At 41.2% G+C, this 144,179-nt stretch overlaps 1 protein-coding gene across 3 annotated transcripts; it reads right to left on the minus strand.

Moving 5' to 3' along the window:
* Positions 1–16,571: 16,571 nt before the first annotated feature.
* On the minus strand, positions 16,572–107,199 carry tnfaip8l3 (tumor necrosis factor, alpha-induced protein 8-like 3). Of its 3 annotated transcripts, XM_059952789.1 has the most exons (3): positions 81,949–82,171; positions 55,779–55,991; positions 16,572–18,444 (listed from the first exon to the last, which is right to left on the minus strand). In XM_059952789.1, the coding sequence occupies exon 3, from the start codon at positions 18,377–18,379 to the stop codon at positions 17,879–17,881; it is 501 nt and encodes a 166-aa protein (XP_059808772.1). In that variant the 5' UTR covers positions 18,380–18,444; positions 55,779–55,991; positions 81,949–82,171; the 3' UTR covers positions 16,572–17,878. The 3 variants fall into 3 exon arrangements, with proteins under 3 accessions (XP_059808772.1, XP_059808773.1, XP_059808771.1); XM_059952790.1 differs by lacking the exons at positions 55,779–55,991; positions 81,949–82,171 and adding an exon at positions 107,132–107,199; XM_059952788.1 differs by lacking the exon at positions 55,779–55,991.
* Between the last annotated feature and the right edge of the window lie 36,980 nt (positions 107,200–144,179).

The raw sequence follows: 144,179 nt of genomic DNA on the forward strand, positions 1-144,179 counted from the left end.
ATTACATTGTGTGAAGAAATAGCCTATTGTCTAAAATTACCATTAGCTAAAGACCTTTAATTAGGGCCCAAGTCAGGACCTTCAAGTCCTTCAGCTAAAGGCTAGTACAGGCAAAGAAAGAGTTTATTGTTTATATTTATCTGATCATTGGAGATTTTGGTGGCTGAAAGTTGATGCCATTTTTAACAGTATATAATTAGATCAACCCTCGAGGTAATAATTATGTGAAGAGGTTTGAGACAGTTAATATAAAATTCTACCTGAATTCAAGATGTATTGTCTTGAAATAACTATTGTTGCAAATGTGACAATTAAGAGGGATCTAGGTGCTTAAGTGTATGAACCACAAAAAGTTAGCTGGTAGGTCCAACTAGGAGTTAAAGGCAAATGACTATTGTTCCAAAGTGGTTGGAGTTTAAGCATAGGGAGGCCATACCTGGAATATGGCATTCTGCTCTGGTTGGCTTTATAAAAGGATATGGAAGAATGGAGGCAGTACAAAGGAGATTCATTAAGCTAATTTCTGGGGTGAGAGAATTACCCTATCAAGAAAAGCTAGACAATTTGTGTTTGTATTCCTTGGAGTTTAGAAGAATGAGGGATGATCTTATTTTAAGCATAAAAATGATCTTAAGGGAATTCGATAGGGTAGATGTTAACATGCCTTCACTAGTGGGAGAATCTGAACAAGGGTCCGGTTGTCTAAAGCTGGGGTCTGTGAAAGGTTCTCCAAGGTTAATGGATCAATGGAATTCTTTGCCCCTGAGACTGGAGGCCATATCCATATATTTAATGTGGGGATAAAATAGTTGAAAGATTGAGGAATAAGGAGAGTCGAGGCCAGCACAGATTTGCCATGGTAGTGCAGGTTTGAGGGGCTGAGTGGCCTACAGCTCCTTCTGTGTTTCTGTATATATATTTATTTAGAACAATGTACTTCAAACCTTTTGTTGCTGCATTTTGGTGTTTGCAACAAGTGAAAGCAGGTTCAATAATTGCAATCATGATTTATTTGCATGGCACTGCAGTTTAAACTATTTGGATACAATAAAAATAGAGTAAGGATAAAAGTAGAACTGAATCCTCATGTGTTGGTCATTTTAAAGGGAAGATATAAATGCACTGGAGCAGCTGCGGAGGAGATTCACAAGGATCTTGCCTGGGATGGAGCGTTTATGAAGAGAGACTGGTTGCACTGGATTTGCTTTCCATAGAACAGGGGAACCTAAGGAGAACCTCAATGAAATAACACAAAATTATGAGCAGCAAAGACAGAGTAGATGGTAGGAATTTTTTTTCTCCCTAGCAATTGTAACTGGAACTAAAGGATGAACATCTGCAGCAAGAGGTAGGAGAATTAGAGGGAATCTGAGGAACTTCTTCACCTTGAGAACAGATGGAATCTCGAACATGCTACCTGAGTGGTTGGTGGAGGTAAGTATTTGTACGGTAATCTATCTAGGCAAGTACTTGAATTGCCAAAGCAAGGGATGCCCACAGACCAAGTTCCATTTAATGGGATTAATATTGACATGTATTTGATAGGCAGCACAGATGTGGGTGCTCTTTGTGAAAGGTAGATGCTAAATGTACAGGAAGGTGCAAGTATTGTTATCAGTAATTTTCAGAATCTGCTAAATGGATGTATGCTACTGTATCTCATATTTAGTTTTCTCATGTGGGAACATGGAAGTGCACAGACTAATGAACCAGCTGCCATCAAGACCAGCGAGGGAGAGATGAATTGTCCAACCAGTTGTGCTGCCAATTTATTTTGCAAAGTGCCCTTGTTTCTGTGTTTGAATTCAAGAGGAAAGGAAATCTAAACATCTCAATCATGAACACTAAGGATATGCATGCGTTCCTTTGTCTCTGCTGAGAAATTAAAAAATTTCTCAGTTTCCCAATGAAGCATCCCCTTTAATTCCATTCTCTCTTTATCCCCCTGTATCCCTGCAACTTGCTCTTTCCTCACTCAGGCCTGTCACAACCCTTTGATTCTTTTTGCCGTTAACCTAAATGGAGGTAACTTACCATAACCAATTAACCTACCAGTGAACCGTTGAGATGTGGGAAGAAATCAGAGCAGTCAGCAGGAACCTCTATGGCCACCGTAAGAATGTGCTGTCTCTCTATAGATACTATGATCAGAATGAAATCTGGATTTATGCAGCTAAAATGGTAGATTAAATTACGTTCTTAAAATCATTAGGAGCACATTTAAAATAGTGAAGCAGAAGTATTAAATCAGTTGTACTTAACATCACTTTTTGAAAAAAGTGCTGGTTGTGCTATACTGAAGTAATCATCCAATCAAATGTAAAAACAGTACCCAAGTGTTCCATACCATGTGTTAAGGTTTTGGAGGATTGTAAATCCCTTGAATTTTGAACAGTATCTTATGGGTTAGAAAACATCATGTGAGCCTCCAAACAGGATCATAACCATGTCAGGGTTTGAAGGCTTGCATACCTGAAGGGCCAAGAGAGCTTTTTGGTTGGTGTCAGGGCTTTATGATTTGTCACTTGTTAAGGTCACCCATGACAAACAGGTCGAAGGGTAGAGGCCAGACTAAGAGGGGTCCATTGGTCCTCTAGGTTCAGGGGCTCAGCTCAAGGCTAACAACCTTCGACTGATCAAAAATATTGTTACGGAAACAACAATGAAGAACCATTCTATGAATATGGCCAAGGACAAACAAATGGAGCATCTTCATTGCTACCCTGAATACCAGCAGCATAATGAGCAGTAATGAAAAGGTCATGTGAAGATCCCACAGCTTTGATGGAACATGCACATGACTAATTTTTTGCCCTCTTCTGATGAACAAGTCAACGTATTTTGGTCTGAAATTCTGACGTGAGTCTTTGGTGTCAGTTTCTGTCTCCTTTGTTCAAAGCAATGGGAAATGTGTTAAAATTGATTCTTGATACTCTCCTAACAATAGCACAAATCTCTGCTGTGTAAAAGTACACACTCCGCCTAAAAGAGATTTAAAATTAACCCTGTATTTTCCGAACTTCTCAAAATAAATAATTTCTTCTAGCTCTTCTGCCATTATTCTTTATAATTTAAGCCAGTATGGAATAGATTAGAGGACTTCTTATCTTTAAGCTTAATTGGACTGGTACTATAAATTACTAGTTGAATTCTTATTTTTTTCAGCTTGCGTGCCTGGATCCTGATGCTCTCTTCCTCCTATGCAAGTAGTTGTAATCAAATACAGTGTTTGCTTTTCTGAAAAATCCTGTTTTTTTTATTATTATGTTGCCACTAATTTATAGGCGTACCAGTTGATGGGTGAATTGGTCATAGTAAGTTGTCCAGTGATTAGACTAGGGTTAAATTGGAGGTTGCTGGGCTGCACAGCTCGAAGGGCCTATTCTGCACTGTATCTCAATAAATAATTCTATTTCTGCAGTGGTTTTCTTTTCATCTATAATGCTATTTTAAGTTCCCATTTATCTATCATAAAGGTATTTTTCATTCTGGTTACTCCATATCTGGGATTAGTTCAGAAGCAAGCTTATTGAAGAAATAAATAATTGAGTGTTAAAGCACATGACTGTGACAAGTATTGACATGTCTTGCACCAGGAAAATGTGTTTCAAAAATAGACACCTACAGCAATAAACCTATAGGCTATAATTAATCTGGGGCTATGCTGTGACTCTTCATTAAAAAGGTTCCCTATGAATAAAAATAATTCTAAGCAAACTAGAGGATTATTTCCTGGCTTTGAAGTTGCAGTCACTAATTTCTTTGAAGTTAAATGCTGCTAAGCCAATAGGACCTTTCAAGTGTTGTGACCCTTGCTGATATTGAAGCAGAAATTAATTTGTCTATTTTTAATTAATACTTTTAAGGCCATGTTTATGCCACCTTGAAGTCATTAATTTTTTTTTAAATGAAGCACCAAAGCCAGAATGATAGGGAGAAATAAACCTTGCATAGACTTCCTTGTGCCAGGTGAAATTCAGATAAATTATTGAGATTTATTTTTTAGTTGTAACATAGTCATTCACCTTGGTATTGGTTTATTATTGTCACGTGTACCAAGATACAGTGAAAAGCTTGTCTTCCATACTGTTCATACACAGTTCATTGAACTAGAGTAAGGTCAAGTAACAATGATACAGAATAAAGTGTAAAAGCTACTGAAAAGGTGCACTGCAAGTAAACGATAAAGTTCAAGGTCATAACCGGGTAACAGGGTTGCAAATGACTTAGTAGTTTTATGAGTTTTGGGCTGAATGATGAGGCTCATGTTAAAGCTGCAATCTTCATTCATGGCGCAAAGGTAGTTCCTGTGAGAGAGGTTTGTGGGTAGTTTGTGAGGTGGCACTTTCTTCCCATGATTTATGCAGGACTTCTGTGTATTTCCAATGCATGGACTTGAGATCCTGCCATTTCAAACCTTTTCAAACATCTGAATAGACATGTGGCGGGACTTACTAGGACTGTGTGAGGATGTTGCACATATTTTCAAAAAGACTTTGAGCAAATGCTTGAATCTTTTCCTCCTTGTGCCTGGTAATCTCCTTCATGGAAGCGTGGCAGTATTTGTGAGTCGGTTAAGTGTGTGAAGGACATGGCCTGCTCAACATAGCTGGCTAAGTGGCATTTGTCCAAGATTAGGATCCTGACATTGGTTCACTTTCCCTGTGGTGAACTACATATACCTGTCTGGACACGCCCCCCTGCTGACCGTGTCTCCTCCCACTGACCCCGATATAAAGGTGATTGAGGCCTGAGTCCTGCCCTCAGTCTCCAGGATGTTGTATGGTGGTCAACTACTGCTTGCTCTTTCTTCCAGTCAATAAAAGCCGATATCTTGCCTTCATGTCTCAGAGAGAGTTATTGATGGTGCATCATTCCCTTCAAGTGAATTTGGAAGAAGTTGCAGAGTCAGCATTGATGGCATCTTTCCAGTGTCTTGAGTTGCCTGCTGTAGGTAGTCAAAGCGTCAGAAGTATGTGAAAGGGTAAGGTTCACTGCTGCCTGGTAGACCACAGGTTCTTTTGCCAATTCTGAATTCCTGATTTTCAAGCATGATCAACAGCAAACAGTGTTGGTGCACTGTAGACAATAGTAATTGTCAGTTGTGTTTACCTTCACACTGAGGTGGCTCCCCAGGTTCGTAAAGTATCCACATTATCCAAAGTCTTACTGAGATTCTTAAATTGTTGAAGTGCAGTGTTATACATTGGGAGCTTTTTGGTAGAGGACCTTTGTCGTGTAGATGTTGAGTGTAACGTCCTTCCTCTCAAGCTTCAGCAAGTGTAGGTGTTGTCTGCATGAAGCTCATATGATCTTGATTCTGGAGGGCAGTTCTGTAGGGTGAACAGTTTCCTATTACTTCTACAGATCAAGACAAATGATGAGAAGGTCCAGAATATTGAGCTGATTCACTGCAAATGTAAAGTGTTTCTGGATAGAAAACATAACCATTCCTCAAGGGAAATGAAGCACTTCCACAAACATCTGAAGGCAGAGGTCCTACAGAAAATTGACAGCTTAAGAGAGATGATGGAAACATCATTTGCTGACAGTGGTGACAACTGAGGTCTTTGGTGCTGCCAAGGCTGAACAGATAATGTCCCATTTCATTACCCATTGAGAATGGTGGTGGACTTACCAAAGACAGAGGGGCAGTCAATATCCTCTTCAAAGACCAGCTCAACAGGACTTGGTTCTTGATGCAGGCTTTCTTAATTCCATTCTGTAGCCTGCTTGGTCCATTCTCGTTGCTGTTCCTGACTGACGAGAGGTTCAAGACCAATTAGCTTTGTAACCATTTGTGTGTATTTAATATATCGGTAATATTTGAGAAATCTTGAATATATATTTGATTAAGCAATCCTTGTTCATTTAAATAATTCATTACAGATTACATGTAAAATGCATGAACTGCATGCATCATCACACTACCATATGATATGTGTGTGCCTCACTTAAAGTAAACACGAAGTTAGATTACATTTTGGACTTCTGTGTCTTCCTTTCAATTAGATTAATTAGATTAGAAGTTACAGAACATAATAATGGCAACTAGGTATTTTCAAAATGAACCTGAGATGGCTACCAACCTGTTGAAACACAGCGAGGTGTTGGAACTAAAAAAAAATGCAGCCCAGCATCTGAAGGAATGGTTTAGCTTTAAAAAAATGCAGTGCAGCACATGTTCTTCAGAAGGGAAGACACGATCAAGTTTTGTCAGAAAACAATAGAATTTATGGGTTCATAAAGAGTGAGAACCAAGTTATAATAATCATAAAAAAGAGCAGAAATGGCTGGCTACATTGGAAAGACTGGTATGGTTGATTCCACAAGAGATAACTGGCTCATGTATGCTGAGCTAATTGAACAGTATTTTGAAGCAAATTAAATATCCAATGAGAAACAAATACTAATTTTGCTGAGTAAATTGGGCTTAAAGGCATATAGTTTGCTTCAAAGTATGACTGCTCCAACCAAGCCAACAGATATGTTCAAAGTTCAAAGTAATTTTATTATCAAAGTACATAAATGTTACCAAATGTTACCTGGGATTCATTTTCCTGCAGACATACTCAGCAAATCTATAGAATAGTATTTATAACAGGATCAATGGAAGATCAACTAGAGTACAGAAGACTACAGCCTGTGCAAATGCAAATATATAAATAAATTGCAATAAATAACAAGAATATGAGATAACACGATAAGTTCTTAAAGTAAGATTATTGGTTGTGGGCACATCTCAATAGATGGGCAAGTGAGTTTACTGATCCCCTTTTGTTCAAGAGCCTGGGGGTTGTGGGGTAGTAATTGTCCTTGAATCTGGTGTTGTAAGTCCAGAGGCTCTTGTACTGTCTACCTAATGGCAACAACAAGAAAAGAGCATAGCCTGGGTGGTGGGGAATCTTTGATGGATACTGCTTTCGTATGACAGTGTTGCATGTAGATGTGATCAATGGTTGGAAAGCCCTTACCCGTGGTATACTGAGCTGAACCTACTACCTTTTGTAGGATTTTCAGTTCAAAGGCATTGGTGTTTTCACATCAGGCTGGGATGCAGCCAATCAATCTACTCTCCACTACACACTTATAGATTTGCTAAAATTTTCGATGTCTTGCTGAATCTTCGCAGACTGCTAAGGAAGTAGAGGTGCTGTTGTGCTTTCTTTGTAATTGCACTTATGTGCTGGGTCCAGGACAGATCCTCTGAAATAGTAATACCCAGAAATTTGAAGTTTCTAACCCTCACTACCTCTGATGAGGACAGGCTTATAAACCCTTGATTTCCTTTGCCTGAAGTCTGTAATCTGTTTCTTGGTCTTGCTGACTTTGAGTGAGGCGGTTGTTGTTACGACTCTGCTCAGACAAATATTCAATCTCCCTCACAAGAGAAAAATCCACAGCTGCTGGAAGTCCAAGGTAACACACACAAAACGCTGGAGGAACTCGGCTGGCCAGGCAGCATCTATGGAAAAGAGTACAGTTGACGTTTCGGGCTGAGATCCTTTGGCAGGACAAAGGTGGTGAGTCATCAACACCTTTGATTCGGTCTACAACAGTGGCATTATCAGCCGAGTTAAATATGGTATTGGAGCTGTGCTTACCCAGGCAGTCATAGATGTAGAGTGAGTAGAGAAAGTTGCTAAGCACACAGCCCTGTGGTGCAGCAGTGCTGATGAAGATCGTGAAGGAGATGCTGTTGCCAATCTGAACTGACTGGGGTCTACAAGTGAGGAAATCCGCATCCGCTTGCACAAGGAGGTATTGAGGCCAAGGTCTTGAAGCTTATTGATTAGTTTTGAGGGGATGATGGTATTGAATGTCAAGTTGTAGTCGATTAAGAGCATCCATATGTGTTAGAGCACATTCTGGAGTGAGGGTATATGGCAAATATTAATTTCAACAGCAACCAATCTTCAGATTTAAGTGTGGATTGTAGATTGAATTTACAATGCAGCTCTGAACAATAATATTGAATTGAATTGACATTATTACTTACATCCTTCAAATACATCAGGAGTAAAACTCTTTACATCTCCATTCAAATGTGCAATGTGCAATTATAGTAATTTATAATAAATATTACGTACAACAGGATAGTCTGCATGGGGCTGCAGATTGGGGTTGATTGCAAACCAGGAAACACCCATTCACTTGACGTCTGCATATACATGGATGCAGCTAGAGGGAAACAATGCTGATTAACATTAATTTGGGTGTCTGGAGTGTCAGTATGAAGAATGAGGTGTACGAAAATTATATGTAACTTAAAGGAAGCACTGTAGATGCATTGCAACTATAGAATTGTCCTGCTGTTAACTTTTGATCTTTAGCATATAAAAATATCATGTAATATTGGGTCTGGCTGGCCTCTTTTTCCAAGAGTGACCTGAATGCTGAATGAAGACTTCTGTATCCACTTGCAACAGGGGTGTCTCTCCAGTGACTTGGCTCACAGTCACAACAGATGTAGCAACTTCACTGTCCAGATGTTCCAGTATTAAGTGAAGAGCCAGTGAGATGCCATCTGCTGTGGACCTGTTGCTGTTTCAGAGAGGGCATTAATTTGCAAGCTGTTGATGAACTATCTGATAATGAGAGTGACGCAGGACTGAGTACCCTTGAGATTCTTAATGTGAAAATTAACAATAGGCAAGCAACATGGCTTACAGCGGAAGCGAACGGCAAATAAATTACAATGGAGTTGGACACTGTTTCAGTCATTCCTCAAAGATACTGAACTAAAGCCTGCAGGTATCCAAGTAAGAACTTGCATTGGAGAAAAAATAACTCCAATAGCATGATACTTGTGACAGTGAAATACAACAACCAACAAGCCACGTTGAGCTTGTATGTAGTAAAAACAAGAGGAGGACCAGCATTGTGGGGGCACGATTGGCTGAGACAACTACAACTTGATTGGATATCTGTCCTCCATTTGCATTCCGCACCCCCTGCAATAAAGACAACTGAAAGCGAATTATGAAAGGTACTGGATGATGCTATGACTGTCTCCATGCGGTACACCATGAACCATTGCTCAGCAGAGGGCTAACAGGCGTTGGTGCTAACCTTTGTACTTCTGGTTGGAGAACATATTGGACCAAGGAAGGGCCTTGCTGCTCAGAGGAATCATGAAAGTGATGAAGGTCTGACTCCAACAGTTTTTGTAGGCAACATATCTGATATGTTCCGATGTGTTAATCAGGCAGTTACTTGTGAAATGTGGCTTGGTTTTAAGCTGGAAGAAAGTTCAAGGAGCTTGAGGAAAGTTGCTGGTGTTTGGCTTTTTTTGATTATAAAGAATCAGAATCTGCTCTGTGTGCTTTAAGGTTATTGTATGAACTTCAAGTCAGATACAAAAAGCTGCTTTTAAAAATAGATGCAAAGACCAAAGCCCAGCTGGATGAATGGAAGGCCAAAAAGAAAGGGGTCAATGGAGATATGAAGTAGAAGATTTGTCAGATGATGTTGTGGATGAGGAAACCAAGAGGAGAGAGCAGATCGTAAAGGGAACAATAGAAGGATTAATAAGAGAACACTTCAGTGAGCTAAATGCATTTTCTCAAGATCAAGGTGCACAAACTAGAATAAGAAAAAGGAAGGAGATGAAAGGTGGCTGGAGTTGTCAGAATTGCTTCTTGCAGTCTCAGAATCAACTCCTACAGCCATCATGGGAAAGATCCAGAATCTGAGATTGTTTCACAGCTACGAGTCTCACTTGCGACGCAGAGTGACTCTCCTCTCCCCCCCCCCACCCCCACCAGTCAGGAAAGACGTTATTCCACAGAAACCCTCTACAGCGATTAAATGGGACAATTTAAAATTTACTATGCTGTGGATATCTATATAGTAGTTGTATTATATAATATACTGTGTAAATAGTTGAGATGACTTCTATTAAGTTGGAGTTTATAGCTAAGCAGGGAGGAGTGTTGTGTATTTAATATTTCAGTAATATTTGAGTGGTTCCAAGATTGTCAAGCCGAGGAGTGGTGGTGGGGACAAGTTCCCACTACCTAAAAGTGCTCCTCATGGCATGCGCCTCAAATAGACTCTGACAACCACACGGCCTTCTCGTGTGGCTTAGCCTGTAAGCCGGTGGAACTGTTTCTACTGACTGGAGAAGGGGTGAAGGCGGGTCCTGGTGCCTTAAAACCAGTGATTCGGGTAGATGGAGCTTGTCAGCCTGGGAAGGCAGTCCATCTGAGAGGGAAGACTCTGATTTCAAACCTCAGCTGCCTTGCGGCCATACCCACTCATGGGAAAGGCTTCAGGAATAATCCCTGAGGACAAATCCAGAGCTGGAGTCCCTAAGGCAGTCCGATGTTGCTTTCAAACTCGTTCTGGCAACTCCTGTGACGACACTGATACCAAATTGTATCGGCCCTTGCCCTTCCCTTGGACAACATCGGTGGCATGGAGAGGGGAGACTCGCTGCATGGGCAACTGCCAGTCTTCTGTACAACCTTGCCCAGGCCTGCACCTTGGAGAGGACACTCCAGTGTCGCCTCACCACAAACACAGACTGAAGCAAGACTTCCCAGGCGTAGATCAATGGTCTCTCGAGACTAACAGATGCCACACAATATTTGAGTAATCTTGCATTTATATTGTTTGATTAAACATTCTTGTTCATTTAAATAAATAATTATGAGTTGTATGTAAGAATGCAAGAATTGCATGCGTCATCATGTAATACGTGTGTGCCTCGCTCAAAGTAAACACAAAGTCAGACTCACATTTCAGAATTCTGTTTTGTAACTTCGGACACATAAATTACAAAACATAGCACCATCTAACTGAGCATTTGCAGTCTCTGTGACAAGATAAATGATTAAAATCTTCTTTACACTTAATTACGTAGGTCCATGCTTTATTTAAGTTCAGAGGGAAGTGACAGTACATGTCTGGTATTTCATACAGACTGCTAAGTGCTAGAACCAGATGTACTAAAATATGATTAAGTATATTGAAGAGTCAGCTGCAGAATGTTCCGCCCAATATATGTGCACATTATATCAAATCAATGCAGTTTAGAACAGCAACCAAGGCAATTGAACCTCATCTAACGGGGAAACACAACTAAATCAAGTACAGAAAGTATTAACATTCTCCTAGGAGTTTGATAAATCTCAGAAGATTTCTGAAAGATCTAGTGGTCACAAAAGGCAACCAACTTTAACATTTGAATTAGCTGCCATTGTAATTAAAATGTATTTCCTGAAGCTATTGAGTCACAGTGAAGAACTGTGTAAGTTTAAGGAAATCATTTCACACCCTCGTAACATTCTAAGGAGTACTGGGTTAAAGAGTTATTCTGAAGCGTGGTCTGTGTTTTGTGATCAGATGAATTGGGTACAGTGAGATTCCATGAGCAAGTGTCAAATGACCAGTCCCTGCTTGTCTGTATTGCTTATTAAAGCACAACTATTGGAAAGGATACTAGGAAAGACTCCCTTTAATATAGCACAATTGAATTATCCTTCTGATCAACTGGATGGATTATCATTTTTATGTCTCATTTGCAAGGCAAACTATACACTGCATGAACATCAAATAACTGAAAATCTGCAGATGCTGGAAATCCAAACAACACAAAATGCTGGAGGAACTCAGCAGGCTAGGCAGCATCTATGGAAAAAGAGTACAGTCGACGTTTCGGGCCAAAACCCTTCAGCAGAACTGGACAAAAAAGATGACTAGAACTGAAAGGTGGGGGGAGGGGAGGGAGAAACACAAGGTGATAGGTGAAATCGGGAGTATTTTACTCCTAATCTCTCTTTCTCCAGTCCTGCTGAAGGGTCTCGGCCTGAAAGATCGACAGTACCCTCTCTGGTTCACCTATCACCTTGTGTTTCTCTCTCTCCTCCCCTCACCTTTCAACTCTACTCCTTATCTTTTACAGTGCCGCTGAAGGATTTCGGCCCAAAATGTCGACTGTGCTTTTTTTTCATAGTTGCCTGGCCTGCTGAGTTCCTCCAGTATCTTGTGTGTGTTGACTGCAGGAACATCAATCAGCTGTTCAGGCCTTCTCTGCCATTCGATTCAGTTGTGGCTGAGCTGTACATACACACAATGGTCACTTTATGTACCCCATCCACTCCAAGGTTCAAGATGTGTTCAGAGATGCTGTTCTGACACCACTGTTGTAACGTACGTTTATCTGAGTTACTGTCAGCTTGAACCAATCTGGCTATTTTCCTCTGATCTCTCTTGTTAACAAGGTGTTTTTCACCCACAGAACTGCAACTCACTGGATGTTTTTCTTTGTTTCTCTCTCCATTCCCTGTAAACTCTAGAGAGACCGTTGTGTGTGAAAATACCAGATCAGCAGTTACTGAGATACCCGTCTGGCACCAACAACCATTCCACGGTCAAAGTCACTTAGATCACCTTTCTTCCCCCATTTGGATGTTTGATCTGAAAAACAACTGAATCTCTTTGAGCACGTCTGCGTGGTTTTACACATGGAGTTGCTGCCACGTGATTGGCTGATTAGTTATTTGCATTAACAAGCAAGTGTACAGGTGTACCTAATAAAGTGGCCACTGAGTGTAGTTCTGCAATGCATTGTACACCTCAGTGCTCACACCAATTTCTAACTTAATTTTCAACGGAATAGTATCTGGACATTTTAAGGTAGAAAGTTCAAATTTTCACAGCCAGTTCTGTTGCAATAACTAGTTCTTTGTTTCACTCCTAAATCCTTTTATTCTATATTCCTCCATCAGAGGAAATAACTTCCCCACACACCTGATTTAATCCTTTAATCTTTTAAAACAACTCAATTAGATGAGCTCTCTGGCTGTAACCTCACTTTTATGTCTTGGTATTTTTAATTTCTCTACTGAGATAGGACATAAATTACTTATTAAAGTTCCACTGCTTTCTGTCCAGGGCCCTTCTCCAAGCATTCTGTGCCTAGCTCCTTGAGAGTTAACAACTGTATTGCGAATTTAGAAGATTAAATGGGACATTATTGAATGGGTATAAAAATGACGTCCTCTGCCTGTCTGGTAATCTTTTCCTACAGACAGATCTTGGAAAGGCGTCCCCCATCTTGGGAGTCTAGCGCCAAAGGGGTAGCTGACTCCTGAGAATCTCTCCAATTCAGATAGGGATGATAGGATACAGATACAGATAGAATTCAGATAGGGAACAGGTGGGGAGAACATTGTTGGTGTTTGGTCATAGTGTCGCTCCATCATGGTGAGCAGTAGCCTCTGAGTGATCTTGGTCTTTTCCTGCCAATTAATTTTGCATCCTTGTATAGAAATGACTGATATATAAGATAGAACATACTTTACGCTTTATACTGTGGACAGGAATTCACACTGGGGTGCAACACTACCGTGCCTTTGGTTCCACCTGTGTGCAGTTCATGTGTTCTTCCTGTGACAACGTGTTTTCTTCCCACATTCCAAAGATGTGCTGGTGTGTGGGTCAGCTATTGTAAATTGTCCCTTGTGTAGATCTCAAAGCAGGAGAAAATCTGCAGATGCTAGAAATCCAAGGCAGATTGCACAAAATGCCGGAAGGACTCAGCAGGCCGGGCAGCATCTATAGAAAAGAGTAAACAGTCGCCGTTTTGGGCCGAGACCCTTAACCAGGGCTCAGCTCTTTACTTCAATCCCCCTCTCCCGGTCTCACCTATCACCTGCCACCTTGTACTTCTTCCTCCCCTCCCGCCACCTCCTTACTCTGACCTCACTTTCTTTCCAGTCCTGATGACGGGTCTTGGGCCTAGATGCCGCCTGCTTACTCTTTCCCACAGAGGCTGCCTAGCTTGCTGAGTTCCTCCAGCATTTTGTGTGTCTTCCCTTCTGTAGATGATTAACAAGAGGATCAATAAGGAATCTGACGGGTGAGCGATACAGGATGGGTCCCCAACCTGGGGTCCATGGATCCCTTGCCCAATGGTATTGGTCCATGGCATAAAAAAAGATTGGGATCCCCTGGGTTACAGGGAAATAAGGTGGGTGCCGGGGGTTAGTGTGAATGCTCAGAGCTGGCATAGACTCAATGGGCTGAATGGTATCCTTCACATCAAAAGGGAATTAAGCATTATTTTTGAATGGAAGGATACCACTTTATCAAAGCTTCATTTTTTTTTGTAGCTGGCACTAATTTAATTTAGGCATTGAATGGCTGAATTTAAATGTTGCAATGGTTAAGTGATTAAGGGTTCAGACTCCCCGTCATCTGCAGTGCTTTCTGCTAGTAAAGAACACAAATCTGGGAATTTCCAAGCTGAACCTCCACTCGAATACAACTTGATTTTCAGCTGGAACGAGCCAGGGATGTAACTTTAAGCATTGAATGGTGGTATTGCTAGGAATTTTAAATGCCTGTGAATTCATGGGGCATTTATTATTACGACCATTGCATGAATCTTGGTTAGTTTGTTGTGTTTGTAGTTCATTCCAGTTATCACTGTTCATATTCTTCATCTTCCATGCAGTCTATAGAGTATAATTTGAGACTGAGATCACTTAATCATGATTACTTGTGTGGGCTGTGTGCCATGGCCTTAGGAATGGTTCCTGTCAAATTTATGTGTATAATACATGTGTTTATGCAAACTGAAATTTATCCACAAAGTAGGAACAGTTGCAAACTTCCTACTCCCACTTCTTTTTGAGTGAATAGTTGGGTCTGGGTCAAAGCCTGGTTTTCTGATGGGCTTCGATCATTTCTAATGTGTTACAATCCATTCTGTGCACAAGTCCGCACCTTTAGATTTAGCACTGGGGACACCAGCACGGCAGCCAAAATATATAGACTGAGTTGTAAAAAAGGCACACAGTGTATACTGCCAAGGTGTCTGAGGTTGGATTTGTTCAGCACTGTTGCATGTTTGCTGATTGCTAGATTCCATCACTGGTTTGGAATTGAAAGGTGTGTTACCTAACTCCAATCTCTCCTAACTTTGAATCAAACAAATTTAAAGCGTTAATGGCAAAATACTGCAATCTGTTTGCCTCATGCAAAAAAAGGTGTGGCCTTGACAGATGGATCTGTCAGTGATAAACTGGTATTGCCTATAAATTGTTGAATTACTGCTATATTGTGTGTCACTATTGTGCAATTAGCTAGTCCATTAGAATGAAACTAGAATACCCGCAAAGATTTAATTTATGGATTTACAGCTGAGTTAATTCTGGGCTCCAGATTGAAGAATTATATGAATACAACAATTAGTTGTATAACAATGCAAATTCTACTTTATTTTGAAAAGAATACACTGGGATTTCCTCTGGTTAGGTGGGGTGCAACTGTTATAATATTTATTAGGATGCCTATTAAAGATTTCGCTGCAATGTAATGATTTTTTATCACATGTCGCTAACAAATAGTTGAGGGACGTGAATCGTACGAAATTTATTTTCCTGCTACAGTCACTGAATAGCAGCATCAAGCTTTATAACACTTTGAATGCAGAGCAGAGCTTCCTCTGCCAAGCTATGAATCAGCAACCTCTATTACATCAATGTAACATTTCTTCCATTTTCCAGACCAGCAGTCCTAGGGTCTGAGTGATGATTGTCGATCAGCGCTGTTCTGTGCTGTGGTTTGTACCGGGGCAGAAACTGCAATGAGAATGCTTACATTCATTTCACATAGAACTCTTGCAGTCAACAGACAAAGGAGACTTTCATTACATCAGCCCGCAGTAGATTTGAACTTGGAACCAAATGGCAAAAAGCCAGTGATTAAAACACTGCGCCACCTTGTTTCCTGTCTGCAATTTCTTTTTGATTTCCTTGATTTCATGATTAGATTCACTTGCCGGTTACAAAATTCTGTGAGAGGTTAAGGGTGAATAAAACACTGAAAATATTTCACACAACAGAAGTTTAAACAGTGAAAAGATGTGCCTGCTTTTAACAGGACTATTGTCCACTGTTTCATTAGAAACAAAGATATTAACAGCTCTTGTACAAATGCAGTTGACATACAAGACCCTAGTCATGTCTTCACGGTAAGGTGATAATTTGTGAGCGAAAATTTTACATCAGCATTTAATGTAAGTCACCAGCTCTGTGTTTTATGGATTTGCACTTGGTAAGTAGAATATGCCTCTGATTGATCTTAAGGTCCTTATTTCTGTTATAATCTTGCTGATCATTCCTTATTCAGGCTTGCAACAGATTTGGCAATTATTACCATCCCGAGGTTTTCTTTTAGCTGCAAATACTGACACTGTCAGTTACATCAGCCCTGTATTTATGGGCCATAAACTGCATTCACTGTCCAATCTGATTACAAGCGACCACTGACCAACGTCTCAATGGATTACCGGTTTTAAAGCAAGTCTTCAAAAATTGTATAAATTCAAGATTCGCTCATAAATGTGGCTAAACCCGATGAACCAGAAGATGACCTGTGACGAAAACCGACTTCCTAAACCTGCCGCTTGACTGCTCGTCTTTTGCAGTATTTGTTTCAGCAGGGCTTTCGTTACCTAGGAAACCAGCGCATTGGCTATGTGTAAAAACAGTTAAAGAACAGTGCAATCAAAAGGCTGCAAATAAAAGAGTAAATCTGTGAAGCAAGATGGTCTTTTCAGGTTTGATTACCACTTCCATTACTTGCGGAAAAGAAAGATCACAATCTAGATTCTATTACACTGCAGGAATAATGATTTCATGGGACAGGCCCTTGAATTCTGTCTTCATTGAATCTTTTATTGCTTTGCACGATTTGTTTTTTTACTCTCTGCACATTGGGTGTTTGTTGGTCTTTTTTTATACGGGTTCTTCTGGATTTCTTTGCAAAGAGACTAATCTCAAGGTTGTAAAACGTAGACATACTTTGATAATAAGTGTACTTTGAACTTTGAATCTAGTAACCCCTGGTATCTTGAGGGATTCTACCAAAAAGAGGGATGCAGAAAGGAGAGAAATGATGTCTGGTGACGTTCTCACAATAAGTTGTTTTAGGTGATAGTGCAGGTTGGTTATTTCCTTCCTGGCACTGCGTTGCTATTCTGAGATATATTTGTATTCTACTCAAAGCTTTCTCCCATTTTAACAGAATCACGCTTCAACATCTACAGTACCTGTGCACATAAGAACTTGCCTTGTATGTCATCCTTGGAGCTGAAGATCAAACACAAAGCTCCACCTTACAAATTATTTACTGAGGCTCACAATTCTGAAAGCAGAATCTGGACCCATGTATCGTGTCTCTGAGATTCTGGGATTCTGGCTTTTTTAACCGTGTTAGTGGAAAACCAGGACTTTTAGAAAGACCAAAACATGTGTATTTCTTGATCTCTGACTGTAAGATAGGTGAATTTAATTTTTTTTTTAAGTACAACATCTTAACAGCAGCACTATCTAAAATAGGTTTTAAAAGGCAACAAGTAAAGGAAACCGAAAATGGAGAATAGATAGAAAAATAGGGACAAAGTGGATGGCACTTGGAGGGCTAGCACAGGCACAATGTCCCGTACTGTAAAACATCTAAATTCTCTTAAAGCAGCTAATGATACCTATTGGCCTAAATTATTCTTGGGTCTTCAGAATTCTATAGGTGATTTGAGAATCCATGATACATTTTCCAACTTTAAACTGGGTTACTAGGCTGGAATATACCATAGATTGGAGCAGCAGAATTGAAAGCATCTCACTATGTGCAAGTGGAAAAGCATTTAACAAAAGCTCGTTAACACATGTTGGCACAGCAGATAATTCACTCTTTCTTCAAAACAACATATTTAATCACAAACTGGTTTGTTTTTAAATGCAAACATCTAGAATATAACACTCAGGCAAGAGGATTTGCTGTGGCACCCAGATACAAACAACAGAAGTGGTCCATTTAAATGATGAACAAGTCAAATGCTTTCCAATTTTGGGGGTTGCAGAGTTCAGATGATTCCTTCATCGAGCAGCTTGTTGACGCCGTGACAGATTTTCTGCAGCGACTCTTTGTATACGCCATTGGGATTGTACAATTCAGAGAGAAATTCCACATCTGCAAAGAGTCTGAACACGTGATCGATGCGGCTGTGGGATTTGGGGGTGAGGTGGCGCTCAATCAGTTCGTGCAGTAAGTCCTTGCATTCATTCAGCAGCTCCGCCAGGATGCTTCTGTCAAACGTGAACTCAACCTCATAAAAGCTCACCGCCGTCATGGCAGCCTGGTTTAGCTTCTTCTTGAATTTATCCACAATCTCCACTTCGTCCTTGTTAAACTGATTGTTCCTGTAGAGGATCCCGATTTTCAAGGCAATCTTGATCAAGTCCTTCAAGACTTTGTGGGCTTCCTTCTTGTCGTTTGTGTACTCTCTGGTTACCTTGTACAGCTCGTCCAAGATGTCGCTGCTTGTGTCGTCAATGAGCATATTGGCCACCACCTTGGTGGCCATTTTGGTGAGGATTTTCTTCTGAGCTTGTAAGGCCAAGCTTTTGGAATTAAAGGTTTCAGTTCCTGCTGTGAAAATAAAGGATAAACAGAATGTTGATCACAAAGGATTTTCATAAGGCAGTTCATGCAAGTCCCCAGCACAATAGTAGGCTATCATACACCTGGCCCCATTGCACTCATCCTGTCTCAGCTTATTTTACTTTATTAGCAAATCATTTTACTTTCTCTTTTGCATACTCATGTGGATTCCCCTTATTAAGATAGTTATCTCAATAATACTGTGGTAACAGACTATATCTAAATGGATTTGGTTGCATCTGAATGTTGAAAAGTAGAGAGTTTAAGAACCAGAGTGTAGAGCTGATGACAGAGGTCTGGATCAGGGGTTCCCAACCAGGGGTCCACAGACCCCTTGCTTAATAGTATTGGTCCATGGTATTAAAAAGGTTGTGAACCAGTGGTCTAGTTGGACACACCACCACAGTATTGAGGCTTTGTCTTCTAGATAACTCATTAACTGAGGGACCATTAGCTTGCAAGTGACTGCAGTGGTCCATATAAATATTATTTTGAACAGCAGCAAAGATGTATCCTTAGTAACTGATATAATATTACTAAGTTGGGTAATCTAGTTGCTTATGGGAATTGCACTGTCTCCCAATTTCCTATGATACAATTTCAAAGCTATTGCAAAGCACTTTGGGGTGGTCTTAAAAAGATAAGAGAAGTTCCTGTATAAAGTTGTGTTCTTTCTATTAAATATATTAGACTGATGAGCCATTTAGATAGCTGTGGATCAAGAGGTTCTTATCAGGTTCAAATTGAAAAGAGGATTGTTCTGCACAACAACACTTCATCATCATTTCAGGCATTCTCCCACAGCCTCAAGCGTGTCTTGAATTGTCCCTCTCTATTTCCATTACCCAATGTGGAGATCTAGGCACTTTCATAATGTCAGTCCAAAACTTGTCAGTTTAAACCTATGACTCCACACTCACTTCCAACCGTAAAGCCCACTGTAACTTTAAATAGCATTTATAGTTGTTCTTTTCATTTATTGTAGAAGACCCACAATGAATCTCACAGTGCTAATGACTGATCTTTAATCACTGTTTCTAACCACGATGGAAGCCTGAAATAGAACAAGTAATGGCCAGAAATAGCACAATAATTTAGTCAACATTTGTAAGCAGCTATAGCAACTCCCAGCTGCTGTGGGTTCAAGTCCACGCCAGGGACCGAAGCGTAACAAACAGCACTCACGAGGATGTAGCACTGTTTAGGGGAAGATGCCATTGCCTGTTATTGGGGCATGCAAAAGTTCCCATAGCATTTCACAGAAGGGCAAACAAATTATTTCATTAGGATCTGTATTTCAAGACATAGAAAAATTATTGATATTTAGCAAAACAGATTTAGTATAAAATAGTGGTTCATTCCCATTCTAGTCTGTGAATAGAAAGGGAAGGGGGAGCATCTGATGATTAATTTTCTGCCTGGTACTGTGCCATATTAGTCAAATGGTGAAGGACTTCATTGCAGTTTCAGCTTTAGCAATTTAATGTGCTGGGAGCCTCTGGTTTGCAAATGAATCAATGCAATAGCGTGGATTTATATCCTCCTTTTTTCAGGAATTTGCACTTGGTGAAGCATTCCTGGCCTATGAACAAATGCTATTGCCCTCCCGAGAATGTAAGTGTTCCAAAAAAAAATGGTAGCAGTGCGATCATTCCAGTCGAGTAGGATATTCTTCCAAAAGGCTGTCTGTTGGGTCTTCAGATGGCCATGGAGACTGATGTGGGATCCTCAAAAATGGAGAATGCCTGTGTGTGATTTTGTTTCACGCGGGAAGGCTGATGCACAGGCGGTGCTTGATAGATCAGGGTCAGGGTCCATTGGCATAGAATACAGGGCAACTGGGGTCCTTCACTGCTGCGGCCTTCCTCTGTCTTCACTGACATTGAGATGAGTCATCATCTTCCACCAGGTCCATCACTGAAATCTTGGTTGGGTCGCCCTTTGCCTGGAACCTCCCCTTGCCCTTAGTGACCCTACCAGGAACTAAGTGCCTGATGGCTAAACTCTAGGTGACATCACTCGTGGGATCTCAGGAGCTCACGAGACCACGTCAAGATGACAATCTTCAGAGAAGACTTCCATCTATTACCTTCCAGTTTCTGGTGCTATTTCCACTCATCCCTCCCTTGTTGGCCTATCACCCCTGTTCATCTGGATTGAGATCCACGTACCACTTGCTAGATCTTAATGCACGCTTTCCATCCACCTTTTTATATTGTCTGTGTCCTCTCTATCTTTCAGTCTAGATGAAGGATGTTAACCCAACTCATCAACTGTCTATCTCCATGTACAGACTCTGCCTGATCTGCTGAGTTCCTCCAGCATTTTGTGTGTCAATCTTGTGCTCCAGCTACTTGCTTATCTTCTCAGGTTATTGCCACATTGATGTTCATAGACAGCACGGGGCTTTGGATTGTCTCGAGACACAAGTCTGTCTCTGTTTAAATCTACTTTAGAAGTGTGATTGCCCTATGTAATACCTCCTGTGTGATATGCAGAAGTGTTGTCAAAATACTTTGACTCTCCCAAGGGTGCAGGTACATAAGTTGTTAGTGTTTGGTTATAGTGTCGCTCCGTCATGGTGAGGAGCAGCCTCTATGTGGCCCTGGTCTTTTCCCTACCAATTAATTACCATTCTTGCAGCTTTCTTTCTTATGACGTATCATGGTAAATTGTATGATGTGGTATACTTGGATTTCCAGGAAAACCCATGACTGTTCCTCAAAAGGAGTTAAATAATTTCAAGATAAGGGGAATTCAGAGTAAATTGTAGAAGAGGATATTAAACTGGCAGTAATACTAGCAGTTTTTAAAATTTGATCGTTCATAGGCAAAGTTGATACTTCCTGTCCATCTCCAACTCCAACCTACCAAATGTGTGTTGACGTTCATTTTCAGGTCAGATGGAGTTAGGATGGTAGATTTCCTTCCATCCATTAATGAGCATTCTTTTTTCAACAATCCAAGTGATTTCATAACTATCTTAACTATTTGCCTAATTCTAGCTGTATTTAATTATCCACTTGTCAAGATAGAATTTGAACTCTGGCCTTCTGAACAATGTCCCAGACCTCTGGCTACTCGTCCAGTTTGCTTGAGTGATAGGGAACTCCAGAATTTCCCGTGTTAAGTAATGATGAACTAACTTCGAAAGCTGCTTCATCGAAACAGTCCATTTATAACTTGTCACCAGTCATTCTAATTTTCTTTTCTTTTTTCTTTCTAAATCTTTTTATTATTAGTAGTAATATGGACAGAATACAAATGATATATTAATAAAGAAATTACAAACATACAAATTCCATTACAGATGAGAAAAGACATAAACAATAGTCACAGTATAAATGAGTTTACCAAGACATAAACCATACAGTATATGTATGAACATGGTAAGTCTAAATATTTCATAATATATGATATAAAAAAAACAGAAAAAAGAAAAAAAATACAATGCAAAATTAGCTAATCTACTAATCTAAAAACTAATAACTAATAAAGAAGAAAAAAGAAGCAAAAAAAAGAAAAAAAAAGAAACATTGGAAAAAGAAAGAAAAAAAAAAGGGGCTGTTTATAATATCTCACAAGAATAAATATTCATCAATGCCATCACTTCCGGTCCTCTCAACATACATAAGTTAAAAGCTGGGAAATCATAATTTTCATACTTGTTTACTTCTTGCTTTTGGATACTCCTTTGCTTAGTGCCAATGAGACATGGGATGGGTGAGCTGAGGGACAGGACGATGGATTATAAAGTCCAGACAAGGAAAGCCACATCACTTACCACCATACAGACATTGGCTCTATGTTATAAAGAAAGCTTTTGGCACGTTGGCCTTCTTAAATCAAAGTACTGAGTACAGGAGATGGGATGTTATGTTGATGTTATTTGAGACATTTGTGAGGCCTTATTGGAGTATTGTGTGTAGTTTTGGTCACCTACCGACAGGAACAATCTAAGTTAGGTTGAAAGAGAACAGAGAAGCTTTACAAGGATGTTACTGAGCCTGGAAGACCTGAGTTATAAGGAAAGATTAAATAGGTTAGGACTATATTCCTTGGAATATAGAAGATTGAGAGTTGATTTGATAGAGGTAAACAGAATTATGAGGGTTTAGACAGGGTAGATGCAAGCAGGCTTTTTCCACCGAGGTTGGGTGGGATTACAACTAGAGGTCATGGGTTAAGTGTGAAAGGTGAAAAGTTTAAGGGGAACTTGAGTGGTAACTTCTTCACTCAGAGTAACGTGAGATGTGGAACAATCTATCAGTACAAATGATTTCAATGTTTAAGAGAAATTTGGGTCGGTACATAAATGGTTGGGGTACGGAGGGCTATGGTCCTGGTGCAGGTCGATGTGAGTAGACAGTTTAAGTGGTTCGGTGCAGACTAGATGGGCCAAAGGGCCTGTTGCTGTGCTGTCCTTCTCTATGACTCTATGCCAGCTCCCAGCAGACTACTTCCATCAGTTCCACTCTCCCTCTTTTAATTTCTCTGTGGTTCTGAGATCTCTACAGTCACGTGCCCTTCAATTCCCTCCTGATTCCTTTCTCTCATCTGCACCAAGGGATAATTTACAGCAGCCCCAGTCAAGATGCCAGTATACCTTTGGCTTGTGTCTGGAAATCAGTGCATCTGGCAGAAACCGCACAGGGAGAACACAAAAATCCAATGCAAACAGCTTCAAACCCTAAATTTTAGAACAAACTCTGCCATCCCATGGCCAGACGTGTCAGCTCCCTGTAGAAATGAGGCCTCGGTTGAATATCAATTGTGTGGATTCACATACCAGCCACAGTAATCAACTCATCCCGTGTCCGCCTGCACATTAAACTTCTCAGGGATAATGAGAGTTACAGCTCAGGAGTTTGGAGGGCTTCACTGACTGTCCCCAGCTCTCCCCAGTGCAAAGTCAACACATATTAAGATGTTTAATAGTATGCTGTGCATCATGCCAGGGACGTACAAGGTCACCTGTCACCCTGATCACTGCTGCAGGTTTTCACACATAAGTCAACAAAGGTTGCAAAAGAAAAAGCCATACTTAAAAGTGACGTTAAATCACTTTGAAAAAGGTCAGTTTGGACAGAGCGAGGAAGGAGGAGTGACTTAGGGTGGCGTGGTAGCTTAGTGGTTAACGCAAGGCCAGCAGTCCGCGTTCAACTCCACCACGATCTGTAAGGACTTTCTCCTCGTGACTGTGTGGCTTTCATCCTCCCGGATTCCAAAGACATACAGGTTACTAGGGTTAATTGGTCACATGGATGTAATTGGGCGGTACAGGCCTGCTAGGCCGAGTGGGTTTATTGCTAAATACAAATAAATAAACAAATTATGTTAGTCTCGGATTAGAAAGCACCCTCTTCCTTAATAGACTCCCTTTAAGTGCTTTTTCTCACCCAATGCTCCCATATGTAACAATTCCTCAGTGCTTTGCTGAGAATCTATGCAGAAGCTCACAACTTTACTTGCTGGTCAGGTGTAATGTGTCTCAAGGAGCTCCTTAGCAACACTGCGACACTTACTGTAAGGTTCCTTGGCTGATTCCACATCATGCTCAACATCATGTTACCAGTCTTGTGGAATAACTGCACATTGCTCTATGTTGTTCCATACACAATGCATATAAATTTCCTAAACAATCCACAGCAGCTAATTCAAATGTGGGCTCTGGATAGTTCAACAAAATGAGAATAACCATTGTCTAGATTCACATTCTATCAAAGCTGAGTAAATCCCTAATCTTCCTATTTTTGTCATATTTTCTTATAACATGGGAGAAGGCCTTTCAGCCCATAGTTCTCAGAGAAATCCAGTTTCCTCACTTCTTTGCCACCTTAAACAAAGTCATACACAGCTGTTCTTCCATTAACAAATCCACCCTAACATCCCAGATTAAGTACTGTGGCGGTCAGAAAATGGTGAAGGGGACAGGGTTGTAAGTTCTGGGAGCCCCTTAAAATATGAGGATTGCAGATCGGCCTGCACAGCTACCGGAGCGCCCACCAATAGCCAACCCCTTAACAGAACATCATGCCCGACTCAAGAGGTCACACTAATTGATGGAAGTGACGGAAGGTTTAAAATGATGGAGTCTGAATCACAGAGCAGTTGTAAAATGCCTGATGCTTCTGGCTCTTAATCTCTTTTAGCGATGTTGTCTGCAGGAGAAGCCTTGACCATTCTGGGTGAGCACTGCAATTGATCCTGCATGTAAGTGGAAATCAGTGTTGTTATAGCGGATCATGTGCTCTAGTTCTGGAAGCAGTACGCTAAGGCACACATAATGCTTTACAGTGCCACTGTGAAGTTCAATTCCCACCACTGTCCGTAAGGGGTTTATATGTGATCCCCATAACTGTGTGTGCTTCCGCTTTCTCCCACATTCAAGGATTCAAAGTACATCTATAATCAAAGAATGTCTAAATTATACAGCCTTGAAATTAGTTTGCTCTCAGGTAGCTACAAAGCAAGAAACCCAAAAGAACCCAATTAAAGAAAAAGAATAAAAATAAAAATAATACACCAACTCCTGATATGCAAGAGAAAGAAAAAAACACTATTCATGCAAACAATTTAAGTGAGCAACAATCTGAATGAAAAATTGAGTCCTCAGATCCAAATTCCGTAGCAGCCCAGAGCAGGCCTAAAGCCTCGTTTATCAGTTCATCATATTAGTGGGCATGGAGCTCAAGAGCTGGGGCAGTCTTCATAGCCTCAGTGCCATGGACCTATGGGTTAATAAGTTGTGGACATGCTATATTGCTGTTGGAAGTATGGTGCCACTTGCCGGCGGCCCCCAGCACATCCTTGGACTCCATTGGTCGTTGCCGCAAACGGCACATTTCCCTGCATGTTTTGTTGTGTTGATGTACGTATGACACATGAAGCTCATCTTTATATTTTATCTTTAAATCTTTAGAAATGTCAGCTGTTTAACAATAATAAAATCATGTTCGGATCTGGCCCTGAGCTGATACTGTTAGTCCAGAGGGAAGCTGCCACTCTGTTAGCACTGCTGATTTTAATTCATAATACCTTGTTACAATAATCAACTTTCCTATAAGAATTGGGTCTGGATTGAGTGGCTGATCTAACCAGAGCCCTTGGATGCTTTCTGTTAGAGAAATAAATGTTTTTTTTCCATTTGAGGAAAAGCATTAGTGACAGCAAAAGTAGTTGAGGCAGAGTTCAGTCTGGATAGACCGAGGAGCGAGCGGTGATTTAAATATGAAATGAATAAGCCACAGGACAAATGTAGAAAACAAGGATGCCAGGAACAAAAACACTGGGGAGGGTCAGTCAGGGTCCAAATGTGAATGAGAACAAGAAGACAGCAGCAGTCAAACCCCCCATTTTTTGTTCATGACATAGAGATGGAAGGGAAGAGCAGCTTTTAGTACCATGAAATGGCTTGTCAGAGCATGTGAGGGTAATTGAGGATAATGTACTGAAATGGGCTGGGAACTGGTTGGGGAGCTGACAGTGGAGAGAGAGAAAAGATCGTACTTCCCTCGGACTGATAGGCTGTGACCAGCAGGTGTTGGTGCCTGGGGCCCAACTATTCACCATTGACGTCAATGATTTTACTTAGGGGTCCAAATGCCTTACTTCCACATTTGCTTATAATTCAAAACCAGGTGGGATTATGAGTACCAAGGGCGACCGAAAGAAGCTTCAAGGAGACAAACAGGATGAGTGAATCAGAGAAACATAGAAAATACAAGTCGATGTATGCCACTTGGCCTTTTGAGCCAACTGCTGCTCAATACGATCATTGTTGATTTTCGAAAATCAAGTACTCTTTTCCTGCTTTCATCCCTTTAACTCTGAGGACCATACCTAACCTTTTCATGAGCCTCTTCAGTGACTTGGCCTTATGTGTCTTCTGTGTTCATTTTCACAGCTTCAGCATTCTTTGAATTGTTACGAAACCCCGTAACTGGGTCACTTACCAGTAAAGATAGAGAGGTCTGTTGAAGTCTGATGGTACTATTTTTAAAAGTATTTATTGATAAAGGGGCACAAAAATAAGATTAATGCAAACATACGGATAATATACGTCGTCAATACTAAATCTAAAAGCGCGGGTATAATAAGAATCAAGAAGAAATAGCTCTATCGTTGTCTAGGGGATAATGTATTGTCCGATGGAAATACAAAAGTCACTTTTAGTTCTTTCAAGCTGCAGCGTTTTGGGTTTAAGAGAGAGACGGTTTAAACTTGCCCAGTCTTTAGGGTGCCAATCCGTTGAGTCGGGGAGTTGGTTTCCCCGTTGTTAGCTAAAAGCCGTTTTCCGTGTTACACGCCACCAGTCCCAGGCAATGGAATTGAACGCACGTGGCCTCCTTCAAATGGCCTCCCGTTGTCACGGGAGTGCTAGCATTTCTTCTGGTGCGTCTGAAGGGGTTGTTCCTCAGACCCTCTTTTATCCTTACTCACGGGGTCTCAGATGTCAATCAGGTTGGGATGATGCAATCCCTCAACCAGCCCACTGTGGTCATCCCCTGAGGGGCTTCAATGAATAGTACAGTGCTCAATACACAACTTGGTCTTCCGGAGACAATGGCTATGTCCCGTAGCTTTACATTGCCGGGGAAATGAGGCATTTTGCATGTCTCTCTCTCATTTCCTGGGCCCCTTGACCCAACCCAACAGTGATCTTGCGATTCTCACAAAGGAGGGGGCTACGGACTTAACAGAATGAACCCGTTTCTCCTCATCTTATTCTAAATGGCCCACCTCCTATCCATAAGCAGTGATGATTCCAGTTCTGGCCTTCTGAAGACAGGAATATCCTTCCCGTATCTAGTAGGCTCAGCCCTCACATTCTTCTAACCTCTGGCGAATATAATCCAATAATTCTAATCTCCCTTCATGTGCCAGACTTTCACTGAACTTACTCTCCGACGCTGCCTCCACCCCCGATGGATGCGTGGATCAAAACTATACACGAGATCTTGAGCGGCACACACACAATGCTGGAGAATCTCAGCAGGTCAAAGTTCAAAGTAGGTTTATAATCAAAGCATGTGTACGTCAGCCTGCGATTCATTTTCTTGCAGGCATTCGCAGCAGAACAAAGAAATACAATAGGATAAACTAAAAACTACACAAAAAGACTGAGAAACAATCAACGTGCAAAAGAGGACGCTGTCCAAATACAATAATAATGAACAGATAAATAAATAATACAGAGAATATGAGTTGTAGAGTCCTTGGAAGTGAGTCCATAGGTTGTGGAATCGGTTCAGTGTGGAAATGAGTGATGTTATCCACGCTGGTTCGAGAGCCTGATGGTTGAAAGGTTACTATGGAGGGGAATAAACATTTGACATTTTGGATCCTTCATCATCGATACTCAAGGTGCACTTCCACCGAGGCCTTGCACAATTCCAGTGGGACATCCTTGAAGCAATACTGAAGGCTCTCACTGTGCCTGCCAACATGTCATTTGCCTTCTTTAGTGCTTGCTGCATTTGCTTGATTACTGTCATTGTACAAGGCCATCCAGGTCTCATTACACCTTTCCTAATCTACCACCATTCTGACAATCCGCACCCCCCACCCACCCCCGGGATTTCGATCCCAATGCACAAGTTCAAAGGAAAGATTTAGTTTTCATTTTCATTGAAACTTTAAGCATCTGACAGCTATAAGTAAGAAAATAGATGGGGCAACTTAAACATAGGACTGTGAATGGCTAAGGACAATAGCTCCATGCTGTTGCTGGCACAATTCCTGTTGGCCAGCTGACCAGTGCTATATGATTGAGGCCTGTCAGTCAGCTGACCAGTACCATACGATTGAGGTGGTTACACTTCCTATTGCTTGCATTTGTTTCTGTGAATGTTTTGGATTTATAGGGAGGCACAAAATACTGATAGAAAGCTGTTATCCAGTTACTTCTATTCCCCTGCAATTCTTTCCTTTGAAGTGTTGGTCCATATTTTTCATTCAGCTGTTCGACACTTTCCATATTTTCGCCCTCTTTGAAGGTTATCAATAAAGCTGCTTCCACCAGTTTCAAGCCATGCATTCCAAAATTGTAGTGACTGTCACCTTGAGATTTATCCTCAGCTCCACTTCAGTTACCTTAAATTCTGATCCTGTTGCCTGCAGAAATGATTTTCACTTTTTCACTCTCAGACTCCTTCAATTCAATTGCCTCTTAGAGATCTCCCCTTAAACTTCTTTGTGGTAGGGAGAAAAGTACCACACCTCTTTGGTTCCCTCTGTATCTGCAACCCTTATCCCTGGTATCATATCAGAAGCTCACCTTGCACTCAAAGAATTTGGCAGAATAATAACCAGGGATATGCATAATTTAGCTTCCTTATTTAAGCATTTTTACCGAGAAATTCAATTCCTATGTAGCAGCCAATGGAATGGATTTCAGAGGCAGAGGACAACGAAGTGACAGAACCATTGCTAATATTAGATTTGCAGGGTTCTAGGACATGAACCGCCCTCTGTCTTCTGATAAGTATGTCCAGTACATGTACTTTGACTAGGTTTTGTAGGAGGGGCTGCCAAGGCTCAAGGTACTTTGGTCCTTGACACAATGAATAGTTTCATTGTGATAGATATCAGGAGACATTGGATAGACTGGGCACGAACAAGAGGAAATCTACAGATGCTCCGGTAACCCCGGCGTGGCTTCCTATATATCGGTGAGACCTGACGTAGATTAGGAGACCGCTTCATTGGCCAGAAAAGGTGGGATCTCCCAGTGGCCACCCATTTAAATTCTACTTCCCATTCCCATTCTGACATGTCAGTTCATGGCCTCCTCTGCTGTCTCAAGGAGGTCACACTCAGGCTGAAGGAGCAACAACTTATATTCCGTCTTGGTAACCTCCAACCTGATGGCACAAATACTGATTTTTTTGAACGTCTGGTAATTGCCCCTCCCACTTCACCATTCCCTATTTTCATTTCCCTCTCTCACCTTATCTCCTTACCTGCCCATCACCTCCTGCTAGTGCTCCTCCCCCTTCTGTCCTCTCCTATCAGATTCCCCATTCTCCAGCCCTTCATCTCTCTCACCAATCAACTTCCCAGCTCTTCACTTCACCCTTCCCCCTCCCTCCGATTTCACCTATCACCTACTACCTTGTATTTCTTCCTCCCCTCCGCCCACCTTCTTACTCTGAATTCTCATCTTCTTTCTCCAGTCTGGATGAAGGATCTCGGCCCGATATATTGACTGTTCACTCTTTTCCACAGATGCTGCCTGGCCTGCTGAGTTCCTCCAGTATTCTGTGTGTGTTTGAGAGACTGGGCCTATTTTCCCTGGAGCAAAGGGGTTTGAGTGGAAACATGATAGAAGTATATAAATCTGTGAGAGGCATAGGTAGGGTAGACAGCCAGCATCTATTTTCCATGGTAGTGGTGTCTAAAATAGGGGCACAAGTTTAAGGTGAAGGGGGAGGAAGCTTAAAGGAGATTTTATTTATTTAGAAATATAGCACAGTAACATACCCTGCTGGCCCAATGAGCCTGTGCTGCCGAATTACAACCACGTGACCAATTAATCTACTAACCCAAGTCTTTGGAATGTGGGAAGAAACTGTACTATCCAGAAAAACTCACACAGTCACGGGAAGAACTTACAAGCTCCTTACAGACAGCAGCGGGAATTGAACCTGTGTCGCTGGCACTGTAATAGCAGTACTTTAACTGCTGCAATACAGCGTCGCCCCTTGAGATCTGAGGGGGAATATATTTTGCACAGAAGTATTTGATACCTGTAATGGGCTGACACTGGAGGTGGATGAGGAAGGAACAGTGACATTTAGGAGACATCTTTACAGAAATGTGAGAATGGGGCACAGTGGGATATGGGATTAATGTAGACATGGGATTAGTACAGAGAGAAATGGTGGACAGTTAGACATAATGGACCAAAGGGCCTGGTTCTATGTTGGGTACAGCCCTATGACTCTACACCTAACCTTCGCCCAGAGACACAGAGCTTTTGTCTGAGGCCTAACGAGGAACTAAAAAATAGAAGTACTATCTGTTTCATTGGGGCTGGAATGAGGATTGCGTTTAAAACTGGATCTATGATAGTTGGACCTGTTACTGCTCAGAGATTAGGATTATATTAAAACAATGGCTGAAAAAAGCAGAATTCTTTCCAAGTATCAGGGCAGTCCATGGCTTTCTCTAGTCAAACACATCTTGAGTTGGTGTTCTATTATTTCAAGACACAGAGGGCTGCAAGCCTATGTTTTAATCTAAAAATGGCCCACAGCATGTACTGTACTGTTAATTCATTGCTGACTAAATGAAGTTGGAAACAGAATGATTCCTTTTATGCACATTGGGAACCCTATTAAAGTAGGCTATGCCAATTCCATGGCTAGACCTGTGCTGGACTGGTTTCTGTGTGTTGTTACAATGCCAGAAGAGATATTTTATCCAAGGCACAGGCTTTATTTTTTTCTTGGTGCATAGCATTCCTTTAGGAGGTTTCTTAAAACCCAATTCTTTGTTCAGACTTTACCCAATATTTGTTGTAAGGCCTAGCTTTAAATGTTGTTTGATAAGCCTCTTTAGAGGTTTGGCTCTGGATTTGTCAGTCTTTTATTGTATTTTTAAATTTTCTATTGTATTTTTTAAAATTTTCAGATAAGTGCCTGCAAGAAAATAAATTTCAATGTAGAATGTGTTGACATGCATGGACTTTGATAATAAATTGCTCTATGACTCTGTTAAAAGCATTTTCTAGTAATTATTTTTTCCCTTTTTGTTGTTGGCCATGGTTTATTGCTGCTGGTTCTTTGTATGAAATGTCACATTTGAGGTTGGTTCTAGTTGATATGAACTTTCCCCTGTGACTCCAGAGAAGGTGGGAAATGTCTGGGACCACGATCAACGCTCCTTTCTGCTAAAACAGCTGCTCTCTATAAAATGGCTGCTGTGCTTACGTTCATCTCTGGGCAGATTAGGTCACTTGATATCAAAAGTGTTAGGAATATAAGTAGCAGAAGCAGAATAGGCCATTCAGCCTTTTGTCTTCACTGCTGTTCAATATTCAAGACTGACTTCCCCCTCAGTACATATTCACACAGTATTTTTATATTTGCAGTTGAGGGCGATACTGAGGCATATGTTATGAAGTTGGTGAGAAGAATACAATACAGAATTTTAGGATCTGGTCTGGATTCATTAGGTACTTAGTCCTTTTTAACCTTGTGTGGTACAATATTTGGACTTGACCTCACCCCTTCACATTCTAACAGGATCTGGATTGGTGTAGTGACATCAGAGGCCCCACACATTCCGCATTTCTAATGGCCAAGACTTTGTTTTTAGCTCATGAGAAAGATATGGGTATTGCTGGCAAGGTGGTCAGTTATTCCCCCTCACTAACTGCCCTTGAGGTTGTGGAGGTGAACTGACTTTCTAATTGCTGAGCATCTTGTCAAGCTATTTTGGCCTGTAAAGCCAGACGTTCATTTTCCTCCGCAGATGCTGCCTGATCTACTGAGCTCCTTCACCTTTTAGTGTTTTGATCCAGGTTTCCAGCATCTGCAGTCTCTCTTTTGTCTCCGACCTTATCTCTCTGCCTCTTCTGTTCTCTGTGGTTATGTTCTCTTCTCCAACTTCAGCTTCTCTGGAGGCCCATGATTGCTGACTCTTCCAGCCCTCAATTCTCTATAGATTGTCAAATTGGGGTTTGAAGATGAAACATCATCCCAGCTACGTATTTCCATCCACATCTATCCTGATCCTGATTGGGAAGGACGTAAATATAGACACTGACTATAGAAGTAATTATTCTTCACTGGTACGACAAGGATGAGAGGGCTGCACAAGAATAGGCATTCGTTCTCTGAAGTTTAGAAAAATGTGAGATGACCTTAACGAAAATATTTGAAACTGAGGGCTTGAGAAGGAAGAGGCAGAAAGGCTGAGTTCCTTGCTACAGAGTTTGAAAAAGGGGATGTTATTTAAGTAGCACACACAAAGTGCTGGAGGAACTCAGCAGGTCAGGCAGCATCAATGGAGCTGCCCATTCACCTCCTCCCTCACCTTCATTCAGGGCCCTCAGCAGTCCTTCCAGGTGAGGCAACACTTCATCTGTGAGTCTGTTAGGGCCTTCTACTGTATTCGGTGCTCCCGATGTGACCTCCTCTACCTCTTTGAGACATGACATAGATTGAGGGACCGCTTTGGCAAGCACCTTTGCTCCATTTGCAAAAAGCAGGCTTTTCCAGTGGCCAGCTACTAGTTCCAATCCGTATTCCCATTCTGACATGTTGGTCCAAGGCCTCCTCTGCTGCCAAGATGAGGCTGCTCTCAGGTTGGAAGAGCAACACGTCGTATTCTGCCTGGTAGCCTTCAACCTAACGGCTTGAACATCAGTTTCTCTAACTTCTGCTAATTTCTCCCTGTTCGCCCTTCACTCTTCTTCCATTTCTAGCTCTCCTCTTATCCCTTCTCTTCTCTTCACCTGCTTAACACCTCCCTCTAGTGCCCAGCCTCCTTTCCTTTCTCCCAAGCTCTACTCCCCTCTCTTAAAACATTCCTTCTTCTTTGGCCCTTTACCTTTTCCAGTTAGCACCTCCCAGCTTCTCACTTCATTTCCCCTCTCCCACCCACCCACCCACCTTCTCCCTCACCTGGCTTCACCTATCACCTTCTAGCTTGTACTCTTTTCCCTCGTCCCTTCTTCTCATTCTGGCTTCTTCCCCTTCTTTTTTAGTCCTGATGGAAGGTCTTGGTCCAAAACATTAACTCTTTGTTCCTTTTCATAGATGCTGCCTGATCCGCTAAGTCACTCCAGCACTTTGTGTGTGTTACCCTGGATTTCAGGCATCTGCAGAATCTCTTCTGTTTATGACGTTATTTAAGACTAGGATTAGGAGAACTTTTTCCATTGAGGTGATTGTGACATTGTAGAAGAAGATTTGTTGTGTACATTCATTACCAAAAACATTAGGCTTTCAGGATTAAAGGGAATCAGGGATATGTGCATTGAGCTGGAAAGCTGTTATGATCTCTGAGCTCCACCATGTACATTTTGAACGGTGGTGCAGGTTTGAGAGGTCATAACCTTCTCCTCTTCCTCTCATTGTAACTCTCTGAAGGTCTCAAGCAAGATCAATTTCCATTATCATTGTAAGTCTTAATCACAAAATCTGTCAAATTTGTTCTTGCGGATTTGGTCATTTTGGATACTACTGAATAGACAAAAGGCCACTCTACATTCATCCGTATTGTGTCCTGCCTCTGCTGACTACAGATGCCAGTTGGTCCTATAGAGGAGATGAAGGCATTGGCTGTCCACTCATTGGCCAGCACCTTTATTGTAAGGCAACAATGGCTAATACATCCTTGCAAGGCGAGTTGAAGAAACTTTAGGGGAGATGTTTTGAGGTAGTTTTTTTTACGTAGAGAGTGGTAAGTGCCAGGAGTGCTCTGTTGGGGTGGTGGTTGAGGCTGATACACTAGGAACATTTAAGTGACCATATGGGGTGTGTAGGAGGAAAGGGGCAGCTTGACCATAGAGTAGGTTGAAAGAGTCGGCACAACACCATGTGCTGAAGGGCCAGTACTGTGCTATACAGTTCTATGTTCTATAATTAATATTTTCTTTCCCCCCCAGAACTAATTCATGGTTGCTGTTTTCCTGACCATTTCTCCCCTATCCAAATATCCAACATGATCTTCCTGCAGCATCCTCATTTTACTAACTTTAGAAGCAACATTTCCACCTTGTACCAATTCCTCCTTCCAATGAGCTCTGAGCTGTTGAACTCTCTACCTTGCCCACCCTCCAACTTTCTTCAAGCTTTGCATGTCAATGAAGTTTGATTCACTTCTCATTCAGATTTTCTTCTTATCTGCTCTTCAAACTTGGTGTCTCCTGCACCAACAACTCTCCTTTTTGTTTAATGATACAAGTGTTTGCAGATCTGAAGAAACAAACAAGAGACCCCGGAGGAATCCAATTTACCTCTCCATCCAGATAAGGGTCTCGAGCAAAAACATGAACTATCCCTTTCCCTCCATAGATGCTGCCTGACCCACTGAGTTCTGCCAGCATCTTCTTTGTTGCTTCAGATTCAAGCATCTGTAGTCTCTTATCTTTCCATTTTGCTTCTCAATCTAGCTCAGGGGTTCCCAACCTAGAGTGCATGGACCCTCAGTTAATAGTATGAGTCCATGGCATAAAAATGGCTAGGAACTCCTGGTCTAGATGAAGAAACTCATCCAAAACATTGACTGTGTATTTCCCTCCTTTTATTCAGAGCAGGGGTTCCCAACCTTTTTTATGCCATGGACACCTACCATTAATCAATGCGGGACCCCATGGACCATGGACCCCTACCATTAACCATTGGTTTAGAGCAGGCATGGGCAAACTACGGCCCGCAGGCCATATGCGGCACGTTAAGCTTTTTAATCTGGCACGCAGAACTTGATGAAATTATATTAATAAACCTTGTTAACATTTTTTCCCCGCAATTCTGGCGTTTTCCCAATAGATGACGCACTCTATATACATTGACCTTTGTTGAGGTGCAGCGTATTACTCCACATTTGCGCTTTACTCTTTGTTCGTCTCGACCTATTTGTGTGAACAGGCGTTCAGCGTCATGAACATCAACAAAGCCAGCCACAGATCCAAGTTAACTGACTAACACCTCAGATCCATCCTGAGAATCGCCACAACAAAACTAAATCCAGACTTTGATGCGCTGGCTAAAAAGGGAGACCAACAACACTGTTCCCACTGAAATTAAAAATAAGTTTCTTCGTTGTGTTATGTAAAAAATGCATTTGAAAATATTTTTTTCAATAAGCCTTACATGTTACATGTCATTTCTGTTACGTGATGGACATGAGTAGTGCGCAGGTGCACGTACGTTCTCAAAATAAAAAATGTGCTCCGCATACTGGTGCGCTGTCACTGTTCTGTCTTTGTGCTGGTCGTTGTTGAGTTTTGGCACAGGGGACAATTGAATAAGAAGGAGCAGGACAAGTAGACCTGCATCTCCTACTGTTTTTGAAATAAAGACAGTCAGGAGGAGAGTGATGATGATAATATCTTGAAGGATAACAGAATTTTCAGTGCTTTAAAATAATAACTGTTACTATTAAAAAAAGCTGTATTTTATTCATTTAATTTTCAGTGTTTTAAAAGTTATTTCAATAAATAGCTAAATACCATGGGACTTCAAAGATAGATATTTTGTTGTAATGCATTTGTTCATTTTCAATTGAAATTAAAGCACATGTTTTCTACATATCCCATGATATTTTATTTTCTCTTATGAGGTGTATTACCAAAACACTCCGTCCATCTGCTCCTGGTCCGGCCCCCCCTGTCAAATTTTAGAACCCTTTGTGGCCCACAAGTCAAAAAGTTTACCCACCCCTGGTTTAGAGGTTGTCAAAGGATCTCCACTCTGTTTAAATTTTTAATTCTACAAAAGCATTATTCAGTAGCCCATTGCAACTTCACAGTTTTTCATTTAGAGGATTAAGAAAATGGGTCACACAAAGATTTATTAAGTGATCAGTGCATTTAAACCTCTCATTTAGATTGTTTGATGACAATTTGTACAATAAACTTTAAAAATACACAGCAGAATAAAATTAGGACGCTAATGGCACTGAATAAGAGAGTCAATTGATTTACAGCAACAGGCAGTTCTATTGGTAATCAAAGCTTTGAGTGCCACATTAAGGACAACAGTTGTTACTTGATTGATTATTTCAGCCTGCTGTAGGACCTGCTCATCAGGTTTAGTTTCCTCTGATCTACTTTATGATGACTTGCTTGCCTCCTTCTTCTAAGGATTCACATTGCCAGCTTTATCTTGTGTGGTGATAGGTGCACTGTAAATAATTCTGTGCCCACATCAGTAGCACCCGTTCATGGAATATCAGAAAATGCAACCTAAAAAGGTATTGCAAACAGGTTGACCTCCCCTGAAGAGATTTATGACTGCTGGGGTCTAATGTGATAAGAAAAACTTGAAAGCAATTGTGATTTCCAATCCTGATGGAAATACTGAAGGTTGATTTTCATAGGAGCAATTAAGCAATTCAGCCCATCAAGTCTGTTCTGCCTTTCCATCATGGCAGACTAAGAGAACAGTTATTAATGATCTGTTCACTGCATCTCATCTATTTCCAGACCTCTGCTCTGAACTTTTCTCTTGCTGAATTTGATCATGATGGAATTATTCTGGCCTTCAATTTCCACCCACAATCTCCATATTCAAAGGATCATCTGGAAAATTTATCCACTGAACAGCAACAGCAGGTCTATGAAGAATGCTTGACCTACATGGGTAACTATGAGGAAGATACAGAGTCCTTTTAATTGCTGTAGTTTGCTTATATGTTAATTGTCTTAGTGTTTTTGTATTTCGTGATACCCAATAGATTTTATTTTATGTACATTGAAACATACAGTGAAATAAGACCATAAATCATTGCAGCAGAAATAGGCCTTTCGGCCCATCCAGTCTACTCCACTATTCCATCATGGCTGATTTATTATCCCTCTTAACCCCATTCTCCTGACTTTTCTTTGTAATCCTTGATGCCCTTACTAATCAATCATCTATTAACCTCTGCTTCAAATATCCCCAATGATTTGGCCTTTATTGTCATCTATGGCAATTATTCCACAGAATCACCAGCATCTGGTAAAAAAAATTCCTCCTCATTTCTGTCCTAAAGGAATGTTCTTGTAATCTGAGGCTGTGCCCTCGGGTCCTAGACTCTTCCACTATTGGAAACGTCCTCTCCAAGTCCACTCTATTCAGGCCTTTCAATATTCCATAGGTTTCAATGAGATCTCCCCTCCTAAAGATATTGTGACAGAAACAAAATTGTAATAATAAAGCTGATTAGTGCTTTAAACTGAACTTCCAGGCCCAATATCTAAATATTTCTAAATGTAGTTATTGTATGATTGCACCAAATTCCATGGTATTCCAAAAATCATCCAACTCTGTGTAAAAAAAAAATCTCCACAAATTCCCATGAAAACTTCCCCCTCTCATCTTAAAACCAAAACATCTTACATTTGTCATGAGGAAAAATCCTATCTACCCTTACTAGTCCTCATATAATTTTATATGCCTCTATAAAGTCACACCTCCACTTTTATGTTAGCCTAACCCAACTAACCTCTCCCCATAACTAAAGTCCTCCAGTCCAGGCAAGATGCCAGTGAATCTCCTCTGCATTCTCTCCAGCACAACCATATCCTTCCTATAGTTTGGCAACTGGAATTCCCCCTTCTCCAGCCCTTTATCCCCTTAACCAATCAACTTCCCAGCTCTTTACTTTCCACCCATTCTCTCCTGGTTTCACCTATCCACTGCCACCTGTACTTCCTCCTCTCCCCCCATCTTATTACTCTGACTTTTCTTTCTTTCCAGTTCCAATTAAGGGTCTCAGCCCAAAATGTTGACTGTTTACTCTTTTCCGAAAATGCTGCCTGGCCTACTGATTTCCTCCAGCATTTTCTGTGTGTTGCTTTGGACTCACTAGATATTTTTAAAAATCTTTTTTCACTCTGTAAACTCCAGAGACTTGTGTCTGAAAATCCTAGGAGATCAGCAGTTTCCAAGACCTCAAACCACTCCGTCTGCCACCAACAATCATTCTGTGGTCAAAGTCACTTAGAGCACACTTCTTCCCCCCATGCTGATGTTTGGTCTGAACAACATCTAAACACCTTGAACATGTCTGCATGTTTTTTTTTAATGCAATGAGTTGATGCCTCATGATTGGCTGGTGAGATATTTGATGAATGAGCAAGTGTATATAATAAAGTGGACATAGAGTAGATATCACAAACAAAAAGTATCTCAGCACTGATCTTGGCATTACATCACTGGTTACAGGACTTCCAACCACAAATACATCCTTTTACCACTGCTCTCTGGCTCCTATCTCCAGACCAGCTTTGAATTCGATCAGTCAGCTCATCATGGATCCCTTGTACCTTAAAGCATTGGACCTTGCCAAATGTCTTATTAAAGTCTGTAATGAAGGTTGGGTCTATCACCCTGCCTTCATTAATTTTAGTCTGGGAGTTTTTTTTTCCACAGAATGAGCTGCCAGCACATGGAATGATTTTATGGGTAACAGAATTGAAGAACCCTGGAGCTGACTGAGAAACTATGATCAAAGTATAGATCTTTTCTGGACTGATGAGCAACAACACTTGTAAGTTCACCTCCATGACACCCAACTTACTGGCTTGGAAAAGCATTCTCAATATGACTGGGTCTGCATCCTAGAACTCCCTATACAAAATCACAGCAGAAATCCCTTTCACTGCAAGAAAAGCAAAGCTTCAAGATGGAGACTCACCACTACTTTGTCATGAGCCAACAATACCCACATCCTGTGAATGATTAAAGAGACAATGAGATGATTTACAATAAATTGCCACCCCAATTTCTCACTAATGATCAGTCTTTATTGAAAGCATAACTTCTCCTTCATTCCTGATCATCTCAAGTAGTCATCACTACACTTTGCTGTTCCCATTCCCAAGGAATATCATGCAGAAAGGTGAATACCAAGCCTCTGCAAAGAAGGTATCAGTTTTCATTTTCTAGTATGTGTTTTTTTCCTTTTACTTATGGTGATGTTAATCATGGCTCATCATATATTATTGCAGAATTGTGTGATGCATTACAATTATTTTGAAGCAATACATCAATCCTCCATTCCTTTATTTCACCATCAAGGACAGTGGAAGAGAGAGGAAGGGAGAGGAGGAGGCAGGGGGAGGGGGAGAGTGGGTGGGTGTAGGAGGGAAGAGAGGGGGAGGATGGGGAGGGGTAGAGTGGGAGGGTATAGAGAGTGGTGAAGAGGGAGAGTGGTGGGGAGGGGGAGTAGGAGGGTGTAGAGAGAGGGGTGAAGAGAGTGAGAGTGGTGGAGAGGGGGAGGGGGAGAGTGGGTGGGTGTAGGGGGAAGAGAGGGGGAGGATGGGGGGGCAGAGTGGGAGGGTGTAGAGAGGGGTGAAGAGAGGGAGAGTGGTGGAGAGGAGAGTGGGTGGGTGTAGGGGGAAGAGAGGGGAGAATGGGGAGGGGTAGAATGGGAGGGTGTAAAGAGAGGGGTGGAGGGAGAGTGGTGGAGGGGATGAATGGGGAGGGGGAGAGTGGGAGGGTGTAGAGAGGGGGTGAAGAGGGAGAGTGGTGGGGAGGGGAAGAGTAGGAGGGTGTAGAGAGAGGGGTGAAGAGAGGGAGTGGTGGGGAGGGGGAGAGTGGGTGGGTGTAGAGGGGAAGAGAGGGAGAGGATGGGGGGCAGAGTGGGTGTAGAGAGAGGGGTGGAGAGGAGGAAAGTGGGTGGGTGTAGGGGGAAGAGAGGGGAGGATGGGGAGGGGGAGAGTGAGAGGGTGTAGAGAGGGGGTGAAGAGGGGAGAGTGGTGGAGAGGAGGAGAGTGAGTGGGTGTAGGGGGAAGAGAGGGGAGGATGGGGAGGGGGAGAGTGAGAGGGGGTGAAGAGGGGAGAGTGGTGGAGAGGAGGAGAGTGAGTGGGTGTAGGGGGAAGAGAGGGGAGGATGGGGAGGGGGAGAGTGAGAGGGGGTGAAGAGGGGAGAGTGGTGGAGAGGAGGAGAGTGAGTGGGTAGGGGGAAGAGGGGAGGATGGGGAAGGGTAGAGAGGGAGGGTGTAGAGAGAGGGGTGAAGGGAGGGAGAGTGGTGGAGGGATGAATGGGGAGGGGGAGAGTGGGAGGGTGTAGAGAGGGAGGGAGAGTGGTGGGGAGGGGAAGAGTAGGAGGGTGTAGAGAGAGGGGTGAAGAGAGGGAGAGTGGTGGGGAGGGGGAGAGTGGGTGGGTGTAGAGGGGAAGAGAGGGAGAGGATGGGGGGCAGAGTGGGAGGGTGTAGAGAGAGGGGTGGAGAGGAGGAAAGTGGGTGGGTGTAGGGGGAAGAGAGGGGAGGATGGGGAGGGGGAGAGTGAGAGGGGGTGAAGAGGGGAGAGTGGTGGAGAGGAGGAGAGTGAGTGGGTTTAGGGGGAAAAGAGGGGAGGATGGGGAGGGGTAGAGTGGGAGGGTGTAGAGAGAGGGGTGAAGGGAGGGAGAGTGGTGGAGGGATGAATGGGGAGGGGGAGAGTGGGAGGGTGTAGAGAGGGTGGGAGAGTGGTGGGGAGGGGAAGAGTAGGAGGGTGTAGAAAGAGGGGTGAAGAGAGGGAGAGTGGTGGAGAGGGGATGAATGGGGAGGGGGAGAGTGGGAGGGTGTAGAGAGGGGGTGAAGAGGGAGAGTGGTGGGGAGGGGAAGAGTAGGAGGGTGTAGAGAGAGGGGTGAAGAGAGGGAGAGTGGTGGAGAGGGGGGAGGAAGAGAGAAGGGGGAGGAGGTGACGGAGATAGGGGAGATCCTCCTTTTTGTTGAATCACTGGAGCTTCATTTCAGACTGCCAAATTGAATTTCTGAATCCTGACTCTGCAATCAGCACCCAGAACACAATCACAAACTTAACGGCAGATGAAAACATTGCAGAGTAATTTAGTATAGAATTACAAAGGTTAGCACTACAAATTTCCCCACAAAACTTCTGATTGCTTGCCTGAATCTTGCTCAGAAAGTCAATTGTTCTCTAGCTGAGATTTATTCATACATATACCAGCAAGTTTGGGGTTCTGGGGCAGGCATATCCAGACACTGTAGTTTTAAATTCTTTGACGGTTTCCAGCTGGTAATCTGACAATAAATAATTTATTTTAAGAAGTCTGAAATGTGATGCTGGGCATTCGAAAGAGAATGAGGTCAGTGTCTGAAAGGACAGGATTTGTAGGGCTGGTGAGAGAGGGTGAGGCAGTCCGGGTAGCTCAGTTGTATAAAACTGGTTTGGGTGGAATGGGATGAATAGGGTTCTTTCACTGATAAAATCATTGTGTTTATTTATTGTCTAACACTGGACTTTGTAGGAACACAAACTTACTGAATTTCCCCACGCTTAATACTCAAATACCGAGAAAGGATTGAGTGCCTTGACATATAGCAAAGCCAATAGCGTGACTTCGCCATCAGTCGAAGGCTCTTCAGCAGTTTTTTGTGTGGGGCTTGTCCTGGTTTTCCCATCTGCCCCAGATACATCAAACTCTGCTACCCAGAGGTTCTCCCAGCCAGCGGGCTTGTCCTTTAGCATGCAAACTCAGTCAAGGTGGGTGTCAAGCAGCAAGTTCACTTATCAAAATCTGGGCAATTGTTGATTCAATCTGGGAATGTGCCCAGGCGGTGTGATTTCATTTCTGATAGTGACGATGTCGGAAAATAGAGCTTGGCTTCTCTGAGCTGTTTAAGATGAAGAGTCAAGTCGATCTGTTTTCCCTGGTCCCCCTCTCCACGGTTTGTAATTGGCTGATGCAAATGCTGCCACTTATTCAAATGCTATGCTGGAAGTATGAAATTCAAACAGATGCAGGGGAAATATGGCAGGCCAGGCAGCGTCAATGGAGGGAGAAATAGTGTTATAATTTCAGATCAAACAACACTCATTCAGGTTGTTGACCTGAAACCTTAACCGCCTTTTTCTCTCTAAGGATGCTCAAAGTTCAAATTTCAAAGTACATTTATTATCAAAGTGTTTTTACATTATGTAACCTTGAGATTCGTCTCCTTACAGACAGACACAAAACAAAGAAACCCATTTAAAAAAAAAAGACCGTCAAACACCCAGTGTGCAGAGAGAGGGGAAAAAAACACATTGTGCAAACAATAAATGAAAGCAACTAGCATTCAGAACAAAAGTGAGTCCAGAGCCGTGAAGCCCAGCACAGCCGGAACAGGCCACAGCTCCAGCCTCAGTTCAGCGCAGAGCCAAGTAAACGTCACCAAGCGGCAAGCCGAACCAGCACAGCCCTCTGGTCCTGACACCCTGCCTTTTCAATCTGGTCCAGTGCTTAAATTGTCCACACACTGGGTTGTCTCTTGCTCTGGGACCCTGGCACTGTCCTTTGATACGCTCTGGGCCTGGACCCCACTGCCACGTTCCAGCCCCTGTGAGTCTCCTGTTCTTTAAAAATTCCATTCATTCACCTGACATCTGTCTGCCTGGCACACACGAGTTAACGCTGGAGGATTACTCCCCCTTACAAGGTGCAGTGCGACGGCATGCAAAACTTAAACCGAAGAAGACAATGGGAAACTTAAGAGTTGCACAGATTTCTTATCCTTTGACCCAGACAGCTTTCTGTCTCTAACTTCTATTTGATATTAAATAGGGAAGAATTAATTTAATTCGACACATCTGATTTAGTGGGTTGAGGTTTCACTTGCCAGCTAGCTTGTTTCATTCCACTAATGCCTACATGTCTGCGGAGGAAGTAAATGACACACTGATTTGGAAGAAATTTGTCTCTGAAGTACGTGCTTCACAGAGTCCACCCTGCATCCCAAGTTTCATGCCTCCCACTGTAATCAGTGGCAGTTTTTGTTGATCATGAGGTGATGTGACTTGACTATTGCACAATTTTCTTTTATTATACAAAGCTAAGAGTGACTCCAATATTTGAAGTTTTTACCTTGGCAATATTATGCGCTGAGAGATGTTTCTGTATCCCAACCCCTCTCCCTCCTCACCAGCTGCCCTCATCTTGTGCAAGGTTGTATTGTTGAATCTCAGTAACATTACTGATGGATGGTGTGAAGTCTGCAGCCGAGGTTGCAAATTTAGTTGCTATGGAGACAATAACCAGCCCTGGTCTATCGAGGCATCAGCACGGAGATCTCAGCGACATTTCTGGTTGTCCGCTGGTGATTTTTTTAACATTCACCGTGCGCACCATGTGCTCTACACGCTGTTCAGGAAGATCACAGGCCAGAAACAAAGATTGTCAAAGCAGCTCTATCCAGACAAATTTATTCCCATCTCTGACAAATAATCATGACCTTTCAGAGTGAAGTTGTCAACTTGCATTAGTTCTGAAAGAGCATTATGGACCCATGCTGTCTGAACAGCGACTTCTGCCAGTAGGCAAATACTGCAATCAGATCTGCATCCAAAAAATGTCTGACTAATCATCATGAGGTAACTGATGAGTTAATCTGTTTAGGTTGGAAACAAATATTGCTTGGGGAACTGTGGGGGACCCCTGCTAGCAGCACCATTACATTCACCCATAAAGGCAGATGAGGACTCAATTTAACATCTAATGCATAAAACAGTAGGCCAGACAGTAGTCTTTGATCATTCACACTGAATGGGCTTTGATAGATCGCCCACCTGCCGTCTGCTCCTCCTTAATAGTTGGTTTCATGTGTTCCACAAACAAAATGATTTCTGATGTGAGGGAGGGTGCTACTTTGAGTTTTAATTATGCATTTTAAAATTAATTAATAAAAATATCAACAGCCTTTCTTTAGAAAAGGCCTTAAGGAAATAAGATAACTAATCAAAGACCTTGGATGGATATCATGTAATATATTTGTGAAGTGTCAATTGAAGGTGGACGGGACACATGCCAACTAATCAAGGAATTAATTAATGTCAAAGTAAGTAAGTAAAGTACATTTATTATTATTAAAGTATGGCATATGCTAGCCTGAGATTCATTACTAGTTGAAACAACATCCAGCCAGTATCTTAGATGTTCAGAGAGCCAGTATCTGGCATGGTTCTCACACCTGATCTCACTTATAACATTTAAGGTCATCTATCCAAATTGTCAACAATTATTAGAAAGTAATTGAAACGAAGTACTGGGAAAGATCAGCATATGTTTAATTTTCATTGCATATTATGCTTGTCTTTTATGTTCTTGGCTAAGTGAGATGATGGCCTTCAAGCCTGTAATTAGACATCTGTTTTTAATAAAGATTATTTTCTAGGCTTTAATTATAAACTCCTCCTGAAGAATGGTGCTGTTTTGTAACATACTGTATACGTTCAGCTGCATCTATGCAATCACATTCGATAGTTCTGATTATGCAATTTCAACACAAGACATTTTTCAACCACCTTTTGACATATGGCTTGGTATTGACGCCCCAATGCGCACGAGCAGAAAAGACTACAAAAGCGTGGTGGACGCAGTCAATCACAGGCAAAGCCTGCCGCTCATCAAGGAGTGCTGCCACAAGAAAGCAGCATTATTATCAAGGACCACCAACATCCAGACAGTGCTCTCTTTTCTCTGTTGCCATTGGGAAGGACAGACAGGAGCTTTAGATCTCATATCACCAGGTTCTGGAACAGTTATTACCCTTACAAACACAGTGTCATAGAACACCGCCGCACAGAAACAGGCCCTTTGGCCCATCCAGTCTGTGCCGAACCATTAAACTGCCTAGTCCTATCAATTTGCGCCCAGACCATAGCCCTGCATATCCCTCTCATCCATGTCCCTCTTTAAATTTCTCTTAAATGTTGAAATTGGCCCTGCATCCACCACTGGCACTGGTAGCTCATGCCATACTTCTACCAGCCTTTGAGAGATGAAGTTCCTCGTCATGTTCCCCGTAAACATTTCACCTTTCACCCTTAACCCATGACCTCTAGTCTCACCCAACCTCAGTGGGGGAAAAAACCTGCTTGCATTTACCCTATGAATGCCTCTCATAACTGCGTATACCTCTATCAAATCTCCTCTCAATCTTCTACATTCTAAGGAATAAAGTCCTAACCTTTCCCTAAAGTCCTCAATCCTGGCAATATCCTTGAAAATTTTCTCTGCACTCTTTCAATCTTATTTATATTTTTCCTATAGATAGATGACCAAAACTGCGCATAATACTCCAAATTAGGCCTCACCAAAGGGTCTGAGGGAACACCTTGTCAGTCCACTTGCCTAACTTGCCTAAAGGCAGCAAACACCTCTTCCTCTGTAATCTGTATAGGGTCCATGGCCTCGCTGCTGCTTTGCTTCACTTCTATAGACTGTGTCCATCTCCCGAGCAAGTACGGATGAAAAAAAAGCTCCATTAAAGATCTTGCTCAGCTCCACACATGGATCTTCCAGAGGACCAATCTTGTCCCTTTCTACCCTTTTGCTCTTAATATATCTGCAGAGCTCTTAGGATTCTCCTTCACCTTGTCTGCTAGAGCAAACTCGTGTCTTTTAGCATCTCCCCTGATTTCTTTCCCAAGTGTTCTCTTTCATTACTAATATTCCTCGAGTACCTCATTTGTTCTTGCCTGCCCATACCCGCACCTGCTATGTTGCTGTTCTTCTCTGAGCCTTGTGGCGCACTGGGTGGCAACCTTGCCATTTCCTTAGCATTTGACTGCTTTTTATGAGGCCAAGTTGCTCGCTTGACGCTCAGCCCAGCGTGGATGAAAAGCACGCAAGGAGCTGGCTGGATCTGAACCTGGAAACACTCGCCTTGAAGTCCAGTGTGGATCCCACTGCACCATCGGCTGGCTACACCTGCCTTCTTCTTCTTAACTAAGGCTTCTTGGAAACCAAGGTTCCATAAACCTATTATCCTTGACTTTTATTCTGACAGGAATATATAAGCTTTGTACTCTCAAAATTTTACTTTTGAAAGCCTCTCACTTTCCAAGTGCACCTTTGCCAGTAAACAACTTGCCCTAATCCAATTTGCCAGATCCTTTCTGATACCATCAGGATCGGCCTTTCTCCAATTTAGAACCTAAACCCAAGGACCAGACCTATCTTTTCCGTAATTACCTTAAAACCAATGGCATTGTGATGACTAGATGGTAAGTGTTTCCCTACACAAACTTTTGTCATGATGCTCGCTCTCATTCCCTAATAGGAGATGTTGTATCGCACTCTCTCTAGTTGTGACTTCTATGTACTGATTAAGGAAACTTTCTTGAACATATCTGACAAACTCTTTCCCATCCAGCCCTTTTACAGTATAGGAGCCCCAGTCAATATGTGGAAACTCAAAAGCACCATCACAACTTTACATTTCTTGCAATAGTCTGCAATCTCTATACAAACTTGCTCCTTTAACTCCTGATCTTGATCTTTCTGGCCTCACTAGTACATGGCACTGTTAGCAATCCTAAGACCACAACCCTGGCAGCCCTCTCCTTTAACTCAGCACCTAAATCCTGAGTTAGCAAACACGAGGAAATCTGCAGCTGCTGGAAATTCAAACAACAACAACACACAAAATGCTGGTGGAACACAGCAGGCCAGGCGGCATCTATAGGGAGAAGCACTGTCGACGTTTCGGGCCGAGACCCTTCGTCAGGACTAACCGAAAGGAAAGATAGAGATTTGAAAGTAGTGGGGGGAGGGGGAAATGCGAAATGATAGGAGAAGACCGGAGGGGGTGGGATGAAGCTAAGAGCTGGAAAGGTGATTGGCGAAAGTGATACGGAACTGGAGAAAGAAGGTGGGGGGAGGGGAGCACCAGAGGGAGATGGGGAACAGGCAAACAAAATATGTCAGGGATGGGGTAAGAATGGGAGGAAGGGCATTAACGGAAGTTAGAGAAGTCAATGTTCATGCCATGAGGTTGGAGGCTACTTAAATGCTGAACTCGTTTTGCAGTACCTCATCATGAATCCTACCCATATCAGAGGTACTACGACCTCTAGCTACTCACCTTTCCACTTAAGAATCATCGCTCAACCATCAGGCTCCTGACCCAGCATAGATAACTTCACTCACCTCAACTCTGAACTGATTCCAGAACTTATGAACTAACATTCATGTACTCTACAACTCATATTCTATAGTATTTCCTTGTTCTATTGAGAACTGCAGCAAGAAAATGAATCTGTGTGACCTTTGAAATTTTGATATTAAAACTTAGCTCATCAAGCATGTTTCTATTCTACGATCAGCAAACCTGGTCCTAAATTCTGATTGTTACCCTTTCAGCATTCATTTTGCACTCAGACATTCACTGTCACCACTAAATTTTTCAGAGACAAAATATTAAAATTGGGAAAATAATCACCATAAAATAATTAACTGAAAGTGCTGTCACAGAAAGATGGGGTTGTAAAGAAAACTTTTGGCACATTAGTCCTTATAAATCAAAGTATTGAGTACAGGAGATGAGACGTTATGTTGAAGTTGTATAGGACATTGCTGAAGCTTAATTTGGAGTATAGTGTGTAGTTTTGGTCACCTACCTACAGGAAAGATATGAATAAAGTTGAAAGAGTACAGGGGAAATTTACAAGGATGTTGCTAGGTCTGGTAGACTAGGTTTGATAGGTTAGGACTTTATTTCTTAGAGCATAAAAGACTGAGATGAGACTTGATAGAGGTATACAAATTATGCGGGGTGTAGACAGAGTAAATTAAAGCAGGTTTGTCCCCACTGAGGTTGGTTAAGGTTGGGTACATCATGAGGTCATAGGTTAAGGGTGAAAGTTTAAAAAGTATGAGGGGAACGTGAGGGTTGTGAGAGTGTCGAACAAGCTGCCAGCACAAGTAGTGTATGCGAGCTTGATTTCAATGTTTAAGCAAAGTTTGACTAGATATATGGATGGTAGGGGTATAAGAGGGCTATGGTCCCAGTACAGGCTGATGGGAATAGGCAATTTAAATGGTTTTAGCATGAACTAGATGGGCTGAAGGGCCTGTTTCTGTGCTGTACTTTCCTATGACTCTAAAATCAAGCTGTCTTAGGAAAGTACAGCAAATAGAAAATCTATTTAACCTATTATATTTGCACTAGCTGTCTTGATGAACTATTATTTCAGACCACCACCTGTTTTTTTCATTTCTCTTGATGATTATAGCCAATTTTTTTTGACAGTTGCCCTTCAATTGGTATTTAATGCCCTATCAAGGAGTGATTTCTCAATCCTAATCAATCATTCTCTCTTCGGGCATTGGCTATTCATCTTACAGCGAGCTTAACTTTGAGGTCTTTGTGTATTGAATCTTTGAAGAGTAGGAACATTAAGCAAGATGATAAAAAGAACACATTATCACTCTTGTCTTTTCAGCTGAGGTTTGTGACCCCATTCATTTGACTGGGCCAGCTATGAGTATATTTTGCCTCTCAGGTCAGTATAACCAGGCTCCGTCCTTGGACAGAGTACTGTGTTCAATACAAATTAGAAATTTAGATGCACCAACATCCAGCATGATCCTGGCTCTTGCATGAGTTTGCAATGTGTTGAAATTGTTGTCAAGGTGCAGTTCTCCATAACATATTATTTTGCAACTGAAGTGTTTAGAAATTAGTAAACACTTATAAACCACGACTCCTAAGTCAGAAGAAATAACAGTCTGATATGTTTTCTAACTTTTAACAATATGAAGTGTAATGTCTTAAGTGGGACATCTTGAACATTGGCAGATATTCAGTCACTTTACAGACAATGTACAGCATTAGTTATTGTGTACTGTCAGAATTGTAACAGGTGAAATACACAAATTCTGGAATGGTGTGTATGTAAGTATTGAAGAAAAATACAGAGGATTGTCAATGAGGCTTCTATAGGAATTAATTGGAAAACATTATTAGAAGAACATCTTTCTTTAATTTTGATTAACATTTTCTAACACTTCTGTTATATCTACCAGTTTTAATTTAAGTAATTTGTCTGGGATTGTGTGACAGTCAATGGAAATACATATTGTATACTTGACATTAATTAGTAGAAAAATATATTGGTATATTTTACCCTGAAAGGAACATTAGTGTTATTATCAAAATTGATCATAAGCACATTGGGGAAAATTGTGTCATTTTTCATTTCTTTTAATTTGTTTCATTTTTGTTTGTAACAAGGAAACACTTGTAGAAGGAGATTGGGAGCGTAAGTGTATTATAAGTCCTATATGGTAACATTTTGGAAAAGTTTCTTTGAAAGGGTTCATGAATACTTTCATCCATTTGAGCATGGGATCACTGAATAATTTATTATGTTTATATTTATAAGCTTCTTTCTTCTTAATTTTAATAGATTTAGAAAAAAGATGGGATTGAAGAGTGAATACCAACATATTGAGAAGTTATCACTGTCATTCAAGACAGTGAAAGTATTAATAACATGGGGATCATAAGCACTCTAGTGATTTAAAGAGGCAGTTCAATGCAGTTAGATATTGGCCAATAAATGGTTGCTTTGCCAGAGATGACCACAACCACAACAAGTCGTTGAAGCGTGAAATATTTCATCCAAAAATCATATCTTTTAAAGATGCAGAAGAAGATTAAGGGTTGTGCGAAGTAGCCAGGGCTGTGAAACAATTTTGGAATTTCCCTTTATGGGCACATTTTTGGGTATGCAGTCATTCCTCATTTGCCACGGGTAGGTGGCAGCGAGTCGCTTTCTTGAAATGCTGCATTCCTTCTGGTGAAAGTATCCCCACAGTGTGTTGGCCAATGAGGCCACAGGATTTTGAACTGGTGATGATGAATGGCCAGATGTACAGCGCATTGTGGAACTTGGAAGGAATCCTGCAACTGACCGAATAATCTGTATCACTTCTTGTGAGGTGAACTTCTAGCACTGAAACCTTTGCCACAATTAATGAAATAAAACTTTACTGTTTTCAGTGACAATGTATTCAAAGGCCAGTTAAGGATGGCCAAAATAATCTAGCCTAAATTGTGAGTGCTTGCTCATTACTGTAGAACCATTGACCATTTCCCCATTCAAACAGTCCTTTGGCCCATTGAGTCCATGCTATCCACTACCAATTTGCATCCATCCAGCAGTAATCACATTTCTATTCCCCCCACCCCCCCCACTTTCTCATCAACTTCTCTCAAGTTCCACTACTCTCCTACGCAATATGAGCAATTAACAGCGGCAAGTTCCCCTTCTAGTCTGCACGTCTTTGGGATGAGAAAGCAAAGCAGACCACGCGGAGGAAACACGCAGTCACAAGATGAACATGCAAACTTAGCAAAGCCAACACCCTAAGCTAGGCTTGAACTCATATCTCTGGGATTGTGAAGCAGAGGCTGTACTAGTTGCACCATATTCCCATCCTAGAATGGTCTCAAAAGAAAGACAAATAGATGCAGAGGTGGCTTTCAGAACCCATTGAACTTGTTCCACCATATAACCATAAGACCATACGATATAAGAGGAGAATTAGGCCACTCGACACATTAAGTCTGCTCCAGAATTTGATCATGGCTGCTCCATTTCCTTCTCAAGCCCATTCTCCTGCCTTCATACTGTAAGCTTTCATACCCTGACTTTATTGAGAATCTATCAACCTCTGTCTTAAATACACCCAATGATCTGGCCTAGACAGCTGCCTGTGGCAATGAATTCCATAGACTCACCACACTCTGGCTAAAGAAGTTTCTCTTCATCTCCGTTATAAAAGGATGTCCCTTTACTCTGAGGTTGTGCCCTCTGGTTCTAGATTAATACTTTGTTCCTCAGGACCCAGTATCCAAATATCTAGTGATTCCAACTTTTCATATATCCCCCGCTGAAAATCCACAGGCCTCTAAACTGGAGAAGACTAAAGATTTCTCATCTGTTCAAAATGGATGACAATCTTATTCTGAGATCACTTCCTTGATATGTGACTCTAAGCCCCCTGCTAGAGGGGATAGTATTTTAGCAAAACAAACAAAAAATACCGGAGGAATTCAGCAGGTCGCACAGCATCTATAGAGGGAACTAAAGAGATGATACTTAGGGCTGAGAGTCCTGATGAAGGGTGTTGGCTAGCCATAGATGCTGCCTGGCCGGCTGAGTTTCTGTGTCTCTGTGCGTTGCTTGAGATTGCCAGCATCTACAGGATCTCGTATGTCTCTGGTATCTCAGCAGTTGCCCTGTCTATCCATCTTGGAACATTTTATATCTTAATGCGATTACGTAAACACCAGTCAGTTTGGGCTGATTGAGAGTATTCATCAGTGACGAGCAGCCAACAGGTTTAGTCTTAGCAGCAATTCAGACAAATGCAAAAACCTGCACTGTATTTGGAATTGTTACCATTGCTGGGCCTTTCAACAATATCAAGCCCCAAATTTGGTTAAGTTGTTGAGATTTCTATGCATACCAACTAAATTTGTATTTGGAAATTCCACATCAATTACACACATACAAAGTTATTTTTGAACATGGCATCTGTTAATTGGTTTTAATGGCTATATGTATATATACTCTGCTCTTTTTAATTAAGGACTATTTTTATGACTAATTTAAGTTGATCAATGTTGAGGAATGTTTATATTCAACCTAATTGAAAGAGTCGCAGTAAAGAAACCAGATGGTTCATGAATTTGTCCAAGAGCCGGTTAGTATGAATCACAGTTTGAAATGAACACATTAGAAACAAACATCTTAATAAGGGCAGTCTCTCCCTGGCATAATTGAAATGGGTGGGCAGAAAGGTCAAATGGGGAGTAATTGTTCCACTTACCATCACCCTAATGCTGATGTTAATAACACGCAGTATATACACTGGATGAGACTGGAGGAAATGAGGCAATCTTGTGGAAATTGCTTCCACTTTTGATCTTTACAGTTAGTACAGTAATGTGATCTTACTGGAGAAAGGTTTTCAATTTCTGTTGATTGAAAAAGAATGACGTCTTCTCGCAGCTCTTTTCAGTCACTGACTCAACTCAGAGAGGTCTGAAAATTGAGTGCTCTCAGCCTCAGTTAATATGGGGATGCATTATAACTCTTCTGTATTGGGGACAGTTTTGGTTGAGTGAACAGAGCAAAGGAGGAAACTATATCTCCCATTTGAATATAATTCTCAGTGTAGTATTGTCATAATTCCATGGTGACATTTACAACCAACCATCTGGACAATGCCTCAAAAAGAAAATCAGAAAACATTGTTAATACTAGAAATCAGAAATAAAAGCAGAAAAAATAATTTCCCATGCAGCTCCTACCCTCTGGAACAGAACAAGAGTAGGTTCCTCCTAGACCTTACCTTCCACCCCACTAGTTTCTGTACTTTTAGAGCCATAGAACACAACAGCACAGAAACAAGCCCTTTACTCCATTTAGTCTGTGCCAAATTATTAGTCTGCCTTGTCCCATTGATCTGCAACTGGATCATAGCCATCCATACCCCTCCCATCAATGTAGCTGTCTAAATTTCTCTTAAAAGTTGATACCAAACCCACATGCATCACTTCTGCTGGCAGTTAATTCCACACTCTCATCATCGGAGAGAAGAAGATCCCCCTCATATTCCCCTTAAAATTTTCACCTTTCACCTTTCACCCTTAACCCATGACCTCTAGTTCTAGCTCATCCAACCTCGGTGTCAAAAGCCAGCTAGCACTTATCCTATCTATATTCCTCATAGTTTTACCTCTATCAAATCTCCCCTCATTCTCATACGCTCTGGGGAATTAAGTACTAACCTATTCAACTTTTCCCTGTACTTCAGGTGTTAAGACCCAGCAACATCCTTGTAAATTTTCTGAACAGATTATTCCCCACAATCTCTGCCCTTTACAAAGAGATTCCACCACTCGGGTCTTCTCTCCTCTCCTTCCTTTTCCTTCTCCTTCTTCTCTCTCCTTTTAGTGACTCCCTGGTCCAACTCTTTTGTTCCCACCAACCAGCCCCCTCCTTGCTACCACAGACGATGCCACACTTGTGAGACTTACAAGGCCTTGGTGAGACCGCACCTAGAGTATTGTGTGCAGTTTTGGTCCCCTAATCTGAGGAAAGACATTCTTGCCATAGAGGGAGTACAGAGAAGGTTCACCAGATTGATTCCTGGGATGGCAGGACTTTCATATGAAGAAAGACTGGATCGACTAGGCTTATATTCACTGGAATTTAGAAGATTGAGGGGGAATCTTATTGAAATGTATAAAATTCTAAAGGGATTGGACAGGCTAGATCAGGGGTGGGCAAACTTTTTGACTTGTGGGCCACAAAGGGTTCTAAAATTTGACAGGGGGGCCGGACCAGGAGCAGATGGACGGAGTGTTTTGGTAATACACCTCATAAGAGAAAATAAAATATCATGGGATATGTAGAAAACATGTGCTTTAATTTCAATTGAAAATGAACAAATGCATTACAACAAAATATCTGTCTTTGAAGTCCCATGGTATTTAGCTATTTATTGAAATGACTTTTAAAACACTGAAAATTAAATGAATAAAATACAGCTTTTTTAATAGTAACAGTTATTATTTTAAAGCACTGAAAATTCTGTTATCCTTCAAGATATTATCATCATCACTCTCCTTCTGACTGTCTTTATTTCAAAAATGGTAGGAGATGCAGGTCTACTTGTCCTGCTCCTTCTTATTCAATTGTCCCCTGTGCCAACAACGACCTGCACAATGACAGAACAGTGAACAGTGAGAGCGCGCCAGTATGCGGAGCTCTGTGCTCGCAAATCCCCGCAGGCTATCTCCCTTAGCCGGAACGCTGGCTAATTGTGAGCCGGTTCGGATGTGCCAGGAAATGGGTCGCCACAAGGTCACAAAGTAAAGCGCAAATGTGGAGTAATACGCTGCACCTCAACAAAGGTCAATGTATATAGAGTGGGTCATCTATTGGGAAAACACCAGAATTGCGGGGAAAAAATGTTAACAAGGTTTATTAATATAATTTCATCAAGTTCTGCGGGCCGGATTAAAAAGCTTAACGGGCCGCATATGACCTGCGGGCCGTAGTTTGCCCATGCCTGGGCTAGATGCAGGAAGATTGTTTTCGATGTTGGGGAAGTCCAGAACAAGGGGTCACAGTTTAAGGATAAAGGGGAAGCCTTTTAGGACCGAGGTGAGGAAAAACTTCTTCACACAGAGAGTGGTGAATCTGTGGAATTGTCTGCCACAGGAAACAGTTGAGGTCAGTTCATTGGCTATATTTAAGAGGAAGTTAGATATGGCCCTTGTGGCTAAAGGGATCAGGGGGTATGGAGAGAAAGCAGGTACAGGGTTCTGAGTTGAATGATGGTGCAGGCTTGAAGGGCCGAATGGCCTACTCCTGCACCTATTTTCTATGTTTCTATGTTTGTCCATTCAACTCTTCCCTTCCCACCCCCTAGGGCCCCAAGCTGTCCTTCAGTGTGAAGGAGCGATTCACTTTCACTTCCATTCTAGTCTACTGCAGACAGTGTTCACCATGTGGTCTCTTCAATGGAGAAAGCAAGCCACAGATTGGGTGCCTACTTTGCAGAACACCCACATTCAGTCCACACCCTGAGCTCCCTGTTGCATGAAACCTTAATTCTCCATGCCACCCCAATTTTGACCTGTAGGTTTGTGACCTCACTCACTGTTACAATGAGGCCCAATGAAGGCTTCAGGAACAGCATTTCATCACATTGCAGGCCTCTGGACTCAATATCGAATTCTATATTTTCTGGCCACTTGATTTCTCTATCTGCTTAGTTGTTTATCTGTAAAATTGGCTCAGTTCACTTGTTTTGTGTTTACAGAACATCACAGTGCCGAAACAGGCCTTTTGGCTCATCTAGTCTGTGCTGGCCTGATCTTCGGCCTAGCCCCATCTACCTGCACCCTGAGCTCACCACCCCCCCATCCATGTATATATCTAAACTCCTTCTAAATTTTACAATTGAACTCAAATCTACCATTTCCATACTTACACGACTGTCTGAGTGAAGAAGTTCCACTTCCGATTTCTTTTAAGTATTTCACCTTTCACTCTGAATCTATGACTGCCAGTTCTAACCTCATCCAACCTGAGGAGAATAAGTCTGCAAGCATTCACCCTCTCTACATCCCTCGTAGTTTTGAAAATCTCAGTAAGATCTCCCCTTATTCTCTTGCGCATTAGTGAATGAAGTCCTCGACTATTCAACCTTTCTCTGTAGCTCAGGTCCCCAAGTACTGGCAACATCCTTTCAATTTTTCTCTGCACTAATTCAAGCTTATTGATGTCTTTCCTCTAAGTAGGTGACTTGAAATGTGCACAGTTTTTTTTCCTCCATTTTTTCTTTATTTTTCTCTGAAAGTGGATAACAACCTCTCCTTCAATGTCCAAAAAACAGAAGAGCTGATTGTGGGCTTTAGTGAGCAGTTTAATTTTTATAATTTGTACTTTTGCCAGATCTGACTTGTTTGATGGGAGATGGACATTGGTTTATTGTTACAACTGGTATAAGGCACATAGTCAATGTTCCAACTACCATAAAAATATCTGAAAGTATTCTCCAAAGCTACAGAGAGGCCCATTAACTGGTGACAACGGACTATGGGAGGAAACAAGTACTAAGGCTTTGGTTTTCAGATCAATGGGTCCTTAGTTGAAGAGAATGGAAAAGTGGGAGATGTGCTATCAATATGGCCCATCACCAAACTCTGTACTTCACAGCCACTGGACGATAAGACAGTGGGAACAGATTCCTTTGGAGGTTGAAGCTAGAAGTTTACCTTGAAGACTTAGGTGCCATGGCAGAAAGGATTTAATTGCTCAAGATCAAATGACAAATGCATTAGTCTTAACTGTGGTTCAACGTACCTGCAAATTACCTGTCAGCAATCGGGACATATACCTTACATGTAGAGCCTTCTTCCCATCCTCACACACCTAGCAAAGTGCTAACTCTACTTCTGCAGCTTATATCTTCCATCTTTTCCCATGGAAGCCATCTCATCCACTCAAATCACAACATTGACGTATATCACAAGATTGACGTATATCTCCCTTCCTTAAAGGGAAAATGGCAAACAACTGAAAGGAGAAGAAAATAAATTGGGTCATATAGTCTAAATTGATCATTATGATCAAAACATTTATTTATTTTATTTAGATATACAGCACAGTAACAGGCCCTTCCAACCCAATGAGCCCGCGCCGCCCAATTATACTCATGTGTCTAATTAACCTATTAAGCTGTACGTCTGTGGGATGTGGGAGGGAATTGGAGCTCTTGGAGGAGCCTCATGCAGTCACAAACTCCTTACACACTGCAGCGTGAATCAAACTCAGGACTCTGGTGCTAAAAAGCAATGCGCTAACTTCTATGCCGCGGTACCGCCCTATATTGTTGGCCTTTGTTTTTAATATAATATAATTTTCAGAGTTAAATTTAATCTCAGTTTGGTAAAAACATATGATCCGATTTTCTTGAAACTTGGTGGGGTGTACTTCCATGGCCATGACTTGCTGCATTTGAAAGAATCATTTTTATTTTATTAGAAAGTTCGTCAGAGGCTTTAACATGTTCTTCAAAGTAGGTGCATCTTTGTATGTCGTTTCTAAGCTCTCTTGTTTGAGGAAACTCTGCTCTGGTGAGGGTCTCCATTGGTCAGAGTTGACCATGGGTACTGTGTCCTAGCTGTGTAGATGCCCAAGCCTGGGCAGCACGATACAGAGAGCAAGCTGTTGCCTATGTAGTAAGCTCCCCCTCTCCATGCAACTGATGAATGCAAAGGAACGGCACTGATATGGTTCTGTTGCTAAGCCACATGTGAAGGCCAGGAGCAGACTTATGTAAATTTTGTTATTTATCCACTGTGATAGTACTAGAATCTTACTTTCAATTGAACTGCATAGTGCAGCTGTTTCCTTCCATGCTTCCTTAAATGCAGTAGTTTTACAAATAAACTCCACAGCAGATCTCCTTAAAAACAAATGAAAGTGATAGATGACGACACACCTGGGCAATGATTAGGACAACCAGCAAAACTGAAGCTTGTCTCTAATCTGTCTGCAATGGTGTAAAACTGAAGGCAAGGAAAATCAAAGACATCTGTACCAAACGTTCCTCTACAACAATCCTCCTTGTCATTGGAAATCTCAGTGTTGTGAAAACAGAGACAGGGAAGGAAATTCAGGCTGGAAACATGAGGCTTAGAACATAGAACATAGACATCACCAGCACATTACAGGCCCTTCGGCCCACAATGTTGTGCTGACCATGTAACCTACTCTAGAAACTGCCTAGAATTTCCCTACTACATAGCCCTCTGTTTTCTAAGCTACATATACCTATCTAAGAGTTTCTTAAAAGACCCTATTGTATCTGTCACCAGCAGTACGATTCTAAGCACCCACCACTCTCTGTGTGAAAAACTTTACCTCTGATATCCCCCTTGTACCTATATCCAAGCATCTTAAAACTATGGCCCCTCGTGTTAGCCACTTCAACCCTGGGAAAAAGCCTCCTGGCTATCCACATGATCAATGCCTTTCATCATCTTGTACACCTCTATCAGGTCACCTCTCATCTTCCGTCTCTTCAAGGAGAAAAGGCCAAGTTCAGTCAACCTATTCTCCAATCCAGGCAACATCCTTGTAAATCTCCTCTGCATTCACTCTATAATATCCACATCCTTCCGGTCGTGAGGTGCCCAGAACGGAACACAATACTCCAAGTGGGATCTAACTAAGTTTTTATACAGCTTTAACATTACCTCACGGCTCTTGAACTCAAGAGTGATGTGCAGGTAAGGAAATCAGCCTCTCAGGAATGGGGGGCACCATTGGGAGGTGATAGACTGGTGGGAAGCGAAGGGATAGGGGAGTCAGAATGGGATAAAGGAAAGGGAGAGAAGTGGGAAGGGGAAGACATTACTGAGAGTTGGAGAAATTGATGTTCACACCAACAATTTAGAGGCTACCCAGAAGGAATATGAAGAATACCGGTTGTTCCTAACTTAACAGGGAGAATGATTATTGAGAAAGTTTGGCTAAAACTACCAATGAAGAAATTAGAGATTCCAAGAAGTGGAGTACGCATGAAATGCCATTTTCAGGATCTCCCTAGCTTAGGGACGCCTGGCTTATCCACAGTCTGTACATCCAAAGAACATGTGGGAGACCAACAGCATGGATTTGCCTGCTGCTGCTGCTGTGGGTATTTTATAAACTGTGTCCTTGATTGCAGTCAGGTTTTTATTCAAGCTTTCAGTTGCGTTATCATACCTCCTCGTGTCTGATAATGCCATTCTTAGGTTGAGGAGCAGATTATTGGAAGTCTGCAATAAGAATCCCAATATATGCTATTAATAAAAATATCAGTTAGCACCATAGAATATAATAGTTATCTTTGTCACAAGTTTAGTTCCAGTAACAAAGGTCCATCATTGAGGAAACAGGATCCTTGACTTTCTCACTGGGAGACCACAATAACATCTCCTCCTCACTGACAATCAACACAAGCACACCTCTAGGATGCGTACTTAGCCCACTGCTCTACTCTCTGTGGTGTGGCTGGTCACAGCTCAAATGCCATCTATAGATTCACCAATGACACAACTGTTAGCTGAAACACAGATGGTGACGAAGAGGCGTACAAGTATGAGAAAGATCAGGTTGAGTGATGTTGCAGCAATAGCCTTGCACTCAGTGTCAGTAAGACCAAGGAATTGATTGTGGACTTTGGAAGGGGAAGTTGAGGGAACATGCACCAGTCCTCATCAAGGTGTAACCAGCAGAAAGGGTGAGTAGTTTCCAATTCCTGAGTGTCAACATCTTAGAGGATCTATCCTGTGCCTAACATTGATGCAATTACAAAGAAGGCATACCAATGGCTATACTTCATCAGGAGTTTCAGGAGATTTGGTACGTCATCAAAGGCTCGAGCAAGTTTCTACAGTTGTACTGTGGAGAGCATTCTGACTGGTGGCATCACTGCCTGGTATGGAGGGGCCACTGCACAGGATTGGGGAAAAAGAGGACTGTAGAGTGTTGAAGACTCAGCCAGCTTCATCATGGGCATTAGCCTCCCCACCATCGATGATATCATTAAAAGGCAATGCCTTAAGAAGGTGGCTTCCATCTTGAATCCGTCGCCATCCAGGACATGCCCTCTTCTCAGTACTGCTATCACAGGAGAAGTACAGGAGCCAGAAAGCACACACTGAACATTTTAGGAACAGCTTGTTCCCCTCTGCTGTCAAGTCCATGAAAACTACCTCATGATTTTGTTCCCTTTTTGCACTATTTAAAAGTTATTTTATGCCTTGTACTGTTCTGCTGCCATAACATGACAAATATCATGACATTATCGGTGATAATAAACCTGATTCTGATTTCTGATTTAGGAATCTTCATCAGTAATTCAACAATTACACTCAAGCTGCTCGCAGCTGGCTCGTTAATTAATGATTAATCATGGGCTTTTGTTGCTGGAACCTGTGTACAGCGATGGAAGCCAGCTTGGTGAGTACATACTGTGAATAAGTGGCACAAATCTGGGAAACAGCGTCTTAGCTCTTTTGTTCCACTCTTCCTAAGCCAGATCATTAAACTAATGTTTCCCTCCTATATTTCAGAGCAGTTTTGACAGTATTTACAGAACTGTGCAGAAGTCTTGGGCACATATGCTGTATATGTGCAAGATACATAGCTAGGGCACCTAAGACTTTTGCACAGTATTGTATATTATGTCTTTTCAGTTACCAAATAACACTTAATTCTACTGAGCTAATACAAGGTCATGTAGTTATGTTTTTTGACTTCTCCAGTGCGCTTGACACCATCCGCCCTGCTCTGCTGGGTGAGAAGCTGACAGTGATGCAGGTGGACGCTTCCCTGCTGTCATGGATTATTGATTACCTGACTGGCAGACCACAGTACGTGCGCTTGCAACACTGTGTGTCAGACAGAGTGGTCAGCAGCACTAGGGCTCCACAGGGGACTGTCCTGTCCCCCTTTCTCTTCACCATCTACACCTCGGACTTCCAACTACTGCACGGAGTCTTGCCATCTTCAGAAGCTTTCTGATGACTCTGCCATAGTTGGATGCATCAGCAAGGGAGATGAGGTGGAGTACCGGGCTACGGTGGGAAACTTTGTCATTTGGTGTGAGCAGAATCATCTGCAGCTTAACGTGAAAAAGACTAAGGAGCTGGTGGTGGACCTGAGGAGGACTAAGGCATCAGTGACCCCTGTTTCCACCCAAGGGGTCAGTGTGGACATGGTGGAGGATTGCAAATACCTGGGGATACGAATTGACAATAAACTGGTCTGTTCAAAGAACACTGAGGCTGTCTACAGGAAAGATTAGAGCCATCTCTACTTCCTGAGGAGACTGAGGTCGTTTAACATCTGCCGGACCATGCTGAGGATGTTCTATGAGTCTGTGGTGGCCTGTGCTATCATGTTTGCTGTTCTGTGCTGGGGCAGAAGGCTGAGGGTAGCAGACACCAACAGAATCAACAAACTCATTCGTAAGGCCAGTGATGTTGTGGGGGTGGAACTGGACTCTCTGACGGTGGTGCCTGAAAAGAGGATGCTGTCCAAGTTGCATGCCATCTTGGACAATGTCTCCCATCCACTCCATAATGTACTGGTTAGGCACAGGGGTACGTTCAGCCAGAGACTCATTCCACTGAGATGTAACACTGAGCATCATAGGAAGTCATTCCTGCCTGTGGCCATCAAACTTTACAACTCCTCCCTCAGAGTGTCAGACACCCTGAGCCAATAGGCTGGTCCTGGACTTATTTCCACTTGGCATGATTAACTTATTATTATTTAATTATTTATGGTTTTATATTGCTATATTTCTACACTATTCTTGGTTGGTGCGACTGTAACGAAACCCAATTTCCCTCGGGAACAATAAAGTATGTCTGTCTGTCAAAACTAAGTACTCTTAGTTCTGTTTCCCAACCACCATTCTATTTTAACCAATATACAGTACTGTGCAAAAATCTCGGGCACCCTACCATATATACGCCCTGCTGGTTAAAACAGGAAGGTGGCATTGCATTTTTCTGATTCTAGAGCAGTATTTTTCTTTTTCTTTAAGGCCAGCAATAACCAAATTACTGCAATAAACTTTAATATCTGTTAATTTGCTTCTGTCATTCAGAAGTACATCTTGCTAAATAATCATAAATAGAGGAACATTGTTTCAGTTCAATATATCGGAAGGCTTTTGCAATCCAATCTAAAATAACTTTGGTGATTTTAGGAAAATAGCTTTCTTTTTAATGAAAAAGAACAGAATATTTGCTCATCCACACACTAATAATCTGCAACTAATGATCTATCTTGAAGCACCTGGTTATGGAGAATATGATCTTTCTTAGCAAGTGTCCTGAGGAACTCCAAGTTAATCTTTAAGCCCGCATCCAATACACCACTAAGAGTATGTTCTGCTCCTCTGAAATGCTGTACAGTTATCTCTGTTCCTACTTATCCTGCTGGTGTTAAGCCTTATATGCAGGTTTTGTCACCTTCGTTATCGGTGATCTTCTAACCAGTCTCCAAATTACAATGATTGATAAATTCCAACACACTAACCAGCTCAAGATGCTGCTCACCCTTGCCCTATTGAACTTTGTACCTCAGTGCATCAAAGGTACACAGTAACCAAAGCTGACTATTCCATCCTTTCAGCCTGATTCTCTCCTTTAACTCTTAATAATATTAACTAACAAATGCAGCTTTAAAATTAGCAATTGATTGAGAATCAATTATCACCTGCAGAAGAGAGTTCCAAATCATTTGGTGTATAAACTGTGTCTTAATTCCACTTCTGAATGGCCTAGCCCCAGACTGGTTTAGACCCAGGCTGACCAACCAATGGAAAATGAAACTGAAATTACCTTTTAATTTTCAGGCAATATAGCCATAGGGCACCCTCAGGGTGGAGGTTCAATACCTTATATTCCATCTGGGTAGCCTCCATTCTGATGGCATGGATATCAATTTCTCCATCTGGTAAATAAGATTCTTCCCCCTCCCTTCTTCCTCTATTCCCCACTTTGGCCTTTTACCTCTTCTCACTTGCCTATCACTTTCCCCAGATCCCTTCTTCCTTCCCTTTTTCATATGGTCTATTCTCCTCTCCTATCATACTCCTTCTCCAGCCCTTTACCTTTCCCACCCACTTGGTTTCACCTATCACCTTCTACCTATCCTCCTTCCCCTCCCGCCTCTGTTCTATTTTGGAGTCATCCCCTCCCCCTTCATTTCTGGTCCTGAAGAAGGGTCTTAGCCTGAAACATCAACTGTCTATTCGTTTCCATAGATGCTGCCTGACCTGCTGAGTTCCTCCAGCATTTTGTGTGACTTTGGGGTTCCAGTATCTGGAGATTTTCTTGTGTTTATAACTGATATGTTATCTCCCCCAAATTTAACATTTGTTGCCAAGGTATCATGTTGATGAATCTATGCTGCACAAGGGGAAAACTTCCTTATTACTCAACTTCATTGTCCTTATTTTCATTTGTTTTCATTTCACTATCTTCCATCTTTGCTTTGTCTCTCTGCTTTACAGATCCAGTCGATTGTCAATTCCTTGTAGCCTTTATGGCAATAGTAGCAAACGATTCCATGTGCAATACTCCAACATCAGCTCTTCCAAGACAATTTTGCATTCTCTTACTACAGCTTGGACTTGTTTTCAACTTGAAAAGTCTTGAGTTTTATTTGGCCTTTGAGGAGATTTGGTATGTCGCCAAAGACGCTTGCAAATTTCTACAGATGTACCATGGAAAACATTCTAACTGGCTGTATCACCGTCTGGTATGTGGGGCCACTGCACAGGATTGAAATAAACTAGAAAGTTCAGTCAGCTCCATCATGAGCACTAACCTTGCCAACATCCAGGACATCTTTAAGGAGGGATGCCTCAAAAAGGTGGCGCCTATCATTGAGGGACCCCCATTACACTGGACATGTGCTCTTCTCATTGCTACCATCAGGGAAAGGTACAGGAGCCTGAAGGAACACACTCAATGACTCAGGAACATCATCTTCCCCTCTGCCATCTGATTTCTGATGGACATTGAGCTCAGGAACACTGCCTCACTATTTTTTGTTTTCTCTTTTTACACTACTTGCAAAATGTAACTAATTTAACTTATTAATTATATTTATATTATATTAAGATATTTATACTTCTATATTTTTATTATTATGTGGGGTAATGTACTGTTGCCTCATAACAACAAATTTCATGACATGTGCCAGTGATATTAAATCTGATTCTGAATAAAGCATCACATTAAAAAGTCTTGCCTCTCATGGTTGTAGCGAGACATGATTTTTTAAAAAAAACTTTAACTGAGAATCTCATTCTCTTAGTTTCACAAGTCTTTGTTTAGTCCTTCTACACTGTCAAACTCAGTAATTCCTAATTCACTTTACTGAAGTCAACAACATTTAAATTAAAAGCTTCCATATAAAATAAAGACAAAATATCTAACAGTTTGCTATATTGTCTCTTGGCCAGAATTTTAAATTTCCTTCCAGCCATTTTTCTTCATCAATTAACGAAGCTCTATTCAAGTGGAGATAGCAAAGTTGGCTCCTGACCAGAGAATCTGGTTTGATTAATTCTTTCTTTAGTACTTCAACCAAATTACATCGACTATTTATTCCCAGTTAAAATCCTAAAGGTTGAGCTTTTGCCAAACCTCTCAAGCATTTGGACAACTTAGGAACTCCAGAGTCTTTCTTATTCCTTTTAAAGTCAAACAAATATTTAGGTGAATAAATGGGGAGAGAGAAGAGGAATGTGGCTAAAAAAAACAACAATGAGTATAGCACAAAATGGAACAAAGCCAAGATAAATCAAGAAATTACTTGGATCATTGGTATTCTTTTGCCATGTCCCAATGGTGTGAACTTAGTTTGTCTCAACATGGAAGGAGATAAGAGTAGAGAATGAAGTGATGACAAAGGCTTTCAGTTTCTTAATGGTCTTCCTTAAAATAGTAATTCTTTTTTATGAATGAATTTCAGTGAACTATTTGAGATTAATATCCATTCAGGAGGGTTGAACTATGGCGGGGGGGGGGGCGATATAAATACTAATGGTCTAGACACACCCAGGCATCATCCCCGAGAAAGCTAGCAGTTTGTCATCGAAACGTTGGTTATGATCAATACCTGTACCCGGCTGGAAAACGGAGAAGTGTTTATTCATCATGTACGCTGGGACAGCACAAGATCCTTTTTCCTCATCTAATTGTTACAAGTATTGGACAATAATCAGGTCCATTAGCCTTTTCTGAACCCTAAGTTTAATCGGTGTTGAGGTGGGATCACCATGTCTAGATGTTATACAATGCAGTGTACTTTAGACTTCAGTTTTACTTTTAATAGTTCCCTACTTTGGATAAATGAGTGTATATATATATATATATATGTGTGTGTGTGTGTGTGTGTATATATACATCTTTCTTATTCATTCCTAGTATATTGGATTTGATGGCAGCAATAACATTTACTGATTATCAAGAGAATTATGAACAAAGTGCCGGTGAGCTGCTATCTTGGCCGGCTGATGGTGTAATGGCATTAACGCTGGACTTCAAGGCAGATGGTCCCAAGTTCAAACCCAGCTGGGTCCCAACCTGGAGAGCAGCAGTACCTGTGCGGAAGAAGGGCCTGGTGTCTTGCCATGAAAACCCTGTGGACCCTATGGTCCATGAGGTCATGAAGTGTCGGTCTCGACTTAACGACTGAACAAGAAGAAGAAGAAGAACTGCTATCTTGGAGCATTAGTATTATCTTGTTAAGGATGGTGACTTATTGGGATTGGTAGTTCTATGTCGGGAACGTGTCCGAGGGACTTGGAGTTAGCATTATTCTCAGATTTCTGTTGTTCGAGATGGTGGGGGTCACTAGGTTGGAAGGTGATGCCAAAGAATTGCCTATAGTAATGTTGTTGATGGTAAACACTGGCAGAGAGAATCAAAATCCAAATCAGGTTGATGATCACTGACATAGGTCACGAAGTTTGTCATTTTGTGGCAGCAGTACAAGACATAAATAAATTACCAAAAGTTATGATAAACACAAATAAATAAAGAGTGCAAAAGAGGAATAGCATTTTGTTTATTGGTTTGTGGACAGTTCGGAAATCTTATGGCAGATGGGAAGAAGCTGTTCCTAAAACAAAGTGTGGGTCCTCCTCCCTGAGAGTAGTAAAGAGAGGAGGACATGTCCCAGGTGGCAAAGGTCCGTAATGTGGTAAATATTGAAGGTTGTGAATGAGTATTTTTGCAGCTTCTAAGATACAAGTAAGAAATTATCTCTTGTTTTCAGTTTCATTCTCCTAGATAGAATCTCAACACACCATCAACAAATTGATGGAGAATTAGCTCCAGAAGTTGGGAATGTCCTTAAATAATTCTATGGACAAGTTTACAATGCCTTCTTGGCTCAGTTTAATTTCCAGTTTTAGAATTGTAATCTAATTTCTTAAATCACGCAGGTCAAAAATGAGTTCTAGAAATCAGACAAAATCTGGTGAAATGTTTTATTCACACAAGTTGTGGATTAGCCTAATAAATTCTTCCTATTGTAAGTGACCAAAAGTGATCAAGCACTGAGTGGCTATTCAGGTTGGAACAGACTGAAAATAACAAAAATATTTTAAAGGACCTCCCCAGTCAAACAAAAGTTTCCTTGAAGCATTAACTGAATTGAATCCTTGATTCTCAGAAAATGGAATTTGGGACTTGTATGAACAAAAAAAGGGAAATAGCTGAAGGCCAATGCTTGTATGTGAACCAGTGGTGTAGGCAGAGAAGGAACAGCAAGCTTCAGAGAATATTTCCAAATGGGAGTGAGAGAACCTCAGGAAAAGAGACCTCAATGTTACTCACCACACTAAGTGCTGAAATATTGGAGAGGAAGATGAGAGCATAGATTGAGAAATGGTTGAGAAATAGATTGGAGCTGGCCCAAGAATGGAAAAAAACTACAAGAAGCATGGGACACAGCCCGATCCAGCGCAGGTAAAGTCCTCCCCAACGCTGAGAACATCCACATGAAAGCAGCATCCATCACCAAGAACTCTCACCACCCAGTCCATGCTCTCTTCTTGTTGCTGCCCTCAGGAAGGAGGTTCAGGAGCTTTAGGTCCCACACCATCAGCTTCAGGAACAGTCATGCTCCTAAACTAGTGTGGATAATCTCACTCACCTCAACACCGAACTGATTTCACAATCTATGAACTCACTTTCAAAGACTCTAAAACTCATGTTCTCAGAATAATTTATTGAATTTATTTATTTTAAAAATTATTATTGTTTCTATTATTTGCACAGTTTGTTTTCTTTTGCACACCGATTGTCAGTCCTTGTGTGCAATTTTTCATTGATTCTATTGTATTTCTTTGTTCTATTGTGAACGCCTGCCAGATTAGAGTGACTGAGATGATGGTAACATACACAGTGTGCTCTTTGATAATAAATTTACTTTGGACTTTGAACTTTGATAAATGCTTTTGCCTTTCTGAGATATTATGAATAGTTTAAGGGGAAGGCAATTTATCAAATGGGACGGTCTTCAGCTAAACCAGAATCCCAGAATAACTAGGGCAGTTTATAAATGCTTGGCAAAGGAAAAGGATAGGGCTTTAATTAATTTAAACTGCAAGGTGCGAGAATATCAATGAGGCACTAATAAAGACTACAAGTAGAACATATCTTCAACCACTATTCAAATCAACAATAGATAATGAGAAGCAAGCAGTGTATAAGGATTTGGTTGCGTTCTAAATAATGTTCCACTTTTCAAATTAATGACTGCATCTGAAAAGGGGAATTTTTGTTCTGAAATAGACCATCAGCAAAGGGATATTGAAGTAATATTCAGCACTTTGCTCCCAGGAAATTCCTCCTGGTGGAAGTGGAAGGATACAGCTGGAGGAGCTAACACCTCTCAGCCCCAATCACTGGGGTTCACTTCAGACCCCGCTGATGCCTATGTGCTGCTTGTACATTGTGCCTGTCACTGCATTGGTTCTCCCCCTACGTGCTCCATTCCTCCCACACCCTGAAGGTGAGTGGTTTGATATAAAAATTTCCCACTGTAACTTGTCCCAAATATGTAGGTGAGTAGGAGAATTTTGGTGGGAGTTGGTGGGAATGTGAGGAGAATAAAAAGTTAAGTTTAGTGTTACTGGGTGTTTGATCATTACCATGGACTTGGTGAGCTGAAAAGCTTATGACGCCAAATCATATTTTGTGTTAAAAATCATATTGGTTTCTTTGTAATTGCTTTCTTCGTAATTGCACTTGCATGCCGGGCCCAGGACAGAACTTCCAAAGTAATAACACTGAGGAACTTAAAATTGCTGACCTTCTCCAATTCAGATCTTCCAATGAGGACTGGCTCGTGGACCTCTGGTTCTCTCCTTCTGAAGTCAATAATTAGCTTCTAGGTCTTGCTGACATAAGTGTAAGAGATTGTTGTTATGGCACACTCAGCCAGATTTTCATCTCCCTCCTTTACGCTGATTCATCACCACCTTTGATTTGGCCTTCAACAGTAGTATCATCAGCAAACTTGAATAAGTCATTGGAGCTATGCTTAGCTACGCAGTCAGAAGTGGAAAGCAAGTCGAGCAGCGGGCCAAGCACACAGCCTAGTGGTGCGCCCGCGCTGATGGAGATCGTGGAGAAAATTTTGTTGCCAATCTGAACTGACTGGGGTCTGCAAGTGAAGAAATCGAGGATCTAATAGTACAAGGAGGTATCAAGACCAAGGTCTTGGAGCTTATTGATTAGATTTGAGGGGGATGATGGTTTTGAATGTTGAGCTGTAGTCGATAAACAGCACCCTGAAGCATGAATCTTTGTTGTCCAGATATTTTCAGAGTTGAGTGAAGAGCCAGTGAGACGGTATCTGCTGTGGATCTGTTGTGCCGGTAGGCAAATTGGAGCAGATCCAAGTTGCTTCTTGGGCAGGAGTTGAATGTTTCATCAGTGTCCTATCAGGACACTGCATCGCTGTGGATGTAAGTGCTGCTGGATGGTAGTCATCGAAGAAGGGTTCCACATTGTTCTTAGGTACTGGTATAATTGGAGTCTGCTTGAAGTAGGAGGGTATCTCAAGTGAGATTTTAAGGATCCCAGTGAACACTCCAGTCAGTTGATCAGCACGGGTCTTTAGTATTTAGCCACGTACACCTTCTGGGATGGATACTTTTGTAAGTTCACCCTCCTGAAGGACAGCCTCGGAGACTGAAGTCACAGGATCATCGGGGGCTGTGGGAGTTCATGATGGTTCTTCCGTGTTGTGGTGGTCAAAGGCAGCATAGAAGGATTTGAGCTCACCTGGAAATGCAGCCCTGTTGTTGCCTATGTTGTTTGATTTAACTTTATACAAGGTGATAGTATTCAATCCCTGCTGCAACTATCGAGCATCTTTCATTGTTTCAAGTTCAGTGTGGACTTGGCACTTCGCTGTTAGATGGATTTTTGGAGATCATACCTGAACCTCTTGTAACCAAGAACCAAGCCTAAATGCCTCTGGTCTGGCCTTTAGCAGATTGTGGCTCTCAAGGTTCATCCAGTTTGAGGAAGGCTCTGAATGATGTTGTGAGAACACGCTCATCTACAACTGTTTTAATAAAGTCCATGACAAATATGATGTATTCATTCAAATCCACAAATTAATCCTTGAACACGGTGTGGTGAACTACATATACCTGTCTGGACACACCCCCCGCTGACTGCTCCTGTGGCTCCTCCCACAGACCCCTGTATAAAGGCGATCAAGGCCTGAGCCCGACCTCTCAGTCTCCAGGATGTAGTATGGTGGTCACTCACTGCTGGTTCCTTCTTCCAGTCAATAAAAGCCGATATCTTGCCTTTATGTCTCAGAGTGAGTTATTGATGGTGCATCAGGCGGCTCAGTCCACTGACTTGAAGCAATCCTGTAACTAATTGTCTGCCTCCTGCAACCACCTCTTTGTTATCCTAATCTCTGGAGTTTTACTCTTTAGCCTCTGTCTCTATGCAGGTAGGAGAAGGACAGCCAGTGATCAGACATAGACATAGAGGTCAGGGCATAGAACGTTAAGCATTCCTTATCTTAGCATAACAATGGTCCAGTGTGTTACAAATTATATGGTAATTGGGAAGGGCTTTCTTCAGACAAACCCGGTTGAAGTCCCTGACTATGTTGGGATGGAGTATTTCTTGTTTGGACTGGGCATCATGCAGTATCTCAAGCACTTGATTATAGTTGGTCATTGGTCGTAAGTAAATAGCGGTCAGGATTATGGGGCAGAACTCACTAGGTAAATGGAATGGATGACATTTGATCATTAGGTTTTCAAGGTTGGAGGAACACAAAGCACACTGGTGGAGCAAATTAAGGGAATTATATATTTTCTAATTACAAAGGACTTGACAAGGAAACATTTCATCTAGACATTGAGTTCTAAAGGCAGAATATTTGCTTACATCTCTTGAATACTGAAAACCCATTGGCATCCAAATATACAGGTATCTCATTGGTTCTTTGGCGGAATATTGTAAAAACTGCTTTACCCTTTCTATTCTAAGCACAAGAAATCCTGTAGAAGCTGGAAGTCTAGAGTAATGAACAAAATGCTGGAGGAACTCAGTTGGTCAGGCAGCATCTATGGAAGGGAATACAGATTTGATGTTTCTGGCCAAGACTTGATGAAGGGTCTTTGCCCGAGATGCCAACTCTTTATTCTTTTCTACAGATGGTCCTTGACCTTCTGAGTTCCTCCTGCATTTTGTCTTTTTTCTATTTCTCTTTTGCATGGTGCTCAACCCAGTTCAAAATTGATGGTTAAAGCCTGATGCACAAACATTTTAGATACATGTTTGAAAATTCATGTATAATAATAGTGTTTCTTTTACTTGGCCACTTGACATATTGAACACCGAAGAGAATCTGTGAACTTGACTTTATGCCTGTAAGCTGAGTGGGTGATTTGACTCCATATCACAATATTGTGAAATGTTTTGCTTTCTGTATATTGTGTTAAACACATTGCAACCAGATGGAGCTGATCAGGACTCCTTCATCACTGAAACACCTCCTTGATAATCCCATTTGACACCGCATAGCTTAGTAAATGACTGCATTAAGGGGCAGTTCATTACCAATATGGAGTTTGACAAAGCCATTCTTCAAACTGCTTTGTACAGGTAAGTCTAGGCTGATAGGGGAATATCATTGAAACATATTGAATATTGAAAGGCCTAGATAGAGTGGACTTGGAGCACATGTTTCTTATAGAGCGGGAGTCTAGGACCAGAGGGCACAGCCTCAGAGTGGAAGGACAACCCTTTGGAACAGAAATGAGGAGGGATTTGTTTAGCCAGAGGATGCTGAATCTGTGAAATTCATTGCCACAGGTGACTGTGGAGCACAAGTCACAAGGTACATTTAAAGTGGAGATTGACTGGTTCTGGACTAATAAGGATGTCAAATGTAATGGGCAGAAGATAGGAGAATAGGGGTGAGGGGGGATAATTAATCAGCTATGATAGAATGGTGGAGCAAACTGGATAGGCTGAATGGTCTAATTCTGCTCCTATGCCTTATTATCTTGTATGGTCTTATAAGTCACAGGCAGTTGACAGCAGCACAAAAATAAATTCACAGAAAGAAAACAGACCAGTCCATTGGTAACTTAATCCTCATGTTGCGAGTGAAAAAATTTTAAAAATCTTTTACTCCACATCTGAACAAAACCCAAGTTGAATACACACACAATCACAGCACCATGAACAACATAGCACACGTCTAAATTCTAACACGAGACTTAATAACAGGGCCAGGATGTTGGAATTTTGCCAACATAATCAAACTTGGAGATGTGGATCATGACAAAAAACACATGAAAACCTTGGAGACATTTACGTGAAAATTGGACACAACAATAAGTGGACAGGGAATGAAAATCAGAAACAGCAGCTGTTGCAAATCTGAAATAAAAACAGAATTATCTGGAAACACAGTGGGTTAGACAACACGTGTGAAAACATTAACTCTTTCTTCATCTACGGATGCTTGCCTAACCCTTTGGGTGTTTTTATTTTATATTAAAACACAGATTTCATATGCAAAAATGTTGTGCTGACCTTTTTCATTTGAAGTTAACACAGTTATTACCTCAAAGGTCCATTTATTATCAAAGTATATAACTGAGATTCTTCTCCAGATAGCCAGAAAATCCAACAAAAAAGAACGATAACACGATCATCAATCTCTCAAACCTCCCTTCGCTTTATAAACTGCAACAAAAACATCGAAACCCAAACTCGTCTCCCCCCCCCACATGAAATGCAAAAACAACATTGGACTCCAAATCCCCTCTCCCCACACACTGAAGCTAACAAAAAAATACAACAAGAACGTCAGGACCCCTCCCCTACACGAAACACCACAAGAACATCAACCCCCCAAATACCCCTGTCCCACATGAAAAAAAATCTTTTTTTTTCACTCTAAACTTCACGCACATCCTCTGGCTATAATAAAAATGTTGCAAGGATTAATGAAAGAAATATTTTCCAAGGTATCTTTAAATAAGTTAATCATGCATAAAATATTTATACTACATAACACTTTCTGAAACCCAATTCATTTCTAAGCAATGGATCCAGATGTTTCTAGTGAAACAGAGCAGTTTATTTATGAACATTTAAATCCCTTGGAAACTGAATGAAGTGAGGCATGTGGTTTACAGTCACCAAGCATCACTGGAATTTATATTTTGTTTAATGTTTCTGAAATGCCATGGGGCTTAGCTGTGATCTGAGCAATAAACCGCTTGTGTTAAGATGCAATGGAGCATATTGGAGCCTGTTCAGCCCATTCATGGTATAGTATGACTGTTGCTATTGTGTAGTATCTGCTGTTTGGTCCATTTCCCAGTTTCACAAATATACCCCAGTCTTGCCCAATCTACTCCAATCTTAACTAGGATTACTTTTTAAGGTTTTACCACTTAAGTCAAGACCCCCACTACAGTATCAAAGCACAAATTATGTCTTATGTCATGTGAAGAGGATAGCCATTCTGACCTGTCCTTCTCAACTTGTATTCGGTGTTTGGCAGAGTGTTCATGTAATTTGGTTCCATTCTTATATGTTCAGTTGTAGCTTTAAAATATCTACAAGGGATTTTCTTTCCAATCCTGCACCATTAATTTGGGAAGCACTTTCCATTTCTCATCTGTGCTCTCCTCCCACATCATAAAAAGACTCTACTACTCATGTTCTTCATATTATTTATTAGCTTATTTATTATTATTGTTACTAGTTTCTTTGTATTTGCACAGTTCATCTTCCTTGCACATCGTTCATGGATTTTTTTCTTTGATTGTTTTATCATTCCATTTTGATTGCCTACAAGAAAATGAATCTCAGGGTAGAATACATTGACACATACATACTTCCCTAATAAACTTACCTTGAGTTTTGAAATTTTGCATCTTCAGTTCCCTTGTGCTCACTAACAAATTTGCATCTCAGTTCCATCTCCATCATTTCCATCAACTCTCCCACTCTTCTGCAATTGGCCAGCGTTCAATATTGGATAGGCAGCAACTGGCTCCAATTCGATTGAGTAGAATGAGAGCATCATCAACACCTTCAGTCCATAACCACCACCACCTACCCTCTCACCAGGGTGCATCTGAAACTGAACAAGGCCTCTTGACCTTCGACCCCAAGGACTGCAGGCCACATATTTGTGGCACCTCCACACTGTGATCTGTTTTGCTCCTAACTTAGCTCAGCTGCTGTTGAAATCTCCAATTACATCCTTGTTACATATAGCCCAGTATTATGCTCAAGAGATTTGAGGTCATCCAGAAATATATTGTCTTGTCCTCCCTCATATTGGCCCGTTCACCCATCACTCCTGATTTCACCGGTCCAACATTGCTTCTACTTAACTGATGGTTCAAATTTAATTTCTTATGTTTGCTTCCAGTTTGTCCAGGATCTCACCTCTCCTTTGTAATTTCCTCCAACATCAATTTCTGAGATTTTGAAAAATATTCACTGATGGGATTTGCTGTATATTATTGACATGTTATATTATCAACCCAACTGCCCTTGAACTAAATGATTTGCACAGCTATTCCAACATGTAGTCAAGAGTCAACCAGCTGGTGTGGGTCTGGAGTCACACATAGGCCCAACCAGGTAACATCACCAGACAGTCCTTCCAGGTGAGGCAACACTTCACCTGCAATTCTGCTGGAGTCGTCTATTGCATCTGGTGCTCCCGGTGTGGCCTCCTCTACATCGGCGAGACCCAACGCAGATTGGGGGACCTCTTCGTCGAGCACCTACGCTCCGTCCGTCACAATAGACAGGACCTCCCGGTTGCCACCCACTTCAACTCTGCCTCTCATTCCCATCTAGATATGTCCATACATGGCCTCCTCTACTGCCTTGATGAGGTCATACTCAGGTTGGAGGAGCAACACCTCATCTACCATCTGGGTAGCCTCCAGCCTGGTGGTATGAACATTGAATTCTCCAATTTCCAGTAATTCCCTCCCCCTCCCCCTTCCCTTATCCCAGGTCCCTCTCTGCCTCTCTCCCCTTTCAACTTTCTGCTTCTTTATCTCTACAGTTCTTTCATGCTTATCCCCTCCCCCCTTTATCTTTCCTCTGATTGGTTTTCCACTTGGCATCGCTAGGCCCTACCCCCTCCTCTATCTCTATTACTGAGCTTCGGCCCTCTCCTCCCCCCCCCCCATTCCTGATGAAAGGTCTCAGCCCGAAACGTTGGCTACTCTTTTCTCACGGATGCTGCCCATTCTGCTGAGTTCTTCCAGTGTTGTGTACGTATTCTAACATCATCAACTATCCTTTCCAGGGTGGGGGGAAGGGGGTGCATGTGTTGAACAGGCCATGTGAACCTTAGTAACAATCTAGCAATTTCTTTTTATTTCAAATTTAAATAAATGTATTTCTTCTAATTGCCATGGGTGGATTTGGTTTTTTACCTGGAATCCTGAAGCAAGACCTACGGGTTATTAGCTGAGTAACACCACTAGTCCAAACCCAATCATCAAATCACAATTCAGAACAATTCATTTATATATATTTCATTTTGTAAGTTATAGTATATTTTATGCATTGCACCACACTGCTGCTGCAAAACGACAAATTTCATGACATACGTCAGTGATAATGAACTTGATTTTGATACTCCAGCTTTGACAGCCTCACCTTCTGATGCAAGCTCACCTGGAGAGTTTGAATCGCAAGGTGGGGCTTCTAGAACTCTCTCTCTAAAACTCTCAGTTCCTTCTCCTCATTTGCCTTCATTAATTCTCCCACAAAATATGTTTCTTTCTGCTCATATTCACATTTGTCTCAGTGTTGAACTCATGGTTATGTTTCTGTGAAATGTGTGGGAACATTAAGTTAAAATGGTGTGTAAACATAATATGTTGTTTGAGTTGCTGTTTCGTATGTTCAGTAAATGTTGGTTTAATCATCAGAGTAACAAGTTGGAGGAAAAGTCTTCCCACTGCCTGTAGAACTACACTCAGTCAACCAATGTCAGTAAAGCAGAATATCGGCTTGTTATTCCTGTGGTGTTTGTGAGAATTTGCTGTGTAGTAATAGGGTGCTGCATTCACCCCATTATGACAGTGTCCCACCAGCTGACCCCTTCAGGAACTTACTTCCCCACCTGTACAGAGTCTGGTATCCCCACAGTGGCTTCATCAGCTACCTCAAAACCATTGAAGTGGAATGAAAGTAAGTCATCCTCAATTACTGATGAGAGGGCATGCAGGAGTGAGATATATTACCTAGTTGAATGGTGTCATAGCAACATCAGTAAGACCAAAGAACTGATTGTGGATTTCAGAAAGAGTAAGATGAGGAAACACACACCAGTCACCATAAAGGGATAGAAGTGGCCATTTCAAGTTCCTGGATGTCCACATCTCTGAGTATCTATCCTGGGCCCAATATACTGATGCAGCTACAAAGAAGACACAGCACTGGCTAAATTTCATTAGGAGTTTGAGGATATTTGTTACGTTACCAAAGACACTCGCAAACTTCTACAGCTGTACCATGGCGAGCATTCTAACCGGCTGCAACAGTCTGTATGTGGTGAGGTGAGGGGGCGGTTGCGCTGGATCGAAATAAGCTGCAGACAGTCAACTCCATCGTGGGCACTAGATTCCACAGTATCCAGGACATCACCAAGGACTGATGCCTCAAAAAGGCAGCATCTGTCATTAAGGACCCTCATCACCCAGGTCATGCCTTGTTCTCATTGCTACCATCAGGAAGGAGATACAGAAGCCTGAAGGTGCACACTCAACAGTGTCGGAGCATCTTCTTTCCGTCTGCCATCCAGTTTCTGAATGGGCATTGAACCCATGGACACTACCTCACTAAACTACTTTATTTTTATTTTTGCACTACTTATTTAACTATTAAATATATGTACATAATAGAAAAACATAAATTACAGTAGGTGTATATATACTGTACAGTAAGTGTACTGTAATTCATGTTTTTTCTACTATTATGTATTACATTGTAATTCTGTCACAAATAAAAGTTTAACAACATTATTCTGGTGATATTAAACCTGAGTCTGATTCCCAAGGGACTGCCTAAGCCAATGGATCTGCGGAACTGTTTGGAAAATTATTCACTGGCCTCAAGATGCTTTGGAAGATCCTGAACTTGTGAAGAGCGTTATGCAAATACACTTCCACTTATTTAATTTTCTCTTCTCAATGACAGGATAGAGGTAAAACGAGCTGGCAGAAAATGGTAGTGCCCACTGGTATCAGCTGAGCTTGTTTAGGGACTGTGACACGATTCCTCCTCAAGACAGGGAAGGAGACTACTTCAATGACAGTTTCACAACTCAAGTGACTCAGAGAGCAGAGACTGGAAATGACCACAGCCAGCAGCTAAACAAACCATGAAGCCAATGTAATGAATTAAATAGGTAGGGTACAACTCATTGACGTAACCAAACAGTATGTTCAGTGCTATCAAATGCTGACTCATTTCTATGCAACTCTCCATGCCTCCAAATGTATAGCTCTCAAAAATGTGACTGAATAGTAGTAGAACGTTCAAAGGAAATTCTTTATCAAAGTGCACACGTGTCCGCAATATACTGCCCTGAGATTCCTTTTCTTGCAGGCATTCACAGTAGAACAAAGAAATATAGTAGAATTAATGAAAAACTACACACAAAGACGGACAAGCAATCAACATGCAGAAGAAGACAATCTGTGCAAATACAAAAAGCTATAATAAATGAATAAGTAAATAAATAATGCTGAGAACATGAGTTGTGGAGTCCTTGAAAGTGAGTCCACAGGTTGTGGGATCAGTTCAGAGTTGAGGTGAGTGAAGTTATCTACGCTGGTTCAGGATCCTGATGGTTGAAGGGTAATAACTGTTCCTGGACCTGGTGGTGTGGGACCCAAAGACCCTGTACCTCCTTCCCGATGGCAGCTGTTGGCGTTTCTATTCAATGCCATGATGCAAATAGTCAGAAACTCTCCACTATACATCTATAGAAGTCTGTCAGAATTTTAGATGATGTGCAACTCCTTTACCCTGGGTGGTGTGAAATACCAGAGCTGAAACTGGTCTTCGTGACTTTGACATCAACATGTCACAGACATTACTTGCATTTATCTAGGACCTTGTAACAGCATTCTAAAATTCCTCACAAGTATCGCAGGAATTCCTCGCAGACAGGTTTACGATTTTACATGCAATTAGGCCAGCGGCCTCTCAGAGCAGCTGCAGAGTTTCTGGCATCACGGTTGGTTTCAAAGGAGGAAAGTGCTTGGGTGAGCAGTAAAGATGGGAGAATCAGTACTGAGAGCAACAGACACGGTGCTCCTGTGGCAGAGAATGAGGCTCCAGAATAGCCTTTGCCAGGGTTAGGGATGTTTTAAAATTGGGCACAGAATCTTTTGAGCTGAAAGGGGGCGGGTGGCGTTGGGGGAGGGCAGAGTAGGAGAGGGAGGACAGTTAAAGATCGCACCACAATCTTTGTTTTCATGTTAGTGCTAAGAAAACAAAGGTAGAAAGAGGGTGATGCACCATCAATAACTCTCGGAGATGGGAGGCGAACGATAGGCTTTTATTAGCTGCAAGAGACCACCACACAACATCCTGGAGACTGAGGGGGGAGCAGTGCCTCCAATCGCCTTTATACAGGGGTCTGTGGGAGGAGCCGCAGGAGCAGTCAGCAGGGGGCATGTCCAGACAGGTATATGTAGTTCACTACAGAGGGATAGGGTCCTGCAGCTTGAGTTTAGGGGGGGGTTAGACAGAGGGCTATGAAGCAGAACCTCTTGGCTCACAATTTCAGGATTGCGCTGGTGAAGGTAAAAATAGGAGAGGGCAGATGAATACGTCACTAGAGAACTGGTATATTAAGGAGTGTGTAAGTAGTTAATTCATTGGAATCATGTCTGGATATCCTTCATGTCTTTAGCGGAAAGATACAGATGTGTGGATCACACTGCCAGGGGTGGCAATAGAGGCAGATAGATTAGGGACATTTAGGAAACTGTTACATAAACACATGGATGATAGAAAAATGGAGGGTTCTGTAGGAAAGGTTAGATTGATCTTAGAGTAAGTCATAAGGCTGGCACAAGGACCTGTACTGTGCTTTCGTGTTCTATGTCCTATGTGAAATAAAGGCATACTGGAATAGGAGACATTGTCAGCATTGTCCGCTTGCACGGGCAAGCATTGTGATTAAACATCATTGGGTAATTTTCTAAAAATACAACGTTCCCAGATATATTTGATCCTGGAGTTCTGGATGCAGAGATATATCAGCTTTCTTAACAACTTCAATAATGCAATAATTAGGACTTTCATTTCAGCCAGCAAACACAAACCAAGTTACTAAACTATCAAGATTGTCACAATTAAAAATCTGTTTCTGTCAGAATGAAGTGCATAAAAATCTGGGAAGGATCTGAGCAGGTGCAGCAGAGGGGGTCAATGGGCCTTTTCTCTTCCATGTTAAAGATGGACCAGATTGCCAGTAAATGGGAAGGGGACCAATATCCTGCAAGGAAGTTTCATCACCCTATTTTGGAGAGTTTGATCTAATTTGGCAGGGTGGGGGGGGGGAGGGGGAAGGTGTTGGGGTGCACAGTGACAGAGCAGCAGGAGGAGAGAAAAAGGTGAAAGATTAGTCAAGCAAGTCCATGGTAGGCTGGTCCAAGGTGAGATGGCAAATTGGTTCCAATATTAGTCTTTGATAAGAGGCCTGGAAAGTGATGGAAGTATATTGGAAGTTTGTAACCTGTTGTGCCCTACAGGAATGGTGTTGACACTCTTGTTTGTAATATACAGTGGATCCTGGTTAACTGGCCCATTGGTTAATTGGGCATCAACTTATTTTGGACTATTCTTCAAGAGCAAAAGTTAACCAAGAAATTAGCCGGGATTCCCTTAGTTTATTTGGGACATTATTTTGCTTAATTGAGACAGGACACTATTGATTAACAGTCAACTGCACTTGTGTGGTCTGAGACACCATACATTGCTTAGAGAAAACCATTTTTAGATAGCATCAGTTGCGGTGTTTGTGTTCAAAGAACAGTATTTTTTGTCACCGATAACTGGTGAGAAGTAAGCAGTAAGACAATTCTGTATAATTTTGCTCTCTGCGGTTTCGAGCAGCGAGGCTTGGAGATGCCAGAACCGGCTGGGAATGAAAGTGAAACGATTTTACTACTTCAAGTTAGGAGCTACAAAGAATTTGAAGGTATCGGCAATCGCTTGACTGTTACAATAAAAGTGAAGATTTGGAGCCTGCGATCGCCAAAAGTATTTTACGAAGGCAGTCCATTATCTGCATTAGGTGTGTGCTGGCTTTGTTTGTTTATGGTCAGTCAAAGGAACACGGCAGCATACACTGGATGAGTTCCCCATTGATAACTATTAAGAACTAATATAGTTTTATAGCACTGTAGGAGCACATATAGTATTCTAATTTGTTCAGTATTTCATTTAAATACACAATTTGTTATTCAGTTAAATGGTAGTTTGTCTTTTTAATACCTTTTTAACTATTCTCATAAAAACTCTGGCTAATTGGGACTGCTGCTCAATTGGGCCAGAATGTACTGGTCCTGATGTGTCCCAATTAAAAAGAACCCACAATATTAACAGCTTGGCTGTGAGCGTAGAAGGCATGATTGGTAATTTAATAGTGTTGTAGGTAGTGAGAAAGGTTGCCGAAGGCACGGCAGAGCATAGATCTGATGAGAGGTTGGGTGGAGAGTTTGCAGATGGAATTTAATACCAACATGGGTGAGATGATGCATTTTAATAGGTCATACAGGATGTATACAGTAAATGACAGGGTGCTAAGGATTGCTTATAAACAGAAGGACTTTGGGGTTCAAGCCTAGCATTCCCTGAATGTAGTGATGTATGTAGATGGGTTGGTGAAAGAGGCATACAATATATTTGCCTTCACGGATCGGAGCAGAGAATATACAAGTTAGAACATAAAGTTGCAATTTTACAAAACCCTGGGTAGATTGCATTTGGAGTATTATAAGTAGTTCTGTTAGCTGCACTATAGGAAGGAATAAGATGTGCTGTAAAGGGTACAGAATAGATTAACTAGGACATTGGCTGGATTAGAGAACATTAGTCATGTGGAGAGATTGGATCGTCTGGGCTTGTTTCCCTGCAGTGAACATTGAGGGGTGACCTGAAAGAGTTACACAAAGATAGGGTGGAAAGACAGGAACATTTTACCCTGAGATGGGGATCAAATACAAGGAGGCACAGGGGTAATGTGAGAGAAAAGAGTTGGAAAGGAGGTTTGAGTGAAATTTTTTTTTTAGCCATGGGGTAATTGATATCCAGAACTCACTACTGGTGGAGGTAGGTGGTGGAGTCAGATGTTATCACTACAATTAAGACATTTAGACTGCCACTTGCAAAGGCAAGGTGTAAGATATAGGAGCAGAATTCTTTATTCGGCCCATCATGTCTGCTGCACCAATCCATCATGGCAGATTTATTATCCCTCTCAACCCCATTCCCCTGCCTTCTCCCCCACAGCCTCTGATGCCGGCTAAACAAGAACCTATCAACCTTCACTTTAAATATTCCCGATGACATGGCCTCCACAGAGACCTGTGGCAATGACTTAACCACTCACTGGCTAAAAAAAAAACTTCCTCCTCTTTGCTTCAAAAGGGATATCCTTTTATTCTGAGCCTGTGCCTTCTGGTCCCGGACTCTCTCACTAATGGAAACGTCCTCTCCACGTCCACTGTATCTCAGCCTTTCAATATTTGATAAGTTCCAATGAGATTTTCCTCTCATTCTTCTCAGAATCAGAATCAGGTTTTGTGGCAGCAGTCCATTGCAATACATAACAATAAAAACTGTGAATTAGAGGAAATACGTGTAAGAGTGAGTGTGTGTGTGTGCGTGTGTGTGTTTTCTATCTGTATATGGGCCGATCGGTGGTGGTGTGGTATCAGCACTGGGCTTTGAGGCAGATGGTCCTGAGTTCGAATCTGGCCAGGTCTCAAATTGGGCGGCAGCGGTATCTGTATGAGTTGTTGTCAACTCACGGCGATCACTATGGATAGTAGTGAGGTAGAGTTTATGAGTTCATGTCCATTCAATCTACAGAAGAATAAAAAGAAGCATAGAAAGATATGGTCCTAATGCTGGCAAGTAGGGCCCATTTTATGTGCTCTAAATTAACTTCTGTGACCTTACAATATCAATGAGTCTGGATTAATCAACAAGAGTTTGTCAGCCAAGTAAAAAGTAAAAGAGAGACGCAAGTGAGCCAAGCTTTCTCCCTCTTGTTGGAAGTGCTTGTTTTGGACAGCTATCCAGTTTTCCGTCTGCAGGAAGTGACAGTTGCCTCAGGTTCATACGTTCACACCAGCGAGCACTGTCACTGATTTCCAGCTGGTATCCGGGAGATCAGAGTTTGTTTACTGGGGACTAAGGTCGCAAAAATTACCATTTTCTTCATGAATCAGCAGAGATGATTCAAACAAATAAAGATGACCGAGACTGTTATTCTGCCAGCTGGCAAGCAAGTGTTAACTTCAGAAATATTTGCTCATTAACACAAAGGCCGGAAATCCTGAGTTCTTCTAAAAGGCATTAACACATTTTACGATAGATATTGACGTGGAGTGGAAAAGTTTCCGACATTTGATGCCTGCTTAAAAAATATATACAAGCTCTGTGTGTTTCCTTGCTGCTTACTCACGCACCCCCACCCCACACCTAACATTTTCACCTCCACCCCACCCCTCCTCTTCCTGTCCACCCTGTTACTGTTCACCAATAAACAGTTCAACTTGCCTGCCCATAGTGATATTTTGCTCGACACTGTGAATCAAGAGCCCCTTTGAGGAAATTTAGCCTGCACCTACAAAAATATGAACTGTTTTATACAGATGTGAAACAGGTTTTGTCTTTTATTCCATGCATGAATGAATTCAATAGCACTGAAACGGAAATAAATCCAGCTGAAGTTGGAACTTCTCCACATTTGTGAAATGAAAAGTAGATAAAAAAAATATTTTTTTTATGAAGCACTTGTCTGGGTCTACTTCCAACGAATTTGGGCCGACTCTGTTTTTGGCTGGTTTGATAGACACTTCTGGAGAACGGCATGCAATACTAAACAGAAGTTAAGAAATAAAAAGCACAAATAACAGGCTGTACTGGAAATGCCGCACCATTCTAAAAGCTTCCCCTGAAAGAGCTGGGTGCATTTTTTCTGTGTACTCTTTGGTTACTTTAGAAACAGAAGTGGTATACGTTTTGTCTAATGAAGCAAACAAAATAGGAAAAGCTTATTTAAAGGAGCTTCAATTGTCATCGAGTGCCACACAACAGGTACTCACATCTAATGTAGTTTCATGAAATACTTTCCTATAGATATTAAAAAAACTTACCTGAAGACATATCTCCTTCACTTAGTTCTCCAGATTCTGAATCCATTTCTCTTCTAATCCTTCTCAGTCACTAGTTGCCGACTACTTAAAGTGAACTCTTTAGTACAGTGGCTGCTGCATTCAGACAGAACCACCACTGTAACTTAGAAGCAGATTGATCCTAAAGTGAGTCAGCGTTGAGCTCGGATGCTTCTCAGCTCTGCTTCATCATCTCTCCCCTCTTTTTTTTTAAGCACAGCGCAGTGACTGGGCAGCCGGGCGATTGGCTATGACGTCTGACTGAAAACCATTCTCCAAAGGGACTGTTCGATGTGAAGGAAACTAATTTGAAACACAGAACTGCTTAAATTCCTCTCACACAGACTGTATATGAATAACAAGGATCCTAACGATTGAGCACGAGGCTGCTTAAAGAAATAATGCAAGCTGACTAAATGATTAATAAAGTGACAGTCCTAGGAGTCCAGCTGTTCCCTGGATTAGTTTAGCACTCACTGTTAACAGCTAATAAGCTTTAGTTATATTTCTTCATAAGCCTTCAAAATAGCTCTGGAATTATTATGAGCAAATTCTTCACTGTTGCAGAATCCCTATTCAACTCATCGTTAAAAGCAGTAGACAGTGGGCCAATGAGCCTGCATAATAAGATGAGGCTCGTATTTTCAGAGCAGCTGCATTTAAGTCTGTTAAAGTCTGATATTTCTATTCGATTCAGCTAAACTACAAAAAAAAATTGGCACACTTTTTTGTTCCACTAAACTGCTCTGAAGAGAGAGAAAAAAATGGTATTTGTGAGTCAGTTCCCCTGCCTGTGCCATCGTTCATTTTAGTGCGATCGCTTCTGCACTGAGACAAGATGGTACAGTCTGTACTATTTTGACACCAGGCCAAATACTGTGTTTTTTTTTTGCCAGATCTTTTCTGATGCAAGACCATGGGATTTGATGCATTTATGCTTTTAATTCCTGATCCTTAAATAAGTTGCTTATTGAAGAGTTATTTTCCGGCAGCTCCCTCGGAATTTAGGAAACAGTTCAGCGTCTGTTATTACTTAACAGCAAGGGGAGAGAAGGACTTCTCTGTAGTTTTTTGAAGCTGGGTACTGAGTAATGGCTGGAGTATTCCCTCTGCTGTCCCCAACGCTTTCACCATTAAACATCTACATGGTTGTACATTGAATGTAAGCCTTGTTAGTGAGTGTCAGTAGGAGGCAATGTGAGCCTCCTATAATCAGAATCAGAATAGGATTTATTATTGCTGACATATTTTGTTGTTTTATGGCAGCCATATAGTGCAATACATAAAAGTTATTATAAATTACATTAGGAATTAATAAAATGCAAATAAGTTGGGCAGAAGAGAGCAAGTTAGTGAGGTACTGTTCACGGGTTCATGGAATGTTAAAAAAAAATCTGATGGCGGAGGGGAAGTGGGTGTTTCTAAAATGTTGTGTGTGTGTCTTCAGACCCCTGTATCTCCTTGATGGTAGTAATGAGAGGACTGCATGTCCTGGGTGGCGAGGTGCCTTCATAATTCTCAGAAGCAGTGGCTGGATTCTAATCTGCAAGGAAGAACTCCAACATGACATTTCCCCCTCAGGCCTTAAGCCCAGTTAGTTGCAGATGTGCCACCACTTACTTTGCCCAAGCAAGCGTAAGTGTGGGCCTTAGGAGTTATGTGGTATGACTCCCGACGCATTGTTGTGCCAGCGACTGCAGATTAGCTGAGAGTTGCCACCTTATATAAAGGGCATTCTTCTTATGTTTCTGCCTCTATTTCATTATTTGTGTGAGCAGCAATACAGAAACAACTTCCACAAACCACATGCAGGTACAGAACAAGCTCCAAGAGGGGTATAATAGACAATAGACAATAGGTGCAGGAGTAGGCCATTTGGCCCTTCTAGCCAGCACCGCTATTCACTGTGATCATGGCTGATCATCCACAATCAGTACCCCGTTCCTGCCCTCTCCCCATATCCCTTGACCCCGCTATCTATAAGAGCTCTATCTAACTCTCTCTTGAAAGCATCCAGAGACTTGGCCTCCACTGCCTTCTGGGGCAGAGCATTCCACATATCCACCACTCTCTGGGTGAAAAAGTTTTTCCGCATCTCTGTTCTAAATGGCCTATCCCTTATTCTTAAACTGTGGCCCTTAGTTCTGGACTCACCCATCAGCGGGAACATGCTTCCTGCCTCCAGTGTGTCCAATCCCTTAATAAACTTATATGTTTCAATCAGATCCCCTCTCATCCTTCTAAATTCCAGTGTATACAAGCCCAGTCGCTCCAATCTTTCAACATATGACAGTCCCATCATCCCAGGAATCAACCTTGTGAACCTACGCTGCACTCCCTCAATAGCAAGAATGTCCTTCCTCAAATTTGGAGACCAAAACTGCACACAATACTCCAGGTGTGGTCTCACCAGGGCCCTATACAACTGCAGAAGGACCTCTTTACTCCTATACTCAATTCCTCTTGTTATAAAAGCCAGCATGCCATTTGCTTTCTTCACTGGTAATAATAGTTTTGATTTAATATTTTTCCACATGAATTCTAATTTTTCAATCTGTTTTCCAGTTTTATACCTCAATATCTTCATGACCTCAACGATTTTTGAAGTAAGTTGGTTCAGTCAAAGCCAGAGAAGATAATACTGTTATTTTCTTTTCAGATTTTGGCTCCTATCTCCTGAAAGCACTGATGGGCCTGTGTTGTGATTTGAAAAGAAAACTCATCCGCAGTGAAGGGGCCATTTTATGATGGGGTCATTTTCCCACGCAATTAGGCATCAGGATTACAGAGTGGGTAAGTCGAGGCCAGTATTCCACTGTGTGTAGATTTCCTGAAGGGTGGTGAAGGTAGTGTTGGCGACAGGCAGAGGGGATATAGGGAGTGGTCATGGATTGGGATTGGAGCTCAGGTGAAACGAAAAGGGGGAGGGCAAGACAACAAAAGGAAAGATGTGTGGTAGGAGAGATTAAATATAACAAGTGCTGTCATACCGGCTGAACAGGGGGAACCAAAAGGGGGGCATAATTTTAAAGCGATTGGAGGGAAGTATAGAAGGGATGGCAGAGGTAACGTTTCCAAACAGAGAGTGGTGTTTGCCTGGAATGTGCCGTCATGGTAGTGGTTAGAGGCAGACACGTTAGGGACATGGGTGAAAGAAGAACGGAGGGAAGGGTTAAGTTGGAGCAGGGTAAAAGGTTGGCATAGTATCGTGGGCCGAAGAGCCTGCACTGTGCTTACTGTTCTGCGTTTATGTTCAAAGTTAAAAAGTAATAAACAATATGTCTGGGGAGTGGCAAAGTGCAAGTGTGTATATTAGAAGAGAGAAAAAAGCTGAAGGCTGGAAGTGTGAATTATAACATTGGAACAGATGTTTATCTAAAGTTAAATCTGGAGGACTGTAATGTACCAAGTCTGATGTTGAGGTGCTGTTTCTTCAGATATAAATGAACTGTATTCAAAGTTCAAAAGTTCAAAGTAAATTTCTTATCAAAGTACATATATGTCACTATATACAACCCTGAAATTCATTTTCTTGCAGGGATACTCAATAAATCCATAACAGAATAATAACTAGAATCAGTGAAAGGTCACACCAACTTGCTCATTCAACTAATGTGCAAAAGACAACAAACTGTGCAAATACCAAAAGAAAGAAATAATTATAATAAGTAAATAAGCAATAAATATGGAGAACTTGAGATGCCAAGTGCTTGAAAGTGAGTCATTTCAATGATGGGGCAAGTGAAGTTATCCCCTTTGGTTCAAGTGCCTGATGGTTGAGGGGTAGTAACTGTTCCTGAACCTGATGGTGTGAGTTCTGAGACTCCTATATCTCTTCCTGGTAGCAGTGAGAAGAGGGCATTGCATCAGGAGGTCCCTGATGATGGATGCTGCTTGCCTATGATAATGTTGTGTGTCGATGCGCTGAATGGTGGGGAGGGGTTTACCCATGATGGACTGGTCCATACCTTTTGTAGGATTTTGCGTTCAAGGGCATTGCTGTTTCCATGCCAGGCTGTGATGCAGCCAGTCAGTATACTCTCCACTACATATCCATAGGAGTCCGTCAAAGTTTTAGATGTCTTGCCGAATCTTCACAAACTCCAAAGAAAGTAGAGGTGTCGCCATATTTTCTTCATATTTGCACTTATGTGCTGGACTCAGGACAGGTCCTCTGAAATAATAACACCAAGGAATTTAAAGTTGGTACAGTGTACAGTGTAGGAAACTGAAGCCAAAGAGGCTGGAGTGGGTGTGGGAAGGAGAGAGAGTTTGAGAAGCAGCTGAATGGAAGCATTCTCTAAAGGGCCACCTAATCCACTTTTCCACTACATTAATCCGCTAATCCACTACATTTCCCAATGTAGAATAATTCATATCCGAAACACTGCATAAGACCGTAAAATTTTACATATAGGAGCAGGATTAGGCCATTTGGCCCATTGAGTCTGCTCCGCCATTTCATCGTGGCTGATCCAATTTTCCCCTCAGTTCCAATCTCCAGCCTTCTCTCCGTATCCCTTCATGCCCTGACCAATCAAGAGTTTATCAACCTCTGCCTCCACAACTGCCTTTGGCAAAGAATTCCACAGATTCACCACTCTCTGGCCAAAGAAATTTCTCCTCATTTCTGTTCAAAAAAACAGACGTCCCTCTATTCTGAGTCTGTGTCCTCTGGTTTTAGACTCCTCCACCATAGGAAACATCCGCTCCACATCCACTCTGTCAAGGCCTTTCACCATTCAATAGTTTTCAATGAGGTCACCCCTCATTCTTCTGAATTCCAGCGAATACAGGCCCAGAGCCATCAAATGCTCCTCATATGACAAGCCATTCAATCCTGGAATTATTTTCATGATCCTCTCATGAACCCTCTCCAGTTTCAGCACATCCTTTCTAAGATAAGGGACCCAAAAACTGCTCACAGTACTCCAAGCGAGGCCTCACTAGTGCTGTATAAAGTCTAAATTCAACATACTAAATTGGAAGAAGTACATTTATGGTCCCTTCCCTCTTCTTATGCAACTTAAAAGATTTTTCACCTCTGATTTTTCCCAGTGAAAGGTCATTGACCTGAAATACTAACTCTGTTTCTCTCTGCACAGACGCTGCTTGACCTGCAGAGTATTTGCAGAGTTGTCTGCTTTTATTTCAGATTTCCGACATCTGCACTGTTTTATTTTTGATTTCAGTAATTTAAAACTTGCTGCTAGAAATGAACGTAACTTACAGTAGGTGGGCAGACTTTGGCTGCAGATCTGAGGCAACTAAGAATTTGCAGCTGTTCTGAAATCAATCCATTGTGCTCACATCCTGTTAAACAAACCGATTGTCCACACATCATTTACACTGCCCCCACCATCCCAACTACAATACATTCCATTTGCACAGATGCTCCATGTCACTGGCATCCTGTGGAACAAATAGCTGATTACATAGGCACCTGAAGACACAGCCACTGTAGTATATATGCCATATAATAGACACCTTATAATGCCATTCTAAGGCATAAAGACCTTATTGCAGAGATACATAAATCCAGAAATATATAATAAAACAAAAACAACTGTACAAATTCTGCATGGTGTAAGTGTAATAAAGGATCTCAAATACTCATAGAATGGTGAGTTCCTCCAGAGTTTTGTGTATGTTGTCTCCTAGAATGGTTAACCTGTCAAATAATTTCTTTGCATGGAAATCCAATACATAGTACAAACCCTATTTTTTGCTGAAGAAGAGCCCTCTATCTCACTTACCTCCCAGTTTTTGGTTCAGCTATCCCACCATACAACCCCCTGTATACACATTCCACAGCGTAAACACCCTATAATATCTAAACATCCCATGGCACTAAACCCTCATGATAATATTTCCTTAGTACAAATGCTTCCTCCTCCTAGAGGACTACAACCTTGTCCTAGGGTTTGGAGGCTTGCGTGCCTCAAATGACCCAGAGAGCTACATTGGCTGGAGTCAGGGCCTTGTGCTTTGGCTGTCGATAGGGTCACCAATGCCAAATCGGTCAAAGGGTAGAGGCCAGACTAAGAGTGGTCCACCAGCCCTCCAGGTTTGGGGATTCAGCTCAGGGCGAACAACCCTGACTGGTCAAAGAAAAAAATGTTATGGAACCAGCAATGAAGATTCTTTCAATGCAGCCAAGGACAGGAGATGGAGGAGTTTCATTGCTGCCCTAAATGCCAGTGGTATAATGGACAATTAATTAATACTTAACAAATGCTTCCTTATAAAAACATACTGTAATGGAAATATAACCAATTATACAGTCCCATTCACATCTTATTCTCCTCTTAATCCCTTGGCCCTACCCCTGTTCCTGATTCTTGCTGCATTTTGGCAGAAAAATGGGCTACAATATTCAAGTCTTTTGTCACTCTCAGGACTTCCATTCCCATGGGTTTGAGATTTCTCTTCACTCGACCCTGAATCTGGAGCATGATACACAACTTCATGATTAATGAATTTAAAAACCTGGTATCAGCTCCCTTTTTATTAATATCTTGAAAGTGTTTGTCAGGGCTATTTTTGTAGGTATAGAAATGTTGGTTCCAGCATAGAGTGAACACCTTGTTAATATACCTTCAACACATTGTAATACTTTTTTTTTTACCAGCATCTATATTTTTAACTGATATCAGAAAAGAGGAGAGTTCACCCTCTATTATGGAACTAAATGAATGTTTCTGTAAGAAAAGAAGGAGTGCAAGTCTCCTATGGCTTATGTCTCTGCTCCTATGACAAAATATTCCTAGATAATCATACATATATTGTTCTAATTCCACCCACAGACACATGCCACGGCAATAGTGATAAATTAATAGTGGCTGGTCAGAAACATTGGTTACTCTGAAGAATGTTAACACTGCATTGTCAACAATTGACAAAGCTTATATCTACTGAAACCTAGTCCAATTTGGCCAAATCATCTCAAATTAGTATAGTGGATAGTGAGGTCAGCTGAGAAGATCATCGGGGTCTCTCTTCCCGCCATCACGGACATTTACACTACACGCTGCATCCGCAAAGGAAACAGCATTATGAAGGACCCCATGCACCCCTCATACACTCTCCTGTCTCCTACTGTCTGGGAAAAGGCTCCAAAGCATTCGGGCTCTCATGACCAGACTATGTAACAGTTTCTTCCCCCAAGCTATCAGACTCCTCAATACCCGAAGCCTGGACTGACTGACACCTTGCCCTATTGTCCTGTTTATTATTTATTGTAATGCCTGCACTGTTTTTGTGCACTTTATGTAGTCCTCTGTAGGTCTGTAGTCTAGTGTAGCTTTCTCTGTTTTTTTTACGTAGTTCAGTTTAGTTTTTGCACTGTGTCATGTAACACCATGGTCCTGAAAAATGTTGTCTCGTTTTTACTACGTACTGTACCAGCAGTTATGGTCGAAATGACAATAAAAGTGACTTGACTTGACTTGAAATTACAAATATGATCCATTTGCCATTTATTGCCACATATTCTATTTTATCTATTATGAGAGCTGTAAACTTCGTCAGCTCCATCAGGGGCACACACATCCGTGGTATCCAGGACATCTGCAAGGAGCGATGCCTCAAAAAGGTGGCATCCATCATTAAGGATTCCCATCACCCAGGACATGCCCTCTTCTTATTGCTACCATCAGGATGGAGATACAGAAACCTGAAGGCACACACTCAACGATTCAGGAACAGCTTCTTCCCCTCTGCCATCTGATTTCTGAATGAACATTGAACCCATGAACGCCATCTCACTACTTTTTTTTATTTCTATTTTTTTTCTCTACTTATCTAATTTAACTATTAAATATGTAAATCACAGTTTTTTTCTTTATTATTATGTTTTGCATAGTACTGCTGCTGCAAAGTTATCAAATTTCATGACATATGCCAAGGATATTAAATCTGATTCTGATTATAAAATAATCCAGAGAAGACATTTCTCATTTGTACCAAGTATCACACATGGCCAATATGTATCACTTTTTCATAGCACCCTTCTCTTGGTATTGGAACTAAAACTCTTTGGCATTGCCCCTATAATTTTAGCATTTACACATTTCTAGCCCTGATCTCTGCTTATTCAATTAAATTTGAGTTGGCTTTAGTGTGACGCAAGTTGAAAATGCTTCCATTACACTTTCCTTGGTATTACCAAAAAAGGCCAGTGAAGGTTACGGACTCAGGTCACTCAGAAGAGCATTAGACTTCAATATAATGCATAAATAATAGCAGGTATTAATTTAGTACTTATGAGCCTGTGAGAGTGTTGAAATAAATTTGCCTGTAATCTGATATGATTAAGTTCTCTGATGTCAATGGGATTATAATTGTTTGCCATTACTGGATATGCACCTTAGTCATTTATAGAACTCTGCCAGCGTGAACATCTCAATCTGGTACATACAGTAAATATGTTAACAATATGTAAACAAGAGAAAAATGCTGTGAAAGAGACGCTACAGAAAGAGTAAATGAAAGAGGAACGATCAAAGTTTTTCAGTATAAGGCGGCAAGGCAGGATTGTTGACAAGATGTGGGGGGTCACTGTGCTTTTTTTAAGGGGTTGAATGGCCAGCTCCTGCCACTAGGTTGTAAAAGAGAAGAGACGAGTGCAAAGTCAAAGGACTTGAAAAAGGCAGTGTGGGACTATGGACATTTAATGGACAAACGCCTGTGGTTGATTTAAGGAAGCGGTTGAGGAGGGGTTCACTAAATGCCAGTGTTAGAGGAATGGAGGTTGCGATTGTCAGGGCTGATGAGGGCAATCCTGATGGGTCTTAAATACGTTGAAGAGAATTTTGAGGATACGTGATACTGAAGAAGTGGTAGGGTGGTAAGGATTCAGAAAGTCTGGACACTGAAGGAGACCTAATCGACCTGCAGTCCTAACTGGCACTTGACCAGTGGAAGCATCACTGCCTTGTTCAAACATGCCCACGTCTGATGCTTTTGTGCACATACAGCTGAGTTCAGACACATTTCCACTCACCGAATGCTCTTCCAGCCTTTTTAAATATAGGCCACAGTGTGATCACCCGTTGATATTTTAACTGTTGTTCTAGATTTTTGCAGCATTAAGTGTTCACTTTGCTTAATTTAACTGCACTGTGATAGGGCTGATAACAATGCAACAAAAAAAGAATAGTTCTGCTCGCTAATAAAATTTGAATAGCCTGATGGTATAAGCACAATAAGCAGGTTATCGGATGGACTGCATGAAGAAGTCAAAGCAACTTCATATTTCATGAACACCAAAACTGTTGTTTCACATCAAATCACATCCATTTATATTGACATATATACGGGGTAAAATAGTTTGATTTGAAGGATCTGCGCAGAAAATATTAGAAGAATTACTATTCAGCTGAATGATTTGATTTGTTGAATTTTGACAGTTTGGACACTTCAGCCCAAGTGTGAATTAGCTTCTAAGCTCTATCAGCCTATAGGACCCTACATAGATAAAGGCAATTCCTGCAGAATTTTATATTTAGAGAGCTATAAATAAATTATCCAGATATCATCTGAACCAAGAAACACTTTTTAACGTTAAAACTTGTTTATGCTTAAATTTTCCAGTTTAGACAACATTTCATCGGGTTGAAATGGTTGCTCCATAGATGCTGTCAGATCTGCTGGGTACTTCCAGTATTTTTCTTTTGATTTTATTTCAGATGTTAGGGTAGCATAGTGACAACGCATTGTAGAGCTGCTGCCTTGCAGAGACAGAGACATGGTCTTGAACTCATGCACTGTCCACGTGGAGTTTGTATGTTCTTCCTGTGGCCATGAAGATTTCATCCAGGTGCTTCAGTTTACAACCCTGTCCCCAACAGTCATTGAGTCATACAGCAGAGAAGCAGACCCTTTGGCCCAACTGGTGCATGCTAGCTAAAATTTACTTCTAAGCTAGTTCCACCTATCCATATATCTCTAATCCTTTCCTGTTCGTTAACGAGAACGAGGGCATCTCCAAGATGATGAATCCTTCTTGATGGATGCTACCTTCTCAAAGCACCACTTTTTGAAGATGTGCTCAGTGGCCTGGAGACCTGTGGCTTGAGAAGGAGCTGGCCGATTGTAAAACTCTCTGCAGCCTCTTTTGATTGTGTGCATTGCAGCTTCCATACCAAATAGTGATGCAACCAGTCAGAATGCTCTCCGTGGTATACCTGTAGGAATTTGCAAGTCCTTGGTGACGTGCCAAATCTCCTCAAACTCCTAATGAAACATAACTGTCTTCATTGTAATTGCATCATTTGGTGAAGTGGTAATCACCACTGGATCAGTAATCCAGAGACCCAGTTATACAATGGGGACAGGAGTTCGAATCCTACCAGGAAAGATGGTGAATTTGAAATCAACAAAAATAAATATCTGGTTACCATGAAACCATGTCGATTGTCGTAAAAACCCATCTGGTTCACTAGTGTCCTTTGGAGGAGGAGTCCTGTCTTCCTGACCTGGTCTGGCCTATATGTGACTCCAGACCATAGCAATGCGGTTGACCCCTAAAAATGGGGATGTGCAATAAATGCTGGCTTAGCTGGTGAGGCCTACATCCTATAAAATGAATAAATAAATAAAAAGATAGTGATTATTTGGGAACTGTTGAAAGAAATTGCAGATTTTTTTTGACAGCTGTCACATCAAAAATAGTTAACAGTCACAGAGATCTGCGGTACATACAGTGATATGTGTCATCTGTGTTAACAACCAACACACCTAAGGAAATGCTGGGGCAGCCTACAAGTTTCACTACGTATTCCAGTGCCACTATAACATGCCCTCAATAACAACACAACACGGAATAACACAATCAGCAGAAACAACAATGATAGAACAAAGAAGAGATTATCAAAGCAAGCCGCTTTCCTACTCTCCCATCCTGTCACATACACAGGCCTCTCTGCACAGACTGTTTCTGGGCCCCTAGACTTTCAAGCTCACAAACTTTGGTTTCCAGCCTCCAGTCAGCCAGTACTTTCCAGCCCAGGAACAGGATGTAGGGTGCTGCCACCAGCTCAGCCCAACAGTGGCAGCAAGGCCAAGGTTTCCACAGAGAGTCTGAGTGCAGTATGAATGTCCACAGTGTAAAGCAGTGGTCCCATTACCAACAACTGCCTATGTCAAAAATAATCCAATGCCATTTTACTAACGTAATTTTCTCCAATCAGTCTCCTTTTTCTCCACATTGATGCCCTTCGTTACTAACTTCCAAACAAAAGAATCTATTCCGTCAGCATGCTGCGAATGGAGAGAGATGGATCGAATGCAGGCAGATGGAATAAATTTAGTTTGGCATTGTTGTCAGCACGGATACAGGGCCTGTTCTTGTGCTGTAATATTCCATGTTATAGCCTTCCAGGACAGAGATTCACCACCCTCTACAAGAAGAAACTGCAGAGAGTAATGGAAACAGCTCAGCACATCAAGAAACCAGGCTCCCCTTCATGGATTCTGCCTTTACATCTTGCTGCTTCAATAAAGCAGCCAGCTTTAAAGCAGTCATCAAAGACCCCACCCACCCCAGACACTCTCTGCTCTCTCCTGTCCTATTGGGCATTTTTTTTATTAAGTGCAATCGTGAACAATAGCCAGTTCAGAAATGCTGATCAAATCAGCTAGTTCCCAAAGGGAACTCTGATAGGCCAATCAGATGGTCCAATGCTGCTCAGTGATAGAACATTAAAAAAAAATCATATGTACAATTAAGGAACATTAAAAAGTAGTAGAAATACTGGAGTCATGATGATCATGATGAAGTCTGCTGGAGAGGGACATTTATACACATGCTGTCCTCCATAATTCAGAGAGATTGAAGGATAAAGTTGCAGGGTAACAAAACGTGACAGGAGCACTTGGAACTAAAAACTAATCCCTACTGGGAGAAAACAGCACCTGAACTTTCCGGACTGTTCTTCAGCAGTTTAAGGACTAAGTCCAGTCAGAACATAACTGACAAGTGCTCTTGAAAGTCAGGTATTAACTCTACCGGCCAACAACCAAGCATTGCTATCCTGGTCCCCTTCATGATAGCTTATGAAGAAGCACGTGACTTCCCTCCCAGAGAGGATAGGTGTTTGTGCACTCGACTCTTGAAGGCTCGGACCCCATCATCGCAGACGTTTCCATTCACAGCATCTGGGAGGCTGTTCCAAATTCTGGTAGCGCAAGTGAAGGAAGCTTCTATCCAGTGCGTAGGTTCTCGCATCAGGCAGAGAAACAGCATGAGCAGGCAGAGATAAACTTGATCGTGTGGTGCGCCGTTGCTCATAAGATGAAGGCAGCGTGGTGCGAAGGTCTGCAGGGCTGTGGCTGGTGTGCATTTTGTATCGCACAGTAGCTGCAGCAACCTGTCGTCTGTGGTGAAAGCTACTGACGGCCAGCTTCTCATGAGCTGTGGCTTCATCTACACCTATAATCCTGAGAGCCTTTCTGTGAATGGAATCAAGCTGGCTGAGGACTCTCTGTGAGGCACTCATCCATGATAAGCAGGCATACTCCATGATACTTCATACCGGGGCTTTGTAAACCGTGGCTCTGCCCTCTTTGTCTAGCTTGGATGCTACTTTCCACAGAGCTCCAAGCCTTTGTCCAACCTTGTTTGAAATAGTGGAAAGGTGTTTATCCCACACCAACTTGCTGTCAATATTAACACCAAGGATTACTAGCTCCTTCTTTAAATCCAGCTTGCAGTTCCCAAATTATGGGTCGGGGGTAGATGGATTCCTCTTCCTAGACATCACCGTCGCCTTGCACTGAGTAGGCTCAAAGGTGGCATTCCAGTCGTCTGCCCAGGCTTTCATCCTGTCAGGCCTGCTGACACTGTGTTACTCTCTCCTGCTCTAATTGGTGCAAATAGTGTGGTGTCGTCAGGGTACAGGTATAGCTCGTTACTGCAGGCATCAACCAAGTCGTCAATAAAGACGGAAGACAGAAGTGGCCCCAGTATTGAACCCTGTGGTACAGATGCATTGATGGTCGAAGAATCAGAAGCCTGACCAGAGATAACAACTTTGATGGTCCGTCCATGAAGGTGGCTCTGCAGCTTTCCAGATATTCCTTTGGATCTCAGCTTAACACAGAGTCCATTATGCCAGACCTTGCCAAATGCTCCTTTGATATCCAGGGCTATGGCACACACTTCTCCACCTTTGTCTAAGAAGGTGTTCACGTTTGAGATGAGGTGGTGAGGAGATCGGCTGTACTGTGATCAGATCAAAATCCATACTGCCTACTTGAAATTAAGTTGTTACAGAGTAGCTAGTTCTGAACTTGTTTGTGGACTGTTACTTCCATTACCTTGCTGATGACACTGAGTAAGGATATGGGGCGGTAATTTGTAGGATTAGCTCTGGAATCCCACGTGTACTGGTGTTACTGATGCTATTTTCCATTGTTCTGGGAATACACCACTCAAGAAGCATAGCTGGAAGAGGCGGCAGAGAGGACATGCAAGTTCTGCACTGCCTAAGATACAAAAGCCTGAAACCAGGATCAAGAAGATCTTCTACCCTCTTCTTCTTCTGATCTATCCCGTTAGGACCTTACACCTTACTCTCTATCTGCACTGGACTTCATCTGTGGCTGTTACACTTTATTCTACATTCTGCTATTACTTTACCATGTACAAACTCAATGCACTGTGTAAGGAGTTGATCGATATAAATAATATGCAAGTCAAGCCTTTCACTGTATCTCGGTACTTATGACAATAATAAACCACTTCCAGTTCCAATTTCTATTTCAAAATTCTTACGCAACTCAGTTTAAAATAATCACCTACTTATCTTTTAGCTCTTACCCCCCTTGTTCAAGATTTTACGACTGTGGGAACATCTCCACATCTACCCTGCCAAGACATGTTAGGATCTTATATGTTTCAATTAAATCGCCCATCATTCTTCAAAACTCAAAAGAATACAGATCAGGTTTGATCCTTTTCCAGCAGTGGAAAAATAATATGTGAGAACCTTTCCTTGTCCCTTAACCTGAAACCATTAGCATAGTTTCCACTGATGTCTGTTTCTGCAAGCTTTTGTATGCTCATTAGCAGTCTGATTTCATTCTGCAGTAGGCTGCTGTGTTTTGAAATCAAACCCAGCTCCAAACCTCCTTGGTTATACAGCACTGCAGACTGAAACTGTAATTATTGCTTTATTTAACTGGAGACAGATTTTCCCAGTGGCAATTGGTATAATTAATATAAACCTTCTCCAGAATGGAGGGAAAAATGCACTGCAACTGACTTTCCAGCTTAAATCTTTTCTTTAAAGTTTCAACATTTAAAAATAACCCAATAATGCTAACGCTGCGGATACACTGAGGTGCCGGCTCCTGCAATTTTGCTTCCCTTGAGGTCTTTCAATTCTGCAGCTTATCAACAGGTTCTTTTCACATTGACATGCTGACAGCAAACATCCAGAAGAGACAGGCATCTGTCATCTTTATCCCTTCCCTTTCAATGCAATGTGTGAAATCTAAATATATACATAAACATGAAGAGGAAAAATGACTGACTGCAATTGTATAGGGCCTTGGTAAGACCATACCTTGAGTATTCACTGAAGAATGGTCTTCTACCCTAAGGAAGAATGTTCTTGCTAAGAAGGGAATGCAAGGAAGATTCACCAAATATTCCTGAGATGGCAGCACTGATGAGGAGGGAGCCCACTCTGGCCTCTTACCTCTTCTCACCCCTGCCTATCACCTCTTCCTGGGTATCCTCTTCCTTCCCTTTTTACTTTCTACTCTCCATCCTATCAGACTCCTTCCTCTTCAGCCCTTTACCTTTCCTACGCACCTGGCTTCACCTATCACCTAGCTATCCTCCTTCCCCTCCCCTTTCCTTTTTATTCTGGCATCTTCCCCTTTTCTTTTATTGGAGTATAAAAGTTGAGATTGTTTGCTGTGTCACCAAAACTATGTAGTCAGCTTTGAAACTTGCTATTTGCTATGCACGGACCCAATTTAGTAGGAGAATGAAATCTTAAGAATGTAGAAGACGATGGTGTGTAAATGAGAGGTAGCTAAGAGATGTAGATTAGAACATGATTAAGTCAATGGGTAGAAACAATAATGGCGGATGTACTTGTGATACGCAACTATAGACTGATTGCATATAATAATGCAACTAAACCAGGAGATTGCTATAAAACATGCTATGTCCAAGGATCGGTGGGCAATCGGTGACAAGCTCAATGACTGTCTCAGCTTTGATTTGCAGATTAAAGTTTAATACTTCTTGAAGAATCTTCTGCGTCTCCTGGTCATTTGTGGGGCACGAAAAACCACGACACTTTCAAGTCCTTTCAAAGGGTCTTGGTCTGAAACATTGACCATTTATACATTTCCATAGATGCTACCCGACTTGCTGAGTTCCTCCAGCATTTTGTGTGTGTTGCTTGAGATAACTGGGCTTATATTTGTTGGAGTTTAGAAAAATTAGAGACCTCATTGAAACTTGCACTCAGTGAACACTTTATTAGGTATCCTTATATCCTATCAAGCTTGTATCTCATCAAATGTGGAAAAGTTGGAGATAAAACCCATTTTAAGTTGTAGAATAGGGAGAGTGGCATCAAAGTGCAAGAGATGCACTGACAGGTCAGAGAGCAGTAGAAGTTTATGGTCAAGTGTTGGTGAAGCAGGTTGTTAGAGGGTGGATGAAAGACAAGCTTTTGACTGAGAAAAGGTTTGTTCAGGGGTGGTGTAAAATAGATCAGGTAAATTAACTCTAAAGGAATCAAAAATAAAAATAAAATCTATTTTTTACTTAACAGAATGTACACCTAGTGGCACTTCAGTAGGTACACCTGTACAACTTCTTGTTAATGCAAATATCTAATCAGCCAATCATGGGGCAGCATACAGAAATAGTCAAGAGATTCAGTTATTATTTAGACCAAACATTAGAATGGGGAAGAAATGTGATCTAAGTGGCCTTGACTGTGGAATGATGGTGCTTGGAGCGTCTGAGAAACTGCAGATCTCAGGGGATTTTCATGCAAAATAGTCTTGAGAGTTTACAGAGGATGGTGCATTAAACAAGAAGATATAGTAAGCACAAGTCTGTGGCTGAAAATACCTTTTAATGAGAGAGGTCAGAGGAGAATGGCTAGACTGGTTCAAACTAACAGGTTGGTGACAGTAACTCAAATAACCATACATTACAACAGTGGTATGCAGAAGTGCATCTCTGAATGCTTAACACGATGAACCTTGAAGGGGATGGGCTGCAACAGCAGAAGAGTGTATACACTCAGTGGCCACTTTATTAGGTACAGGAGGCACCTAATACAGTGGCTATTGAGTGTATATGATGAAGGGACTGGACAAATTTTGTGTAGGAAAGATGTTTTGTATAGTGTAAAGCTAGATCTAGAGGTTATGAATTTAGTACGGTAGAGTATTTAGGACTCAGATAAGGCAAAATTTCTTCATCTAAAACAGGGGTTCCAAACCTTTTTTAAGCCATGGACACTTGGTGTGGTGTACATGGACACCAGATTGGGAACCCCTAATCTAAGGAGTGGTGAACGTGTGGAATTCTCTAGCACAGACAAGAGTTGTGACCAAAGCATTAAATATCTTCAAGAAGGAGCTGGATATGGAACAAATAGCTAAAGAAATCAATGAAGGGAAACTGGAAAAAGAGGAATCTGGATACTTGGCAGTGAACTTATTTAAACAGAGTTGGTTTGAAGAGCTGAATGGCCTACTTCTGATCCTAATTGTTGTTGGGCGAATCAAAAGAGCTGATTAATGATTTCAAGAGGAAGAACCTGGAAGTCCATGAAGCAGTCATCATTAGAGGAATGAAGGTGAAGAGGGTCAGTAGCATTAAATCCCTTGGTGCTAACACATCATGAGGATCTGTCCTGGGACCAGCGGAGAGATGTCATCTCAAAAGTGCATGACTGCACTTCAGTTTTCTTGGAAGTTTTCATGGTTTTAACATGTCACCAAACACTTGGAAACATTTCTGTAGATGCACAGTGTAGAGTATCCTAACTGGTTGCATCATGGCCTGGAATGGAAACCCCAATGCCCAGGAATGGAAAAACATATGGAAGGTGGTGGATATGGCCCAGTCCATCATAGACAAAGACTTCCCACCATTGAGTAACTTGCATGGAATGCTGCCACAAGAAGATAGCAGCCATCGTTAATGACCCCACCATCTATGCCATGCCTCTTCTCACTCAACCATTGTCTATGTATAGGAACAAAACTTTATCAGTTTAGGTTATGCATGTAACTTTACATTTAATGTTGGACATTTGAATTAATGCACATTTCAGTGGTAAGATGAATATTGGAATCTTAAGGGCAAAGCCAAGATAGATATAGAAGAATCAGAAGTGTTTCTCACCATAAACACTCACAAAGGACCTTATCACTATAATAGGCGTATTTTTGGAGTAGCATCTCCACCTGCACTCTGGTGGAAAGCTATGGACCAGGTGCTACAAGACTATCCAGGTACTCAGTGTTATTAAGATGACATCATTGCTAATGGTGAGGATGAGAAGGAACATCCCAGAATCTCAATATGGTCTTAAAAAGATTAGAAGATTGACTACAGAAGAGATCAAAAGTGGCTACTGGGAAGGATTAAGGACAGACTGGACCACTCTCCTACACAGTAGAGACTGAGTCTGATATCATCTGGAGATGACACATTGATCAGTTGAGGAGAGCAAGCCCATTGCTAGAGAAGAAGTGTATCTCGAGCTGTCAGAACCACTACTCAGGAGCAGGCCTTGAGTGAACTCCTACAACCACATTAGAGAAGGCTCCCGAACCTGAGATTATTTCACAGCCACAAGTCTCTCCTGTCAAGCAGGGTGCTCTTCCTTGTTAGGAAAGACATTATACCACAAGAGTAGGTAATCTTCCACAGCAATAAATCTTTAGAGACAATTTACTATGGTGTGGATGTCTATATAGTAGTTGTATTATATACTGTACCATGTATATTTATATAAGTTGAGATGCATTTTATATTGTTGGAGTTTATAGCTAAGTGTTGAGTATTCAATACTTTACTAACATTTGAGTAATGTTGCAAATATATTGTTTGATTAAACATTCTTTGTTTAAATAATCTGTTTTGGATTATATGTAGAAGTATGTGAATGGCATACGTCAGTATGCCAAGTCATAATTACGCAGCTCACTAACAAAAGGGAGAGTTATAAGTAAGTATACATGCATCTCCCAGCTCCTGTGTTTTTCTTTCAATTCATTTTTGTAGTTACAAAATATAACAGAAATATTTATGCCTAGGGTCATGGTTTAAAGGAAAATATTTGCCCTTTTAAGATGGTGAAGATATGATTTTTTCTCAGAATGTTGTGAACCTTTGAGATACCTCATAGCGGCTATATCACTGAATGTATTCAAGTTTGAGAGACATTTTAAAGACCAAGAAACATTTAATGGGTACATGAATAGGGCAAGCTTTCAGGGGTCTGGACCAAATGTAGGTAAATGAGACTAGCTCAGCATGGATGCACTGGGCTTAAGGTCTCATTCCTGTGCTGTATAACTCCACGACCAGGACTCTGAGATAAATACTTGGTTGGTAGGAAAGGTGAAAGTTAAGAGAAACAGGCAGGAAAGTGACCAAAATTCAACCAGCCATGGCCTTAATGAGTGATGGAGGAGGTTTCAGGGGTTGTGTAGGTTTCACTATTCCTGATTCTATATTCCTTGCACTCTCCATATAGAGCAGAGCTTGTGAAGGAGAAACCACTGTTCTTGTTTAACTTAAAAACTTGTTTTATTGTGCATGACAGTTTGGAGCTTACGCACAATAGAATATTGTTCCTGGAGACCTAAGCACAATTGTTTAATTTAGGGGTTTCTTTTGAATGTTTGCTTATATGATGCCACATGGCTGAAATGCTGCTTGTGCATGTGACAATAAACTCAACTTTGACTTTGACATCTCACTCAGCACTACCTTATAGTACTTGATGTGCTGTGTATTTTCTAGCCCAGGGAGTACGTTTTTTGTATAATACATTATCTGAGAGATTGCTCAGCAGTAGTGTTACATCTTCACTTCTTAATTTATAGCACAAAATTTAATTCTGCTCAGTGGTGTTTCTCCCCTCGGGTCATTAGGCTTCTGAACTATCTGATGCACTGTGTTCAAAGTGTCACTGGTTAATCTGTTCCACACTTCACAATATTTAATTCATGGACTTAGTTTGTTATTTATGTGAGATTCATCTGCAGATTTTATCCTTACTTTCATAAGTTAGCATGTACAATGCGTGTTATGTGTATTACTGTGCTTTACACCCTGGTTCAGAGAAACGTTGTCTTGTCTCTATATATATTATATGGTTATATACATTATATACATGCATATAGTTAAATGGCAATAAGCTTGACTTGCCTTGACATGGTCCAAGTGGCAAACTTATAAGAAACTTCCTTATTTGCGATCGGTTGCTGCTTGTAAACCCTTAACTCATGCTTTTGGAATAGCAAAGTTAGAAAGGTCAGAAAAAGGTTCAAAGGTTCATTTATTATCAAAGTATGCAACTGTGAAATTCTTCACTTCTCCGGGTCACCATGAAAGCAAGAAAATAAAAGCAAAGAAAGGCAGCATGATCATCAACCCCCAAATCCCATCTCCCTCAAAAAAATTGAACAAAAGCACAACAGGCATATCAACCCCCAAATCCCCCCTCTTGCACAAAAATCGAGCAAAACGGAACAGGCACACCAACCCCCAAATCCCCCTCCCTGCACAAAAGATGAACAAAACGGATCAGGCACATCGATCCCAAATCCCTAATCCCGCGCAAAGTTAAAACAAACAAAACAGATCGGGCACATCGAACCCCAAATTCCTCCAAAAGCAGAATGCCAAAGCAGAAGAAATGAGTGAGTTTCACTTTATGAGCTTTGGAATTCAGAACGCTGCGGTATCCAGTGTGTGGTGGGACATGTGCTAGCATTGAGAGCTACAAACACACGAGTGTCTCTCATGTTGTGCTGCCAACACTGAGTCACCGGGTGTATTGTTCAGTATTAAAACTATGCGTAAATGGTTCATGGCAATTTCATATTGTGAACTCACATTTTATTACAAGGTATCATCATCTTTGGATTAATATTATGACATTATGCCTACAGTTTTCTGGCCTTGCTCATTCACTAATGTAATGAGTATTTTGTAGGAAAAGATCTGAGTTTTTATCTAGCCAGCGATAAGAAGCTTTTAGTAGTAGGGAATGAAACACAACAGGAACATGTGCCTTCTTATAGTTTTGTCAAAAATTTTCATCAGTTTAATCTGGTGAGGTAACTTCTTAATTTAAGCAGGCTTGTGTTAGGGATGCTGGTCTGCACTGATTGGAGCTTGACTTCCTTTGTGTTCTGTAGACAAATGCGAGGGACAACTTATTGGCAATGTCCGAGTGAATCTATCTATTCCATCATATCAACGGTATTGCCTTCCAGTGTAGATAGTACAGTATGCTGGATAAAAGACTCCATTATTACTAACTCTATTTTTTATTGCCATATAGATTCAAGTCCAATTACTACTCATGTATATTGTTTGAACATTTACAAACTTATGACTTACCAGAGGCAGGGTCATAGCCTAGAAGAGACAGCCAATATTCTGACACTGAAGCATCACCACATTTGGTTTAGACACAGGGTACTGTATGCTTTAACATTAATGAACACTGATATATTAGCTCAGAACACAATACTAGCTAATCTTGAGGTTTGCGGACACCTTAAGGAGATTAATGAGCAAGAATAACTTAAAAGCTTGCAGTCTGAATTCAATATTCCACATTAGCAGATGTTGTCCGTTAGATCATTAAGAAATACAGATTGGAATACAAAAACTGAGAAGCTGAGACATACAATTTAATAACTTAACTAGTTGTTGTCGATAACAGACTTCTTTGAATTTTCATGAAAGCAGTGGAAATTAATTTTTTCAAACATTGGTTATAAAATTCAGACTTTATTTTGTTCTAAATCCAACTCATACTTGTTGTTTTAAATTGCCAGTAACTGCATCTGTGTTTATAGAAATTTTATGAAATCAGCAGAAATAAAATACCTCCTCTTTATGAATATTGTATTGTATCCTGGCCTAGCCTATAGAATGGCTTGTCCCAAAAATAATAATGTAGATGAAACTTAGAAGGAAACAGAATTAGTAGAAAATCTGACTTTGGGAACGGGAATAGATTAAAGGAGAAAGGCTGTCCAGTTCAACAGGAATTTGGTGCCTGGCCAGGCAGAGTCAGAGTCCTTCCTTCTGTTGCAAACCTGTAAGTTATGCCACATTGGATTACAGTTAAATAAATAAACTGAAACTAAAAATGGCACTAAGTAAAAAAGAAAAACTGCATGGAATTTTCATTTAAAAGCACTCTTTTTTTATATTCATAATAGTTCCATTGAAGAGCATCTGACTGCATCAGACAATGTCTCCTAATTTAGTGTTTTATTTTGGAGTTTATATCATAGTTAATTGCAAATAAATATTTTATGTTATGTGGAAATGTTTAGAAGCTATCTCAATCTATTGCCAGCCTTTCTAAAATGGGCTGGAGAAAAATGGGCGAGGCTATCATCTTTGAATTTACGATGAGCATGCCAATGGGACTACCTCACCCCTACAGTGGAAGGAATCTGATATTAGCTTCTGAAACATGCTTGGTAATCAGAAAATTCCCTGGTTTTCATAGGATGCCTTCTTTTTGAAATCTTTGCTGCAGGAAACATTGAACAAATAAGAATTACAGGAACTCCTAACTCAAATCTTCTGAAAGTTCCTAAAAAACATTATACCTTGTTGTATGAGGAGGAACAGAGACATTAGTGGCATTTTAAGCAATTACTGTGTAAGAGTCTCCGGCTTTAAAAAAGTATATTTTTATGGGGTAAAACACACAGAATGCTCAGAGAACTTAGCATTGCCAGGCAGCATCAATGGAAAGGAATAAAGAGTTGACAGGACTGATCCGAAACTTTGGCTCTTTATTCCTTTGCATAGATGCTGCCTGACCATCTGAGTTCCTCTGACAGTTTGTGTGTGTGTTACTCTGGAATTCCAGCATCTGTAGAATCTGTCTCGATATTTTTATGTATAGTTTGTTGTATCTGTGAAATAAATCTACAATATTTCAAGACTTTATTAGATGCAAATTTTTTCTCTGTTGTGTGCACTAAATAGAAATGGATAGGTGTTGAATTCTGCTTCTGAAATGCAAATCTACTGACTTCAGTGAAACTGAATTTCAGAGGTAAAATTCAATATGTGTACATTATTAAAATGCCTTTTTAACGTAATCACAAAGGCCGAATCTCAATCTCAAATTTTCTTAAAATCATGAAATGGAGATACAGACTGCAGTGGCTGCAATCTGGAGCAAAACAAAAGGTTCAAAGTTTAAGGTAAATTTATTATCAAAATACTTACAGTGTATATCACCATATACTACACAGTGCTTAATATTTTTGCAGGCGTTCATAGGAGAACAATAGAATCGTTGAAAAATTACACACAAAGACTGACAAACAACCAACGTGTAAAAGAAAACAAACTGTGCAAATATAATAATGAATAAATACTATTGAGAACATCATTTGTAGAGTCCTTGAAAATAAGTATTTACAGTATTGTGCAAAAGTCTTTGGCACATATACAGTAAATAGCTAAGATACCTAAGATTTTGCACAGCACCATATTTGTCAATGTGGAGCGGAGAGTGAGTTTGTAAATCTGGAGGGAGCAAAGGATGTTGGGAGTGGCGAGAATGAAGTGCCGCAGGAGGGGTGTGGGACAGCTGGCAGCGAAGGAGTGCCGGGGGAGGGGACTGGCACGGGTGTAGATACACTAACCCTGAGACAGAAGGCATTGACCATTTGTTTCCAAACAATTGGTTTACTGATAATTTCAGAATGTCTTTCTGGAGCTTCCCATTCCCTCCCCTCCCCCTTTTCCCACACTCAGTCTACAATAGAGACCTGTTTCAGAATCAGATTTATCAACACTCGCATATGACATGAAATTTGTTTTTTTTAGTGGCAGCAGTACAGTGCAATATATAAAATTACTACAGTACTGTGCAAAAAATCTTGGGCACCTAGCTATATATATATATATATATGTGTCTAAGACTCTTGCACAGTACTGTAGGTTGTAGAATTAGTTCAGTGTTGAGGTGAGTGAAAAACACTGGAAGAACTCAACAGGCCAGGCAGCATCTACAGAGGGAATGGAGAGTTGACATCTTGGATCGAGATGTATATGTTGCCTGGCCCATTGAATTCTTCCAGTGCCTACTACGCTGTTAAAAATCACAAATGTCATTTTAAATTTAAAAAAAATGTTTGCAGCTTTCAGCTTTTGCTTCATTTGTTTGTTTCAACCTTTATTTTAGACTCATGGATGGTTAGAACATTAGCTAAAAATACTGCATCTAGCTCCCTGGATTGCTGTCAATGAGAATTCTTCAATGTGATTGACTGCTTGGTGGACTTGTCAGCAATACTGCTGGATGTCTGAGATCTTCTCAAGCTGACATCAGGAAAGATAAAATCGTGTTTTGGATACCATTAAATATTAAAGGACTCTTTGCTTAAGGATATTGATGCCTGTTTTGCATTCCTGCAAACTGAAAAATCTTGGATATTGTATAGTTGGGAGTGTAGAGTAATTATTACTCTTTTAATCTTCTAGCTTTTTACCGATACTGCAGATTAAAGACTCAGTCATAGTGGGGAAAGTCTGCATTACATAGTTCAGTTTGTAGACTGTGAAGTTCTAAAGTAAAATAAAGACTTTAAACCTTATCTGATATAGATAGCTACTGTTATTCTTACTAAAGGGAGCTTATACTGCCCAATCTTCAAAGATGAGTTCACTCCCTTGTTTATCCTCCAGAGTGAGTTTAATTGCCAACACCCCCTATATGAGCCCCATCAGGGAGAAGGTGCCTCCAACTAATATAGTAGTTTAAACACAGTTCACTTCTTTTCAGTAATACATATTTAAATCAAAACAACATTCTTAAAATACATTTAAAACTCACAGAGGATTTCTAGCTTATAACCTATTTCCAAATTACAAATCATTTCTAAAACACAAAGGATTTCCAAAATGCAGTTACAATTCCTATCAGCTAAAGTGGATACCAGCAAGCCACAGATAAACTAGTAGTCCATTGAAGAAGCTGAAGGCAGAGGAATGGATTCTAGTTCACCCTGTGCTTCAGTCATGTTTCTTGATGTTCCTGGACCATTCCTAATAAGCCTGGACTGCTCTCTAAATTTATGCCACTTGAGACACTGTGTGCACATGTGATATTTTTTATTTTCAGATACCTTTTAACACAAGTGGTCTAAAAGCTTCTGGAGAAACCATTTCCAGGTACCCACAATTAATGCTGTGAAGCTGACTTTAATGAGTATAAAAATCTTCCAACTATTAACATATGAGCTATTGATAAGTTAACTGATAATGTCAATTTGGTCTGTAAGTTTTCTTCAATTAAATAACCTATCCAGCGTTCTCTGGTTTGAGACAACCCAAATTAAAAAAAAAGTCATATCACATCTCTTATGCTGCATGCTGTGGGCCAGCACGATTGTGCTATAGACAACACTTATTTGCAAAGCTGTCTTTTTAACTTCAAATTTATTATTGCTTGTCACTTACATTAAGAGCTGATGACTGGCTCCCATATACAATAAGCAGCTAAACAAAGAATATTGGTTGGAAGTCTAACTTGATCAAAAACAACACTTTTATCTTTACAAGTGTCAGCTGCTATGTTTAGAAAGATGAGCTTGGCAAAAAAGAAGAGCCTCTTGGCCCAGAAACAGTGAATATCCATCACATTGAGTTGACACAAAACTTTAAAAACCAAAATGACAAATAATGGCAATTTCAATGCAGGGACAACAAGTGAACAAAACCTTCAGATTGCTCCAAAAATTAATAAGCATAAGCTGCACAGGTAAAAATATATTCCAGCTCCAATCTTTTTGACAATGCAGAAGTCAGTAGTTAATGGAAAATTACAGCAGGTGGTTACCTCAGACATTTATGTTTATCATTAATATACCTTTAAGTCAAAAGGTAACTTACATATTAGCTGGTGGCTTTTTGGAAAGTAGCAAGAAGCTCGCACTCTCTCAGCTGTTTGCAACTTGTTACCTGTAATTTAAAATGGAAATATGTTTAATGTTGTTTGATAGTCTGATAGTATACATAATCAGGCATGAAGCAGTGAGAATGATTGGTATAACAATGGAAAATATGGAAAAATTAGCATAGATAAAGATTATATATGTTGTAGACCATAAGTTATACTAAAACTCAAATATTAGTTGTGGATTAGAATAAATAATTTCAAGGGCTAGATTGAAAGCCTCCAATAAAGGGTGATGAGATTATGAATCCATGGCATTTCTGTTTGATATCTGTGGGATTATTTAACAGAAGCTTTGTCAGCATAACATTCAAATTTCAAAGTAAATTTATTACCAAGTTACAAATATGTCACCATATACTATTCCAAGATCCATTTTCTTGCAAGCATTCACAGCACAACAAAGAAAGACAATAGAATCAGTGAAAAACTACACACAAATAACCAATATGCAAAAGAAGACAAAATTTGAAAATATGTAATAGTAATAATAATAATTCTATATATGGGCAATTTGAAATTATATATTCCTTCATCTGTGAAGCTAAAGCAATTAATTCAAATAGCTGAACATGAACTTTGAATTAGATAAGTGCAGAAATCAAGGTGCAATAGGTCTAGTCGAACACAAAACAGAGCTGCAGGATAACGTACAACTGATGGGTGAGTATTAAACCTATAAACATCTGGGATATCAACAAGCAAAAAAAATAGATCACAGTGTGATAAAGGGAAACTTTCAACAGAATTTACTTCCAGGCTTAAGAAATTCTGCCAAACAGAGCTCAATACTAAAAATAGACCAACGACAATAAACACTTTCACTACACCCATATTCTTTTGGCATAATTTTTTGGTCTGAACTCAATTTGGAAAATCTACAAAGTAAAATAAGAACTGAAATGACAAATTTTAGAAAACATGATGTACACTTGAATGCACTTAGGCTAACACTACCTAGGACAGAAAGAGGAAGAGAAATAACAGACATAAAAAAATTACACACCAGTCAGATAAAACAATACTGGACCAGGTGGTTAGCTCAAAAAATGATCAAAAATACATTATAAAAGACCAAAAAAAAAGATTATAAATGCAGAAAATGCCAAGAGAAACCAGAAACAATCCACACATTGTAGGATACTGCAGCAGTTTAACTCAATCTGATTACTTACGCAGGCACAAACAAGAGGCAAACATCGTTCATCAAAATCTTGCTTTAAAATACAAAATCTTAAAGACTTGCTAGAAATACAAGCCTGATCCAGTTCTAGAGTCAAAGTCCCATAGATTGTATTATGACCATCCGTAATAACTGTCTGGAAATAATACAGGATAAACAAACAAGAACAACTTGCTTAATAGAAATAACCAAATCAAACACAAGACATACAAGGATCAGTAAGTGAAAAACTCCAGAAATATGCTGAATTGAAAGAGGAAATTTAAAGACTCTGTACCATGAACATTGTCCCAATAGTAACATCTACAACTGGTATCATCTCAAAATCACTACACAGTGGCATTAAACAATTAGGCCAACACAACAACACTGATGTAAATCTTCAAAACCCACAATACTATATACCACTTGAATAGACCCAAAGTTGCTAGCAATTGAGAACTGAATGTGTTTCGCAATGTCTGTACATCAGGTTTTACAAGCTTGAACTGAGAAAAAAATAAAAAGTTTAATAGTAATAATAATTACAATAGTAACAATAACAATAATAATGAATGAATAAATTAATAAACAAACAAATAAATAAATAATATTGAGAGCATGAGTTGTAGAGTCCTTGAAAGTAAGTCCATAGTTCAGTGTTGAGGTGGGTGAAGATATCAGTAGCCCAATGGTTGTAGTGTTCGTAAACTTGGTGATATGGGATCTGAAGCTCATAGACTTTCTGCAGCAGCAAGAAGAGAGCGTGGCCTGGAGGGTGGGAGTCCTTGATGCTGGGATGTTGCTTTCTTGTGGCAGTGCTCCAGAGCTGGGTGCCCCAACGCCTATTACAGCCAGCCTCCACCTCATAAAGGGGAATTGCATTTTGGTAGGAACAGGTGATGGTAGGCAGTTTACAAGTGAGGTTCCTCAAGGAGCTGTGAAGAGTAGTGTACATGGAAGACAATGAGATCCAAAGCTTCTGTACATTGCACTGAAGGACTTGCTGCAGAAGGTAGTAAGATCCCAAATTTATCTCTGTGTCTTTTTCCTTTGAAGCTCCCAAGAACTACAACCTAAGCAGGTAGTGCAGGACAGAGGGAACAGTGAAGTTGCAGGCATGGCATTCATCCTTGGTTGCTTGTGATAAACATACATTGTAGACTCAGTTCCACAGTTCAGTCCATTGAAATCGTTGTTTTTGCAATGTCCAAAGGTCGGGAAAGTTGCAATATTAATATTTCTGATTTTTTGTATCAATCCTCTGACAAGCCCACTGTTAACCTGTTGACCAGCCAGACTTCCACTGTTATGTTGTGTTGTCTTGTTCCCATTTGCTGCTGTTTCCAACACCCAGTCCTATTGCTAATCGAGAATTCCTCGTTTAGTTATTGCTGTGTGCCCTTTTCATCTCTCTAACTACACCCAGTTTTTTCATCTCATGCCTCAGCTTGCCAGCATTTTGTCGATTTCACTGTTCCAATTCCTATTACTATATTGAAACCTCACTATTTTGCTCTTGTTGTTGCCATTGTCACAGGGGGTTTTACTGTTCTCATTTGTGCCAAGTCTTATTACTGGTAGCCTTCAACAGAATTAGACTGTGACATTAGGCCAATAATCTATTTCTGGGATGTCAGCTTCACTTGTTTAGACCCCTTTTTGTAGCCCGTGTATTGATTCCTTCAGGCCCTGGTGACAGAATAAGATACAAGATACATCAAGTAGCAAGATACATCTAGTAATTCATTAGCGTCTTTGAAAGGAGGCCCAGAACATGTACATCAGCTGATTATGCATTAAAATCATTGAAGCACCCAGATAAATGAGATGGAAATCCTCGAAGCTAAGAGAGCTCAAAGCAGATAAATCCAGTAAGATGGATGTGGTTATTCCTGAATGCGGAGAGATAATGCATTTCATTTTACATTTATTTATTCACAGGATGCTTATGTTGCTGGCAAACCGCACGCATACTGTCTTCCCATTTCAGCCTCCTTAATCCCAGGAGGTAGATAAGCGTTCACAGCTCTGATGGTTCTGGATTCGCGTAGGCTAGAGCAAGAAGGGTGAAGATTTTGTCTTTCTTGAAAAATTGTTAATCAGACAGCTTTTAAAAATAATTTGGTCACTTTGTCATCAGTGTTTCTGATATCAGCTCTCTTGTTCCTAATGTTCTTATTTGAATCTTAAGTTGAAGTCAAAGTCATGGTAAATTGATTATCAAAGTGTGTAGCTCTCAGCATACACTTCGTTGAGATTCATTTGCTTGCAGGTATTCACAGAAAAATAAATAAATTTAATAGAATTTATGTCCAGTATCCCTAATGCTCTGGTAGGACAGAAATTCATACCTCCAGCTAAATGTTCCAGGTTTCAATTTTTTTTACACTGTTACTTGAATTTATTCTGTCACTGTTGTTACGTTAATGCAAGTGTGTTGATACACACAAAACACTAGAGGAATTCAGCAGCGCAGCATCTGTGGAAGTGAATGAACAGTTGATGTTTTGGGCTGAGACCCTTCTTCAGGACTGGACAGGAAGGGGGAAGATGCCAGATTAATAAGGTGGGGGGAGGGGATGGAGTACAAGCTAGAAGGCGATGGGTGAAGTCAGAAAGGTTTTAGAGGGGGAATGAAGTAAGATGATAGGTGGAAAATAAAGGGCTGGAGATGAAGGAACCTGATTGGAGAGAAGGGTGCACCATGGGAGAAAGGGAAGGAGGAGGGGCACCAGGGGACGTGATGGGCAGGTGAGGAGAAGAAAAGAGGCAAGGGGGAGCCAGAGTGGGGAATAGAAGGAGAGGGGAAGGGGAGGGGGCAAATTGATGTTCATGGCATCAGGTTGGAGAATATCCAGAAGGAATATGGGGTGCCACCCCTCCAACCTTGGAGTGGCTTCATTGTGGCAGAAGAGGAAGCCATGGACTAACATGTTGGAATGGGAATGGGGATTGGATTTAAAATGGTTGGCTGCGGGAAATCCTGCTTTTGTGGTTGGAGCGGAGCTGCTCAACAACGTCCTCCCCCAATCTATGTCAGATCTCACCAGTGTAGAGGGGGCTGCATTGGGAGTGCTGGATACAGTAGCTGACTCTAACAGATACGAAGGTGAAGTGTGGCCTCACCTGGAAGGACTGTTTGGGGCCCTGAATGGGAGCAGGTGTAGGACTTCTACTTCCAAGGATAAGTGCCAGGAGGTAGATCAGTTGGGGGGATGGGGGGGAAAACGAATAGATAAAGGAAGTGTGGAGACAGTGATCCCTGCAAAAAGCGGAGAATGGGGTATGGGGTAAAGATGTATTTGGTGGTAGAGTCCCATTGAAGATGGTGGAAGTTGCGGAGAAGGTTCTGTTTGATGCAGAGGCTTATGGGTTAGGCTAGTATACTTATTTTTGAACAACAGTTAAGGACTCATCCACACTGGTGGATCTCGAGTAAAATATAATGGTTAAGTATAATAGATATTCTTTCTGAAGAATGTTATTGAAGAGATAACAAGTTTCTTCCAACGATCACCTGTTTTGGTTTTGTTCATATTATTGATAGACTTCATATATTTAAATCCAAATTTCCCAGCTGCCATAGAGAAATATCACTGGATATTAACTACATTGAGTCTAACCTCATTCACACAGAACTTCCGTTCAAGCTGTCAGGTTACGTGATCCTAGGCGAGGTGGCATTGTAGGGTTTCAATTGGCTACAGTGCCTCTTGGTGGACAAATGGGAAGACCTACCATGGTAACAAGATCATCGAGTAGTTAGTGCTGAAAAGTGGAGATGAGTAGACAGTGGACGAGAAATAATATATGCAATATACAATAATATATACATGGTATGCTCCCTTTCCCAACAGTCCTGAAAGCACCTGCCTCAATGCTTAAGGACTTCTTCTATCCTACTGTTCTAATATTATGAATGGACCTTTTCTACGAAGAGATGAATTCTCGACCTCACTATCTACTTCATTATGCTCTTGCACTTTAATTTTTGCCTGTACTCCACTTTCTTTGGACCTGTAACACTATATTCTGCATTCTCTTGTTGCATTTTACCTTGTACTACCTAAATACACTGCTGTTGTGAGATGATCCATATTGATGGCGTGTAAAACAAAATTCTTCAATGTAGCTTTGATGGTGTAACAATCTGACTCTCTCATACAGTCAGTGGGCCCGGTCAACCAATACACACACTTCTTCTTCAAGAATGTTTGCTCCTTGAATAGCTTAGAGAGCAATACAAAGGTTCAGGCCTTGCTTAAATACTTGTGGATAATAACTTTTTTATCTGGAGGTCCTACATCCTACAAAATTCAATGTTTCTGGGGCAAACTCAAGGACGTAGATCAGAAAAAGGTTGATGATGTAAATAAACATCACAAATTTTGTGCAGCCAATGCATCAGCCTCAAGCTAGAAAGAGTATCTAATCTCCTGCAAGTCAAAAGCAAACACAAGTGAATGGAAGTCGTCTTGGAGAAAGCAATATTAAAAGTAAGAGTAGGTCCATGCAGGAGTTAACATTCTTGTGCTACAGCTTTTGCACAGATTTAGGGAATCGTCAACATTGAATGAATGGGGGGTGGAGCGAGAGTGAAGAAAGCCTTTATCAATCATTGCCTTTCAGGTGAGAAAATGGGGTCAACTGTGCCAGGATGATTTATAGGCAAATGCATGAGATAGAGCCTAGTCTAGTGTAGTCCCTCCTGACAAAGAGTCCACAATATACGACTGGTGTAATAAAAAATTTCATAAAGTACATTCCGAATGCTTGTTTTGTGCTGATAGCTAGCTGCTGTTTAGGAAGAATACAAACTTCTAACATTTATCAGGATCCGAATCAGGTGTAATATCACTGGATATGTCATGAAATTTGTTATCTTTGCAGAGATAGTACATGATAAATATACAAAAAGATACTGAATTATATTAAGTGTATATATATATATATATACACACACACCTACTGTAAAATATTTATAGACATATATAATATAGGCATCTGTTAGTCTCAAGAGACCATGGATTTGCACCTTGGAAAGTTTCCAGGGCTCAGGCCTGGGCAGGGTTGTATGGGAGACCAGCAGTTGCCCAAGCTGCAAGTCTCCCCTCTCCACGCCACTGATGTTGTCGAAGGGAAGGGCAAGGGCCGATACAGTTTGACACCGGTGTCGTCGCAGAGCAATGTGTGGTTAAGTGCCTTGCTCAAGGACACAACACGCTGCCTTAGCTGAGGCTCGAACTAGCGACCTTCAGATCACTAGACTAACTCCTTAACCAGTTGGCCACGCGCCAACTATTTATATAGATAAAATAGTTAAATTAAGACAAATAATGCAAAAACAGAAATTTTAAAAAAGTAGTGAAGTAGTGTTAATGAGTTTAATGTCTATTTAGAATTTGGACGGCAAAGGGGAAGAAGCTGTTCCTGAGTCATGCCATGTCCTGTGTGGCGGTGGCTCCTAATGATGGACGCTGACTTTCTGAGGCACTGCTCCTTGAAAATGTGTGAAAATTGTGTTAATCAGGACAGTGTACTGTATACAGTAAGCATTAGCTTTCCGAGTTTTGTGACAGATTCAGTATTTCTCAATCATATTCAAGGTAGGCTCTATGGTTTTACTGCCGTAATGACAGTCTTGCCATGCCTTCCGATGGGGATCAGAACTGCCACATTACAAAATGGGGATCAGTATTGATGGCATGTGTGTGGCCTACAATGCTGCAGTTGTACTATTAATACAGACCCCCTTCTTGCCCAGGAACCTGTCGTTTCAATTGCTCCTTGGCATGGACATCAAGGGCATACTTAGGATTTGACACTGAATTGTTCTTACTGCCTGCAGAGAAAATTTATAGGAAAACAGTCACATGAAGGGATATTAATTGGAGAGGCAAAAACTTTTTCAGCCTCAGGCAAACTAAAAATAGTTCTCCATTATTTTTCAGGTTTTGAAAGGGCACACTGGGGAGGGTTGTTATAGTAGGAGAACTGCAAGGGGAGGAACACAACATCAATTAGGCTCCTAAATCAGGTGGAATTCTGAAACATTTCCAAAAAACGCAGGTATTATTAGCTCTGTTTTGCAACACTATGATTTAATCTCAGAAATGCAAATGCAGTACCTTTAAAAACTGGGTTATTGTATCTATTTCCGTTGTCAGGGCTCCTTTGCTGAAAAAAAAATGCATTAACCAGTATTTTATTTCAGAGTTATTTGTGGGCTATTTTGCAAAATGACTTCCAGATTCAACTCTGAATGAGGCATTTTAGATAGATATGAAGGATACAGAAACTTGGAAAGTAAATACTGACAAAGCATAAACCTAATTTTTCAAGTTCAATTTCAAGTTCCTTTTGTTATCATTCAACTGTACACAGATATACCACTAAACGAAGTAATGTTTCTCCAGACCAATGTGCACCACACAGTACATATAACTCACACAGACAAAACAAAAAATAATATTGCCACAAATAAATTAACCAACTATAAGGTGCATTTATAGAAAATAGAAACATAGAAAACCTACAGCACAATACAGGCCCTTCGGCCCACAAAGTTGTGCCGAACATATCCCTATCTTAGAAATTACTAGGCTTACCTAAAGCCCTCTAATTTACTAAGCTCTGTGTACCTATCTAAAAGCCTCTTAAAAGACCCTATCGTATCTGCCTTCACCACCATTGCTGGCAGCCCATTCCATGCACTCACCACTCTCTGAGTAAAAAACTTACACTTGACATCTCCTCTGTACCTACTCTCCAGTACCTTAAACCTGTGTCCTCTTGTGGCAGCCATTTCAGTCCTGGGAAAAAGCCTCTGACGATCCACACGATCAATGCCTCTCATCATCTTATACACCTCTATCAGGCCACCTCTCATCCTCCGTTGCTCCAAGGAGAAATGGCCGAATTCACTCAACCTATTCTCATAAGGCATGCTCCCCAGTGCAGGCAACATCCTTGTAAATCTCCTCTGCACCCTTTCTATGGTTTTCACATCCTTCCTGTAGTGAGGTGACCAGAACTGAGCACAGAACTCCAAGTGGGGTCTGACCAGGGTCCTATATAACTGCAACATTACCTCTCGGCTCCTAAATTCAATTCCACGATTGATGAATTGATTGATTTATGACACCACAGATATACAAAATAAGTTAAATGAAGCTTCTTGGAAAGATCAGAAGGATACAATAAGAATGTAGCTTGGAAAAGAAATCCAAAATATACAAGAAACTAATTTATAGCAGCCATCCCTCAAGAACCACAACATCAAGGAGAAGATAAGGTTCATTTGACATTTCTGAGTCCTTGTTTCATAGTTGTTTGAAATGACTGATGTTGGTTCTATAACTCCAACATGAATCGGCATATCCTAAGAATGAATTTGCCAAATTTAACTGAATGATTTGCTGAACATTGTGGACGTCATGCACTGCCTGTCACTGTAGCTCACTAGGAAAGGTTTAATCACTTACTGACAGAATCTCTGGACTGCTGCTTCTCTGTTCTAATAAAACAAAGGTTCTTTCTTTGTGTTGCATAGTTGTTTTTTCTTCAATGGAAATGCTTTGGGAGCAGCTTCCACCCCCATGGTTATTGTTCAGCATGAGTGATAAAGTGAAACAGTGGGAAGGGAATATTAGACTGTAGTCAACCCAAAACACTAACTCTGCATCTCTCCACACAGATGCTGCTTGACCTGCTGAGTACTTCTAGCATTTTAGACATAGAAACATAGAAAGCCTACAGCATGATACAGGACCTTTGGCCCATAAAGCTGTGCCGAACATGTCCTTACTTTAGAAATTACCTAGTGTTACCCATAGCCTGCTATTTTTCTAAGCTCCATGTGCATATCCAGAAGTCTCTTAAAAGACCCCATCGTATCCGTCTTCACTACTGTCGCTGGCAGCCCATTCCACGCACTCACCAGTCTCTGTGTAAAAAATTACCCCTGACATCTCTGTACCTACCTCCAAGCACCTTAAAATTGTGCCCTTTCGTGTTAGCCATTTCAGCCCTGGGAAAAAGCCACACATTTTCTGTTTTATTTCATAGTATCTTGCTTTTGCAGGAAGATAGGAAATAGTTATGTTAGAAACCGTTCTGGCCACCCTAGTGCAAGAGGAAGCTGCTGCAGGAATGCATGGAACTGAAGTGGTGTATTGAGTTGAACTGATTTGACTTTATTACTTACATCCTTTACATACATGAGGAGTAAAAATCTTTACGTTATGTCTCTGTCTAAATGTGCAATGTGCACAATGAGTGTGTAAAGGTCCAGCGTATCATTTGATTAAAACTCTGTTAAAACTGCATGCCTCGTTGTTGGACGTATTGGCTATAGTACCAGATTATGCAGTTACTGATAAATATTGTTACTTTGACTGTCAACGACTGAAGTGTCTCCTTGCAGTTCATGTTGAAAAGATGGTACACATCTCTGAACGGTTAGTGACATACATAACTTACCAATTTATAAGTTAATGGGGTCTGTCATAGTTAATTAGAAGCAGAGCACACTTGATTTATCGCCAAGATAGCTAAGCCACAACACTTCAGACCTCTTCCTCCTGGGAAGGATTCAAGCGAGATGAGTAAGGTTCTACACCAAAGGAGAAAATATGTTGAGAGAATCATCACCAGGAGACAACTGTGTATTTCCATATCGCTCAGAGTTGAACCATAAAGTTCTCGGAATAGCTGTTAAATTTCTCTTCATGACTGTTATCTTGTGGTGCGGGGACAAATGGTAAAACAGGAAAACAGGAGAGAGCTGGCCTTGAAAGCAGAAGTGTGAGAAGGTCGCACTCTTAAAAAAAAATTATGTTGCTAGGTGTTGTAATGTTAACCAGAAGAGTGTGAATGATAATGACATCAATGCTACTGTCATGCTTGGCAGCAAACACTCTTCATGTTCATCACGCTTTTGCACAGCACTGTTGTAGGAAAGGAAACCAGAAGGAATACAAATGATTCAGACTAGGTGGAATCTGAGCAGCTAGGCAGAGATAACTGGGAAAAAATTTATATGCGCCACAGCAGGGCAAAGACTGGGTATCCTGTGGAGAAGATTTCGTTGTTACCTTCTGCAAAGTCTCTCCACCATCGACAGCGGTATGATAGAATATTCTCGCTTGGCTGAATGAGTGCTTCCTCCATGATTGCCAGGAGGTTCAAAACTATCTAGATTAAAGCAGCTCATTTGATTGGCCCCCTATCCACTCCCTAGCCTATGAAACTAGAAGAGTCAGCCCGACATCAGAAATAGGGAAGATGTTGGAATTTATTATGAAGGTTGTGATAACCGGGCACATGGAAAATAAGTTTGTGCAGAGTCAACATGGAATAATGAAAGGGAAGTCATGTTGGTCAAGTTTCTGGCGATCACTTTTTTCACCTTGTAATCAATAGAATAAAAGAGGATGAACCAGCTGATGGATCTTCCCAAGAATCTTCATTAAGTATCGAAGAAGAGATTAGCAACTGGTGTTCTGGGCAGTGTCTTTATAAGACGGGTGACCCGTCAATATTCTTCAGAGGCTGTCTGCCTGGAGCCAGTGGTCACAGAACCAGGACTTGCGATATGCACTGGCTGCTCAAACGACCATCCACCACCTGCTCCCATGGCTTCAAGTGACCCTGAACTGGGGGGCTACACCTTGCCCAAAGGTGACCTGCGCGAAAGTGGAGGGAAGAAGTGCTCTCGAAGGTGGGGTGACTCATATCTGATAAGCATAGTCAAGCTGCCTGGAGGGCTAATAAATAAAGGGAAATAAATGAAGGCAGTAGTAGGGGGGAAATTATAGATCTGCAAGGTGCTGAACACAGCAGTTGCTGAAAACCTGAAATAAATGAGAATGCAAGAAGAACTCATTGGGTCAGGCAGCATCTATCGAGGAACTTTTAATCAGGACTGGAAAGGAAAGATTAAAAGATTAGAGATTAAAGATTAACTTCTTTTGTCACATGTACCTCAAAACATACAATGAAATGTGTTAGTGGCAACGACCAACAAGATGGATGGCCATCTTGGGTTAGCATGGGCTAGTTGGGCCAAAGGGCCTGTTTCTTTATGAGATCAACACTGAATTCAACAATATAAGATAACCAGCTCTACCCGATCATGCCTTAAATGGACAGTAGTAAAGTGTCATCCACATTAATATTAAAAACAAGAAATTCTGTAGATGTTGGAAAACCCGAGCAACGCATACAATTCCGAGGGAACCCAACAAGTCAGGCTGCATCGATAGAGAGGATCCCTTCCAGAGTTGCTGCCTGACTTGCTGGCTTCCTCTAGCACTTTGTATCACCTTAATATTAACTCGGATTTTCTTTCTTCAAAGATATTGGATTGCCTGATCTGTTGAGTACCTTCAACATTATCTGTTTTATTTGAGGTATCAAATACAAAGTTGCAGTAGTCTGACTGAGAGAGCAACTGGATGTTGTGATGATGCTTTTTCAGTCAATGAATACATGATTATCTGTCATCATTAAATAATAGAGTAAAACTAATGATAATTCTCTTTCTTCAGACAATTTGCAATCCAGATTTGGAAGATAACCTAAGTTGTACTTTTAAAAGTCAAAATCCCCAATCATAGATTTTTTTCTCCACTTAGTTAACTCATTTTGTAGTGCTCAGGGAGAAGTTTGGTATATTACTTGTTGAAAAAGTATACTTTCAATTTTTTTTCCCATGTAACATTTGTCCAAATGTAATATTCTGTTCTTGTGAAGCTGCTGCCTGTGATATTCACCCAAAATTCTCCAGGAAGTTAAATCTACATAATAGCAGATTAAAAATAAAAGCTAGACCATTTATCCTTACATTTTAAACTCTGATAATGGACCATTTGTTGTGCAAATGTAGAATCCTTCATGATCTGTTTGAAGGATTAAGTCGGGCACACACATTTAATTCACTTATTCCTGCCTCATGCCTCCAACTGGTAAGGCAACGTCGAGATGGTTAGTGTTCATACCAGTGCTGAATCATGTAAACATTCTGACTGGTCTCATCAATGAAGGGGACTGAGCCTCCAATGTGCAGTTCCGTCGTGCTTCCCCACCATAAGGACATCTTCAAGAGGTGGTGTCTCAAGAAGGTGATTTCCATCATTAAGGACATTCACCGGGTACATGGCCTCTACTCATTTCCACCTTCAGGGAGGACGGACAGGAGATTAATGCTACGTCCACACTACACCGGATAAATCCATAACCGAAGCTTTTTCTCTTTGTTTTTACCCTCCGCCCACACTAAAACAGCATTTTCATCCCCCAAAACCGGAGATTTTCAGGAACGCTCTCCAAAGTGTGTAATTTTGAAAACGCTGGATGGTCAGAGCAGTGTGGACGGGGTAACCGGAGAAATCTACAAACGTTTTCATGACTTGCTGGAACAGATGGTGATGGCAGTGCGCCATTTCATTGTTTTCTTGAACGCAACCTAACAATTTCAGAACAGACGGCAACGAGACTGAAGCCAGAAGAGTTAGAAATGTACTCACCAAATACTTTGGTCCATAACTTACTCAATAAATAAGTATACTCACTTTGCCCTGTTTTCTGTCCTTGCTTGTATGAAGGTAGTTTACCTATTTAAGCAAGTACTTTTCTGACGACAGATGTGTAACAGCCTAATGTAACATTGTATGGAAATACAAGACAACACTGATGCAGACATGTTTTATACATTTAACAAGGTGCTTTATTAATGCAACAGAGTTCCTCAGTCTTCCGTTGTTCGTCGTCAGCCTGGTCATACTATCTGTGAACTCCCTGTCGGTTGCCTCCATACACTCCAGCATTTGTTTTTTTCCCTTTTAAGTCCTCCTGCGCAAGAGCCAACAGCTGTCCGTCATTTAAGTTCTTCTAGTCTGTAACTGCACAAACACGCACCCTCTTTCACAGAGAGATTCGACACCAAACATGTCGTTTGTTTTTGGTAGATGTGTCCTGCACATGCCCAGTAGGAGGAGATTCACCAAAATCTCTATTTCAATATGGACAGAGATTTTTTAAAAAAGCGTAGTGTGGACTCCTATCGTTTTTAGGCAAAACTGGCGCTTTCAAAATTATCCGGTCTAGTGCGGACGTAGCCTGAAGATGTACACTAAAGGTTTTAAGAGCAGTTTCTTCCTCTCTGCCACTAGATTTCTGGATGGTCCATGAACCCATGAACTCTAACTTGTTATTTGCCTTAAGTACTACTTAATTATTTACTTTTAATTGTAACTTATAGTTTTTTATGTCTTGCACTGTACTAAGGCCACAAAACAATGAATTTCATGACATATGTTGTGATAATAAACATGATTCTGAATCTGATTTTGATTTCTGAACTCCATGCTTGATGGTTCAATGGTTCAGTTTAATGTCAGTGAACCCAATACCACACAATGATATGCACTCGCAAAGTACGACCTGAAATTCTTATTCTTCAAGCCAAAAAAACCCCAAAGAATGAAGGACTGAAAGAACCCTAAAGCCCCTCAACCCTCCCACACACAAGCAGCAGCAAAGAATCCACATGCCCCTCCCTCCACGTGTTCCAGCAGAAAGCATCAGCCCCCTCACCCACCATGCAAACAATAGCAAGCCCCCAAAGACCATGATCAATAGTCCATCAAAAACTACTGTTCATCCCAGAGTCCCTCTCTCTCCCTCACTAATGAAGAGAGAGAGAGATTGCTCCTGCAACAGAGAGCGAGGGCAAGCCAACAGTTCTTTGTTTTACAGTCTGCAGCGTCGCTTATTTCAAGTTCCCCTGACTTGAAAATCAGCAGCAAACTCTCTCTCACCATTGAGAGAGAGAGAGAGAGAGAGAGAGAGAGAGAGAGAGAGAGCACGATCATGTGAATGCAGAGGCCTCCGATAGCCACAACCAGTCTTCTTGCCTGATCTTCTTGTACATTGCAAGTGCATCTCATTGTGTGGTAGTGAGTTCACTGTCCACAGAGCTCTAAGCTCAAAAGGAGATTTAACGGCTACCTGATATAGGTATCAATAGGTACCCTCACTATAGAGAGGCTATACTATGTCAGCCTACTCTTCAAGGACCAGCTTACTTCCTTGTCTAGAATCTGTAATAATGTCTAGCTGCCAATACCTACCATTTAAGTGGTGGATCCCCTCCCTACCAGGGAAGAGATACTTCCACCTAACAAAGTAGTTCAAACACAGTCCATCCAACGCAGCGTTTTATTTTTTAACAATACATACTTAAATTAAGACAAATAGTTCTTAACATAAATTTTACACTCACAGTGTGTTTCAGATTTATAAAAGATTTCTGAATTCCAAACTACACAGGATTTACAAACACAGTTAAAATTGTTATGAATTAGAAGAACATACCAATGAGTTGTAGACGATTGAACCATCCATCGTAGAAACCAAAGCTTGAAGTATGAATTCTAGTTCTTCTTTCTGTCATTCTTCTTGCCATTCCCAACATGTACCAATTCTTTTGTCATTTATATTGTTTTGCTACTAGCGGACATTATCTCTATCTGATATTTTCCAGATGCTGTTGCTAGGACAAAGTGACTCACACAGATGGCGTAAAAGCTTTTGGGGATAGAGATCTCAGACACCCAAAATTAATGCAGTGAGGGTTGACTGAGTACACAAATAATCCAACTGTTGATTGATCATACCTGTGACCAATTGTGATGTGCTAAAATACTGTATAACATCAGTCTGGTCTGCAAATTTCCTTGGCCAAAATAACTTAGCCAATTTTGACTAGTTTGCTGCAGGCCAATTAACATAACCCTATGCCTTATGTTTGGCTGATGCAGATGGTGCTATTTGTTTCTTTTTTTTAGTTTCTTTATTAGTTTATTGCTATCCTTTTAACTTCAGACTGATCATTGCTTATAACTTACATCAAGAAGTGTGGACTGGTTCTTGTTTACAACTAGAAGCTGAGCAAGAAATATTGGTTAGAAGATTAGCTTTGTCACTAACAATTCTGCCCCTGTAGAAAGGGCATGCTTTTGGGCTAGGAAGCTGAGGTCAGCAATTACTACCTTGGTCCCTGGAAAGTGAACATCCATCACATTATAAAAGTAGGAGCAAATATTACATCACCATACTCAGCCTTGTGAATATTAGACAGGCTTTAGGTATTCCAGAGGTGAGTCATTTGCTGCAGAATAATTAGCCAGCTGGTTTTGTGACCCCTGATGGCAGTGGTGGTGGTGGGGGTGATGTTACTGAATGTCAAGAGGAAGTGGTTAAGATCTCTCTTGCTGGAAGTACTAGTTGCCTGGCACTTGAGTAGCACAAAATTTATGTTCCATTTTTCAGCTCAAGCTTGGATTTTACCCAGGTCTTGCTAAACAGTTACAAAAATGGCACCACAATCTGGAGAACTTTAAATGTTACTGAAAATTGCAATTGTCAGCAGTCAGACCACCACCTGACCTTCAATGGTTGGATAATTATTGAAAGAACAGCTGAATATAGTTATTGATGATAGTTTATTATTGAGGAGAGCTGGGCTTGGAATGCAGCTCTGAGAAACACTGGAAATCAGATTGGAAACCTGAGGGAATGGATTTCAATAAGCAATCTGTCTCTCTTTGTGCCTGGTAGAACCGCAACCAGTGAGCAGTTTTTCCTCAGCTCTCAATGACTTCAATTTAGCCTGGGACCCTTTGTTAAAATACTGTCAACAACTGTCAAAGGAAACTTTAATTTAGTTTGAGGCCTGCCCTTTTGCTGCAGGTGAATGATAATTAGTTGATTGCCTGTGGACCTTGACAGAGCAATATAAATACTTGTCATTCTCAGATTTTTTTTGGTACTTGAAACTTGCACACAATAAAGGTTAAAATGCAGTTTTCTCTGTGTTTCTGTGGGTTATGTGTCATAAGCCATGAAGATTAGAATATTGTTCTGAAATCTGGAATGATCAATGTGTATGGCGTGAGCTGTGTATGTTTTGCTGGAGGTATTAACCTGTTTATTTTAATTTGTCAGATGTTGCCTCAATCAAAACAATGGAAGTAATTTATAGTGAAAAGTAAATTTAAAGCAAATCTGGAAATAATACACAACATAAGGGAGAGGTGGAGCACCCATTTACAAACCCCATTTCCAGAAAAGTTGGGATATTTTCCAAAATGCAATAAAAACAAAAAATCTGTGATATGTTAATTCACGTGAACCTTTATTTAACTGACAAAAGTAAAAAGAAAAGATTTTCAATATTTTACTGACAAACTTAATTGTATTTTGTAAATATACACAAATTTAGAATTTGATGGCTGCAAAACACTCAACAAAAGTTGGGACAGAGGCACGTTTACCATTGTGTTACATCACCTTTCCTTTTAATAACAATTTTTAATCATTTTGGAACTGAGGATGCTAATTGTAGTAGATTTGCAATTGGAAATTTTGTCCATTCTTGCTTGATATAAGACTTCAGCTGCTCAGCAGTCCGTGGTCTCCATTGTCTGATTCTCCTCTTCATGATGCGCCATACATTTTCAGCAGGAGATAGATCTGGACTGGCAGCAGGCCAGTCAAGCACATGCACTCTGTGTCTACAAAGCCATGCTGTTGTAGCCCGTGCAGAATGTGGTCTGGCATTGTCCTGCTGAACTAAGCATGGACGTCCCGGGAAGAGACGTCGCCTTGATGGCAACATATGTCTCTCTAAAATCCTAATATACGCCTCAGAGTCAGTGGTACCTTCACATACATGCAACTCACCCATGCCGTGGGCACTGATGCACCCCCATACCATCACAGATGCTGGCTTTTGCACCTTTCACAGATAACAATCAGGATGGTCGTTTTCATCTTTGGCATGGAGAATTCGACGCCCGTTTTTTCCAAAAACTAGCTGAAATGTGGACTCATCTGACCACAACACATGGTTCCACAGTCTTTCGGTCCATTTGAGATGAGCTCGGGTCCAGAGAACTCGCTGGCATTTCTGCAAAGAGTTGATGTATGGCTTCCTCCTTGTGTAATACAGCTTCAAGTTGCATTTCTGGATGCAGCGACAGACTGTGTTAAGTGACAATGGTTTTCTGAAGTACTCCTGAGCCCAGGTGGCTATAATTGTCACAGTAGCATGACGGTTTCTTAGGCAGTGCCGCCTGAGGGCTCGAAGATCACACGCATTCAACAGTGGTTTCCGACCTTGCCCTTTATGCACTGAGATGTCTCTGAATCTTTTCACAATACTATGTACTGTAGACGTTGAAAGACCTAAACTCTCTGCAACCTTGCGTTGGGAAATGTTCATTTTGAACTAACAATTCTCTCACAAATTTTGGCACAAAGGGATGAGCCACGACCCATCCTTGCTTACAAAGACTGAGCCTTTGATGGACGCTACTTTTATACCCAGTCATGATACCTCACCTGCTACCAATTTGCCTGCTTAATGTGGAATCTTCTAAACCGGTGTTACCTGAATATTCTGTGCACTTTTCAATCTTATTTTAACTCTGTCTCAACTTTTGTTGAGTGTGTTGCAGCCATCAAATTCTAAATTTGTGTATATTTACAAAATACAATTAAGTTGGTCAGTAAAACTATTGAAAATCTTTTCTTTGTACTTTTGTCAGTTCAATAAAGTTCATGTGAATTAACATATCACAGATTTTTGTTTCTATAGCATTTTGGAAAATATCCCAACTTTTCTGGAAATGGGCATTGTACATTAATGTGAGAAAGAACTATTTTTTTTCTGTTTGGTCCGCCTGTATTCACATAACGATATTGATATGCCGCTGGATATACAACGTGGTGTTTTGGGTGGGGGTGAGAGAAGATGGAGCTTAATAGCAGCAGCAGTATCTGTTAAAAGTGTGAATCCAGCACTTTTCTGTCCATTCCTACATGTTGGTTATGTGTCTGTTAGCATTCAGTTCCCACTATGAGTATGTTGTGTCAATGTTTTGTGTGCTAATTACATATTCTCAGCAATAGGAGGAACATATGGAGAATTGGATGCTGTTTTCATTATGTGGCATCCAAGTGTTTATGATGTTCACATTTGTGAACTACTTAGGCCATTTTGGAGTCCTGAATTTCTTAGATAGTCCCAGCATTAAATGCAGAATTATCTTGTTTCTGCACATATTCCTGAATTACAGAATGAGTTAACTGTAATTGTCTCCATTCACTGTCAAAGGGTTTTGTATAAAGATTGATGCAAGCATGCAAATTAGAATTAAGATTGGGTCACTCCACTCCTCGGGCATGTTCTTCTATTTCATAAGGTCACGGTTTGTCTGATTGCAACCTTAGTTTCACAGTAGAAAAGGGGAAGGGAGTGGGAAGCACCAGAGAGACATTCTGTAATAATCAATAATTCAATTGTTTGGAATCAAATGAGCTTGCTTGGTGACTCAAGGCCTGGATGTGTCTGCACCTGCACCACCTCCCACCCCTTTCACTCCTTCTCTGCCACCCATCCCACACCCCTCCCGCAGCACTCCACCTTTGCAATTCCCAAATTCTTTGCTCCTGTATCTAACTCTGCCTTAACACTATTCAAGGACTGTTTCGACTGCCCTTTGAGGAACAGACTCATGCCCTTCTGAAAAAGAATCTGCCTCATATCTGTTATGTGTGCTTCTCCTTCTTTCTAAACAGAGGACCATTTTCACCATACCCACCCTATTGAGAATCCTGAGGGTCAGGTACATTTCAATCAGGTTGTTCCCCCCACCTTACTCTTAAACTCATACAAACTAACCTCTTTCATTGTTCCTCATAAAGGTGGAAGTTGCTAGGTTTCTGAACATAAAACTAGGCTAACATTGTCGTTTAAATCTAGTGGGAAATACACCCCCGCCACAGGCATTAACCTATTAAATTGACATAAGACCATGCCTGTCTCATTTGCTTCTTAGTGCAGGTATTACGGGCTGAGGTGTCTACGGAAGAGGTGATACTGTGGTGAGAAGCTTAAGCAATATGCAATATAATTTCTGTCCAGCTAGAGGGGATCTGGACAAATCCAGAATAAAATCAAAACAAACAGTGCAAATTTGTTTTGTATTTCTTTAGGATACAACTACCAAGGAAAGCATCCTGACTCAGTAGATCTATGCCTATGACTTTTAACACTGAAGCTGAATACTGGAAGATGTAAAATGTGCAGCTTACACTAAGTTTTCTGTTTTTACTACTGATCAAGGATGAATTTTTAATGACTTGCATTAATGATGTTCTTTTAAATAGACATCAATTGGAGTGATTTAATAGCATTTCATTGCTTTTCAATTTGATTCAGACATGACTCATGTTGAGACTGTCCTCTTCATTATATATCTGCTTAGACAATTCCAACACCCTTAAAGGACCACCTTTTATCTGTAAATAGAGGCAGTAAACTGTTGTGATATTGGGCTGTCGAATTATTATTTTTCTTGTAGTTTATCTTTCTTATGCTTGCTTGTATTTTCTTAACGTCATATACTGTATGTTTGTTGTGATGGAGTGGAGATACATCTCTACCAAAGGAGACTCCTTCCCTCTGCCAGCCTGCAGGTCCCACTTAGGCAAGAGGCAACACCTGCTTAGCTCCCCAGTCAGGGTCACGTGAAGCCATAGGAGCAGCTGGTGCATATTGCAATTCCTAGTTTTGTGACCGCTGACACCAGGCAGACAATCTGTGAAGAGTATTGATAATGGCTGGGGTCACCTGGCTTGTAAAGACACTGCCCCAAAGAAGGCAGTGGCAAATCACTTCTGTGGAAAAATTTGCCAAGAACAACTATGGTCAATTAGACCATGATAGCTTGCGTCATACAACACAGCACATAATAATGGTGATGATGATAACACATGTTAATATTTGGTGAGTTTTTCAGTAGTAGTATATTGATTTCAGCAAAGCTATTGATATATGTATTTTAGCAAGGCATTTGATATATGGATTTCAGCAGGGCATTTGATAAGGTACCCCATGCAAGGCTTATTGAGAAAGTAAGGAGGCCTGGGATCCAAGGAGACATTGCTTTGTAGATCCAGAACTGGCTTGCCCACAGAAGGCAAAGAGAGTTGTAGACGGGTCATGTTCTGCATAAAGGTCGGTCACCAGTGGAGTGCCTCAGGGATCTGTTCTGGGACCCTTACTCTTCGTGATTTTTATAAATGACCTGGATGAGGAAGTGGAGAGATGGGTTAGTAAATTTGCTGATGACACAAAGGTTGGAGGTGTTGTGGATAGTGTGGGAGGGCTGTCAGATGTTACAGCGGGACATTGATAGGATGCAAAACTGGGCAGAGAAGTGGCAGATGGGGTTCAACCCAGATAAGTGTGAGGTGGTTCATTTTGGTAGGTCAAATCTGATGGTGGAATATAGTACTAATAGTAAGACTCTTGGCAGTGTGGAGGATCAGAGGGATCTTGGGGTCCGAGTCCATAGGACACTCAAAGCAGCTGTGCAGGTTGACTCTATGGTTAAGAAGGCATATGGTGTATTGGCCTTCATCAATGTGGAATTGAATTTAGGAGCTGAGAGGTAATTTTTTAGCTATATCGGACCCTGGTCAGATCCCACTTGGAGTACTGTGCTCAGTTCTGGTTGTCTCACTACAGGAAGGATGTGGAAGCCATAGAAAGGGTGCAGAGGAGATTTACAAGGATGTTGCCTGGATTGAGGAGCATGCCTTATGAGAATAGGTTGAGTGAACTCGGCCTTTTCTCCTTGAAGCGACGGAGGATGAGAGGTGACCTGATAGAGGTGTATAAGATGATGAAAGGCACTGATTGTATGGATAGTCAGAGGCTTTTTCCCAGGGCTGAAATGGTTGCCACAAGAGGACACGGGTTTAAGGTGCTGGGGAGTAGGTACAGAGGAGATGTCAAGTGTAAGTTTTTTACACAGAGAGTGGTGAGTACGTGGAATGGGCTGCCAGCAACTGCGGTGGAGGCGGATGCGATAGGGTCTTGTAAGAGGCTTTTAGGTAGGTACATGGAGCTTAGTAAAATAGAGGTCTATAGTTAAGCCTAGTAATCTCTAAGGTAGGGACATTTTCGGCTCAACTTTGTGGGCCAAAGGGCCTGTATTGTGCTGTCGGTTTTCTACGTTTCATGTTTCTAGTTGCAGTGCAGTTGGCTCTGTATTTTTCTGGAACTTGGTTTCAGTGGCTGAATCACATTACTCGAATTTGGCTATTTTATTGGGTATCGTGGAATCTCTGTTATCCGGTTTGGTGTAGAAGAACACTTTTTAGTCTGCTCTTTTCTTTGTTCCTCGTGATGCTTTCCCTTCTTTTTTCCGTTTGTAACACAATAAAACAGCCATATGCAACAAGTTTTGTGCCTCATTCTACAATTTTGAAGAACTTTTGGATCACAATAGTATCAGGATCTAACTCTGTTGGATCACATGGCTGACTTATTTCTCATTTGGCATCCAGAAACACAGATACTTCCCTGTGAAGATAATTGGATGGTGATGAGGGGTACTTTCCCTGGCTGTTCTCCATCTCTACCAAGTGAGAGAGATTGGAGGACAATTTTAATGTCCCCTACTGTCACCCAGCTGAATCAAGAAATGAAGGAGGGACCCTAAGCCATTGTGGAGCCTTGCATCTGCAAACAGTTTCAGATAAAAATAGAATGCATGGTTTCAGCTGCATGAAATATGAAAGTTCTTTTATGGAATTTAATGATTCAAATTGAGGAAATATGTTAATTGTAGAGTTTTCTCAAATGGAGGACTTTTTGGCAGATTCTTCTAATTAGTTGCAGAACTGAATAGAATTTGTAGTGTTGTGTCTGTTGCAATGTACCATATTTTCCAAACTTACTATCTGTTATCATCCATTGATGCAGAAGTCTGACCTTCTTACTGATTTAATTCATGTTGACCTCTGCAGGGAAATCAGAATGAGCTTTTAATTTCTCAAGTGGGTGGTCAGCAATTCAAGTCATTTGGGTTTAGATGTGTCCCAGACAAGCATTACTGTATGTTTGTCACTCCCAAGTTACACATTGGACAGGCTAACGACTCTGACTATCACCCATCTCCTGGAGTTCCGTTTTCAGCTTTCTCTTCAACACCATTTCTACTTTACATCATCAGAATATTCTTGCCTTGTTTTAAAGCATTTTCCTTTGGAAACTCATTGCCATTCAGGTTACCACTTGAGAGGGGTTGATTTAAGTTGGTTAGTATACACTGTTTTAGCCGCTTGTATTTGATTTAAGCTTGGGGTTGATTGTTGTTGATTTCCTTCAAAGACAACAGTGTAGATTTCATTTCACGAGGAGATAATTGTTTCAGTGTCATATGTCTTGTCAAGCTCTCTTACTTTCCATGGTATGAAAACTTGAATTTTGTTTCTTGACACTTCCTTTTGCATTTTTAAAAATATTTTCACTTCTCTGTTATACGTTCTCTCCTAATTTTAGAGGTTTCCACAAAATCTGATTTACATTCTCTCTGTGGACTCATTGTCCTCAGCTCCCATTGCCCCATTCTACTTTCTCCCATTCTGACTTCCATTATCTGTTTTGAACTGTGCAATGCCCTGGTTCACATCTTTATTGTTATGCTGTAATTATTTCACTTAGCAGCTCTGTAAGAGCCGTTGGTTCTGCTTTCAGCCTGTTTGGATAGTTGTTGAAGATGAGGGATGATGGGGAGTGTGGGCCATGCGATTAGCAGGAGGTTTTTCTTGGCGAGGGACAACAAGGTTGGTCTTGGGCTTTTTGTTCGAAAGGAGGTGAAGGGAGAAGACGCTGGGGAGAACTGGTCGTAGCATACGATCCGGTGGGAGACCCGTTTGTTCGAGATGGATCGCGAGCGATGTTCGGAAGGCGGTGTGTGCTTTCATGTTGACCGAGGACCCAGCGCGTGAGTGACAGAGAAGTTCAAGATGAGCTCCAACTTGTGCATATTTGACTGTTTAATTAGAATGGGCCCTTTTCTTTTTGATATTGTTTACTAACCCTTCCGTTAAGATTCATAAAAATAATTCCTTTAATCGTATACAGTATACTGTCTGTTATTTCGTGACATTAATTTGTAATAAGCAGCAAATGACACAGCATCCACACAAACCGAGGTTTGGGGTGGGATCCAGTGCGCCTCAATCTCACACGTTTGGCGGGGCCGGAAGTTGTCTTTCCTAGACTTACGCAGCCAAGGAAACCGGGTTGTTTCAACTGCATTAACCTGCTTCCTTTACTCGGAATGATGTGGAGGTTGGCAGTGTCAGAGTTCAGCCTGCTTAGGTCTTTCTATGTTCTGTCTGTTCCTGTGTTATAGTGAGCTGTTTCATTTTGTTCAAAACTTTCTTCATGTCTGAGTACACCAAGCCCCCTATGAAATGACTCATGAACCTATAACCCATTTTCAAAGGTATTGTCAGGACTTTAATTCTTGCATTCGCTATTTTCTCAACTGTTAAAAATAGCCATGCTATCTATATTGCTGAGTTTCCATCACAGATGTTTTTCAAAAACCACAGCCTAGATGGGGGGAGGGGTGGTCTCAACCTGGAACATCAACTGTCCATTTCCTTCCACAGATGCTGTTGAACTGATGATTTCTTTTGGCAATTTGTTTCTTAGATTCAGATCCTTGCACCTGTGGTCTCTCGTGTCTCTGGAAAACCACTGAATGTCAGGTTACATTTTTTGCATAAATGTTTAGAATATACATCCTCTATGTCTTTGGGTCTCTGTGGTAAACTATGTATACCTGTCTGGACACGCCCCTCTGCTGACTGCTCCTGTGGCTCCTCCCACAGACCCCGGTATAAAGGCGATTGGGGGCACCGCTCCTCCATCAGTCTCCGAGATGCTGTGCTCCATTTTGCTGCTAATAAAAGCCTATCATTCGCCTCCTGTCTCCGAGAGTTATTGATGGTGCATCAGTCTCCTTATGCACAAGGGTTGGATCCATGTAGCCTTTGCAGTCACATTTGTATCAACCAGGTGTTAATTTAAGAGTCAAATTCAAAAAGGTTATTCATATTTATGGGGTTTCACTCAATAGACCATTGCCAACACCTTCTTGATCCTAGATGCTCGTTTCTTAATCAGACCAAGATGAAAACCTGTGGCTTCCATCTTTGGGACCAGTCTCTCTATGATGCCTATCTATGTTTACACTAAAATATGCCTCTTGTGTTTTATATTCTATGTTTTCAATCTTTTTTTTCATTGTTGCTGTTCGCGCGATTCTTTTTGCGCATGGTTGGGGAAGGGTGTTTGATGTCTCTCTTTCATTCTGTTATGTCCACGGTTCTTCGTTTTGTAATTGTCTGTGGGGAAGATGAATTTTTTAGTTGCAAACTGCATATGTACTTTGATAATAAATGTGTTTTGAACTTTGAATTTTGACTGTGACTGAACTATTGCCAAATTTACAAGCATGAGACCTTAGGATTAAATATCTTTTTTAGTAACAGTGACTGAAGTTTAAATAATTGTCAGGTTTCCATGGGATCTTTTATGCAACATTGGAGAAACAAACCAGGCCTCCTTTAAGCTATCAACAGAGCTTCGCCCTCTTGGTGCTAAATTGGAGCTATCAGTTCAGATTATTGTCGTTGAAATCTTCAGGGGATTTGAACCCATCAGCTCTGGACCTGAGCTGAGCTGTGCCAAAACTAAATCTGTCATCCAGGACTGCTATATTTGTCATTATAATTTACTTTAATGAATATCATACGAGGTCAGTACTTGAAATAAAGTGACTGGGCATGAACCCATTTGGATTCAATAAGATTACAATGCAGCTGGAAAATCACATATTCAGATGCAGTTTATTAATGAAATGATAGTTTCATAACACCTGTTTGAACAATGGTTAATCAACACAGTTTATGTCTGTAGTGCAAAAATGTAAATTTTATGCAAATGATATTCAAAAGGCTAGTCGAGGTTAGACTGCATTACACATCACTTTATGTGGTGGATTTATTTTGTGACGGATTTGACTCAGGACTGCAAATGAAGTTTGTGTTCATTTAAGATGGATGGAATAATTTTCTTTCTATGTCGTGCACCACAGCAGTGACAGGCAAGCAAGAAAGCAGATATTCACCAGACCTTAGCAACACACAAAAAATGCTGGAGGAGCTCAGTGGGTCAGGCAGCATCTAGAGAAAAGAGTGAACAGTCAATGTTTCGAGCCGAGACCCTTCTTCAGGACGGAGGAAAGGGGAAGACGCCAGAATAAAAAGGTGGGAGGGGTGAGTAAGGGAAAGAGGCTGGCTGGAAGGTGATAAGTGAAGTCAGGTGGGTGGGAAAGGCCAAGAGCAGGAGAAGAAAGAACCTGATAAGAGAGGACAGTGGACAATAGGGAAGGAGGAGGAGACACAGGAGGAAGTAATAGGCAGATGAGAAGAAGTGAAAAGTCAGAGTGGGGAATAGAGGGACGGAGAGGGGAAATGTGTTCACTGGAAGGAGAAATCGATATTCATGCCATCAGGATGGAGGGTTCCCAGACAGAATATAAGGTGTTGCTCCTCTACCTTGAGAGTGGCCTCTTATTGGCACAAGAGGAGACCATGGATGACACCTCGGAATGGGAATTGGAATTGTGATGAAATATTTGGCCGCTGGGAAGTCCTGCTTGATGTTCATTGGCATAATTGTTGAGATCCCACAATCAACCTCCCTGTTGTGATGAAATATTTGGCCGCTGGGAAGTCCTGCTTGATGTTCATTGGCATAATTGTTGAGATCCCACAATCAACCTCCCTGGGTGAGACATTATTGGCTTGAAACCCAACTGATCCAGCCACTCCCTGGGTGAGACATTATTGGCTAGAAACCCAACTGATCCAGCCGCTTAAACATCATGGCCACAAGAGCAGATCATTGACTGGTGACTAATGTGCTAAAACGCTAACGTTTGCTGCCCTGCTAAAAAGAATAAATCAGGAGTGTGATGGAATACTGTCCACTTTCCTGAATGACTGCAGCTCTAACAACTCTCAAAGAGCTCAGCTTCATCCAGAATGAAACAGCCTGCTGAATTAGCAGCAACAAACAAGATGCTGATGGAACTGTTTGGGTTAGGTGGCATCTGTGGACAGTTGACATCTTGGGTTGAGACCCTTGATCTGGAAAGAAATAAAGTGTATCAAGAGCCCACGGGAGGGGGTGTAGCCAGAGCTGGCAGATGTTATGTGGATCTAGGTTGGAAGAGGTGATCGGCAGATGGAGGAGACAAGAGCAGAAATAACAACAAGAGGCTGGTAGATGATTGGGAGACCATAAGATGATAAGACCATAAGACATAGGAACAGAATTAGGCCATTCAGCCCATCAAGTCTTCTCCACCATTCAGCCTATCAAATCCTCTCCACCATTCGATCATGGCTGATTCATTTTCCCTTCAATCACATTATCCTGCCTTCTACACATAACCTTTGACACCCTTTCTAATCAAGAAGCTATCAGCCTCTGCTTTAAATATACCCAATGACTTGGCCTGGTCTAAAGGGACATTTTTCTACTCTGAGGCTGTGCCCTCTTCTACTATTGGAAATAACCTCTCTACATCCACTCAATCTAGGCGGAGGCAAGAAAGGGTTGTAGGTGATGGAAAGGAAGATGGAGAAATGGCCTGCTATCCACTATCTTCCATAATCGGCACACAGTAACTGCAATGAATACTGTTTATAAACAGCGCAGCAATTGCTGGGATTCCCTTTGTATATTTAGGACACTATGCTGTTTAATTGGGGCAGGAGACTGTTGCCAAACAAGTTTTAAATAGCGTCAAGCACACGTACCTGTGTGGCCGTTAGACGAGTCACCGAGGACAATTTTTAAATAGCATCACTTACACGTGTTTGTGTTCAAAAAGCAGTGATGTTTGTCAGTGAGATATAAGCAGCAAGATAATTCAAAACCGTTTGGTTCACTGCGTTTTCAAGCATTCAGGAGTGAATGTGGAATGGTTACACTGCTTCAACAATTTAAGAACTACTAAGAAGTTGAAGGTATTGACAATCATCTTGAATGTTACAGAGAAGATGAAGATTTGGAGAACACAACTGTCAATAGCATTGTATGAAGGCAGTTCATTATCTGCACTAGGTGTCTGCGCTGATTTTGATCATTGCATATACTGGATGAATTCCTCCATCGATTACTCTTAGGAACTAATATACAATTTTATAGTACTGTAGTGGATTGGTAGTGCCCTATACTACATTTAAATACATAATTTGTTACTTAGCTTGTCTTTTTTAATACTTTTTAATCTATTTCCATGAAATTTTGGCGAATTGGGGCAGCTGCTTAATTGGGCCAAAATGTATTGTTCCTGAAGTGCCACAATTAGCTGGAGCCCACTGCATGTGAAATCCAGCCTAGATCACTCAGCAACAAACCAGTGCAAGGGAATCAAGATAATAATCCCTGGAAATGGAAGTGATGGAAGCATGGTGGGATGGGATAAAACGCGGACTCTCAAATGATTAATGTTATCGAGTTGAGCGCAAGAAAAGATGGAGGTTGCTCTGGCGGCCAGGATTGTCCGTCCACTCCTCGGTGCTGAATGGCCCCAGACTGCAGAACTGAGTTCCCCAATAACAATAGTATGTTGGGTTACAGATGGGATCGTGCAGCGAAGGGCCACATGGCAATGGGGGGGGGGGGGGGAGATGTGATAACTCTCCTCAATGACCTTGCATTGAATTACTTGTGCACTTTGGCTATTTATTAGTCATTTTATTTATTTCAATTTAATAGATATTGACTGCCTCTGAATGCTGGTTGACAAAAGTTGGTTTGGACATTTCAGCAGCAAGGCCTCTGCATAGCCCTTGTTTTGTGGCACTCAGAGGATGAGTGGAATTGGCTCTCTGGACCCAGTGAAAGTAACGTTGGGCTGGGGGCAGCAGGGTAATTTGGATGGCAACTTGTGACAGGGGCTCTTGGCTAGCACAATGTTGCCTGTTTAAGCCTATGCAAATGTATCTATGATGTTAGAATGTCAGAGTGGTTTGCAGTGATAGATACGCAAGAGCACAATTATTAAGGACCTTCCCCAGCAGGGACATGCCCCTTTAGCATTGCTACCACTGGGGCAGAGCCACAGGCACCTGAAGATCCACAGTAACATTTTAACAATAACTTCTCCTCAGGAGTTTTGAATGGTCTGTGACACTGCCTTATTATTTTTAATTTGCACTATTTATTTATGTTATGACTTTTAGTAATTTTTGTGCATCGTACTTGATGCACCATCGATAAATCACTCTGAGATGTAAAGGCGAGATATCGGCTTTTATTGACTGGAAGAAGGAACAAACAGTGAGTGACCACCATACTACATCCTGGAGACTGAGAGGCCGGGCTCAGGCCTTGATCGCCTTTATACAGGGGTCTGTGGGAGGAGCCACAGGAGCAGTCAGCAGGGGGGGCGTGACCAGACAGGTATATGTAGTTCACCACAGTACTGCTGCCAGAAAACAACAAATATCCCGGCAGATGTCAGTGTTAATAAATCGTACACTGATAATAGGAGCCGTGTATCTGTTCTCCAGTTGCTTCGTATTCTATGTAGCAACATCTGATACTGTAGCCAATATGTTCAACAATGGGGCATACAGTTTTAACAGTGTTTTAATCAAATGATACGCTGGTCCTTTACACACTCATTGTGCACATTGTACACTTAGACGGAGAAATAATGTAAAGATTTTTACTCCTCATGTATGTAAAGGATATAAGTAATAAAGTCAAATCAATTCAACTCAATACACCACTTCAGATCCATGCTTCCTCTTACCCTTTAGTGCGAGCAAGAAGTGGCCCAACAGTTCCTACATAACTACCTCCTACCTTCCTGCAAAAGCAAGATACTATGAAGTAAAACAGAAAATGTGTGGATAGTCAGAGGCTCTTTCCTAGGGCTGAAATGGCTTCCACAAAAGGACACAGGTTTAAGGTGCTTGGGAGTAGGTACAGAGGAGATGTCAGAGATAAGTTTTTTACGCAGAGAGTGGTGAGTGTGTGGAATGGGCTGCCGGCAACAGTGGTGGAAGTGGATACGATAGGGTCTTTTAAGGGACTTTTAGATAGGTACATGGAGCTTATAAAAATAGAGGGCTATGGGTAAGCCTAGTAATTTCTTAGGTAGGGACATGTTTGGCACAACTTTGTGGGCTGAAGCGCCTGTATTGTGCTGTAGGTTTTCTATGTTTCTGTTATTTTATTGCTTTATATACAAAGAAACAAAAAAATGAAAATGGTCCCAATGAAGGTTCTCGACCTGAAACATCGGCAGTTTGTTCCCTTCCATAGATATTGCCTGACTTGCAAAGTTTCTGCATCATTTGGTTTGTTGCTGAAGATTTCCAGCATCTGAAGAATCCCCAGTGTTATAGAATCAAAGAGGCATCTTGACACATGATTCCTGTTTGATGGAGATGCTATTATTAGAGATCAGTCTCTGATGCATTAAATTTACGTACCTACATGTGCTCTTTGTTATAAAAATTACCTTCTACTATACTAAGAGAAAAGAAATATGTTTCTGATCAGCAGTGCTAATAAAGCTGTGCACGCATGTTATATTCCATGTCTGAAGTCAATAGAACTGAAGTTTGGAATGTGAGTCTACCATACAGTGAAAAAGCTAATCTTATGTACATATTGCCACACTTAAACAATCATTTGTACATTGTGTTTTATAAGACTGTTTTTATATTTATATTCATTGTGCTTTTTATTATGTTCTTTATGCTAATTTTCTTCTGCTCCATAGGATCCAAATTAGCAATCATTTCACTCTCCTTTTTGCTCGTTGTGTGTAGAATGAAAATAAATAATCTTGACTATTGAATCACAGATGCTACCTCAACATCACAACAGAAGAAGGCAGAACTTGGTGTCAGCCATTCATCTCCTGTTCCTTTCTTTGCCCTTCAGTTATATTGTAGCTGATCTTTTAATTCGGTTTCATTTTCCTGTACTAATCCACATTACTTGATTTCCGTAATTATTTAATTTTGCAATTTATAGTAATTTTTTGCTTTTTAAAAACTTTACCACTGTGGCAAAACAACAAATTTCATGCCATATAAGTCAGCGATAATGGTTCTCATTCTGAATATAAATCTTCTACTCTGCATCTGTTTCGGGAGTCCGGGACTCGTAGCATCTCGAGTGAAGGGGCTTGTTGTGTCCATTCCAGGGCAGCTCATTTCCCCTTTGGATCCCACCAGACTTTTACCTGTGGCTCCAAGTAGTTGTTTGCATGTGACAGCGGCCACACGCCGGTACTCAGCTTTGACAGGGGGACTAAACCAGGTGAGGGTAGCCGGCGGCCTCTTCCCAGTGCGATAGGGACTTGCCTGTCTGAGTGTGTGGAATCAGCTCAGATGAGATCTACAGTGAGATCCAATGGCTCGGAGGGTGGTTCAGCAATGCTCCGTGGAGAGTGAAGGCACCGAATACGTCATGGCCATCCACTGCAAGCAAGGAAGCCACCAGCTTGTGACACTTGTTCATACCACTGGATCCAAATTTCTGAGGTTGAGGGAGTGGAACTACTCCAGAGCATCACCTTTTTCACTTTAAGAACTCTCCCACACAGGTTTCCTGTCATCATTGGACACAATGGACAACCACCATCAACCCCACTCTCCATCTTGAACATAGACAGTGAGTGGACCTCCACGTTTCTCTTAGATGGAGAACTTGAAAGACATACTACCCCCTGAGCGAAAGAATTTAATCTTCAGCTCTGTTCTGAATGTCATCGCCATTTTTTTAAGACTGTGACCCTTGAATTCTGGGTCCTCCTACTTAACCAAACACCAACTTTGCATCTAATCTGTTGAGCACCTTGGGAGTTTTGTGCATTTCACTGGGATCACATTTTTCATGCTCTTGGTCTGAGGACAAAAGTGCAGGTCATCTCCAGAAAAAGATTGTCTCTCCATCTTCCTGTTTATACAGTGGATTTATTTGCTTCTAAAGATATTGAAATTGCTTTCTTTCGGACTTATACATGTCCTATGATTAACTGCACCTGCAGCTTTGTTTCTTGACATGCAGAAGAGTCAAGATCTTTGTCTCAGTGGAAACACTGTAGAAGCTTTCAGGTTTTTTTTAGTGAAAAACTACTGGTGCTAGAGGAACTTGAAATTCTTTTCTTCTAGTAATTAGCCCCCATGTGTCGATCAAGATATACCCTTCTCTTGAGGCCAAGCAAAGTTTTCCTATTGTTAGACTGAAATTTACTTTTGAAAGCCCCCAATAATCTTCTGTACATTGATTGTAAAACACATAAGCAGTGCATAGATTGTTCCACGAGCATATAAAAGTTATGCTTCCCAAAGAACATATGTGCACTGAGCACTTAAAGTCAGGAACTCCAAAGCAAGCGCATACAGTATGCCCAGTGGGGAAAATGGAAGTCCCCTGCTGATGTTAAGGGTTGATTGGCAGTGAGGGAGGGATGGGAGACAGACACTGCTGGGCTGGTAGTGTGTCCCGAGGCTGATGGGATCAAAAAGGCCAGATTGAGTCACCGGGACTACAGATCATGAAATATGAAGAAACATATAAATGCTGCAGGAACTCGATGGGTCAGACAGTATCTTTGAAGGGAAATTGACAGTTGCCATTTCAGGTTGAGCTCTTTCAGGAATATAGATGTTGCTAGGCCTGCAGAGCTCCCCCAGCTTTTCATGTGATGCTGAACAGAGGCCAGAGCTTTGATAATAAATGTACGTTGAACTTTGAGCGGTTTTAAGGGTCAACTGTCTGGCCTTTCTCCCCTTCAAGTTTGCTACTTCCTGTCAACAATTCTTTCAGCTCTGTCAAAAATATCTTACTTCATGTTGGTCCCATGTGAGGACCTCATCTAAATGTGACTTCATCATGTGACTTCATCTAAATGCACTCAAGTTCAAGTTCATTGTCATTCAGATGTACACATGTATATCACCAATCGAAACAACGTTCCCCCGGACCAAGGTGCACAACACGTTACATACAAATCACACGCGTAACACATAATGTAATAACACCACAAATAAATTAACAAATAATAAAATGTTTTCCAGAAGATTGGCATTGAGCATAAGGTACAGTTGTGACAGAAGTTAAAAAGTAAACAATATAGTGCTACTGGTGCTTCGTACTGCATGTGACGAGAGCTGGTTGGTGGCAGTGGGATCAGTAGTCTCAGCCTGGAGGAAGAAGCTGTTTCCCATCCTAACCATCCTTGTTCTAATGCTACAGTACCTCCTACCTGATGGCAGGTGTGTAAGAGATTGTTGGACTGATGGGGGGTGGTTGGGGTGGATCCCTGGCAATATTTAGGGCCCTGCGTATGTAGCGCTCCTGGAAAGTATCTTGGATGAGAGATTGTCTCAACAGCAGTCCTCTTTTGTTGGCCACTGTTTTTCTCCTTTATACTCTAAAATCTTGGAGTCATAGAGAAGTAGAGCCCAGAAACAGGACCTTTGGCCCATCTGGTCCATGCCAAGACCATTTAAACTGTCCACTTCCATCAGCCTGCACTTGGACCATAGCCCTCTATATCCTTATCATCCATGTACCTACCCAGATTTCTCTTAACCATTGAAATGAAGCTCTCATGAACCACTTGTGCCGGCAGCTCATTCCACACTCTCACGACCCTCTGAGTGGAGACGATTGTACAAAACCACTTTTGGTTCGAATGTGGCCTTTGTGCTTATCATCAGAGTTTTGTCGGTTTAGACCACATCAGGAACTTCATGGTCAGGAAGCTAGCCTAAAACAATTTAACAGTTCGTTGTTGCTGTCTGCTTTGCATTGCTGTCAGCTTCACATTGAACACAACATCAGATAGCTCAGAGATCAGAAATATAATGATTCATGCATTAACCACTTCCAATCTCATTTTCTCTCACTGGTAACAAGTAAAAAACAGAGTGCATATACTGTGACTGATAATTTTTTTGTGAAAATGACATTGAATAAATAAGTTTCCAAATCTTTTTGTTGTTAAGAAATTTACACGTAAGATGAATACCAACAGAATCAAGGTGAATTGAGTCAGACAGAAGGGGTAAATTTTGAAGAAGAATTGCATTAACTTTTTTAAGACTTATATATTCTGGAAGGACAGACTGAAACTACTCGAGGCAACTTAGAAAAATGTAGGTGCCATGGAAAGACAGTCTCTAATGTAGAGGTGTAGAGACACAAGGAACCCTAAACAATTAACAACCCTCGTTAAACAACGATGAACCAACTCAGGTGCTCTAAAAACCTTGGAGCCCAATATCTTTCTTGAGCGACTTGCTCTTTGTAATGCAGTCGGCTGGACTTTCTGTTCAAACTTTTGATAGCGGGGAGATTCCACGTTACTGGCATTACTTCAGCACGTTGTTGCTCAATTGAGCCACCTACGTTCTGTTGGAAATGTTACAAATGAACTCTGGTCACCGTCTCTACACTGGAGCCCATCTTCCTCCTGCACTTGGGTTCTGACATTGCCGCCTCACATTGTGACGGTATTACACTGGTAAAGAAGTCTGTGTGCCCTATTTACAGATGAGTTCCTTCTTCTGTTGTGAAGCATTTTGCAGATTATCATCAAGTAGCATTAAATATTTAGCCCTGCTGTAAATATCTACCAGAAATGGATCTAAGATATGGCTAAAATAAGATTCAGGTTGTATGTTCCTGTGCAGTCTCAGAGTTTTGCTGCTATTCTATGCTCATATATTTCAGAAAATTCCCATATTATATGTAGTTTCTTTAGCCTGTTAAATGACAATGTTTTACCTTGCAGTTTTCAACAGTACTGATGCAAAATTACATGTTAGTGCTCACCATCCCATGGTCATGCAGCATAGAAACAGGCCATTCAGCCTACCACAACTGTCAACATCAATACCTTTTATACTATCCCATTTGCCAGCATTAATTTCATATTCTTTTATGTCCTGCTCAATAAAGTACCTGTCAAGATGCTTTTTTAAAATATTGTTACTGTTTCTGATCCTGCCTCCTCCTCTGGAAACTTACTCCAACTACTTGTGTGCAAACCTCATCCCTCAGACCCCTATAAACCTTGTCCAACTCACCTTATGTCCTCTAGTTTAGATACTCCAGCTGTGAGAAACAGACACTAACATTTCCCATGCCTTTCATAATGTTATGTGCTTCTGTCTTGTCACCACTCAGATTCTAACAGAGAAAACCGACACAGCCTATCCATTTTTTTCTTATAATTGAAGCTGTTCGGTCCAGGCAAGTTCCTTGTGAATCTTATCTCTACCTGCTCTAACTTAACTGTATCCTTCCTACAATGCGGTGACCACTACTGTACATATGGAATGGCACGGCAGCATAGTGGTTAGCGCAACACTTTACAGTATAGGCGACACAGGTTCAATTCTTACCACTGCCTGTAAGGATCTTCTACCTTCTCCATGTGATTCCATGGGTTTCCTCCAGGTGCTCTGGTTTCCTCCAAAGACATATCATTTGGTAGGTGTAATGTTCAATCAGGTTCGAGGGTCTGGCAAGTGAGACAGGAAATGCACTGTCTTCGAATATGTATAGATGTGAGGCAGGGTTTGAGGGTTGGCACAACATTGTGGGCTGAAGGGCCTGTAATGAGCTGTACTATTCTATGTTCTATTAATCATTTATTTACCAATATTAAAAATATGACATAACATTCACGTTCCCCAAGTTACAGATACTACAAAGCTGAATATTGAACAAACATACATGCATTCAACAAATATATTTAGTTAAATGTGCGCGCAAAGCGTTCCTTCACAATTGTCTTGCCTTAAACACAGGAAGACGAGAGCAAGCCCTTTCTACTTGCTATGTTACAAACGCAGGATATTTGAAACTGGACACCAGGCAGCTGTCCAATGGGGAAAGCAGCAGCAGTTTCTAAACTAACCAATCACAACACAAGCAGTTTTTGACAATCTGAATAAGGCAGGCCCTCACAGGACAGTAGGTTATTTGGCCATTGTAAATTGGCCTGTGATTAGGCTAGGATTAAATTGGGTGATTACTGGGCAAAGTGTCTTGAGAGGTCAGAAGGGCTTATTCCAGGGGTGGGCAAACTTTTTGACTTGTGGGCCACAAAGGGTTCTAAAATTTGACAGGGGGGCCGGACCAGGAGCAGATGGACGGAGTGTTTTGGTAATACACCTCATAAGAGAAAATAAAATATCAAGGGATATGTAGAAAACCTGTGCTTTAATTTCAATTGAAAATGAACAAATGCATTACAACAAAATATCTGTCTTTGAAGTCCCATGGTATTTAGCTATTTATTGAAATGACTTTTAAAACATTGAAAATTAAATGAATAAAATACAGCTTTTTTAATAGTAACAGTTATTATTTTAAAGCACTGAAAATTCTGTTATCCTTCAAGATATTATCATCATCACCCTCCTCCTGACTGTCTTTATTTCAAAAACGGTAGGAGATGCAGGTCTACTTGTCCTGCTCCTTCTTATTTAATTGTCCCCTGTGCCAAAACTCAACAACGACCAGCACAAGGACAGAACAGTGACAACGCGCCAGTATGCAGAGCGCGTTATTTGATCTGGAGTGCATTTTTTATTTTGAGAACGTACGTGCACCTGCGCACTACTCATGTCCATCACTTAACAGAAATGACATGTAACATTGAAAAAATGACTTATTGAAAAAAATATTTTCAAATGCATTTTTTACATAACACAACGAAGAAACTTATTTTTAATTTCAGTGGGAACAGTGTTGTTGGTCTCCCTTTCTAGCCAGCGCATCAAAGTCTGGATTTAGTTTTGTTGTGGCGATTCTCAGGATGGATCTGAGGTGTTGGTCAGTTAACTTGGATCTGCGCCTGGCTTTGTTGATGCTCATGATGCTGAACGCCTGTTCACACAAATAGGTCGAGCCAAACAAAGAGTAAAGCGCAAATGTGGAGTAATACGCTGCACCTCAACAAAGGTCAATGTGTAGCGGTGTGCTACATGCAGCGCTAAAATTACGACACGGAGTCGGTAACTGCAGTCGAAGAAAAAAACTTTATTCGAAATCCCCGGCCTCACTTTTAAGCCTCCCTCAACCTGCCCCCCCGTGGCGCAGAGGCTCCAAAGCTCTGTGCTCGCAAATCCCCGCAGGTTATATCCCTCAGCCGGAACGCTGGCTAATTGTGAGCCGGTTCGGATGTGCCAGGAAATGGGTCGCCACAAATGTATATAGAGTGCGTCATCTATTGGGAAAACACCAGAATTGCGGGGGAAAAACGTTAACAAGGTTTATTAATATAATTTCATCAAGTTCTGCGGGCCGGATTAAAAAGCTTAACGGGCCGCATATGGCCCGCGGGCCGTAGTTTGCCCATGCCTGGCTTATTCCATGCTGTATATCAATACAATAAAATTAAAGAAAAATATGGCCTAACCAGTATTTTGTGTAAATAACTGTAAGGTACTCCTTACCTCAGTTAATGAAGGCAAAGACTTTTGCCTTCCTTGCTTCTAAATACCCCACGACTGTAATGCCTTTGTATACAAATGTAAAGAAATGTCTTTGAACACTTATTTAGCAAAACTCCTGAAATATTCACCATTTGAATTATGATGATTCAGAAAAATCACCCTATGCAGGTTGTGTGTAGACTTCAATATATAGTCTAGCCTGACCGGGCTACAAATTAAACTAAAATCATTTAATTCTAAAAGCTGCAAAAGGGCAGTATTCCAGATATTCTAAAAGCAGTTCATTAAGTTCAACAGAACTTTCATGAGTTAAAGTTGTAGACCAAGGACAGTTAGAAATTTTTGCGGAACTCTCGAAGCAGAAATGT

Source organism: Hypanus sabinus, chromosome 28 (assembly GCF_030144855.1).
Source record: "Hypanus sabinus isolate sHypSab1 chromosome 28, sHypSab1.hap1, whole genome shotgun sequence".
NCBI classification, from domain to species: Eukaryota; Metazoa; Chordata; class Chondrichthyes; order Myliobatiformes; family Dasyatidae; genus Hypanus; species Hypanus sabinus.

Excerpts from the sequence above, each read along its gene's own strand:
- tnfaip8l3 (XM_059952788.1), bottom strand. The coding sequence starts at position 81,994 with ATGGATTCAGAATCTGGAGAACTAAGTGAAGGAGATATGTCTTCAG. Across the intron at positions 18,445-81,948 it reads TGAAGGAGATATGTCTTCAG|CAGGAACTGAAACCTTTAAT; the intron begins GTAAGTTTTTTT and ends TTATTTTCACAG.